Raw genomic sequence first — 132,832 nt, forward strand, 5'->3', positions numbered from 1 at the left:
CATCCGCAACACACACATGACATGATCACAGTTCACATGTGGAGGATAATGATGAAGGTTTACAAAACAGTGAAATACTCATAAATGTCACATTACACAGTAAATTATAAACATGTGGAAGAACTACAAAGGAAGAAACTACTCACAACGAACATCCTGAATTCTTCACAACACAAAGCAAATCACAAACGCTGACATGTGTGCGGATGCCACAGTTTAAAAATAAAAATCTGCTGTTTGATGTAGAATTAGTGAGAAAAATAATTTACAGCTCTACTATTAGAAAGATGTTCTCTGGGAACACTGAGCCTGAGAGCTGCCCAGTTTAATCACAGGCTTCTGCCGCGGCCCCTGGTTACCTGTGCTGGGGCCGCAAAGGTTAATTTAATTTTATTGAGGAATAGTCGAGCGTTTTTCATTATTTCCCTCATCGAAATCCACCCAACTGTTCTGGAGATTTGGTCCTTTTATAAATCCCGGATGAAATAAAAGAAATTGAAATTAAAATAAAATAAAATAAAAATCCTTGTCTGTCATCATCGAAATCACTGGAACTCACAGGAGAAGATTTAGACAAATGTCAACAGTTTAATTCAAATAGGTTCAAATTCATTATTTACAAAGAAAAATACAGAATTAAATAAATGTAGCAGGAACTTATTTCATACTGTCTGAGACTTGAACGTGGGAATTATTGTAACACTGTTCTCAGCTTGTGTCAGACCTGAGACACTGATGAATACTCTGTGTCTGTGTCAGAGGATGAAGAGGTGAACTGAGATGGTGTCTGGACTCGTGATTGTGCTCCAACGTTCCCATCACTCACTGTTCCAGGTGAAAACCCTGCCCCAGGCATCGCCCGCCAACAGAGTAGCATGGCTCCTATAGGAGAAAGTGACGCAAATGTATTCTGTTGTAAAGCATGAAATAATAACCACACACAAGTTGGGGAGAATTCAGTAAAATCCTGAGGTGTATACTATCATACTTTTGGCTTTTAAAAACACTTTTTAATGAATTCTGAAGTGATTCGACACAGACTAATTCCTGCCTCTGTGGCAGTGAGTGGATGCAGGTTATTTACTGTACCTGGACATAGCCAGAGCTGTGATGGCCGGACTTTTTTTGTAGTGGCGTTGCGACACAGCCTGACTTCTGTTCAGCTCTTGACACGACACCAGATGTCTCTCCCAGCCTTTAACCGGGCGCGAGCTACTCACTGTGGACACAGAAAACATCATCCTCCATCCATTACTCAATCCTGTCTGTGACTCGGACGCAGTGGTCCCCTCAAATGTACCTTTGCATTATCGCTGTGTCTATCTGTGGTTAGGATGTAAAAAGGGAGAAAAATCCCTCAAATATAAATGCTCCAGTGGTACGTAGACTTGTCTCAATGTAATTTGCAAAGCATAATACTCCTATGAGGTGATGCGAGGCTGCAGCCAACGTATGCCAAATTGGATCTGGGTATTATTGCTTTCTAAATTATACACGCGCACACACGTCAGCAGAATTACTCATCAGTGTTTACTGCCTCTATGTTTAATAACTTTATAACAACATAATTTCAGCTAGCCCTAACGCTAGTGAGGGATGGGCTGAGCATTACAATCTCTCATCTGGAAACCACACTGTCTCGCTCTGAGATGAGCAGTTAAAAAGGATCTAACACTTAAGGATTTATCTAATTAGATAAATATGATGGGATTCTTTTTTAAACATGCAGGTGCATCTCAGTCCGTGTCACAGTTGTGCTACTGTCAGCCACTCCCATCATCCGTGTTGTTACAAATACAACATGTACAAGCACATCCGATCCTGCTGCCAGTAACATTACCGTCTCTCTCGGTTTGGTCTTGCCCTGGGGACACAGGCTCTTCTGGAGGGCCAGGTAATTGTGTTCTGGTGTACTCCGTCTTCCATATCTGTATGAGAGACACATAACGAGTAGCAAAATCAGACATAATTCAACATAATAACAAAGCACACTCAAATGCGCAGCTGCAGCACGCGCGCACACCCCATAACTCAAGGTAATAATAAAGTAATAATAGCGTTTGTGTGTGTGTGTGTTGTGCATGTGGCATGGACACCAAGTGAAGCCTAATTTAGAGTATGCAGCTTTGATTGCATAGAGGCAGCATAAGCTTATATTAATCCTGAGCAAAAACAGTCTCACATATGCTGTTATTAATACCATGATGGACAGTGAGGCTAATGCCAAAGTAGTGACTGCCACAGTTGAATACTGTGTATTATACAGTATGAATCGTACAAAGAGCTACCAGACAGTGACTTTAAACACAAACATTCTCTCACAGATGCAGCAACAACCACCCATTACAGTCGGGAAAAAACACTCACCTGTATGATGCCATCTGCACAGCCAGTAACAATGACATTCCTCGTGTCCCACTCGTGTCGCTGAGTGAAGCTCACACACAGGATGTCTGCCTGGGGCCCGCAGGAAGTGTCAGTGCAGGTCAGCAGCTGACCCTTCATGGTCCACAGGTAGAGCTGAGGTCCTGCACATGACGCAATCTCACCCTTTGACAGAAAAACATGGTGTTGACACCCAAGTGCACACAAAGTAAATCTGAACACACACAAAGAGGATAAGAGGATATGCATGCCGTCAAATATGAGAATCCTCCCTTCCTCAAGCCGTTAGCTGAACCAAGGGGGACCACATGGCAACAGTGTGCCAAAAAGGGCAGAACAAATGAAAAAGCTTTTAGGAGGAGGGTAAGTTGAGAAATACTAAGATGATGAAGAAGAAGATGGACGTACGGTGAGGTCATTGATAGCCAGGGCAGAGATGCTGGTTGTGTGTCCTGCTAGCTGGGTGATGTAGCTTAACTCCTCCATATCCCACAGGATACAGGTGAGGTCGCGGGAGCCACTGACTATCAGGCTGTGGACCTCCGACACCGCCAGACATGTCACTGCATCTGTGTGACCGTATAACGGCTATGAAGAAAAACTGGGTCAGTGTGGGGTTTAAACTGGAGGTGAGTTCCAATACACTCTGGATGTTACTGTCACAGACAAACTAACCTGTCTGAGTCTCATGTGAGTGAGTTTGTCCTTGTTGACTGCTACATCCCACACACACACCACTGTGCTGGTTCCTGCCGTGATGACGGTGGTGGGGTTTGGACAGGCTGCACACAACATCGTGCCCCAGTCACATGAACTCTCACACACTGCAAAGGTCTAGAGATGGACATACATGAGAAAATCGTCATGACACAGTTTGTGTATGTTGGACGTCAGACACGATGACAAGTGAGTGAGTTTATGGATGTGATACTAGTTTGCTGATGCCGTTTGTGGCTTTCCCCAGACCTTATTGACATGCTGTAAATTTATGTTCAGTTTGATTCGTACAACCACCATTGCACCATTTTGCTGCTGTTTAGGACATGTTAACCCAAAAGGTGTGCAACAGGCTTTGAGGTAAGTTTTGCTATGTTTCGTCTGGGCTGAGATTGAATGTAAACAGGGATTTACTGTTTGACCCCACATGCATACCTTCTCTGTGGCATAGTTTCCAAAGGCACAGCTGTTGTCAGGGAAGCCCCAGCTGAAGAAGCAGGACGACAGAGGCGACAGGAGGAGACGGTTTCTCTCCAGCACCAACACTTCTTTTTCCAGACACAGGATCTGACCCACTGGGCCCCTCGGCAGCTCTGTGGATTGGTTTTCAGTGGAGAGTTGTGCACCGTGAGTTAAGAGTTGTGAAAGAAAGTAAGGGAGTGATTCTTTGAAAGAAAAAAATAAGTTAAACCATATGCACCCATATAAAAGTCATTGGGGCAAAGAAAAGAAAAATGTGACCTCATTTTGCCTTTTGTGTACCTGAATAAACTTTCCAGGCCAAATAAAGGTAATGGCTGCTCAAAAACATCACATTAAAGAGTTTGGTATCTCAGTAAACTTTTTCTTTTTTCATTAAATTGACCACAGAAAACCGGGGCAATTAAAACAGCTATTCCCAGGATAACAACAAGCTGAGCAAACCTCTGTTCTACGGGGACACCTGCACGGTGGATAGAATAAGTTGTGCTTGCATGCGTTTGTGTGTGTTTGAGGCAGCAAGAGAGGCTGTAATTGTGCCTATAATTGACCTGTACATGCAGGGGCCGGCAGAAATCATTACATCCTTTCACCATTTCTGCTTTTAAAATCCCCAGGAAGATCTTGTGCCTGCATTAGTCTCAGCGTTCCTCCTCCTATTCATCTCTATCTGCTTATTGATCAGATCAGACACTCTTAGATTTAATATGAAATGTAATATGCAGGAATCTCTCCCTGAGCATTCGCAGATTCATCTCCTCTCCCTCAGTGGGCCTGTAGGGATATTCAGATTATTAAGTAGGGCTCAGCGGAAGAGTCATCTCCATATTGTAGCTCTAACAGATAGCTCCTTCTACCCTTCCACACTGTAAATTAATCTATGGACATTCTCGCTGTTTCAACCATTCCCTTGAGACCTGGGCACATCTTGTATATAATAATTGACATCAAACGTTGTAAAATAAAATAAAGGAGGAACAATACACTGTAGTGCCAAATGCAGCTGACTCTAACTGATTGAGTTTAGTTTACTCAGCAGAAAATGGCTTTGTTGATTCAGTAGTTTGGAAATTTGTGTTGATTATGAAGCTACATTATGATGCATTAATTTTCTACCTTGGCTAAGAGTATGCTAAATATGAAGCTACAGCCTGCAGCAAGTGAGCTTCGCTGAGCATAGAATAAAGACTAGGGATGTCGAGAGCTATAGCCTGGCCTTAAATAAAAGCTATAGAGGTGATAGTAGCCCGATTTTTTTTAAACCTTTGGTAAAGCTGTTTGCCCCCTGTGCCCCAGTGTTTCTATAAGTTCATTGACCACAAGCTGTAGCTTCATATCTAGTATAGAGATATGGGAACTTTATCCATCTTTCATCTAACGTTTGTCATTGTCTAGCTGTACCTCTGAATGGCTGTGCAGTGGTCTTCAGTTTGTCAAGTTTGAAGAAAAATGGAGTTGGATGGGGTGTTGACAAACCCTCTTTCTTAGGGCCACAGCGGGGTGGATGTGGTTTGGTGAAAAGCTGTGGAAAAGACACAAATGATTTACTATAAGATTATATTTTAAGAACAATATGATGCACCTACATGCTGGAAATCATGTACTTTTTCTGCTTCCCCAACACTTTATTTTTACCTGTTTGGGAACCTGGCCAAAGTTGCTAACGTATCCTAAGATCGTGCTCCTAATGAGGGGGTCCTTAGGATTCTGCCGGCCTCTCTGGATGTAGAAGTACGGATGGAACATGTTGACACTTTCTACTGCAGCTGGACCTTGTTGCCGAAACCCAAAAATGAGGTCGATCCACTGGTGGAGGTGGGAACTCACATAGTCGCTTTCCAAGGCCTAAGGCAAAAAAGGTGCAGGAGATTGTTGCACAAACTAAGACCACCTATTCAAGGAACATTACAAAACAACATGCATTGTGCAGTGATCATTGTTATTACGGTTAGACGAGACCATCAGTCAAATTGTTAATATGAGGGTTTAGAAACACAAAAAACTTCTAGGAGAATGCACAGCCAATCAAATTATTATTATTCATTCTGTATGGTTTCTTCTGAAAGTCAATTTAAAAGTGCAGGAAGCTGCACAGCTGTGTTATGAGCATATCTTCATGTGAGAAATAAAGAATGATTTCAGTATAATTACCCAGAGATTGGTTTTGAACAGTTAATAAGGAAAAGTGGGCATTATGACCAACCACATCCTTGCACCCAATGTTAATAAACCCATCCTGGAATAACCGAAAACTGAAAAAAGGTATCAAACAAGGAAATATTGTCCTTACGTTAATTTGTCTATGGAAGAAAAAACAATCTTCTGAAGTCACTAATTTTATCAGAATGCTTGGCAATATGAGTAGTTCAGTAGATTACAGAGTGATAACCATCAGAGTTGCCCCAGGAATGGAAAAAAAAAGGGAGGGTCACACGATGAAGAAATCAGTCCAACAGAGAGAAAACAGCAGTTACACCCTAACCCAGAGAAAGTGAAGAGGGAGCTGAGAAAAGACGAGAATATTCAGCTCATTAAGAGCTGGAAGAAGCAAATGGCCCTATGGAGAAGAGAGCGTCTTGTGCCTTCCTTGAATAGCATTGAATAGACTTGTTGTCCTTCGATGTCTGTCATCTGAACTCATTTGCCTTTTCGTGCATTTCCTTGACAAGACAACAAGTGCTCTTTATATTGGGAAACAGTCAGTACTAAAAGAACCAAACTCAATTAGACAAGATGGCCTTTAGCGAATGCATCGAATAAAACATTTGCTGCTGTGAATAAGATCTGTCTCCTATACAGTAGTAGAAAGAAGGGAGACAAACAGAATGACAGCAACTAAGTGTGCCAGTGGATACTTGTTTTAGTAACTAAAACAGTGCATTTCCGTGTACATGCAGCAAGGTCGGGGGTCACTGACCTCTCGATGGATTCGAATGAACTCCTGGGGGTCACCTTTCGCCCATGGAGGCAGTTCCACATCCCCCAGCGCAGTACCATCCTCCATACAGCCTATAGAGATATGGACAGTAGATCCAGGATTATGGGTCAACATCCTATCACTGTGAGTCATCCTTCCATGGAGTGTAAAGACACTCCATGAAAGTGTAAAGACACTCCATGAAGGAGTTTTTTCTTCGCCCTCCTACGCACTATGAAGTAATGTTTAGATAAGTATTCCCCTGTTCTGTTTCTCTGCCATTTGCATGAGAACACACATGCATTACCTCACACAATACTGGGGTGGAGATATTTTTTTAATTCTGTGGTAAATCTAAAATACGTTATACAAAAAAGTATTTTTATATGTGGCACAAGGGTATAAACAAGGTTCCAGGTAAATGTTTTCACCCCCAGAAAAGTCCCTGGTTGGGGGGTAGTACTTTCAAAAGTAAGGTAACCTTTGGGATTGGGCTTGCAGTGCTAAACATACCTGACCGGTATAAGAGAAAGACTAACATAATGCTGTGTTTGAGCACATAACAATTAAAATTGTGTATACAAAGAAAATACTTTAACAGGATATTCAAACTTGTATTCTTTCATTCGGATGGACAGAGGATGATTTTTGAGTCTGACCCAGCTGCATGTTGTTGGAGTTCAGCAGGAAGTCAGACAGGTAGAAGAACTCTGGGATCAGCTCTCTGACATCCCCCATGTTGTCTTTGGAGGCAGACTCCCACTCCTTCTTCACACTGTAAAACATCCGCTCTGCGATGTCAAATCCTCCCTGTGGGGACACGAGGGACAACCCTTTCAGACCCCCTGGCGTTGTGTTGAATCAAAATTCACAACAGGGATATTAATAAAGTAGTCTGCCTGATTCAGTGCAGTGAACCATATTTTATAGTCTTCATTGTACGGTGTAAGCAGGAAATATTTGTTACTGTTTGAAGGAAGCTTTTCATCTTTCTGTAAAATTCCATAATCTATGATGGAAATCTCATGAGAGAGAATGTAATTTAGAATAAAACAATTACCTCAATGGATGAAAATAGCATATATACTGGTAAACTTGGTTAGAGATGTAAATCCAGTTATGGATATTACCACACACCCGTTACACGCTTCAGAAGACAAAAAGACGCTGTAATTCACCAGACTAACATCTTTATTGCTTTATTCTGACTATCAAACACGTGCCTTCTCATCCTAATCAATTGGATGCTGCATTGTAAATTGGTTAACATCGGTGGTAATTTACATTGGCTTTCTTTTAGATGCGTTCTTTAATTATTTGCACTTATATTGAAATATCCCTTTAATCTGCTTTAATACTGAAGGCAGCAATGAAACAGGATGTGAAAATGGCTCGTATTAGAGTCATATTATTAGCAAGATCATGTTTGAAAATAAAAATAGACAGAGTGATGAATGTCAATGACCATCTGAAGCACTTAGTTTGCAGTTCAGTTTTTTTCAAAACATCCTCAGTCACACCCACTTGATGCAGTGAGCCATAGCATTTTATGTAATGCCAGCTTATCATTTTTAAGAACATAATATATAACAAAAATAAATTCTCACAAACTCACCTGCAGGGATTGGAAGGTGTGTGAAAACGGCTCTATCCTGACAAGGAAGGAGGCCACGATGATGGCTGAGGAGTAGTGGGTACAGTAGTGGCAACGTGCTGACAAATCTCCTACGGATTGAACCATTTAAAAAAGGACAAGCAGTGTATTGAATTAAATATGTAATGAATCGGAAAGGTGAGAAGAATGAAAAGAAACAAGCTGAATCAATACCCTCACCCTCACTGTTCTCCAGTTCTTCGTATCTTTGGATAAACATTTGTTTCCGTTTCTCTGTCTGAGCTCCCATTGGTTTAGACAGATCACGGAAATTTGCAGGATTTGACAGATCAAGTGTCTGTTGAGGATAAAAGAGGATCAGATAATATATATATATATATAAATAAATGTATAATATATAAAGTTTACAAGGGCTTGCTGTCGCCAAACCCTGTACACTTTTAATATCCAGGTGTCTGAACTAAAATAAAAGTTATCTCCTGAGATTCTACCTCCGAATGGTAGTCAGCTAGGACCCAGGGAAACACTGGATACTGCATCAGGTCATTGTATGTCCTCCCAGCAATGGTGTTCAGATGCATCAAGTACTCAAAGTTACTTATTTCCCCTTTCTGAAGCAGAGACAAGAACAGCATAAACACTGGGTTACTTTTAATGTCGTATCTATTCGAAGATCATTCATTACTTAAGTCAAAGTAAGAGTAAGCACTGAATCTGTAAACAAAAACATACGGCATGAAGAGCACTGCTTATTACATTACCTGCCATTTAACAAGGGCTGCCTTCTCAAACACAGGAGCCTTTCTAAAACACAATAAAAACAAATACCTTGAATTAGCAACAGTGGCTGATCAATGAGCGACGCAAAGTTTCTGCTTCCTGCTCTGTTGCCTGGCAACCACTGTTGGAAATACACACAGCAGTGTTTAGAACATGCAGCAGTTTGGAGGTGAGTGATTTAGGATTCAGAGATAGTGTGTACACAGCTGTAGGAGCAGTTAAAGGGTTGAGGTGAGCTACAGTATGTGGCATAAAGAGAGAGCAGATCCGCGGAGGACGCAGCACATGGTGCCATCTGTAGGCTGTGACGAAATATGCTTTGAGTAACCTGTGTGACGAGCCTCCATCAGACGGGTGAGCTAATATTCTGCTTGTACGGTAAGTTTTTAAATGATACTGTATGAGGTTAAGCATATAAGGGGTAAAACAGGAAAATAGCTTTCCCTCTAGTTTCTGTGACCAGCAAAAAACACTGACTTCTGCTTCCCAGCTAAAACAAGCGAGAGTTTCTTCTCCAGCTGTTTGTTCAAAGACTATTGTTAGGTTATATTTAAATAGGCATCCAGTCAAATAGGGAAACAGGCTTGAAAGTTGCTCTTTAAACAAACTGCTGAGCACAAAAACTCCACATTCAAAATAGCTTGTTTTTCAATTAATCTAGCAGACCGTGTGTTCAGCTAAACAAAATATCCAAACTAAATGACAATGTTACATAAACATTTTATTATGCATTTTACTCATGGAACACCTTTCTAAACTTGTTTAATTTGAATTGGCAAAGCATTCAACTGCTCCTGAAATCTCTTTTCCCTCTGTGGGCCAGTTACATGTCAATAAAGTCCTGGCGCCCCAGTTGCTAAGTAACGCTATTAAACAAGAGGAACCTTGACTTTCTGTGTTTGGTGTAAGAGAGGCAGGGGAAATGTGGATATACACTGTAGCGGAACTTCATTGTGTATGTATGTCAGCTTGACCGTTCTCACTCTATTCAACCATGAACATGATACATGCTGATTGCTCTGGCTGCAACTTCTCATTATCTTGGCTAAGATCCACACGCTGTGTTTTTTCTACAGGGGCGAGAGGCTTTGAGCTGAATGGCCGGTTTATACTTAAATTATACTTGATTAATTTCAAATTAGAAAATCGAGGACGAAATATGGCGAGTGCATATTTGAATTTATGTTGAAAATGTAGATATGATTTTTAAACAAGAACACAAAATACCAAACTGAAAAGTGAGGTGCTACTTTTAATGTAATGTTATGACCAATAACTCCTCCCCTTGTCCAAAAACTCCTGACCAAATTATTTTGTAAAACTACACTAAATCAATCATTGCATTTGGCCCAGTATATGTGTTATCTAATTGCAGGCAATAATTTCATGCAATAGCTTTCTATAGGAGGTTATAATGGGAACAAGCACCGGTGGATAACCTCTCTCATCCTGAGGATGATGAATGAGGCGAGAGAGGGCCTTGGGGTGTAACACAGACACAAACAGACACACACCTTGCTCTTTTAGACAGGGAGGGGAGAAGAGCGAGGCCCTCATCACACTCCTAACACTCCCCAACTATCATTTATCAAAGTCCCGATTTGACTCTTTCTGCACACGCACATATAATGTAGTATAGCGAGTCCATGTATGTCAACACACTTGCATGTGGATGGCCTGCACACTCACACCTCGCCCGAAAGGAGCCAAACAGCTCAATCAGTTGAATGGTGAGGGAGAATCAACACTCATTTGTTTTTGCTGTATTATCCAGTGTTGCCTCTCTCCTATTGTTCCCCTGCATTAGCCTTAATTAGAGAGTCGTGCTCTTAAATACCCCCATGGGCAACACTGGGTGAGCACGCACTAGTGCAGACATAACACTGTGACACACGCACGCACACACACACCGCTCAGGCTCTCATTCCTTTGAGAGTATGCTTTCCCTACTGCCCTGGGCCATACATAAGCCCCTTGTCTCTGAATAAATCACATCAGCCTCACACACACACACACACACACACACACACACACACACACACACACACACACACACACACACACACACACACACACACACACACACACACACACACACACACACACACACACACACACACACACACACACACACGACATTACTGTGTAGTGGTGTAGATTGTATAAATAATAGTAAGTCAGCCTCTTGGGAGCAACTATCACAAGTGAAATCGATATTTTAAACTGAGTTGTTCGGTAATTGTGTGTTACAGTATCATGCCCAAAGGAAAGGAAGCTAAAGGGACTAAGGTCACCCTCAGGGCCGCCAAAAAGGCGATACGGATGACACCAGATGGACGACGCAGACTGACCCTTAGCAACATGGGTATAACCATCTTCCCAAAGTGTCTCCTCAAGCTGACCAACGTAGATGAGTTGGACCTCAGCCGCAACCTGATAAGGAAACTCCCAGACAACTTTGGGAACTTCTCATCACTCAGATGGCTTGATCTGCACAGCAACAAACTGGAGTCTGTGCCAGAGTCAATCGGCGACCTGGTGGCGCTGACTCACCTCAACCTCTCTAACAACTTCCTAACCTCGGCAGGTTTACCCTCCACTCTGGGTTCTCTCACCAGTCTGACGTGTCTCAATCTGGGGATGAACAAGCTGGACACCCTACCTCCCACTATGGCGGCTCTAGAGAGTCTCCAAGAGTTAGGCCTGTTTGACAACCTCTTCATCAACCTACCAGACTTTCTGCAGGTCCTAAAACACCTCACCAAATTGAACATGAAACGAAATCCTCTATCGTATGTTCAGAAGGATGGTGAGGAGACGCTACAGAGAAAAACTGAACGAGAGGAAGAAGTGCACCTAGTATCTGAGAACAAGCTGTGCAGGCCATGCTTAAGAAGATGTAAAGACCAGAGGAAAAGGCTTACTGGCTTACTTGTATCAGCCCAACTGGCTGATACATTGTATCATGATATGATTGAGGAGAAAAGGATAAGGACTTATGCAGGACTGATGGTGCCAAACTCAGTAGCTGCAGTCAATCAGGATGTGTGGAGAATCAGAGCGGTGGAGCAAGAGACAATTAAAGGACACAAAGAACTGTTGCAATAATCGTAACAATCTGAACAAATGGAACAGATTCAGGAATTTGAAAAAACTTTAGAAGATTTAGAATGTCAATAATATTTAGCTATATGTCATACAACTATTTTTCACTACTTTTCATTTGAGAAGATGAAATAAAAAGAGGCGATTGCATCAAATATTGCTGTTGTGATTGAATGATTGAATGATTGTTCTTACCTGGCGTTAGCAATGATCTCAGTGACCCCTCTGCCTTTCAATGCCGACACTACCATGCACAACCTGCAGGGAAAAGAAGTAGAATAAGTGTCAGAATGCTGAAAATGAAAACACTGACAGGTCCAGTCTAATTTAATGTGTTACCTTTTATATGCAGAGACGTGGTCTTTATTCAGGAATACAAGGAAGGCTGAGTGTCCGTTTTTCATAAAGACCTCGATAGCATTGTCCTAAAAGGAACAGTGGCTCTTTAGTTACTGGAGACAATAACATTTGTGTGTAATACATATTTTCATCTGTCAAATCACCTTTGAACCTAGACTTGTTGCCTGATGCCTTAATGCAAACAACTTCAAGAGCAAGTAAAAATCGGATATTGGCTGCATTTGTGCTCAGAGGTCTAACGTGAATGCATTAAAATGAAGTTCTGTATATTCACAATTTGGATATTATATGCATGTTGATTCAAGGCCTGTTTAAGAGCATTTGTTTTCTAACCTCCAAAAGGAAACGCATGAAGCGGGCCTCCTTGATGTCCTCATAGAGCCAGCGTCTACAGCTGGCAGATGGCAGCTCTTTACTCAGCATGGTGGAGATGAAGGAATCCTTCACACTGACAGAGAAAGAAAGGGGCAAGAGGGGATGAGGTGACCCACCTGAGTACCTACATCTGTAACTACATTCAACTGTATGGAAACACACAGGTGTACCTGCTGGGATGGTGTTTCCTGCAACAAACATCTCCAGTGGGACTGAGAGTGAATCCCTCGCACAGGAACAGGCTTTCTTTGCCAAACAGCAGCACCCCCTCTGTCACTCTGAGGCCACTCACCATCACTACGTACATCTTAGCCTTTACCTACAGTGAGAGATAGAAAGAGAGGAAGATACCTTAAGCCCCATGTGAGAGGCATAATACATATCAGCACATTTCTCTCCCGGGACATGACATGGCAGCAACGCAGGCACTTCAGGCTTTACTTGATTGATCATTTTAATCACATATTTTAATCATTATTAAAAAGACACAGTTGAACACTTCATTATCAGAGCTGATTGATGGGGAGGAGAAGACCCGGCTGCTTCTTTTTTTTTTTGCAGTGTGACTGTGTTCCATCCAGTGCCAAAGTGAACCCACATGCTGCTTTCAGCGCTGGTTGCAGCTAATGCTAAACGCATCGTGATAATGTGGAGCTAATTCTATTGTCTCCCCTCATTTCACAGTGAGTGTGTGCACCTGGCTGTCTCCCTGTGTTGGCCCCTCTGCAGGCCCTCTGGGACTTAGCGCCCAAAAACCATATGGGGCCCCAACATACCCGCAGGCCCCTCACAATTTATACTAATCAAATCAGACTCCCTACCCCCAGACACGGAGTCACACACTTGAGGGAGGAGGCGGCTCTGGCCTGACCATTATTAGGAGAATTAATCACTGCCACACACACAATAGGAAACCTGCTAAGTGATCAGAACCTCTTGTCTGAATGCACACATAGAGACACGCCATGATGGATCATATCGCTTGACATGTGGAAGCATTTTTTAAAAAGAGTCAAGGTGCGTGAGGCTCAGACACATGGTCTGAAATCTCTTGTTGGGCTATATCATGGTCCGATTTAGTGACTGTCTCCATCAGCGAGCAACTGGCATCAGGCCTAGAGTCCCAAACAATGACCAGATTTCAGAAAAAAAAATAGTTGAATTTATTGTTATCAAAGATTAAATACATAACAATAAACTTGTTTCCTTATCTCTCTACTGTGCTCTGGACAGAAATGCTTTATCAGTCTGCGGGTGATTTAGCTGATGATGGTAAGAAGGAGAGAAAAGGAGGACTTTTATTGACTGAGAGCCTGATGTCAGACCATTGATTTCTCCCCATACACATTACTGTCATAATCACACTATTGGCGCTGGCAAGCTAATTATGAGTGGGTCTCCCTTTGTGTGTAACTTTATATGTGTGTGTGTGTGTGTGTGTGTGTGTTTGTGCGTGCGCGTGCATTTTTCAGAGCTAATGACTGTGTTCATTTGACAGGAAGCTCAGCAGGACTCACACAATGAACCACTGCTAGACAACAGGACACACAAGCACACATCACACACTTACTAAGCAGATGTAAGACAGCTTGCATCACCTCCTACTGTTTTTATTAATACTTCTGTCAGAAACATTAAAAGCCGCGGCTGGTTGCCGGAGCGATGAGAGTCCCTGTCAACATGTTCTCTGCTTTCTTACTCACTGGAAGAATGAGAAGAGCCGAGCTGGGCCTCCACATTAAAACGTTGCACTAATGAGGAAAGATGAAATTCTGATAGCAGCACTGGGCTACTGGAATCCCTCAGTCTACATCAGATAATTATGATTGTGAATATTAGTAGGATGGAAGGGAGTTGCGCTTGTGTGGAGGCATGTTGTTTTTAGCACAGCACACAAACAAACCCTCCCGTGCTACAGTACCTCCTCTCCAGGGTCCAAGTCCTGCAGGATTATGCGTATGTCGGGGCATTCTTGTGTATGCGAGCAGGGTTCGAGGGTTGAAGGGTCGGGTGAACTCTCAGTGACAGCAGGTGTCTCATTTAGAACAGGGAAGAAGGTCAAACAATCCTGTCCTCCCTCCTCTGCATCCTCTTTAGCCTCAGCGCCAACTTCAAACAGGATCTTGGGCTCTGTTACAAATCAAACACATTTTTTCACTGAGTTTACATCCAACACCCACATTCTGGTTAGAGTAAATTTAAAAAGATCAACACTTTTCTTAACCTGTGTCACCATCGGTTTTATTTTTGTTCTCCTCACATGTGCCAGTCCTTAAGCCCAGACACAGCGTCCCTTGCACCTGTTGCAACAACATATGGCGCAGTTAAAGGTTAGACTGTGCATTATATAACATAACATATGACCCTGCACTGAACTGAACTGAAAGGCCATACCCGTCTGGATCGCCTCAAAGTCTTTCTGCGGATGCGTGATTTGGTCCGATTTGGTCCTTCGGCAGCATCTTGCACCCAGTTTCGCGTCAGCAGCACCCCTGGGCCAGGTCCAAATAAAGCTCTCTCCCTCAGCAACTCGGCTTCCACACGCAGCCACTTAGAGCTCGCTCGCTCCCACTCGCTGGCTTGTAACTGGATCGCAGCAAGCAGGCCCGGAATGGAAGGATTAGATGAGAGGGAAAGGGAAATTATTACATATCTAAATTTGGCTTTTTAATAACATTTGTTTCAGAATATTCACTGTAACGTTTCAGTCAAACCTGTAAGTGGTTGGTCTTCATATTCTGAAACATGCTGTGGCCTCTGTGTCGATGTGACTCCATGCAGGTCAGAAACTCCTACAAGAGAAAGCACAGTAACCTGATGGGTGCAAATGAAAAGAGCCAGTTGCACAATCACTCTTACTCTAGCTTATATTGTACACACACAACACATTATGTTCACAGAGATTGTATATTCATAATGGTATTGTTGTTTCCTCATGCAATTACAATGCATTCATAAAATTACATCTGTTCTAAATTGCATTCACTGGGCAAAATAAGCTAGTGGCTACAGTGTTACAATAACCCTGTCTGGAAATGTAATAATTTGTTGGTGTGATCTGATTAAAATAAACATTAATATCACTGAGCCACGCCACAGTCAAGGGTAAGGTAAGTGTGTGTGTGTGCGTCTACATTGTGTGCGGGCGAGTGTGCGTGTGTCGATTAAAAGAGAAAGGCGAAGAAAAAATAGAAAAAGCACAAACAGAGCCGTGTTGACACTGCAGGATGCTCATGTTCAGCAGACACACTGGGATCATATTCTGACTGTTAACTGCTTCATTAAGCCCATCATCACAGCAGTGCTCGCTGAGAGACTAGTGAAACAACATGTGTCCATCCTTACAGCTGACCCAGGAAAACCATTTAATTGACTGAATGAACATGCAGTAACTCTTTATACCGAGTCTTATTTACAGATGTTTTAATTCTGCCTTTCGCAGTAAAATCCCCAAAAATGCAATAGATGATTTCAAGTAAAATAAAAAGGAAACATCTTTGTCTCTAAGACGAGAGATACAAAAATTCCACATCATTTCAGAAAAGGAATCTGTGCATAAAAGTTGACGGCAAACTTTGACAAGCCCCCTAGAGAATGAAAACCGTTTCTCTAAATGAGTGACTGCCTATTGGAATGAAAAGCTGTGAAGAGAAATAAATAAAGGAGTAATTTGAGGGCAGATTATTGAAATATTACAGACAGAAAAGAGAGTAATAATGACGTTTGCAAGCTAGAGCCGTGTTTTGACAGATAAACAGCAAGTCGGCGTCATCATCTCCTAATTTCATTCCTTCATTTGGACAAACATAAGTAATATATAGCATTAATTACCCTATTTAGCAGATAGGAACCTCATTGGCTTTTTAAATGTTGCATTAAATACATAACTCATCTCTTCCCACTGCAATTAACATCAGAACATCACACTCATTTCCATTTTAATGACTTCCCAACAATACGCCACCTTTGATGATAAGGCAACATAATGTCAACTTCATTCTGGGCTGGCAGTGAATGTGTAATGAACTTAACGTGATCATTAGTGCTGTTAATTATCTTTCTAATATGAGGACACAGATATGATTATGGAAACTGCAGTCGCTGATGAAATAAATCTCTAGGATTGTACTGAAGCTTGACTTAGGATGCAGGCTGCCTATCAGTCTCTATATTCTCATTCATTACCTAGTGTCGGCTTTAAAATTCCGTTTTGTTCAGTAAAAGTAGATATCTGAGACCCGGAAACTCTGCTCACTGCTCAGTAAAAATGCAATACTATGGATACAGTGACTGAAAAGACTCCACATAAGCTCATGACTTGCCAAATAAAAGGTCATAAGTTGATGATCCAGAAATTAATGAATGACTCACTTGTTTGTTCATGAGGATGAATGGCTAAATGAGCGGACTGGCTGACCATTACTGAAGATCTGAGTATCATTTTTTGAACGCTCGCTGCATGCTGCAACCTACTCAGAGCAAAGTGGTGCAACACACTGCAGAGAGGGAGAAGGCAAACATCCCTCCCTCTTCTTCTCCACCTCTCAGATGGAGAAACAATTCATCACCCATTTTGATAGCCTGTCAAAGACTGATATGATAAAGAACAACATCAAATGAATAATGTTTTCATCAGATTGGTACCAATATAATTGCCAACCCGATTTCTGTGGGCAAGAGATGTGCACAAACAAGAACACACGCACACACGCACTTTGTGGAGGTGAGACAGACACACAGACGCGGTAATTTCATGCCTGTGTGCCTGAGTAATATGTCCCCGCTTCCTGCTCCAGATGGCTCGACGTCTTAAGCGTTGTGGGGGAACTAATGATGTGGGCCACGTGTTTCGGGGGGAAAAACAACAATAAACGCGTCTTTAACCTTCAGCCGCAAACAGTGTGTTGTAGTGAGTGTTCCCATGGATAGGCCTAACAGATATCAATTACTATGCCCACTCAGGGGCAATCAGCTGTAATAATCCAAATCCATTTAAAGAAATAATCAAACACCCCCACAGGGCTGGACGGCCCATAGCACAAACACAGCAGTGACTTTGGGATTGAGCGTTTGGGCTCGGTGTTCTGGGATAGAGAGGAGCCTGGGAAAAGGTGACCCCACAGTCAACACATCGTCCAGTGTAAAAGAACCAAACACTGATTTAACACAAGTATTGTGTTTACCTCGACTGTTACCGACGCTTTGCTTGGTCTGCCCAGAGCTGATCGAACTGCACTGCTGATCAAATCAAACGGATTCTGAGTGCTGCTGTCCACCTTCTTCTTCTGAGACTCTGCAAGGATGAACAAAATTTAAATGTCAAGATCATGGGCCCATCATTCAGACATCGTCTCCATCTGCAGTTATTAGTATAGTGAGCGCTAACCTATGTGTAGCAGCCAGGCTTTGTTTGCCGTCTCCTCCCAGAGAGGGCTGATATCAGTCATGCTGACAGACCCTTTCTCCGTCCTGTGTGTCACTGAGATCTCTATCTTATACGTCTCTTCAAGCGTGCGTTGCCTCTCCGCCATGACCTTAGACCAGCAGGCCTCCGCTAAGGACACTAGTTCTCTGCCATCTGTACACACACATTTGTTCAGAGCTTGTGACCCAGTAAATCTTCATAGAAAATCCGCACAAATGGCAGGATAACACAATGAAGTTAAATAAACCCTTGCAAACAAATTCTTGGCCATCATACCTGTGGTAGTGTCCGCTCTGTTGCGGAGGCATGCAAAACGTCTGGCTTTGGTAGGAAACAGGTGAAATGATGACATCCTCTTTTTAACTTTTTGCACAGAACATCCAAATCCGTCAGGGTAGCTAAAACACAAGTGTGACTGTGTGAATTAAAAGTGAATGCTGGTTTCATCTGCACGTTTGTCTGTGTGCTTTCGATATTACCTGCCAGATCGTATCAGTAACAAACAATGAAGAAGGCATGTGATAAAGTTCACGTTTGCATTGTAAGTTGCCATGACAACATCCCAGCGTTCCAAGGTGGTCTGTAATGTCCTGATGACCGCTTGCTTTTCTTCTTGGGAATGACGCGGTTGAGACAAGAAATAAAGCAGGACTTCATTGGTGCAAAAGTAGAGGGCAGACACCGTCTTCTCTTTCTGAGTTTGGCCTTTCTCCAGAGCCTGGAAATATATGGCAGAATATCTGTTGAGACTAATCATAGCTGTGACCTGTGGACAGCTTTTACATTTTCCAGATAATCTGGAGCTCCGATTGGTTAAAAAGGAACAAAGTCCAAATAAAAAATTAACAGATAACTTTTAAAGTTGTTAACATTTTACAGATTAACAGACATTTAATCGAATTTTACGAATTTCAAATGTGAGACTTTTTGGTTAATTTTATTTTTCCATATTAAGTAATTATATATATGTATATATTAAGTATCTATATGAGGTGTTTCTATGTATGCGTCTCACCACCACAATCTGGTCTGTGAGGAAGTTGAGCAAAGTGTCAGAATCTCCCAAGAATGTTCCACTGTAAAGTTTCTGCAGCAGCGTCTTAGTGAAGTGCACCACATTCTCCATCAACGTGCCCATCTGTCCTTCAGGCCTCTGACTCAAGTCTGTAAGATATAAAAACGTCATACATTCACATGAGATTTGAATGCATGGACAACTGGTCAGTTTCGGGTTTGAGGAAACATGCATGACAATTCGACCTTGTGAGTTGAGATGAGTGTTGTTTTCGTCGTCTTGGCTGAGCATGTGAATGATGTCCATCATCAACTCCAGCAGCTCCGTCTGGAAAGTCTGCCGTTGTTCCAGCGATGCACCGTCAGGGCAAAACTGAAACATTTATATATATCACTGGTTAGAAAACATAATGCAGCTAAAAACAACAAATGTGTTAAAATGTTCATATGTGATGATGTTTTCCTCTATTACACTTGATTGCGAGGGAAACATATTTTCTAATGTCATCTCGAGTGAAGTTGGTGCTGGTTGTGGTGTGTGTGGCTAACTGAAATCACTGTTACAGAAACACGGATTTCTTTGCCTATTGCTGTTCTCTCCATACTATCGGTGAATGAGTTCATCAACAGAACCTTGGCTCTGCCTTATTCTGTAACTGAGCAAAGAGTGGCACCTTCTGGAGAATGAGAGTTTTGCAGTATATCGAAGAGCCTTTTCAGTGGGAATGCACATTGGCAATAATACCTGGAGTATGTATGGGTACACATGCAGATATAAGTGAGGGATATCTATGAGCTATACAACATGAATGATTACTTGTGTTTATGTGCATATGGATTCACCTCAAGCAGCAGAAGAGGAGGATATGTGCTGGTGTTGGCAGAAACATTTAGGAGACTGTCCATGAGCAGTATTCGGATGAAGTCGCACACTGGCTTCCTGGATTGACAACTCTTGAATGTGTCCTGATCGTCACTCGCTGAGGAGGCCTCAGCAACACTCTGAAATACATGACCAAACCAGTGAGTAGGACTGGAGAGATTGAAACTATAAAGGGCTTCATGAACAGAGGACATACAAACCTCTGAGCTGTCCAGAGGGTAAACAGTTCCAGCGAGTGCATGGAGGAACTCTGGAGATACCCACAGTGGGTCTCTTGGCCGAAGGTTATGGAGAAGACAAAGAAACTGCATGACACTCGCTGGGAGCTGCAACTCCCATGATGCATCAGTGCCTGGCGTGTACTTCATTGGAGTAACAGGCTGGAGAGGAAAATGTGTTACACGTTATCAATTTGTGGTAAAAAATACTGAGGGATGCAAGATTATTACATTCTTACCTGAGTAATGACAACTTTGATTAACTCCAGCAGAATTGTAGCAGCTTCAACAGAGAACTGCTGAGCAGGAGCCTCTTCTTCACTGTCAACCATTGACTGTAGGGTATCGTCCAAATGCACCTGTAGATGACATGTGATATGAAAATATTATGACTGAGATGAGGCCGAAGATTATGTAGATAAATTCCCCAAAATACTCTCACCTTTCCATCCACAGTGTGACAGGTTTTCTTCTCTAAAAGCAAAGCAGCCAGAGCTTCATACACCTGAGGCAGGTGAGAGTGTCTGATCAGCAGCCCCTGCAGAAGATAAAACCCTCGACACGAGGTGCTGGGGCACTCGTATGACCATGAATGGGCTCGAAGGTTGTCTGGAGTCATAGCAAGAACAAAATTATGGATTTTGGATGAATGTAGGACACACAAAATTTCTAAAATCTTAGAAGACTTTGAATTGAAGGTGTTCAGTAATACTAATACCAATTATTAAACTATGATTTTAATTAATATACTTAAGGCTGATATTTATATATACAAAATCATATTCAGTTATAATCTAACTCACTAAAAATAAATATTTCATAAATCTTTAGAATTTTTTCTAAATCATTTAATCAAGTTACCAGCCAGAGTTGTGTATCAAAATATCAAAATAACCGTAATAACATGACAGTGGTTCCACTTAAAGTAGCAAAAGGATATCTAATCAATTTCCTGCTTCATTATGAGAAATTATCCGACTTTACCCATAACGGTAACGGGTTCCTTCATGCCTTCAATGAGGGCTCCTGGCAGCACGCTTTCCCTGAAGCTGCTCTGCTGGTCCGGATTGGACAGAAAGTGTGTGAGCAGGACGAGACCCAGTTTCAAGGTAGAAGGGTGAAGGTGGGGCTGAAGGAAGAGCAGGAACCAATCACTGCCCAGGGAATCAAATGCTTGTTTCTGCTGACTAGAATAAAACATGGAATAAAACATAACAGACTAATTCAGTTACTGCTTCTTGCACGGTATGATGGCACATGAAATACTGGGGAAAATGTGTTTTTGTTCCAGTTTAGAAACTAAACTGTGACAGAAGACACTCACTCTTTGGTTAGAAGGCTGTCTGAGTCGAGGATTTCACAAAGCGCCACTAACAGCTGGTTGCGGATCCAGATGAGGCTGGCTGGACCTGTGCTCTGAGCTACAGCGCAGACAGGACATGTCATTCATGAGTCATGTGAGGCATTGTGTAAGTGGGGGTTGTGTGTGGTCTACCATGTGTGTACCTGGTGTTTCCAGGGAAAGATCACTGTCAAATATCTCATTGTCTTCAGTCATGTCACTAAGTGGAGGGAGGGTGTAGACCAGGAAGAGCCCAAGTCTGACAAACAAAAGGACACATTTCAAATATAGAGCTGTTCCTAAAAACGTAGTTGCTCTGACATCTTTATGTAAAAACAGTATAACAGGAGCACTTGTGCACATACACACGGGATATATTCCCAGACTGTACCTGGTCATGTCCAGGGTGGTGAAGTGAGCCTTCAGGAGGGATGAAATAACACTGGAAATGACCTTAACCTTCCGAAAGTTCACCTTGGAATCAGAAAGCTCAAAGAGCAGCCTAGGTAGCAGGCCTATAGAATGCATGACCGCAGCGCTCCTGCTGTCACTGTTGAGTATACAGACAGAAAGACAGAGAGAGCATTAATATCAATCACAGCCTGTTCCCACAGACAGATAATCTAATTCAGGAATCCATGCACATGTTCAGTCATGCTCCTCTCCTCAGCCTCTGTGACTGATTCTGTTGAACATTCCCTTGACTATTTCTGTTGCACATTTCTGTGATATTGATGGCAGACCGCTGCAGATTTTGACACAACAGTCGATAAAGTGTGTCGTCAATCCCGAACAAGGGCCTCTTTATTGTGTTACGTAACTTTTTAGCCATGTGAGTTAAAAATAAATTGGATTAAAGCTACAACATATTCTCAGTGAACTGTTCACACTCTGTTCACTTTGGAATTTACCTTGAGGATTTCAGGATCTCAGTAAAGTGGTTCAGAACTGAAAGGTCCAAATTCTCAGATGTGTTCTGCCACACCTGAAAACAAAATTAACTATTAGCTTCCAAAAGCAATTAAAATATTTCCAAATAAATACTGGATGGACAAGAATATCCAGTCCCTAAATCCACTGAACGTTTCTGCTTGTAAAATGTTGGTGCTTACTTCCAGGTCACACAGCAGCGCTTGGAAAGCAGGTGTGTTTTGTAGGCAACCACATTCAGAGCTCAGGTCCACTGAATTTGCAAGATACAGAACCAACTGAAGGGTTCTGTTGCTGACCAGACTTCTCTTCATCTTCAGCAGGAAAGCTAACAGCTACAATGAGAGATAATTACAGGTAAAGAGCAGAGTTTGAAAGGTGTTTATTCACAATGTGACAATGTGAAACGACTCCGTGACTTAAAGCATGATTCAACTGACCTTGTATCCGTTGATGCGTTTCATTTCCTCTTGCATGGCAGAGTTGGTTTCCAGCACAGAAAGAAGAACTTTAACAGCTGCATACAAAGAGCTGTCATCTGGAGCCATTGCAACAAGAGTAAGAACAACTGCAGGCCCACCAACGTACAGGAAACCATTAGATGCACTGCTGGGAATGAACGTACGCACACCTAGAAGGAAGAAGCCAGGAGCTCAGAAAATGTGCCTCCAAGAATCAACTCAAGAGTTCAATACGTTTTTTTTAAATATTATTACCAAAATGTCCAACCAGCGCTGCTCCTATGGTGCGAGCTGTACCACTCAGGTGCTGGCTGATGTTTCGTGCAAGGAACACGGGCGTGGAGTTATCACGAGAAGTTATCCCCATCTGTAATTCGACACATTGATTGATTGCTGTGTGTGAAAACAACATACACATCAGTTTTAAGTGTCACATTACCTCTTTAGCGATCAGTCTGCAGTCCACCTCATTGTAATCCTCTCTGATCTGTACAACAGTTGTTGATGTCGAAATTGCTGGGTTGATGCCAAATGAAATCCTTTCCTCAGGAACCAGCCTGAGAGGGAGAGACTCTGGTTGATCACCTGGAAACAAATAGAGAGGTAAGAAAACACAACACTTATCAGTAAAGTAGAACTTACACAAGTTAAAACAATGAGGCTAAAGAAGATCAATGTAAATAAATCAATGTGTTAACTAGAGAAAAGTTTCATGTCATTATATTTGACTGTCTCAGTTTGTGTACTGTGCTTCCATACTGAAGCTCATTGTCTGTTCTGCAGAGAAACTAATGTGAGCATGCAAGGAGCACCGTGAGCAAGGGAGAAGCCACAGTAAATAATACAAAGAATATCGATAAAGAATCTAAAGAAAATTGTTATCTTTTACCAAGACCAGATCTTACTGATTCTGTATACCTCAAAGGCCCTTATCCAGGATGACTTACTGAAAATAAATGAGAAATATTCTGTACAAGACCTCCTAACTCACCTGTGTTGCGCAGAGCAAGGAAGTTGCCTAAATAGGCAGTTCCTTGTGTGTATATGACAGCCACTGCCTCGGGACTCAAAACCTCTTCAAAAAGGTAAGAAGGACCCACTCGCCACACAAGAGCAGCATGTTCCTTCCAGAGAGCTGGTGTTCCTATCAGTCCGTACACATCAATCACAGCTGTCGGGTCCATGGAGACATAATGACCAGGGAAAGGCTGAATATACCTCATCTGAGAGAGAATGCAGAGGCATTACTTTTTCTGATCATGATAGTTTGTATGATTCATGAATATATAACTACCACATTACATCAGCTCCTCATACCTTTCCTGTCCCCAACGCCTTGCCGTTGAAGTAGGCTGTGGCCATACAGCTCTTCTTCACGTCTTTGGCCATGACCACAGCCAGATGGTGCCACTGACCTGGGACCAGCATGCTGGAGCAGCGCAGCCTCAGTGACGCAGGCAGTGAAGTGGGAGTGCAAACTTCTGGCTCCATCATATCTAACATAACAGACATGGAGGAAGACAATCAAACATAATTTTGCCCTATAAACTACGCATTTAACAATTGTATTATAAGAAATAAATATATTTGTTTATTTGTTCTATATAATAGAACAAAAGAATTAAAAAAAGTATCTGACAGATGAGGAGAATAGCTCGAAAAAAACAACAATCTTTTAATTTCTTAATAATCAATAAATGTTATGCAATCGTCACAATAGGCCAATACCAACCCAGGAATGTAAATGCATCCTCCTCCGTGGAAATGACCAAACAGCCGTCATAGGCTGAGAAGGAGATTGACAGGCAGATGTACGGTTGTTCGGTCCGGGACATGTGGCGAACCACTGTCAACAGACGGATTGGGTGTGAGTCACAGGCTGAACTGAACCGGTTGATCTGGAACCAGCAGGAAAACGAAAGACCAGCTGTAGGCGGAAAACCCCTGCAGTCTAAAACATGAAAGGGAGATGATGTGATATTTTATTCAGATTTATTAACAAATATGAAAGTATCACTCATTTAGAATAATCACTTACCTCCTCCAATTCCACCTGTTGAAATTGAATCAGCAGTCACTCCTTTGACTGTGGCCAGAGAGGGCAGGAAGAGACAGCTGCGAAGCATACAATCACATACCAGCAAATTAGTGAATTATTGACGTTCTTATATATACTAAGCATTACTCTTGATAAGCATTACTTATTGGTTCTGCAAAAGTTATCTAGTCACAAGTCTAATTGCAGGGAAAAACAAAAGCCCAGTAAAACAAGACTCACCCATATCCACTCTCACTCATGTCAAACTCTACAAAGGCAGGTGAGGAGGAGACTCTGTGTGGTCTGAAGGTACGCGGTGATGTCATGGATACCAGACTAATGATCTGATGGACGGGGATGGCAGAACCAACAGGGGATTCACTTTGAGCTTCAGACTTCAAGAAGCTGAAGGCCCGCTTCAGAGACCTGACTGAAGATCCTGCTGCAGCGTCTGACTCTGTTTGAAAGACCAAATCAATGTGAATTCAATAAAATGTTACAAAGAACATAAATGTAGTCACTGTCACAAAACAATTTTTTACCATTTGATGCAGGAGCTGGCTGTGAATGCGTTGCTGTTTTGTCTGCCAAGCACATAAGAGGGTCTCCTAAACACAGGAACTTTCTGAGGAGGAAAAAAAAGAGCACGTCAGATCTTGCCTTAGGGATTGCATTGCAATAAAGAAAATACATGGGCTTGAACATCAGAGACAGTGTATGTCCGACCTGAAGTCTGAATGTGTGATGGACTGGGAGGAGAGCTTTTCCAAGATACGTGTAATGGGTAGATGTAACGGGTGGTTTGGAATCAGCAACATGTTCTGACAGTGGGCCAGGAGCGTGGAGACCAGCCCGCCCTCGCACATTATCTGCCGGTTCCGCTCAGATTTGACCATGGCCTGGACATGGTGTGCCAATGAAAACTGGATCTCCATAGAGAGCTGGGAAAGAGGGAACGAAAGATGTCTCAATGTGTTGGAAATATTACGTAACATAAGGGACTGTAACATGTTCAGTCTTGAAATGTACCTGTGGGTCCTGGGGAGAAAACACTGCAGGAAGGAGAGTCATTATAACTCTGATTGCTCCTGGATGAAGAATAACATGATCACGAGTGAACCTACTGTGGGACAAGCAAAAACAAAAAAGAAAGAAAAATATAGGTTGATATTTATGAAATAACTTATAGACCCAACTCATAACCACAATTTAGATTTGAGTGTCGAGAAAATTAATTTAATGTAAAAATGTTCATTCAGTCTTCCATCCCCTCCAAATGGTTACACATATCCACCTGCAGGGAGACTCTGAGCAGACTGTAGAAATACTTGTTGCTGTGCTCCTGGATCCTCCCTGTGTGTCCACCACTGACTGTGGGCCTGATCCTACGAGGGCAGGGGGGGACCCTGAACCTTCATGTCCTGCTGTTCCATTTAGTTTCTCTTTATCTACAGCAGATCCACTCTCGGGCTGTAGCCCCAAGTTTAACTCCTGAGAAGAGTAGGCACCTGCGGCAAACTGGTCAAGAAACGAAAGCAGCTTTATACATGTCCGAAGAGTAACAGGCAGATTGTGCTGCAGTGTGGTGGAGTGAGAGGAGGGAGCTTCAGCAGCCTCTGCCAAATCAATGAACTGGTTGAAACTCTTTCCAGGAGGCTGACCGTCCCCTGCAGTCTCAGGACAGGAGCCCTGCTCTGCATCCCAGGTCTCTTTCTTGGGTTTTTCACTGTGGAAGCAGCCGAGCTGGAGCAGAGCATCTGCCAGCCTTTCATAAAACCCGCCAGTCTCAAAATGGTGTGCATTCACTGTGTGAAAATGCACGGCCAAGGCGATGATGTGAAGAGCGAGGAGGAGGAGTTCCAGCAGCTTTTGATGCCCCAAGGACTTCCACACTTCTCCTTGTGGAGGGTCAGACAGAGCTCCCTCCATGTCCATCACCAGAGACAGCAGTCCGGTGAAGCCTCCTGCTCTCCTGAAGGCGTCCCAGCTGTTGGGGCTTTCCAGGACCTTCAGCACAGACTAAAATACATAAGAGAGGAGTCAGATCAACAGTGACATGTGGAATCACCAAATATGCTTAAACCTAATCAATTAAGATTATTTTTTACTATAGTTTAAAGTGAATGTACAGTATTTCGATTTTTGATATGTTGATACTTTGCTTTGCTCCCAGCTTTTAAAAGCACCTCTCTAGTCAATTAAAACAATGTCATGAAAAATAGATGAAACACACAGATATATCATAAATCATTTCTGGTAACTAGTTTTTGGAGGTGAACAAAATAACATTAGGTTTATTCAATTTAAAGAGCTAATCCATCAGGTAGGTAATGTGTGAGGCAGAACGCAGAGGGAAATGTGATTAACTGAAACTGGAGTAATCACAATGGCTCTCAACACTTGCCAACCCAGGTCGTACCCAATCTGATTGCCACTTGCCTTAACCATGTTAGCACAAAGAACACAGACACACACACACACACAGACACACACACCTGCTTCTGCATGCATGCACATTGCACAAACAAGCCCTCTCAAGCACTCACCCACATTGAATACACACAATATCTGCAAGTAAGTGCTCCTCTTGCTGCCATCTATAAAAACGGACACATACAGTAGGTGTGTAACTTAGTTAAGCTTAATCAGATCTCTGTCCCATTCACTGATCCGATAGAGGTGGTAATCTTCATAGTGCCACAGCACAAAGCTGCTGGCCTAATCAAATTGGCCTGGAGTTAACAGCTAAACCTGTTTTAGCAAATCAATCTGCATTTGTCTGTAATGTAATCAGGGTCCCACATGCTAAGAAAATAAATTCACTAGCTTATTATGTTTTAAGTGCATTACAATTGGTTATGGTTTGATGTAGAGTGGAGACTTCATTCTGAGTTCAGCTGAGATCACTTGTGTTTCTGGATGTTTGTATGCCGCTGCATGTGACATGTACCTGCAAAAGGTCCCACTTCAACCTGAGTTCCTGCTGTGTTGAGGAGCAGATGGCTCCTATGGCTGTACTCATGAACTCCTCTGGGTTTATCTCAGCTAGCTGCTCCAAAATGCTCAGAGTGGGAGCTCGATACTGATCCTCATCCAAGAAGATCTTTATGTAGGGAACCATACCAAGGTCTCGAACTGAAACTGGAACAAACATGCAAAACTTAAGAATACAACAGTGGTTTATTCTTCTTAAGCTATAGAGAGGTGACAGGGCAAGGACAATGGAGATGAAATTAAGTGCATGTACCTGTGTTTTTAATTGAACGCAAAGTAAGCGCAGACACAACTTGAAGCATACAGGTAGTGAGCAATCTTTCACGGCCTTCCACAGATGGCACTTTCTGGGGATCTAAAGAGCACAAGAACATCAGAAGAAGTTTTCCAAAGACATTTGTCGAAAGGATTTTATTTTAAAAACTTCAAACCAAAAGTAATCAATAATCCTACGTTCAATTGAATGATAATTTGTTGTTTGCAAACATTCACTCTGTCTATTAGTAGCTGTAAAATCATGATAATGTTGATTCATACTTATTTTAGAGGAGGAGACAACTCCAGCCTTCCTGAGGATCTTAGCTCTCCTACGAATTTCCCCGAGCAGCAGCTCCAGAAGACCCCAGTCACTCAACACTTCAGCGAGCATACCACTGTGCAATGTCATCCTACAGAGCGCAGGAGATAGATCTTATTCAACATACATCAAGGGGAAAAAATGGTCTTAATAAAACAGCTTTCCAGTAAATACCACATAAATCTGTTGCAGCACCATAGGGAGAAAGTTTAGTTTTTGGAGTAGGAGCAAGAATATCCTCCAAACATGGCTCACCTACGAAAACATTTAAGAGCAACCACTCCAAACTCTGTTCCCTCCGCCCCTCCAGCCAGAGTCCCAGCCCAAATCTGCTTCAGCACACCCAGCAGTGCACGCAAGGTCTCATGGGGGATGTAGTTCAACTTAAATACCACCTGTCGAAAAGGAAGGAAGAAAGGATACCCAGCATTTAATCAGACCTCATACCCATGATGTATCAAAGAAACAATACACGCTGGAGCTTTACTGTCAACAGTAGAAATCTTACCATCTCCAGCAGTGAAAAGTAAAGTTTTTGGGCAGGAGCTGGTTTACACCACATACAGGCAGCCACCTGAGCCATCGACTGGACGGTCCACTCCAAGAGGAAGAAATTGGCCGTATCCCTCTCCCAAATTGTCTGCAGGGTTCGAAGAAGCTGGCAGCACAGCAGAGAATCGTGGGAGCGCAGCAAGGAGGCCTGCAGCAGGTGGAAGGCCTGCAGGTTCTTTACTGTTAAACCTAGAGTCAGAGGTTTCAGTTATTTAAAACTGATCAGATTGAACAAAATAATATCAGTATAGTTGTTCCTTAACTTCTGGAGTTGGTGGAGGATGTATTCTTGTTCTAGTCTGCCACATAAAGCAAAACAATACCAGCTTGAGGTCGATTAAGCCGTAAGATGTTTTGAATGTAAAGCTCGATTTTATCTGAATTTGCTCTGGCAAGGTCAGTCAGTCAATTTCAAGGAAAGGGGAAACCTAATAAATTACAAACAACCTTTAACACACAGCACATGCTGAATCCCATAAGCAAATTGAGTTACACATACATAGATAGATTGAACAAACAACATAACATGCATGAAAGGACAGAAAAAGTAGCGTAATCTGCCTTGATAGAGTTTGTTTGCTGTATTGTCAAAATATTAAGTGAAGGTCTTAGATTTGAAAACCAAAACTCACTTGTGTTTGTTGTAAATATGAATATATACTTGGTTAGGAAAAGGATTCATTTTCAACCTAATCAAAATTGCATCACTTTCAAATAAGATCAGTTCAAAACAATCCCTGGACCCTCGTCTGGAATAACATCTACTCCTCAGTGTGATAGATGCATCCTGAGTGTGAATGTGTGTCTGTATGTTTGTTTGGATTGGTACCTATGTGTTTATTATGGACACTCTATTTATGAGTGTTGGATGGAGGTGTGTGTGCACCTATGATAGATGGCTGGTTGATGTAGGCCAGTGGTGAATGGATGTGGGGCATCCTAACAGAGTTAGAGGGGAAGCCTCCACTTCATCATCCCAGACATAATCACCTCAGCTTCCTGTTAACGTGAGGGGTGTTGTGCACTGCAGCAGGGTAGCGATGCGGGAGTGAGGAGTCGGGGTGTGTGGGAAATCAAGGAGAGGGAAAAGGGGGTGGTGCACTTCTAGGTGGTTTATATGAGGGCTAAAGTGCAAAGGAGGGATGAACTGTGTGGTCATTTGGGGGGCACATCCCCCTCCCCACGCCCCCATCTTTGCTGAGCCATGCAAAGATAATAATTAGATGGTTTGGAGTGTGCATTTGGAGGGGATGGTTTAGAGTTTATCCTCATGGTACAATAAACCGTTAGAGATAATTAGGGGGTAATAGCCAGAGAATAACAATGGAGAACTTGTGTTTAAAACTTGACCTACCTTTGGTAAGTGGTGGATCAAACTTGAAGCCCGGAGGCTGGGGGTTGGTGACACAAAGAACCACTTTGAGCTCAGTTTTTCCGAGCAGGGTGAAAGATGCAACGAGAGCCAGCAACTCCTTCACAGGCTGGAAATGATCCTCGGACACACCTTCCTCACATCTTATGATGGTGATAAAATCATGATAAAAGACAAATAAGGTAAAGGTAAGTGATGTCTTTTTACTGACTAAGAGCAAAAACCAATTAATTTCTCAGAATGTGTATTTACTTTAACCTTTAAAAAGACAAAGTAGATTAAATTATTTTGATGTCTTTTCACATCTTTAAACAAGATTGTCCCTTTTTACATCTAATCCTGAACTCACATTGTGTTTTCATTATGTTTCTGTTCATGCCCCTTTTGTCTTACCGTGTGAGGATGTTCTCAAGGGCCTGGTAGCCGCTGTTAGTGTCAAACTCATTGAAGAGGGCAGAGTTGATGACATAGGTGTCTCTAATGAAGCTGAACACCGCCACAGCCACTTCAGCGAGCAGCGGTCCAGAGACGTCAGCACTGATGTGCAACAGGTTCTGGATGCAGATACGCACACAGTTCTTGCCTAATTTGGAAAAGGCAGCGTTCTTGGTAAGTGAAGTTGATATTGCTGTGAGATGTACAGCACATCAGAACAGAGTCAACACATTCAAAGTTTCCAATTCGAGCAATGGATCACCACAAATTAGTAATGTCTGTCTTTTGAAAAACCTGAAAGGGAAAAATGAGAGTATGTATATTCATTCAATATGACTAATGTAGGAAGGAGCTACAGTCATGAGAATAAAATATCACACTGGAAAATGCTGATACATTTTTGATGTCCAAAATAACATCTGAGTGAATCATTTGAGTGAATCATCTGTACTCGCGGATGCATCATGTGAAACATACTTGCAGTGCATCTGTTGCTGGGGTGTGCGATCATGCGTCTCTGTATAATCAACCACTGAAATAAAAATAGCTCTCTGCCAAAAATAACTGTAAATAAAATCGAATTATTCACTTTCTATGAAAAATGTTTTGCATGGTTTCAGTTCCATTAGTGTCACAGAGTCTATTATAGCCGGGGTTTTCTGACTTTCCTGTGCCATGCCGGCCTTCAGAAGCTCAATTATTAACAATGATAAGGGAAACAACTAAATGATTCAAGTTAAATATAGCCATCTTTGGTTTGTTTGTTCTCTCTACATGGTCTGCACCCCCGTTTGAGAACCACAGTATTAGAGGAAGCAGAGTCATTAAATGACTATGAGCCCAGCAGAAATGATACCTTATAGGTTTCACTCACTTTACCTTGCAAGCTTGGGACAGTGTTGCTTGTTGCGACAGCAGAGACTGCCTTAAGGAGGCGGGAGGCTTGGTGCCTCCAGGGGGCGCTGGTCTGATCCCATAGTGATGTGAGGCCAATGATAAGACAGTGCAGTTCTTGAGTTTCCACCAGTGTCTCCACATTGACTGGCTGTCTACAGAGCTGGAGGAGAACCTGGAAAAGAGCAGGGGGAAGAAGTGGAGAGTGAAACCAAAAATCCAATGGAGAAGAATTGAGGCAGTAGAGAGTATAGACAAGGAGAACATGCGTGATGTGGATGAAAAGAGTAAACAAATGGAAATGGAAAATGAGGATATTGCATCAAATGACCTGTGTTAGTGGCTCCTGGAATGTCTCTTCTACTGCCGTGTTCTCCTTTTTAGCTGGAAGGCACACTAGCAGGTACAGACATTTCACCAAAGCAACAGGGAGCCCTGGATTTATACAGGACAATATATCCTTAAAAAAAGAAAAAAAACACAGACACACACACAGTTTACATTGAAGCATTATAATTTTAAGTGAATAAATTCAGGAGATCAAGTCTTTATCTTGAAAGGATCGTTAAATGTTATGTTATGTTATGTTGTCCCAGTTTTGGGATTTTTGATTCAAAGGTTCAACAGTGATCAGCTGAAAATGTAGAGACCTAACATTGAAACCTGACTTGTTACTTATAACTCACTGAGCCGTCAGCTGTCAGCAGCAAAAGGGACTTTAAAAGGAGCCAGCCCAGACTTTCTCCTATTTCACTCTTACTGTCCTCGTCCAGCCTCTGGAAGAACTGCACCACCTCTTCACGAGCCCCCTCTGAAAGCACAAAACACTCAACATTCACTGAGCCATGACTCCAGAAGACTGAGGGTCATAAACAAAGACAACAAGACAGCAAGACCACTACATACTATGGCTGCTTCTCTTTATCTTCTACTGTCACAGAAACCATTAATATCTAAATACATATTTAAGTCAAGTAAACTAGTATTCAAATAGAAAGCAACATAATGAGGGTGGCTTAGTGTTCTTATTCATGTTTCAATTCTTTTTCCAGAAATGAAAATTTGCATTGTGTTACTATTTTGGCAGGTAAAGGCTACAAAACAGTTCCTGTACAGTAAAAGTCAAGATAAGTATAAAATGGCCACTAGATGCACATTGTTAACACTTTATAGAACTTGGACCAATGCTAAACATAGTTCTCCCTAAAAACAAAGCAAGTTTCCGCTTGAAAGCTCCAGAAGAACTACACTATTAACTATATAGAAAGACAACATAAAAATAAGCAACATAGTGAGGCAGGAAAGATGGGGAGAGAGACAATTGTGACATATTGACGCGTCCCAGCCTCAAGAAATGAACCAGGTGTTTCCAGACTTCTGTGCTTTCCGTTTTCGCTCAAAAGACATGAGTGACTTGAAGAAAACACAGTGGTAAAGCACCACAGCACACAGAGGGGGAATAGAAAGTCCTTCTGCATAATGGAAATAACCGTGCTGTATTTGCTTTTGTGAGCAGCTGGTACCTGCAGGCCTATCTCTGAGTCTGCTCTGGATGTTGAGGATGACCGTGTCAGCAGTGAGAGCTGCAAGTCCCTTGACGTCCAGACCTTCAAGTCTGCCACCATCCTCACAGACCTGGGATCAGAGGGGAGAGAGTCCATCAAGCAAAAAAAAAAAAGTCTGTTCTGAAAGGTTTATATAACACAGATGTTGATAACTATGTTGAAAATCGTTTTACATTAAATAAAACGTAATTTTTTTCCCTTCCATGTATTAGGATATCTCTTCTGTACCTGATGTGAGGTTTTCAGTGGTTTACCCTCCAGGTACTATATCTGTGCATTATGATATTCAGTGTACCAATGTAACCACATTATGGTTTGAACTCAAGTGCTGTTGCTAATGCACTCTACTATAAATAATAGAAGGCAGTGCATACTATATGCTCTATTCAGTTCTATAAGAGGATATCGCATTTCACTGAGTTTGCTATTCTTAAGTGAGGCCCTATGTTCTGGTCAAATCTCTGGTCATGAGGCTTATCCGTATAGACACACACAGAACAGCACACAAACCAAAGAGTGATTACGTCGGCAGCTGTAAGCCTGATCAATGGTGTTACACACATACTCACAGATCAGTGATGGAATTTACACAGTATGTGTGCATGGGGAGGTATCTTCATAACTGTGAGGCAGTTCAGGCACTGAGAATAAAAGTGAGTCCTGGGGCTATGGAGCTGGAGCCCCTTGGTATTTCATGTGACGGTCCATAAACTGTATAGATTTACTGAAAAACCACATTCACAATTAATTCAGGGGACACAGCAGTGATGGGATCAGCTGAGGCCCAAACATCTGACTGCAACTCATGGCTAATTTAATTGTTCATTCAAATAGCCCGGAACAGTTTCCAAAATCACAGAGCCCTGAGGCATCCATTTAACCTTTACATGGTTGAGTCTTAATTAGAACTGTGGTTTCACTTCAAATTGAGATAATCAATTAATGTTTTGCTAGTTGATAGTCTCCATTTATTTTTTTCAAGACGTTTGCAATAGAAAAACTCATTCAGAATAGAAACTAAATAACTGCCTTTGTGTGGATGTACAATGAGATAGGACCTTGTTCCAGTGGTTCGTACCTTTATGTAGAGAGGAAGGACTCTGACTAGCAGCTCCTCTCTTTGCTCTAAAGGAACATGGTCAGTTCTGTGGTTTGGGCTGGAGTATGTGTAAACTGCAAGTTCCTGTATTTGTTCTCTGAGCTCTTGTGGGAGTTGAAGGTTCCTACAGGAGCCTTCTTCTTTCTGCCCCTTCAACTCCACAGAGACAGATAACTCCCCTGAAGCACTCAGCTCGCCGGTTTCCTTGTTGATTCTCTCCCCTTTGGCAGTCTGGTCCTGGAGCAGAAAAAAAGAGAGCTGGAAATTAAACTGTTCCATCTTGTTTTTGTTTTAGACATTGAGTTTATATAATACACCCACTATCTTTTAATCAATTTTCTGTCTCACTTCCTCAGAGATATCAGTCTCAAACCGAACCCTCTGCCTTGTCCTTTACCCACTGAGCACACAAAAACAGGTCACTGGAAGTCATGTGCAGCTCTCATTAACCTCTGTGAGGTCCGTCAGTATAATTGAAGGCCAATTTTCAGTAATTGGAAGGACATGTTGAGTTTCATTTTTAAAAGTTGAAACCCCAAATGTCTTTTCAAGCTTCAACTCCTCCACTGCATGGAATAAATTTACCACATGTAGTTATACAATTTCCTATTGTCCAGTGCAGTATTAAGTTCATCCATCCATTATCTATCCCACTTATTCTCAGATATTTCCTGTTCCTCGCTGACATGTCGCCCTGGACAGGTCGCCAGTGTACGGCATAGGCCAACATATAGAGACAATCAACCATTCACATCTACGGACAATTTAGAGTCTCCCAATACACATACACTTGTCTTTGGACTGTTGGAGGAACCTGGAATACCCAGAAAAAACCCATACCAGCGCTGACACGGGGGAGAACATGCATACGCCACACAAAAAACTGTTGCCATCACATGTCACCCTAGTATTAAAACACCAACACTAACTGGGAAACAGACCTTATACTTAAAAGCAGCCTGTCACTTCCAAGAAGAGGAAATTTGAAGAGCACATATGCAAAAGAGGGCAAATTAGGATATTTTGGTTTTACTAAGTCAAACAGATGTGACACTGATAACTCCCTTTAATGTCCAGGTCCGCTCAGTATTAATCCTAACATCTGCAGACAAAGCTTTGAACACAGTGACGTAATTCCTCTGTGGTTTGAAGTCATTCACACAGAAGGCTGCTAATGCAAGTATATGTCATTTCTCTGTAACTGTGAGACTAAAGCTTGTTTCCTCATTACAGTATAATTAGTTATTGTGGTAAAGTAACAGAAGGCAGAGTCAGTCTGTCCTGTGTGAAATGAGGGTGAGTGAGAGACCAGCAGCAAGAAGGCATGAAAGCATCACAAGTTATTCATTAGTTGTAAAGCAGTATATAGCCAATTATCTCAAAATGAAAATGTATATTATCACCAGTACAGTAACACTTAGACACTAAATTTCCCAAAGCAAAAATAGTTCATGTAGCGCAGTGCTAAGTCTTCATATTCCTACCTGTACTTGTGTGAGAGCCATCTGGGAGTTTCCTCGCTCAGTTGCCTCACGCTGTCATCGGTGTTGTTTGGTTTCAACTGTCTCCACCATATCAGGAGGAAAAAGACAAGCAGAGACCTGCTAAGACATGGCCAGCCTCTACAGTGCGGACACTTCTGTAAAACTCCCCGCCTCTTACTAATCTGCAACCAGCAGACTGAACTTTGAACAAGCAGAGCAACTCACATCAGCTGGCCTGGGTCATGTGCTTCCTCACTTCCTGAGAGAAGCAGAAGTGAATAGTGTTGTTTAGCTTGTTGGATGGGGCCATCCCACTGCCACTCAAAGAAGAAGCTCTTTAGAGGTGTCATGTAAAACTGGCATGATATAAATCTCTGGGACTGGATCCAATGATTAAAAGAAGCCAGAATAAATAAATGGTTAAATTAGTGAATTCAATTATATACGTTTTCTGTCTTCACATCTGTGTTACGTGCTGGGCCTTCGATCATAAGGAATGTGTTGCTGTCGTTTGAATGAGTACAGCAGCTGCATGGAGAACAGGAATTCACTGTTTGGATTGGTGACAGAAAATCACAGCAGTGCCAACATAACTTAGCTAAATAGCACCATCTTGTGGGGTTGGCTTGCACAGGAATAGATGTTTAGTGGGAAGTTTCCTGGGATCGAGAATGTGTTTCCTCTTAAACCTAAACCTGAACCCGAACCTTATCCAAACTGGAACCACTGTGGAGGAGACATAATTAGACATCCTTGAACTGTTGAACCAAAAACAGATCATCTGCCAAAACGTGATGGCAGTCTCTTAAAGCTGTATTACCAAGCACACACTTACTTTTATGTCTGTGGTAATAATAAAGGTACGTCTTTGTGAAATTGTACTGTTTCTTGGAACCAAACAAATCACATTTGTGATAATACTTTTATTATGTCTAATGGCTCTTTTTATATTTGGACGCTAGACTGTAATTAACATGATTTGCAGATGGGTTATATATTGAAAAATAAAGCAATCATCTTTATGACTGCAATATTTTACCTTATGCACTGCATTGTAATCGATCCAGTTCTTTTCACAAGATTAATATATATTTAAGGTTTACTGATAAACGTCAAGTTTTCCCCTGAATGGCAACTTTTTGGTACAACCTGTGACGGCTATTGAGATATTGAGGGCCAAAAAAACTGCTTATAGGAAACATAGGCTTTTTTATCTACTGGGGATGTTATCGCATTAAAACAGCAGATTTATCCATCAATGATGCAGCCATTGTTTATGTTAGTCGTTGTTTGTTATCTGTGGTTTTCCTCCGTTTCTCAGGCTCAAGGTTTGAAACTATTCTCTATGGGCAGAGAATGATAAACAGCAAGACATTGTACAAATCTGAGTGAAGACATTACAATTATATATATATTATACCTCCTCACCATGCTTGTACAATGCATAAGCCATATATTGATATTGAACCTTGATGGGGTATTTATTGATATTATTTTATTGCCCAGTACTAATATGAAGCCAGAAGAAATACAGTCAAAGGATTGCACAGACTTTGACTACAAAGATATATATATATATATATATATATTGTGTGTCACAAATGAATAGAGATACCTCCACCTGCTGGTTTCACCTGCTCTCTCACGACCTCCATGGCTATCCCTCCATTTTCAAACCACGCTACTGTTCCCAGTTGTGGCCTCCGGTCGGGGACGTTCCTCCTCAATTGTGTGCTTTGACTTTGTTTACACTCACACTTACAGCATGTGTTAGCGTGTGTTAGCATGTGTGGCTAACACGCTTACTCATTACCTCTGCGTCAAACCTGCAGACGAGTGTCCGGACGAGTGCGATCACAAAACATGACGCACTTTCCTTCAGATGCTGACAAAATCCTCATTCTAGACATTCATGAGTTTACACCGCTCATATATCTTTGTATAAAGAGTGAATTAATAATGGTTTGTTTGGTCGGTACGTCTCTTTTCAGTGTGACACAGCTAATTGACGTTTTCAGGTTTTTTTTTTGAAGGGACGTTGTTTGTTTACGCGCTGACGTCACGGGTCACGCGTCCCCCCCCTCTGGCCAATGGGCTTCCCAGGGCGTGGTCAGCCTCAATCAGTTTATCACAATGCAGGATCCCGTTACTTCGCCGCTCACTTGACATTAAGATGATGCTGTCGTCGTCGTCGTCGTTGTTGTTCCCCGCGAGGAGCTAGCTGAGTTGTGTTCCCGCTTCAGTCTGCAGCTCAGAGGATTCCGCAGCAGGTCGTCGCCGCCGTCCGAACCATCACGATGCACCCGATGCCCGTGAGCCCCTTCAGCGATGCAGACGTGTTCGACTGCATCCAGAAGGGGGATGTCGATCAGTGCGTGCTCTTCGTTCAAAACGATCGATCCGTCCTCAGGCATAGAGGTAAAGCAGAATAAATCGGATTAGAAAGTCGCGTGTTCGTCTTGTGCATGCTGCTCTTGTATCTATGGCATATATGTGTGACACTGCAGGCCAGCACTTCCCCCCGTGCTGCTGTCAAAAAATGCATCGGCTGCAATTGTCAGTGGTATTTTGATTTTAAAACCAGTAAACCCCCTTTAAATGCAGTTCATTAAGAAAATAAACCCATAAAACCTATATCATATGTCTGTAATACTCATATGTGGAAACCTGCACAGTATAACTAATTAATTGTGCACATATTATAGCATTAGACTCAAGTGTGCGATTTCACATTATTTTATTTCAAAGGGAGCATTTCACCATGCTTCAGTGTCTCCTGATGTGATCTTGTCCGATAGCTAAGAGGAAACCTGACCCTGCGGCAGCTCCTCCGTGAGATGGTCACACAGATCTAGGAGGACAGATCCTGTGACAACAATCGCACAAATAAGTCCCACTGTTGCCAGAGCAGGGAACCCTAACCCCAACTCTAGAGGGTTTTAACCATCCACACGCAAACTCACTGTGCATCTGCGTCAAGCTGGTGTTGTTGGTCCCAGTGGCCGCAGATCAGCATCTCTGAACCTGACTGTGACGTGTATCCCGTTGATCTTTGTCCAGGCTGGGGTGGTTTCACCCCGCTCCACTACGCCGCCCTCCATGGTAACCGCATCCTGGTCGACCTGTTCCTCAGTAATGGAGCTGACCCCAACATGACATGTGATGCTGGACAGACAGCCTTTCATTTTGCCTGCAGGTAAGAAGTAGGCCTATTATGTTCCTGGATTCATGAGGTGATGATGTCGTTTTGATCTTTACTCGATCCGGTGTAGTAACAGCTTGTGCTTTTGACACTTATCAGGCAAGGGAACATCTTTATCATACACCAAATGATGCAGTATGGGGCTGATTTACGCCTCATAGATGTACAGGGAAAGACGTCCCTGCATCACGCAGTCACTGGGGGCAGCATGTGAGTCTTGAGGTGTTTTCTTGTCTTTGTGTGCACACACAGTCACACACATCCAAATATATTATGCACACTAACGGTTATCTCTCCCAGTATTTCAGTCCACTATTTGTGGGAGACGGGAATGTTTCGGTTCTCAGACACAGACATGTACCAGGTGACGCCCCTGCACCTGGCTGCATCCACAGGCAACACAGAGGTCGTCCGCTATTTGCTCAGAGACCAGGTATGATGTAGTCTTCACTCTCTAATGCACTCACACACTGTAGCTGACTAACAGTATAAGACAAGGGGTATTATGGTGCAGTTCTTGAGTTTGAATCAAATGAAAACATGCAACTACACTAGAGTTAATATGCATAATGTATATGACTTTTCTCTACTTGTACCTGCTTTTTTATTTGGTTCTTAGTGTTAAGTCTCTCCAATTGACCACTCATGTAACTGTGTACAGCCACTGTGAGCAAATACCATCTTACAACTTCTACATTACACTGAACACAAAATAGCTACAGTAAAAGCTGAAAAGTATAAACAACTGGCTGGTGGAAAAAAATACATAGTTATCAAGCAAAAGAGGCAGATTTTTTCTGACATTTGTAGCCTGAACCAGGACAGATGAAATTTGTTTTGAGTGATTGGTCTTCACTTCGATTAATAAAACAATTAACTTGATGAGACTCCATTGTACTTGAATATATAGGTTTGTTATGAAACAGATCTGTCAACAGAGAAGATTCTCGGTACAGCTAACATGCAAACATCAAAACCAAAAAGCTCAGAGTACCAAGGAGCATTTCAGTGATTTACCATATGAGAATGGAGCAGATAACAAGTCTGAGTTACTATAAGTCATGTTAAAGTTTCTCATTGTTCATAAACTTCTCGAGAGGGGAGCCTCTCTCCCAAGGCCAATCTTATCTGAGCACCAGGGACAGGATGGTAACTCCCGACACATAACGTATAACATGTTAAGCATAATATCCATCATACACAATGTTAAAAGATGTCTTTACTCTCAAATTCCCTAACGGGATTAAGTTAGTGGAGACTTTAGGGTTGAATGTACCAGAAACACTGTTTCTTTAGTATGTTGCTGTTACTTGTGTGTTGACTGTGTAAGAAACCGTTGTTTGCTTGCACTTTACCTTGGTAAGCAGAAGGGATATGAGGACTTTCTTTTTTATTTCATGTTTCTTTTGTTCTTCTTGCCCCCTAATTCTCAGTGTAGCCTAAAAGAAATGGAAATTGGTTTCAATGTCAGTGTGTAAAATTGGCTAAAAAAGCAGACGGATCCAAGTCAGTGGTCATTTTTGTGGTTTGTGTTACAGTTGAATTATATTTCATATCTTTCATATTGAAAACTTTTAAAATAATATCATTAGAGTGGGTCACAAAAACAGTTTAATCAAAATCAGATATCAACAGAAGCTGGTTTCTTCCATTTAATAAATGTAATTGGGGCTCCAAAGCTGCCTCGGAGATAATTATAGCTCCTGTTCTTGGAAATGGGACAAAGATCAGTTAAGGTGTTAAACCTTCTTTTAAAGCAGCACCTGGTGCAGATGTGACTGATCTTTCAGCAGTCATGCACTTCATCCCTGTGTTTTGTGTGCCAGAGATGTTCTGTGGATGCGGCTGACCAGCAGGGAGCGACAGCGCTTCACGTTGCAGCAGAGAGGGGTGGAGTGGAGGTGTGCTGGATGCTGCTGCAGAGAACAGGCTGCAGGATGCTCCATCTGAGGAACCATTGCGGCCTCACACCACTGGATCTGTGCAAACAGGGGAGAACGTTCAGGTGAATCTGCTCTTCGTAGAAATATCAGTTAAAAGAAACAACATTGACTCGCAGGCGCTGCATGTGACTGTAACACCCAGTACCTTGAAAATATACAGTATGTTTGCATTTCCAGATGGCCTGTTTCTCTAGGGATCCTGATGCTGATTAATACAAGGCTACACTGTTTCTTTTTCTCCAGACATCAGCAACTCACCAAACTACTGCGTCTGCACATGAATGAGCCAATACACCACAAGCCCAAAGAGTCTATTGGTAAATATTACTCCGTTGCAACAAAAACAAGGAGGAGGATGATAACAACAATGGAGATGATAACAGTGGTACTGACACATTAAAAGTGTGTGTGTGTATCTTGAGTTTACCTGCTGGTACATTTGTGTCATGTGTCTTTTCTCCACAGTTTTATATTACTGGACTCTGTTATTTCCATCTCTGAGTGGAGCTGCCATCCTGCTGATAGCAGCCATGTTGGGAGGCTATGGGGGTCTAATCTGCAGCTTGCTCTTCCCCTGGCTGGCCAGAAGCATCTTCACACAATTTCACCGCATGACCACTTACCAAAGGTTTGACAGACATTCTGAAATGGGTTATTACGACTAAATCAAAGTACTTTGGTGTTTGTGAGAACGCTTTGTTAAGATAACATCTCTCCTCATTCCAGGTTACCCAACCCGATCTACCTAGGAACCCTCCTCGCTGGCTTATTCCATACTCTGCTCTGCTTCTTTGGAAAAATAACGCCCAATATCCATTTTTACTATTATGCATACTTTTGTGTAATTCTACTTTTTTGTTGTGGTCTGCAGTGTAACTTAAGGATCTCAGTGTTGGTTGATATCTTGGTCAAGTCTCACATCCCAACACCATGTGTGTATATGTGTGCATATTCATACCCACCAAAAGATCTGATCCTTTGTATTTCGGACACTACACAAGCTTTTTTCTATTCAAAACAGGCCTGAGCTGTCCTATTTGCCATGTGCATCATAATCTATGATTTGTGTCTATAAAAATGACAAGGCTTCATCCTTAACATGTTGAATGTGTGTGGCCAAACAGTGCTCTGGTCCAGATGTCCATTATGCACTTTGCCCTGGTCCTCTGTTTATTCTGTAAGGTTCTGACCCAGGACCCTGGGACACTGGACAGGGCCGATGCAGACCCTCGGTTCTCCTGTATAGCTGACCTGGTGGAGAGCAACCAGAGCCCTCACATGTTCTGTCCATACTGTGAGGTAAGACACTCCAACTGGTCCAGAGAGCACTGATATTTTTGAAAACACCCATATCTAAATATGTATCTGATAATCTAGCCATCTTGTTATTTGTATATCTGTCGAGATCTAAAAATGATGTTGATGATGTTCTGGCCAACACACAATCTTACCCTTAATAAATGGCTTCTCAAATTTCAGATGTCAAAGTAGCTATGTAATGTATGTTACAAAAACAATGATCAAATATTTTTGGTGATGAAGACAAGTTCATTTACCTATAGTGAAATTAAAGGGCAGTGACCTGGAAAGAAGGAAAGGTGCGAAATGAAGCACAAAGCCCTAGTATGCTCTTGCTTTTAATGGTTTACACATATGTACATACGAGATACAAATTTATATGCACATACAAAAGGAAGAAATGGATGGAGAGCTGCAAAAAAAATCCTCAAAGGACCTTGATCAGGGCACTCTCCAATGGAACTCTGCTGGTTTAGATCATTAAAATATAAAACAAAACAAATCTACGCACTGGCAGATATACAGTATGCCAGTACAAAATACATGTAAATATGGAAAACATTGCAATGAGCAGAACAAACATTTAACTGCTCCATATTTAAAATATGATAATACTGATCCCCTGTAAATCAAACCAAACTGTAATTGAGATGTTTGACCGATTGGCGGTCTGAGTTTATGGTTTATAAATAGTTTCAAGAGGGGTAATCATGAAATTGGTGTTTATAGTATTATACAATTCACGAAATGGATCGACAGTAAAGTTAAAGATGCACATTTTCTAGCTAGAATAAATATTACATAAAATTGGATTTGTTTTAACAACTTTTGTTTCTGTCCATGTTTGTTTTCCTCGTAGCTGTTTCTGCCCGACCACACTAAACACTGCAAGCTGTGTGAGGTGTGCATCAAAGACTATGACCACCACTGCCTTTTCCTCAACCGGTGCATCGGCCAAGGCAACCACCGCCTCTTCCTCTTCTTCATCCTCTCTATGGTGATGGCCCACTTTTTCTTTGTTGCCTCGGCGACAAGTTACCTGTACGACAAGGTGCCCGCAGGCTTCCACGGTCTGTCGCTGTGGTTCACACTGTTAGGGGAGGAGTTCTGGGTGGTGGTCATGATAGTTATGAATTCCCTGACGCTTTTCTGGGAGGCGTGGCTGCTGACGGAGCAGTTCGATGCCATCGCCACGGGTACGACCACCTACTTTAGACAGTGCGAGAGCTCGGCTCGGCAGAGGTCACCCAGACAACGCTGGGTTATCGTGCTGTCGTTTCTGATTGAGGGTCGGAAGCGGGTGGGCAGTGGACAAATGAGAGAGGATAAAACTGCCATAGACATTTAAATCTGTGCTTTCGTCTCATCTGCAGCTTTTTCCTCATCCCTCACTAACAAATATACATTGTCAGGGTAGAGTCTTCGGTGTGCTCTCGACTTTGTGATAACATCAGTAACTCTCTAATGCCATATAACACGTTGTACTTGAATGTAAAATGTTGTCATATTGTTTTATTCTATTTTAAAATACCATATACCTGTATGTGATTAGAGTGGTTAGCAGGATAACTACCACTAATAGTTTTGTCAAATAGTTTTTAGGAACCTCACTGATTTGTTATTTATCTTGTTGCTTAGCGTTGTTCTGTGTGAAGTACTGGATATTTCCCAAAACTGTGTTTTAGCAGGAAACGCCTCTGATAACATGAATGATCACATTCACAACTGTGATTTTCTATTCCATGCCACTCATTTTTTAACAGTGTTGTTACTTTCAATAAGAAGTGTAAATAAAAACTGTGAAGCATAAGATGTACAACTTGACTGCCCACATACACTATCATTACTGACCCGACTCATTACAAATCTCGTTACTGCTCCCTTCATCTCTGTCAGGCTTTTTCTTTTGGATAGATACTTTAATTAAATTGCATTACATTTCATTTTATCCAAAGCGACCTACAATAAGTGCTTTCAACCATGAGGGTACAAACCCAGAACAACAAGAATCAAGTAATCACTGATAAGCCCCTACATTTATTTTAGACACTGTCTACAAGTTATTGTAGATATGTAAATATACTTGTAGATCAAAGTTTTCAATTACCTAAAACACATGAGTGAGGTCTGCGATCACCCGGTCATAATGTTTAACAGCAAGTGCACTGCGAGACTTTGTTCTTAGCATAATGTCATTGTACCTCGCTGACCTGCTCCCAGTCATTTGTACCATGACACTTCCTCTGCTCGCACTAATGGGACATGCTCTTTTCATGCCTTCAATTACACACACTCATTTCCTATGTGTCCCTCAGGACCATATTTCTAGATTATAGATGATGTCCCCCCCACACACACACACACACACACACACCCCAGAGGCTGGCGTGTCTGGACTGTGTGAGTGGGCTACGTCATGTGATATAATTTAGTGTCCACTGTACTGCGTGGTATGCATAAGGAGTGGTTGAGTTGAATGCATGTAAGCCTGTGAGTGCTTCCTCCACTGTAGCGCTCTGTTACCCGGATCAGTGTTCCTGTGTTTAACTGGAAGCCACTTGTCGATTTGCTTGATGTCATTTATCTGTGGTGACACAGCTTCATCTGGTTTGCAAGATGATACCTCAGTTGTTCCATGATGTCTTTTTATGCTATAGGAAAAATATGTGCAATCAAACAAAAATCACTGAAATCTGCCTTTTATTAGAATAAATATATATTCTCTTTTATCTCATTGGGCAGCTGCCGAGAAACATCTGAAAAGAGTTTTTCCAGATTCAAAGCTTGTGGCCTTCCCTCTCCATTTACACAGGCAAATCCCTCACAGCTCCAGCATTGCATTTTAGCAGAGAAAGTCTACAGAAATAAAATTTAAAAGAGAAACTCATAATGTTGTTTGAAATAGCATCAGCAGTTTTCACTTCTCCATGTTGGCAGTTCACTTCCTGTGCGACAGACTGACTGAATATTCAGATGAGGTGGACAGCAGGAGAGCATCGTGTACAGCTGTGTTTCATTTCTCTGTTAAGCTGCACCGATCACAACAGCTGCTGGGAACTGCCTGTGATGCTTTGTGGTGCAGCACATACAGAGAGAGTCTGGCTTCGAGGCTCAGAGTCGTCTGGTCTGCCCATTACACAGCAAGTAATGCTTGCATGACTGTCTTGATTTCCTGCCTCTTCTATCAGAATCTGGTCACATCAGCATTCCTCAGGCGCACGTCACTGGTGCGTTGATGGCAAGTATAGTGGTGCCCTCTCTTTGGGTGTGTGAATGTCATTGTGTTTGTTTCTTAGAGAACTGAAATTCCAGCACTAGCATTGTTTAAACCCAGAGTGTCCCTGTGGTTGTAGGAATGGACCCTGTGGAGAAGGATCCCCTGTGCAGTGTGGAGTTGTGCTCACCATGATACCATCAAGGTCCCCTCTGACCAGTGACAAACCAAAAGATCTGGCAGGTAATACTGTGTGTTTTTAGTTAGTTTTCCACACATAATTATGTATTTTGTTGCTTGTACAGTTTATCTGAGGTCTCATGTGAAGCTGCAAAGCACTGATTTTTAGATAACTGCCTCTTCTTTTATTCAATTGAGGCTCCACACAATTTCTTCATCACATCTCTGTGATCTTCTGTCTCTGTCAATGTCTGAGCTGTTTTATGAGAATTTAAAGAATCAAATAGCAAAAGTTGTGTTGCCTAAGCACTGCTGCTCCCTTACAAAGCCTCTATAGGCAGTGTGAAGCATTAACCATCTGTCTTTGATAGATTATGTGTGAGCTGAGTAGGTTATTTCTTACATATGAGAAGCCTCACACAGCTCGTCCCTCTAAAGCAGCAACTCCGCACTGCATTTGAATCTCATGCAGCCTCTTAAACTGCAGCATTTATCTGCTTTATTACATCGCTGCCAGACAGAATATGAATGAGAACATCACACCCTTGTGTGGTCAGACTATAAATCTTAACCTAATTGAGTCCTGATCAAGTCAGTCACTAGCTCTGCCACATAAATCCTGCAATTAGGTGCAGACAATACAATGACATGTCCTTGCGCTACATTGTGTATTTCATGGTGACAAGGGTGTCGGTTTAATCAAATCTATTGATCTGAGGTTGCACCTCAGGTACAGGCCACAATCAAATATCTCCAGAGACAAACAGCTGGAGGGATTGTGAAGACTGTCGGGCAATGGAGGGGCCAATGCAAATGAATGAATGACAAGACAGAGGGCACACAGCCAGATGTATTTATAGACGTTGAGAAATTGATACCAAAAGTGTGCAGTGGAAGGCAGAGAGAGAGAGAGAAAGAGAAAGAGAGAGCGAGACAGCAGAGGAAATAGGGAGGAAGAGGGAGAGAGAGAATGGGCAGGGCTCTAGGTATGTTAGAACAACAGCAAGCCGGACCAGTCAGACAGAGAGGAGGAGTGAGATGAGAGGAAGGAGAGGAGGCAGAGGAGAGTGAGTGGTTAAGTGCTTGTAAGTGTGTGAGTGTGTGTGTGTGTGTGTGTGTGTGTGTGTGGTGTGTGTGTGTGTGTGTGTGTGTTTGTGTGAAATCAGATGGAGCCCAAGTGCAAGACAGTGAGCCAGGGGAGAGAGATGCTCAGAGGGGATGAGGAGTAACAGGGCGAGGCAGCAGCGTGAGGGGCAGAGTGTGTGTGGCTGAGGAGGAAGAGTGTGTGTGAACAGAGGGATGCAGTCATGTCTCTGTGAGAGGGAGCAGCACAGCAACGGTAACCATGCTGAGCCCCAAGATAAAACAGGCACGCCGGGGTAAGCGCACTCCCTCCTCCTCTCTTTCCCATCCCGCCTATACGCTCCATCTCTTTTCTCTCTTTCTTTGCTCCCCTCTCACTGTCTCTGCAGAGCTGTACCTGCTGTCTTTGTACTCTAATAGTTACATCAGTGTTGTTGCCGGTGCTTTCATTGATGATGACGTCAAAAGGTGTAACAATGCCAGACTAGTGAACACCACATCACGTCATTCAGCATCCCAGTGACTACTGCCATCGAACATCTGAGTTTTTTATTTTTTTTTGCATGATCTGAAGCACTGAGGCTTCATCTGCTGTGCTCACTGAGAGTTAACCGGCACCACTACAGGGTGATGTAATCCCTCACGACTTGATTATACCATCCTCAGTCCTAGAAGATTTCATCCTGGTGGAGATACAGTGGGTTGTAGTAAAAATGGCCGCAGGAGGGATAACCCTCCCTGTAACAATGCCCTGACATGTTCACACCTGACAACTTCTCTGTTTGCAGATGCAGATTATTTGAGCGGGTGACAGGGTGGCGAGGGTAACGCATGGCTCTCTACTCCTGCAAATCACAGCAGTTGACTGTCAGACGTAGTTCCTCAAACATGGGTAAAACCCCAAGAAGTCAGGACGCCACATATATGCCTCTCACATGACTCTGTGAAGATGAATATAGAAGCTATAAACTGCCGCTACAGCTCCTGAGATGATGATGATGATGATGCAGATAATAGATACCTGCTGTGTTCTCCAGAGCAGGTGGTTGCTACAGACGGCCGGCGGTGCTTCAGGTGGCTGCTGGGAGAGTTTTGACAATCCTAAATTATCTCAAGGAAATTGGTTTTACACATGACTGCTGTTTCAGTAAATTGCCACCCTAACAAGGAATAGAAGTCTGTGAGGTTTGCTTAATCTCACACTTTTGCATAAAAATGGTCACAAAAGAGGAAAATATCAGTTTGCATCAGTTTCCGTTTGTTTGTGTGTGTGTGTGTGTGTGTGTGTGTGTGTGTGTGTGTGTGTGTGTGTGTGTGTGTGTGTGTGTGTGTGTGTGTGTGTGATTGTGTGTATGTGTTGAAGCCGGGCTTCTTTTCTTTACTGGCTGTCGTTGCCTTATTCTACTCAGCCGTGAAAATAAGACTATAAAAGATGATGGGAAGGAGTTTGTTTCTCCTTAATGAACACAGTGCAGTGGCCACTTCGGTTTGCTGGCCACGTTTTTGTGCACTTGCCATCTCTCATTTGCTCTAATGGTATTCTCCTGCCCTGCTCTCCTCTGCTCGCTCATTTTATTTGCGAGCAAATTCGGACACCGTCACAGTGCTGTGTCTGCACTTAGAAGCGTAGATACAGGAAGATGTCACTGGTAAAACCTTGAGGGAATAATGAATTTATTGGACAAGATATGATCATTTTGAGACGCTGTAGGGTCAAAATTACCTTGAGGTTTTCATGCCATTGTATCATTTCCTTAAGAGGACATTCATAAGACAAAATCCAAACTGAAGAAATGTTGATGCTGTACCGTGTAAATTATAAATGCTATCAAATTTTGTTATAGATTAATCCATAGGTTATTACTAGTGGTAGCGGGATGTACCATAGCGTATTCATTCCAGACACAATCGAAAATGACACTAAAGGGAATAATGCATAATAATATAATAATATAATCACACACAGACTGAAGCCATTTTCATTCATGATATGTACATTGACCTGTGATACTTCCGTGCTAGAATGCAAATACGTATTTTTACTGAGTTACTGTAATTACAAATGAGTGGTATATAAATTGGCCAATATGAGCCTTGAACATAATCGTATCAGCTGTGTTTCTCTATTATCAGTTTTTCTGTTATTTATTGTTATTTATGATCACGTTTATGGTTAAAATCTATTTTAAGCCTCTTAATTACATTATTTTGTTTTTAGAGTTTTATAATAAATAACAATAATGATAATAATATATTTCACCTGCGTAAAAGATATTCATTTACCTGCGTTATTGAAGCTTTCATTTTACATACTTTAAGGGCATCTCTATCTTACTTGTTTATATTGGGATATTGCTACTTTAATTTCAGAAAATCTGAATGCTATATAATTATCTAAATTATTTGGTTTTAAATTAAGTGATGTTACCATTACTTCCTGTAAAATGCAGTCATTTGATTCTTGTACACCAATTTCCACAGAAAGTAGATAGAAAAAACAGTTCCTCTCTAACATTTCTTGCCTCTTATTTTTAAAGAAGTGCACAACGTGGCCACATCTGCTATATTTATAGATCCTGCTCTGTCTGCTAGTGCAGTCAGCATATACAGTTTTGTTAATGACTGCCTCACATGCTCTCCAGTCCTCTCACTTCCCGACGATCGTGACTCTGCAAATGAAGGACATCCAGAGAGGGCAGAAATAAAATGAGGAGTCCCGCAGACAGAGAGCTGATAAGTCAGAGGGAGAGAGAAACAGAGAGAGAGAGAGATTTCAGTCCTGGGCCTTTACAGATACCTTCCCTGCTGTCCTCAGCAGAAAGCGAGATGCAATTAACAGGAGAAAAGGCGCCATTGATTTCTCGCTCCTCTCTCTCTGCTTTCTGTTTATCTATCTCCCTCTTTCTCTCTCGCCCTGACTCCCCAGGGATATACTCTACTGTTGCTGTTTCTGCTCTAGACCTTTGGCATGAAGATGCTAATATCTAATCCATGCCTTTAATCAGCTTGAAGCAGTTAAAGCGCAACCTGATCCAAAGCAAAAGTCCTCTGTGTGACAATGGGAATAATAAATACACTTATTACTACTAACACATATAATAAAAAGCACTGGAATAGATGGATGGGATTCATCTTAAAGTAGAGTGTCTTTGTCATTGCTACAAAATGGAGGCTATGTCTTGGTAAATTGACTTAATAGGAAATCCGGATGCGTGGTCCGGCCTCCGAGCTTAGCTGCCCCCTTGGGAGGCTTCCATGAATCATGATTGTGGATCATCTTTGGGTGAATATTCAGAATCATAGCAAAACAACAAAAAGAGAAACGACCTGTTTCCTCTGTCTCTATATGTAACTCTCTATTTCCTTATCCCTCTCTGTCTCGCTCTCGCTCTGACGCTCTTGAAAGCGCCTCTTTGCTCACTTTATCTTTCTGTGCATCTCCACGCAGCACGCTCCAAGAGCATGGTGCTCGGAGAGCTGTCCCGGGTGTCCAGGCCCTGCTCGCCTCTGGATCAGGAGAAAGCACTGAAGGTGGGTTGGCTGAAGAGGCAGCGCAGTATCATGAAGAACTGGCAGCTGCGTTGGTTCATCCTAAGGACTGAGGCTCTGTATTTCTACAAGGACCAGGATGAAACCAAGGCACAGGTGACGCTCACAAAACAACACAAATACAAGACAGTGTCACTTGTTGCTGCTTAACTATATTTCTGGATTCATTCTGGTTTGAAGCATGATACATATTCCACCTCTATGAATTCATCTATATTAGTATTTTTCCCGCAGGCCCAGTCGATTCAATGTGTGTTCTCTGACTCTGAAAATAGCTTATTGATTCCTTTAAATCAGGCTGACAAAATACATTTTGTAGCCCTCAAGTTGAATAACGCACTGAAATATGGGACCGTGGTTTTTAGCCACCCACTCTATCTTTATATTGTTGGTGTCAAATTAGCTGGATAAATATCTAATCATCTTTCCTGCGAAAATCATCCATCCCCACAATGTCCATTAAAGCCAAGCGAGTGTGTTGCTGCCCTGACACACACACAGATAATGTGGTAACTAGCTGCCCTGTGGTTTTGTTGTACTTAGTATATGATCTTTGACCCGCTCTATGCTTGATCAGAAATGCAAGCGCATCAGGAAGCGGCAGTGGGATAAAGAGATGAAGAGCTGTTTCCCTGAGTCATCCCTGCGTCCATCACCATTACCTCACTCCCTTGGACTGATTCCCAGAGCTCATAGTGCTCAGAAACTCTATAATGTTTCACATGCACTTCACGTCCAAGTCCAGAACCACTAATTGACCTGGCCCTTGAATGTTGTTGACATGGGTGTTTTCCTTGTGCCTGGCTGCCGGTCAATCTCAAGCCTTCCACTCCTTTTCTTCCACAGGGTTGTATCCTTCTTCAGGGCAGCCAGGTCAAAGAGCTGCCAGCCAATCAGGATGAGCCTGGTCGCCACCTTTTTGAAATTGTTCCAGGTGAGTTGGCGCGATGACAACTGGTGCTGCATGTGTAAGAAATTCAACAAGTAAGTCTTGTTCAAAGGATGCTCAACAAGCTGTTTAGTAATGACTGTGAAACACTGGGGTCGTTTTTTTGTTTTTTAGAAGAAAGCACATCTAATATTATTTGCCACCGATAATAATAATATCAAGACATCAGTATGTTTTGCAGAAAAAAGACATCAAGATCACAGCTGGACTCCGAGGCTCAGAATGACACAAGTTGCTAAACCTGGCACGCAGATGTCTTTGGTGTTCAGACAGCGATCAAATCAGTGCATGTACCACAACAGCAAAATATGCCAGGTTTGCAGTTAAGTACAGAAAGCATATGTGTGTTGCCTGAAACTGTGATCACACTTTACATACAGCACTTTGTTGCCATTGTTGTAATTAATGAAAAACAGAAGTAGATGGAGGGGCGATGCATAGCTGCACTTGATGTTTATACCCCAATAAGGCAATGCTACCTTCTTATATTGTAATAATGACATTTCATAATGTAAATTGTGTCTCTATAATATTATTGTTTTTTATGATTTCTTCATGACATCGTATAATATCATTTATAAGAAGATAATATCTTATCAATTTAAGCATTGGATTGTCTGTGGAGCTTATTATTTGCAAGATATCTTGGGGAAATTTTCTCCAGAAGTTAATAATCTGGAGAGATCCCCTCCAGAGTAAAATTGGCAAGTATGGTGAAAATCTGTCCATGCATCATGTGTGTACGCGCACACACACACATGTGCAGGGGCAACAGCAATGTCACATAAAAAAATTTCACAGCAAATGATTCACCGGCTGTAACACATGCTCGAAACAGGCAGAACAATACAGAACAGCAGAAAGGATGAGATGTCACAGCACATAGTGCCAATACCACAAGGGGTCAACAATGACTTCATTCAATTCTACATTTCTGCTCATAACAGCGAGTTTGGCTGTGGTGGGGGAACAGAAGAAAAGGACCTGGACACAGGGAAAGAAAATCCTGAACAGGGTTCTGCAGTTACTCAAGTCCACAGGGACCACTCCTCTTTCTGGGTCATTTATCTCGCACAAAACACACTGTACACCACAGTGCAGGGCTTAGTAGTGAATGCAGGTGCTGATATGTAGCAAGGCACATGGAACCCCTACAAAGTCCACTGACAAAAAAACAACTCTTGCCTTTGAGAGGTTTTCATCGGTAGAGACGTGAAAATGTTTTATGCATGGCAAACATGCTTTTAGAATTTTAAAAGAGCCTGCACCTCTGCAGAAGCAAGCAAGTACAAAGTCAGATAAGGGGAGTCGATTCCACATAGTGCAATCAAAGCTAAACTACAATAAACTCAAATGTCAAACTAAAATGTCAAAGCGGGAGGCATCACGCTGTGTGTGGATGGAGAGGCAGAGCGGCATCTTTGTACATTGCAGGGGAGCTTGAGCTGATAAGGTGATGCGGTTTATGTGATCAGCAAAGTAACTGTCCAAAGTGGTATTTGTTCTGTCCCACATATTTTAAAGCACTGTGTCATTTCATCCTGTTGAGCCAGGACGTAATGAATTATGGTTGCGTTTTCAGGTGGGGCTGGAGAAAAGGATCGATCAGGTATAAGCCATGAATCATTCCTGCTGATGGCCAACTCTCAGAGTGACATGGAGGAATGGGTCAGAGCCATACGGAGAGTCATATGGGCTCCGCTTGGAGGAGGTGTGGTTCCCAAACATTACATACAGCCCTGTTTATCATAATTAATGCCTTAAAGAGCGGAGTTAAACCTCTTTGACACACACAAGGAAACACTCTGAACTGTTGATAATTTTCCGTATTGTTTGGGTACAGGAGTCTTTGGGCAGCACCTGGAGGAGACAATGTTGTACGAGGCCCAGTGTGGCCCCCAGCGAACGGTCCCTGTGCTGGTCGAACAGTGTGCGTGTTTCATGCGTGAACATGGGCTTGAGGAGGAGGGCCTTTTCAGGGCCCCTGGACAGACCAATCACGTTCGAGAGCTGCAGGACGCGTTTGATCGTGGCGAGAAGCCGGTGTTTGACAGGTGAGGCAGCAGGAAGGGGTTCTTCGTGTTGTTGCAGAATACCAATCTATAAGCAGTACTCTTTATGTGCACTCTCATGTCTCTGACAGTACCACAGATGTCCACACAGTGGCATCGCTGCTAAAGCTGTTCATACGGGAGCTGCCTGAGCCTATTATCCCATTCTCCAAATACACACAGTTTATTTCTTGTGCTCAGCTACTTACCAAGGATAAAGAACTGGTAATAAATAAACACACAAACAAACACATTGAAGATATATTTAAAACCTTTACCTTGATAGTTAACAGGTTTTTGTTGTTGTAGGGAATCATAGAGCTCGGCAAACAGGTGAAATCTCTTCCTCAGGTCAACTACAACCTCCTTAAATACATCTGCAGGTATGTAAACACTGTCCTGTTGTCTCCTGAATGCATCATTAGTTTGTTACGCTCACTAATGTGACTGTTAATGGGTTTCATTGTTGCTGCTGTTTCCCATTCACTGTGTGATGATTGAGGATTTGTCAGCCTGTCATACAAGGGAAACAACATTTGTTATGCCCACATCCTACTCACCAGGTGATGCGACATCACATTGATTTACTCTGACTGTGCGTAACTGCATGTCTCCTCCTACACATCTATATAGACTGAGAGCTGAGCCCACACACCATCCAGAGCTATGATTCACTCTCACATTTTATTAATTCGTATCAATGACTAATAACAAAAGGGGTTTTAAAGTCTTCCTCTGGTGAAAATCAAGTTTTGAAATATGTTTACTATGTGAAATGAGTATTGAGAGTATGTCCACCTTAACACTGCAGTGAACAAATGACTGAATCAGGCAGCCAGGGTTTGTGATGTCACAGACCTAAGAAACCAATCATGTCAATGTGTGGGTGGGGCTGAACTGCAGGCGAGCTGTAAGGGTGGGGAGACGAGGAGAGACCATATTAACATGGTCATAGATCCCAGTCATGAAATGACGAAGGAAGGTGTAGAGTTACATTTAAGCCATTTTAAGGCCTTGAGGTTTTTTTTTTATGAGAGAGACATTTAATTAACATTTTCTTTATAAGATAATGAGATTTAATGTGAAAATACATGTTATGCTCACACACTGGTCACTGTCTGCTCAGGTTCCTGGATGAGGTTCAGTCTCACTCCAACGAGAACAAGATGAGTGTTCAGAATCTGGCCACTGTGTTTGGACCCAATATCCTTCGGCCCAGGGTAGAGGATCCAGTAACAATGATGGAGGGTTGGTGCTCATGTTAGCATGTGTCAATCTGCAACCAAATTTGTTGCAAAAACCTTATTTACAATCAATATGCATGTTTGTCATTATAAACAGGAAGTAACCAGGTGCAGCATCTGATGACTGTGCTGATCAGTGAACACTCCCGACTTTACCAACACGAAGAGCCAGAAACAGAAATCGAGATCCCTCGACAGCAACCTCAGAGTCTTGCCCAACGGTGCACAGTGGAATGGATGTCACACGAAGACGCTGAACCCCCACCCTCCTCAGGCACAAGCGCCACAACACCCAAGGAGAAACTCCAATCTTCCACCCCATCTTCAGAGGGTAAGCTGGAAGCCCCAAGCCCCATTACAGTGATAGAGAAGGGCGAGGATGATCAGGATGAAGGGAAGAGCAAAAGTGGGCCAGAGGAGAAAGTTGATGATAAAGCAGATATCAAAACTGAAGTGAAAAGTGGGGGTGAAGTCGCCGTTAGTCCCAGTAAACAGTCCAAAGCACTTCCGTCCTGGAGGAGCTCCTTCAAGGGCAGTGCAGCATCTGGGGGGCCAAGGGGAAAAATAGGGGGGTCGGCGGGGGATGTGTCAGCAGCTGGTGGGAGCAACTGGCTGATGAATGGCCTGTCGTCCTTCCGAGCTCACCGCCGCACCACGTCATCTGGTGAGAGGCTGAAAGATTCGACCCTGTCTCTGAAGGACTCAACCCTCTCCCTTAAAGAGAGCACTCTCTCAATTAAGGACTCGCAGAGAGACTCAGATGACGACTCCGCTCGAACGCCCCTCGCTCACAGGGCCCTCCACCAATCGCACAGACTGTCCGCCTATGACAACGTTGCCCCGTCCAGTCTGAGCCTGCCTGCTGAATCCCCGATTTGGTCGTCCTTTGAGATCTCGCTGGCCGAACCAGAGGTAAGCGATAGGGCAGTCAATGTAGCGCAGGGTCAAGAGAGACCCACAGAGGTGAGGGACAGTACAAATACTTCAGATCACAGTGCAAGTGGTGCTGAGGACGATCCCGCAGAAGGAGATGAAGGTCTCACCAACATGCTCACCCATCTCAAGGAGGAGCTGAAGAGGCAGAGGACGAGTTATGAAGCCTCCATTCGCAAGTAAGAATGAGTCACTTCTTATTTCTGTCAAATAACTAATTAAAGCAAGGATTCTGTGTTATTTATAACCTCTTCTTTCGCTTGTCTTTTCCTTGAGGTTGGAGGAGTCCTGCTCTAAGTACCAGTCCCAGGTAAACCGCCTCGAGGAGGAGCTGGACCAGGAGAAGAAGAAGTTCCACATGCTGGAGATCCGACTCAGGAATTCAGAGCGAGCAAATAAAGACGCGGAGAACCGAAACATCCTCCTCCAGCAAGAGATGGAGGACTTCTTCAAAACCCTCGGAGATCTGACGACAGGAGCAACACAGACCAACTAGATCTGACCAAGCTGCCATCACCTGGTCCATCAGAGGAGGAGGAGGGAGGAGGAAGAGCTTAAATAACTGGGAAGACCAGCCAGTTCCAAAGCTTTGAAGACCAAATACCTCTAGTGCTACTTGCCATCATATCCTCTTTAGTATGGCGGTCTTGTGCCTACACTGAACAATGCCAGTGCCAAACGAGAGCTCTTCCAGATCAAGGACTTCTCATTTTACCACTCCAAAAACTTCCTCCCCATTATACTCCATTGTTCATGTAGCTGATTATTTATTGACTAAATTACTCTATGAGATACTGGATATGAGGTACTTTTCCTGTAAACACTTTGTTAAGGACTCTTGAAACTCAAAGGAATAACAACGTGAGACATTAAAATTCAACTCGTTTATTTGCTGGAGTTGTACGTACTGTCGACAGTTTCCATTTTGAATGTATATAATTGGTCTGTTAGTGAGGCAATTTCAGATCCAAAGGCTAAAATTCACACATCCGGCCATATCACAACACACCACAACAGCCATCAGTATTTGGCCAAGTCATCAGAAGACTGCAGCATCATCCCCATAGTGCTCAACGGCTTTTCTTTCTTTCTTTCCTCTATGTACCTGCACTAGAACCAGATTTGCTAAGAGAAAACTCATGCGTCGTCTAGTCTAATTTCTCTATTTTTGAGAAGATGGAGGGGAGAGAGGAAAAAAAAAAAACACAAGAAGAGGATGTCACAACAGTCATTTGAAATGTGGTCCAGAAAGGGTCAGGACATGCGTCACAATCCCCCAAAGAGCATTCTGGGAGCTGAATGATAGGGGTTACTGCCTGAAGTGCCCAACAATGAAAAGGGCAAATTTTGAGCCATCAAGTACATCCAAAGGTTATCACCATGGCGGGTAGCAAATACCTGTTTCCCGACTCTCGGAAAAAATACAAACATTAAATCTACATTAAAATGTACAGATCAATTTACCAAGTAATCCTAATCTATGAATAAATATTGCACAGAAAACAAAGAAAAAAATTAAAACAAAATGCATATAAATAGTACTTCTGAATGAAATGTACATTACAAACAATAGATGCCTCCTAGCTTGAAATAAATAAATAAATAACACAAATGCAGAAGAGAAAATCTTTTTTTCACATTTCTTTGTGAATGATGTGTTACATGAAAAACATACTGTATCTTCAAAAAATGTGTGTTTTAGTGTGTGTGTGTGCACGTGAGAGGTAGAACTCAGAAAAGACGCACCGCAGAGGAGAGGAGCATCTTCCTCGGAGACGACTGAAAAATCACTGAACTGAGTTAAGGGCACTTAAAAACGAAATATCTTGAATATCCAACGGCTGTAAATAATGTCTGAGAAAACCTGCCAAAAGGGCAAAGTGGCTAATGTGACAGTTGCCCAAATACACCTCACTCATATAACCAGTGGAGAGGCCTGTATGACGTTGGTACAGCGCTAACAGCAATCATTGGCTCCTTACAATTCCACATTTCTATTGACTTTACATTCACCCTGTTCTTCCTCATACAACAGACCATAACCTACAAATCCCACTTGAGTCAATAAATAAGTTACAATACAGTCAGTTTGCAGAATGATATCGTAAAAAAAAGAAATGCAGAGTCAGGGCAACAGACCATTTGACTGCTTGTCCTGATACACACACACAATCAGATGTGATATAATACTAAGAAATAAGTTAACGTAGGATGCTTTCTACAAGAAAGATGAGGAGCTGTGTCAAAATAAAAGCATCTATTTGCATTAGGACCCAAGAAAAATGTGCTCTAGTCTACCTCTAAAGAGAGAATTCATTCAAATGTCCCAAAAAATAATTTAAAAAACGCCAAATGAACGATTCAAAAATATACCCAACGTAATATTGCAGTGCTCAACAGCAGCAGCTAAAAAAAAGGAAATCCCTCTCTTTCATAACACACACACCACAGATTCACATCAAAACATACTCTTGATTCTTTGCAGCAAAAATACAGTAATAATGATACAGTTTCAAACCACAGTCATTTACAGCAGTGTAGAGGGAGGGGGAAATAAAAAGAAACTGTACATTAAAAGCGCAGCTCTACAAACTAACATGAGAAGTTTCATTGGCCAAAACTCTTTTCCCATCACACACACTGATGAGAAAAAGGTTTTATGCGTGCGTGTGTGTGTGTGTATGTGTGTGTGTGTGTGTGTGTATGTGTGTGTGAGAGAGAGTGTGAGTGTGTGTAGTATGTGTCCGTTATCTGCAGCAGGCCAGCGCACCCAGAGAGGTATGGCTTTCCAAGCTGCTGTCTGTTTCAGAGGTCAAGGTGGGGTCACTGCACGGGTCAGTGGGCTCCGTGGACATGGACGAGACGTCGTTGGCCGAGGAAGAGGAGGACGTGGGCTGGGGGGGGCTGTCGATCACTGCTGCACCTGTGCTGCGAAAAACACACGTGGACGCATAAGTTTTATGGAAATATGCCGGATTCAGCCATTATCTGATGAGTCACGCATGCACGTGGCAACAGTACGTCAAACTTTTAATCCCCTCTGCATACGGACTTTTACAGGTCAAAAGATGAACAGAGTTAAAACTAAGACATATGAGTGTGTCTGCTTCTGGTAAATAACCTATCATGTGACTCTCACAAATAAAAATAGGATTGATTCACTTTAATTCATCCTCTCCACCTCTTCTCATCTCCCACAGTTATAATGATTACTCACCTAAAGGAGGTGGCTGGCCTCTTATCACTCCATTTTTTGTAAACTCCTCCCAATCACTCACTTCCTTATAAATTAGATCTGCAAAAGAAAGAAAAGAAGAAGGTTACGTGGGAGGGGGCATACTGTACAGTCCAAGCAGCATCATGTTTCTAATTCGGACAGGCTGTGCTAGTGTGACCCTTCTAAAAATGAGTGAGGGGTCATTATCACCTGACAGGGTGTAGGATGAGCTCATCATGTTGCTCAACTGAAAGTGATATTTACTCACACGTTTAAATCCCAGCACTCTGCTGCACAGAATCAGGTTCATCACTCCCACAATAGAAAACATTAATTAATAAATGATTTCATGTGTCACCCTCTGGCAGCTACAGTGGAGATACAGGGCTCCTTGGGAAACAATGTCTGTCAACAACTGACTGCCTTTCCACACATTCACTGGCCGTGATGCTGGATTTCTTTACGCATTATTTATTTTTGTGATTTTACAAATAGAAAATATCCTTGTCATCACTGATAAACATAGAATCTGACCAGATAACCATTCCTATATCAGTGTAATCCCATTTGAATTACAAACTTTATATATATGTGTATATATTACTGTAATATTAGACCACCACTATTAGACCAACCTAACGAAAATGAATCTCCTTTAGCAGGCATTTCTTGCAAAAGAATCTGAAACAAGCCTGATTATTTTCATCAAGTTCCATGAATTATTCTCTGACAAATCAATGAAGATATTGGAAAAAATCTGTCAAGTGGATTCTGTGTAATCCTGCTAACTGACAGACCGACAGACAAACAAACGCAGTTATGAAAACATAACCGTCTTGGCAGAGGTAATGAATCCTCTAAGGCAACACGTCCTGGCGCTGTGGTACGTTTCTGTGCTCCTCAGGAGCCAGAGTGCAAATTATCTGGCACTCTGGCTCCTGAGCACCCCCACATAAACGGACACTGAAAAGTGAAGTGTTGAGTGTGGTGTTAATGGATCTTAGTCGTGCTGTCTGACCTTTCCACTCCTCCACGGTATGCTCCCTCTCGTCCAATGCTTTCTCCGGAATCTTCGGAGGTGGCTGGAGAAAGAGAAAACTGCTTACAAGGCACGTCGATGTGACAAGTGCGAAAAAGTGAAGTAATTCAAATCTTCTTTGAGGATGGTGCAGTCCGATCAGTGATCCACTTACCGCTTCCACTTCTGCTGGGTCGTACCAAACATTGATGTAGGGGTGCTGCAGGGCCTCGTCTACAGTGATTCGTTTGGAGGAATCAATCACTAACATCTTGGATAAGAGATCTCTGGCTTGGCTCGCTGAGGGATGAAACAACAAACAGATAAGAAGCTGCGCTATTTATCCCAACGCTACAAATGTGCTTTGACGAATGTGTTCTTAAGTGATATAACAAGGACACTACCTTTCAGTTTGTTGTGATCAGAGTCAGCAGGGAAGAGCACGTCTGGGAAGAGTTTCTCGAAGCTGTATCCGGCGTAGCGTGGCCTGTTTTCTACGTATGTTCTTACCGACTGATTCAGCTTCATGAGGAATTCCTGAGTTGGGGTTCCGAGCTGCTCGATGACCTTGTTCCACTGATCAATATCTTAGGTGAAAATGTTAAGGAAACAGGCCACACACACATACACACACACCAACAGCTTCACTTACATACACACACAAAACCTATAGCGATGCATCCACTCACTCCTTTCCAATGTTGCTAATAATCAACTCTTACGCCCGGGCACCACTGCATGGGTGGGCAGGGAATGACGGCCACGTAGCTGATCTGGTGCGTCTCACTTGCGTCTGTTGTTCACAAAGGGAACATGTCTGCTGTGTAGCTGCTATGTGAGATTTATGGTATGACTACTAAGTTTCATCAAATAAAAGTAACCTATATACTCAACTAAATGTCAGTACACTATGGTATGAAGCTGTGCATCTTATGGTCCTGCAATAATAACAATAAAAACCTTGTTAAAGGTTCAGTGTGTAGAGTTTAGTGACATCTAGGGGTGAAGTTGCATGTTGCAGCTGAAAACCCCTCACCTCACCCTCCCCTTCCAAACATGACAGAGAAGTCTTCAGTTGTCATAAAAACTCAAAAGGTGTTAAGTTTGTCCAGTTTGGGTTACTGTAAAAAAACATGGCAGTCTCCTTCATTAAGTATTTGAATATAAAGGGCCCATTCTAGGGTAAAGACAACAACAATTTGTACAATTTAGATGAAACACTAGTGAAAACATCACTAGGATTATTTTATATTCAATTTCTGCCAATAGATCCATTTCACCTACATCTTATACACTGGACCTTTAAAAGAAATGATTAGTTTCAGAGTACTTTTACTTTAAAACAGGCAGAGGAATTGTTGCAAATATTTATGTGTGTGACATTTATTATTATTATGCCCTGATATAGACATTGATATAGAAACTGAAACCGTGGTAAAAGATTATTATCACTGATATTTTTGCAGAAGATGCACCGAGTGGCTCGGGCGCCCGAAATGAAAAGCAAGACATTCTGCGACGCAAACACGCTGCTCACACATTCATTGCACACATCCTCTCTCACAGCCACCGCCCTTTACTATCTGATTTTGCTTTACAGTAGGTTGGTGCAGAAGGGCAATGATGGAGGTGACATTTGTGGGGTGGAAAACTTGATAATGGACAGCAAAGTGACAGGAGGGAAACTCCCAGGGTGGTGTTGGATCTCTTCACACAGAATGAAGTGATGACACAGTGAAGGATACGATCAGTGCCGGGGAACAACACGCTTCCCCTGATCATTTCAGCCACAATGCAGCCCACTGACCATACGTCCACTGGGAGGTGGACATTGAGATGACAGGGAGGTGGACATGCAAACAAAACCATGAGGAGAAGGAAACAAAACAGAAAAAACACAAAGATAACACAAACTGAGAAGACAGCCAACAGGATGGGAGTGGTGTGATGATGAGTGGAAATAAAAAATGGATTCCATGCAGCATCAGCCAGATACATGAGAGGAAGCAAAGCAGTGTTGAGCAGATAGAAATTAAAACTGATGCATAAACAGCCCGAGTTACATTGGACTATATTAGCAATTCACCATCGCCTGGCACAATGTATTAATATTCAAACCAGGGAAAACATAAACAGTTTGCAAAGCCTGTTAAAATGAACAGTGTGAGGAGGCATTAGAAAAAACCCAAGGATACAGTCCCTTCCTGGGAAGAGGATTTTATGGCGAACCATTTCTGCCAGTATGCAGCCCACAGACCATATGTCCACTAGCCAAGTGGAACATGGTAATAAGCCAATAAAAAGGTGAGAGGAATGCATGACAACAGGTTAGTTACAGATAGGAGGGTAGTTAGTGAGCAACTAGTATTCAGCTCCCTTTATATGACCTATAACACAAGTATTTGAGGTTTTATAGTGAAACTGCAGATGATTTTTAGATGTTGAAACTAACCATTGGCTTGATATCCCATGCCCAGGATAACCTCAGGTGCTCTGTAGTAACGCGTCACCACGTACGGTGTCATCAGGAGGCCGGTGGCCGCCGTCCGAGCCAGGCCAAAGTCCAAGATCTTCAGTGTACAATCTGACTTGACGACTATGTTACTTGGCTTCAGGTCCTACAGAGGAACACACAGCAAAATATGATTTTAGTAATGTGTTCAAATGTATCAATGAGAAGCGATGACATTGTGAAACTATAGAGCGCATAACTCCGCCAAGGCCCAACAGTCCCCTTATGAAACCACATTTAAATTCACTAAATCAATATTTTGGAATTGGATCTGCACCAAATTGCACACACCCATAAATACCAGTGCCCTAACCATGCCTGATTATTTTTCATCAAGAGACCCGAGTTATTCTCCGGGAAATCAATGAAATGTTAGAAAACTCCCTAACTTGCAATGTTAAAGAAAGAGATTGAAAGATTTAAAAAAAAATCCTGGATATGTCCCCTAATCCAGATCTGCACCAAAATGTAATGTTTTTTTCTTTCTTGGCTCATGTCCCAATCCTCTACAAAATGTCATGGCAATCGATTGAGTAGTGTTTACATAATCCAGCACACAAACAAACAAAAACATACTTTATTTTATTTATTTATTTGTATAGCACTTAACTGAAAAGACTGTACCTCACAAAATCCATGGCAAAAACACATAAATAAAAATAAAAGACATTCAACTCAGTTCAATTCTAAGCGCCAAATCACAACATATTAAGGTCGAGACTTTAGAATTAATAGAGAAACCCAACAGTTGAGCAATGAGCAACAGAAACGCTGGACTGAGAGAAGAGCCCCACATTACAACATCATGATCGCCTGTGTTGTATATTTCCAGATTAATTGCATTGACCTTTCACAATAATAGTTTTGTCATTATAGGCTGCGAAGAAAAATGTTTTCAAGAAGATGAACAGATCTTTGCTCAATACTTTTTTGGGGTTATGAGCATCTCTCTTCATGATGAGGTTCAATTTAACTCACATTTGAAAATATACATTAACCAGCCCTATTTGAGAGACCTCAACACAAAATGTTTCCAACATATTTTCAGATGGTGTCGTTAGTAATTAAAGGACAACATCCATCCTCTGATAGTCAGCCAGTTGACCGTTTACCCTAACACTGCAGTGTCAAGTATCGCAGTTAACAGGTCCTCTTCGGGACACCGGCCTGGCGTTAAGTCTGCGTATTCCTGGCCAACTGATGCTTACCCTGTGAATGATGCCGGCTGCGTGGAGGTGTTTGATACCGCACAGCGTCTGATAGAGCAGATAAGACAGCCTCTCGTGGTCCAGCTCCATCTGAATGACCTGGCACAGGTTGGCGTCCATCAGCTCCATCACCAAGTACCTGGCCGAGCAGGAACAGGATACATGTGTGGTAGAGAACGCACGCGTCACTAATTCAGTTTTGTGAGCGGCACATACATGTACCGTATGCTTTAAAAAGAAAGAACACACGCAGTACATCCAAACATCAAGCTACTTACACATCTTGAAAATCTTGTAATGATTTTTGTGGTGTAAATACATGTAATAGGCCAATGATCTGTGGGCACAAAGTCAAAATCATTTACATTAAAGCATCATAACATACTGTACATATTTATGCATCTAGATAAGATGAACGTTTTGTTAATCTAAAGCACCATGTCCACCATGAAGTGATCTCTATAAACAGCTTTGAAAGAAATGCATTGGCTATCCACTTTTTAATTTATCAGCTTTGCCAAAATGTCCTATTTTTATCTAAGTATTGCTGTTTTGTTTTCTTGTGGAGAAACACTCGACTGGTGTGATAAAAGAAACTAGTCAGACTGTAAACGGTGCACAGATGGAAAACAGCATCTTGAGCCGGATATCCACTGTCACCAGAAGCCTAAAAATATTGGTCGTTCATCCTCCGAGATCGCCCATGAAGTGGATAGGTGATGTAACTGAGTAGCTTTGCATACTTACATTTTTGTGATTGACACATTTCATTAGGACTAGCTCTCTGTACGCCCTCTTGGCATGGGTTTGATTTTGAAACGGCCGACTCAGCTTCTTGATGGCAACATTTCGTTCAAGCATTTGGTCGTAAGCAGAGCTGAGGGACAAAGTGTGAACAATTTTAAGGATGTGGTCACATATGTAGGAAGATAGCCAGCAGAGATATGTCACTTCGATATTCTTAACATCTCAGCGAGTATGGAAAAATGTGAAAATTACAGTTTACATGGATTTGTATTGTAAAACTTCAGATGAGATCAAATAAAATGCTCCTTATTTCTCTTGAACGTTCAAATCGGTGACAGATTTCAACGAGTAGCTGCTGACTGAATATGAATGAGGCTGAAACACTCACCACACAATCCCCTGCGCTCCTGAGCCGATGGGTCTTAGATTCTGGTATCGCTTCAGTACCGTGAACGTCGAGTCTCCCACATCGAGGCTGTAGAACTCCCTCTCTCGCTTGTTTTTGTTCATGGCGAGATCTTCAATTACTGCTCTCTGTGCATCCAAAAATGTCCTCTGTGAACACAAAGACACACACGAGCGGTTCAAATATTTTGCAGGGGCCAGGACTATACGGCAGATACCATAAGAGCTGCTGCACAGAAATTAGAAAGTCAAATGAAAAACCCTGTTCGCAAGAAGGCAGATTAGGAGTGAAGGGGAAGAGGCAGTGCTGAGTTTCACACTTGAGGCGAGCACTGCAGCTCCTTATCTCAGCGACTCAGCAAACACACCAGGATGGAAGATTTGATATCATCAGCAGGGGTGGCACAGGGAGGTCTACTACTTCATCATGTGAAACATGATTCTCTGAGTGACTCTGTCACATTGGAAAACCTAGCCCGGCGATAATTCCTTTGAGTTTGGACCCTCGCCCATGCAGGACTCCAGCCCAAGCAGGTCTTCCACAGGCACATGTTAACTGGGTCAAGTTGCACCAAGAGGCTGTTAAACCCAGATAAGAGACAACACAGAGATGCTCATTTTTTGAAGCACGATGTTCCCAAACAAGCTTCATTTTGCATTCAAACAAAACCAGCGAAAATCTAAAGAAAAAAGAGAAAACTGACGTCGACTTCCTTTTCATTTTCTTCCGTTCTTATGTAAGCGACGTAACCACCCTCCCCATTCTTCAACTCTCCAGACACACAGGCCATATGAGGGATGTAATTGCCAGAATAAAATGAGTCAGCTCTCCTTCTGCTGCTTGACGTCACAGAGGCGTACATGACATCCACCTCCCTCACAACATGAAAATAGACATGCTTCCTTTTATATTTTAGACAGGAAGCAATTATTCTCATCTGAGCTGTGATGCCTTGAATGACGTCGCAGTCAGTGTGCAGGTGGTGTTATAGTGTTCTGTTGCTCATCTGTTAGGTCATTATATATTGTTACATCACAAGGATAAAGCAGGTCAGGTCGGTGCAGGGAGACAATCGCACACTGAACGTTTCCCTCTCATGATATCTTATGATCAAATGAATTCCTACGTAGTTGTACACATGGTTAATATCAATGGGCCTGTTGTGAAATAACCATTATCGACGCTTGCAGCATAAACGCAGCATCCACAAATTCCTTTGAATCAATTACACACTATTAGACTGCAGTTATGTGGCAGCTGCAGTATTTATAAGGAATGCAGCAGCCACATCCGTTGTTTGATGCAGTGCCTAAAATGTCTGGGTGTTGTGATTGGATTTTTGAAGCTGTGATACATCAAAGGCGCCTTGTGTGTCCGGCAAAAGCAGAAATGCAGCAGGGTTCGTTCCTAGAGTGCACAACCTTCTAATGACTTAACATTTGTTTTCTCTACAGGAGCGTCTAACAGTCTAACCAACAGCTTCCAAAGCACTCACACATTTACAAAGGTCGAATTCAGATCCTGGAAATGGTGATTGACATGTATATCGTTGAATATGACACAGAAATGCACATTAGTAGAAGTCTGTGACATGGTTTTACCACATATTAACAGAATTCTAAATTATACTGTGCAGCTATCTTGTCTGTAATATTATTTAGCATTAGGCAAACCCACATTATAGTACAACACAAACAGCCTATACTTGGAAGAATCACTAAACCATATTCACATTCCTCAATAGCCATCCCCAGCAGAGGAAATACAATATAATCCAAGCCGTACATACATTTATAATAACCTACCCTATAGATACATAATTAATTGATGTACTTTATATTACGGCTAAGATAACTCGTTCATTGGGACCTATTATCCTAATGCATCCTGCTGTAACCAATCCAGAGCTCCGAGCAGGGCGGAGGAACACAATACATCGTGTGGTTAAATGACAGAGACTGAGTGGAGGACCAGTATCGACGCGCTATTTATTTTCATTCCATGCCAGTGTGGTGGGTGGCGTGTTAACCTTGGCCACACGACCCCTGCTCTCCCCCCGTGAACGCGGATAAATTACTCCACAGACAAAAGACTAGCGTGCAGGCGAGAGGCAGAGTAATCCGGACACTGCACAAGAAGACGTTAATGCAGAGATAATGTCAGCCAGTGTGGAGAAATGACAGGGCCCCGTTCGTGCAAACCCAGTGCGCAGTCCGGCGGTGCCACCCGCTCCTGTCTCGGCTCCATAAGAGCGATCGGTGTGCTACAAACTGAACCGACGCTCGGCGTAGTGTTCTGGGTACGAAACTGCAATGTACGACGCTTAAAACAAGGGCCCACACGGTACGAGGAGCGTGCACACACACACACACACACACACAGACATGCGACCCTCCCCCACGGCCAAACAATGAGCACGTCCGAGGAGCTGAGGTGCGGATCCTCATCTTACCTCCGTGCATCCAAACCGAGTCTGTAGCGATCGCCCCGCGGTTCGATCGGCGGCGTAACGTCTCGGTGCGGCGGACCAGTTTGTTTGTGCCGCCGGTGGAGGACGATTTATTCCGTTGTGCGGCTTAAAAATACATGACCTCACCACATTCACTTGCCTACGTTTCCATCTGGCTGCTACTGACAGGCCAGGACGCGCAGTGCGCACGGGGCATGCGTCCCAGCACCGCGTCACTCATCCGCTGAGACACACCCACCACCTCCTCCATCCATCCCTGCTTCCTTCCGTCTATCTATCTATCTATATATGATCTATATATATGATCTATATACAGTATATGATCTATCTATCTATGTATATATATATATATATATATATGATCTATCTATTTATCTTTCTATCTTTCTATCTTTCTATCTATCTATCCGTCTATCTATATATTTGTTTATCTATCTATCTATCTATCTATCTATCTATCTATCTATCTATCTATCTATCTATCTACTGTATATATGATCTATCTATCTATCTATCTATCTATATATGATCTATATATATGATCTATCTATTTATCTTTCTATCTATCCATCTATCTATCTATCTATCCATCCATCTATCCATCTATCTATCTATCTATCTATCTATCTTAATATATATATGATCTATCTATCTCTCTATCTCTGTTGTTAGGCTGCATATTTCACACACACCCCATCCCCCCCTCCTTTATATGTCCTAACATGTATTTCCTGGTGATAAAAAGAGGTTGGCAGAAGAGATTGGCAGAATGGTTTATGAATCACTGAGCACACTAGTAAACGAGTCTTTCACATCTTCTCTGTAAACCAACATACACTGAACGTGATGCCTGTGCATGTCTCACACACACAAAGTGTCCTTGCTGCAAAATCCTTCACAGAGGGAAATGGAAGGACAGCTGAATGTCCACATATAGGACACATAGGGTGAAGCACATTCATGGCTTCATTCAAACAGAGGTGGTACTGGAGGTGGACTCAAATGATCAATGTTTACTGAATATGTTTCATATGATAGTGAAGAGACAATAACTTCAAATGTCCACTTCCATGTCCTATATTACTACTACTACTACTACTGCTACTACTGCTACTACTACTACTACTAATAATAATAATAATAATAATAATAATAATAATAATAGTAAATGTTATTATTAGTATTATAATATACTGAGACATTGAGTGGGATTGGTGAATATGTCAGTATACATGTGATTTACATAAAACAAAACTGGTTGACTTCTGAAGAGTCACAGTTAATAATCAATCAAATTTAAAATGCTCTGTCCTTTTACAGTTAGTTTTCATACCTGGTCCATTGGGCAAAATAAATCATCCATGGTTTTTTTGTGTCTGTTTCCAGGAAACACAGTGATGCTGCAGTGATAATCTATAGATCTATATAGATTAAGTATTAGTCTATAATTGCATGATCATTGTCACCGGAGCAATATTTGGCATCTCTGCCTCTTTACGTCCCCGGCCCGTATCACACTGTGGGATCACTATTGGACTACGGCACTCACGGGCTCTGCAGAAAACCACAGCGTAGTAGTTAGAGTACCATCCAGAGTTGATCCGCCACTTCCTATACGCGCGCTACAACACCGAGGGAATGGTCCGTGTGTCTGCGGAGCACATGCTCTGCGCGGGCATGTGACTGGATGAGGACAGGTAAAATTACGTTAACTTAGCGCTGAGTGGTTTAAATTCTCCCCGCAGCCACATGACAGCCCGGGATGCCTGTTATTCATCCTTGTCCCTGCGCAGATACCCCGGGGCCTGCGGGGACAAGCTGCGCGCAATAGACGCGGGGAAGTGGCATGGATAAAACGTCCCGGCGCCGACTCCCGCAGCGACGCACGGCTACTACGGATCCTTACCCCTTGTTCGAAGAGAGACCGCAGTGTTATGATCATTGTTGGTGGTGGAGGTGGGGGTGGGGGGGAGCAGCCCGACTGCAGCAGGCTACTACTCCGCCGGGTTCGGCTTGGCTCGGCCGAGGTCGTTCGTCCTTCCCAGGCTTCTCCGTAGCGCACCCACCGCCGAGGCTCCACCGCACCTTCGGGCGTCAGACGGATTAGGCAAATCGGTGTAGCTGATCTCACGCAACCCGCTATTGGTGGCTCTGACCTGTCGCTGTCAAACCGCCGGGCTAAATCCAATTAAGTGTTTAAAGGCGAGAAGCTAAGAATAGCGCCAATTACAGTAAAAAGTTTCAGATCCTCAGCGTGGTGCTGCTGGTGCTGCTGGTGGCAATAGAGCAGATGAGTGGGGCACCATGTATAGTTCATGTCACTGATGAATTACCTGCCTGAGAGGAGCTGCCTTCACTGAGAGGACGTCAATACGGCGATGCCATGATCACGAGGATTATTTTGGATCCGTGGAGGGAGCGCTGAAGATAAAACACAGGATCGGACACAGGTTACATATGGTACCAGGTAGTGTTTCCGTTCTTTACCACCCTGCTCCTGTAGTCCTCTGTGCCAGTTTGGTGGATCGAGGTGGGTTGTCTCCATGTTCAGATGCATTAATCCTGCAAACTAATTCACCTTTAACTCAAGCTTAACACTGACAGGGCTGTTGTAACGGATGCATGTGTAGTAGCCTTCGTATCCAGGCCTGTGAGGACATAAAACCACCTTCCTGAAATGTGATGTTTATAGGAGGCTGCTGGTTCTGTAGCTGCAGGAATTGGACTCTGCTGATAGTAGTGAATCGTCCATACGGTCATGCTTTGTATGTCAAGGTGGGAATTTGTTTTCACCTTGAAGTGAGACAGAAGGTTGTAAGACAGAGAGACCTAGATCCTGAAGAAGCTGTTGCCCCAAATTTTCTAGAATATACAGCACAGCTTCTCCTCTGTCTGTGTCTCAGTCATGTGATTGGATAAGAAACATGGTTTGTCTATAACTGGAGTTGTTGACTGGGGATAGACGTGTGTTTTGCATTTTAATCTGAACATAAGTGTGCTTTTATGAGCCAAGGAGACGCAAACTGTGTTATATGCACTGGCAACTGGTGTGTAGATGAACATGGGATTATTAGATACTAAAAATAGGTGATGTAATATAGGAAGCAGGAGAGGTCAGACTGTGTCTAGCCAATCGACACATCCAAAGGTACATATGGATATCACGCACCCAGCAGCCCCTCCCACCAGAAATCCAGTAACACATGACAGACCGGTGTCAACGTAAGTGGTGACCAGTCGGCAGGTTGTTGGTTCCCTGCCGTATAATATGGCTTCATGACATTACATTACATTTTTAAACCACTTTTCAAGAAGATTTGCTCAAAAGTAGATGGGTGGGATGGATGGATGTTTTCCTTCTTCCTCAATCCCTTCTATCGTACCAACAAACCAGTGTTGAGGGATGCAGGATAGTCTTATCATCACTATTAGTTTAATTGGTTATTTAAATGGCCCTGTACAGATTTAGGAGACACCATAACCTCGTAATTTAAGAAGTTGTTGGTTTTTTTTGTCACACGTCTAATCTTCCGAGGCTTTGCTCGTGTTCGCTGGACAATCTGGGTGTCATGAGCTGAGGATAACATCAGGTTCAAGTGAAGGATTTAATCGGGCCTAAAGTAACTAAAGTAATTGGGTTGGTTTGTATCAGTGGGAGCGTGTTGCTTCGTTCAGTATGGGCTTCACTGTGTTGGGCCGGCAGCGAGCAGCAACCTACTGTATTGTATTACTGAAAACATTTAGAGGAGAAGGAAGAAAAAGAGAAGAACAGATCCGGTGGAATGAAAAGCAGGACGGTTGGGTTTCTCGGACTGTAACGTCCACGAGAAACAGCCGCATTCTGTCTTTTGTTTGTTTGAGAAAACTGAGGTGAACGCTTTAACCCGAAAGAAGACATCTTTCGCTAAACGTTTTATCCTCATGTCGTCAAAACTTTAACCCAAGGTCGGAAATGCTGTAAAGGATTTCTCGGACTCAGTTATTTCTGCCGTCTGAGCTCTAACTTCAGTTAGTAGTTACCTCAAAGTTCCATAGTAATAGAAATCTTCTACGACGACAATTTGCTTTCAAGTCTCGGTGTTCATCGATAAAACAATGCACAGTCTTTTAGAACAATATTGGATGTGTTTTCTCTTATTGCAATGATCTGAACCTGCGAAATCCATGCTTTTGTCATGCGTAATCGTTCCGTAAACTCAGTCTAGTGCCCCCCTCCACATTCTCGACTGGATATAGTTGGTGGTAATACACAGTATGTGACAACGAGCTAACATGGGATCATGACACGGTTGCTTTGGTGCCAGAAAGCGCCGCTCCCTCAGAACCACCCTCAGGTCAGATGAAAGCCTATTACGAAATGGGAGGGGCAGAGAGAGAGAGAGAGAGAGAAAGAGGCAGTAAGACTTACGGACTAAGATAATCTAATCAGGGTCCAGTGCAGAGGACTGTGTTTTCTTCGGTGAAGTTTCTCAGAGGTGTCATCTCAAAACCAATCTGTGAAGACAAAGTCGAAGCTGACATTAAGAGCAACAGTTTCACAGAGATGTGATAAAGAGGTAGAAGTGTTAGAGACACCCAGCAAAGAAACACAGCTCAAAATAGAATAGGCCCATTTATTGTTTCCATGTGAAAGTCACATAAGACATTTTCTCACGTACATAGAAAAAGCCAGAAAAATTAAACCTCTCTTTCAGAATATTTGAATAATAAGGGATGGTTTGGGTTTACACGTGTGTGTGTGTGTGTGTGTGTGTGTGTGTGTGTGTGTGTGTGTGTGTGTGTGTGTTTCCTCTGTGTGCAGGAATGTGTGCAGGATGAGCAGCACATTTGTCACATTAGCTGAGGTACTGGAGGCACGAGGGGGACCTCTGCTGGAGGAGGAGGTCTGGTCCCTGCTGCTGGGCACTGCAGAGTCTTTAGTGGATGTCTCCTATAAGGGTAAAGCACTTTCGATATCCCTTTGTACTGTACGCCATGTCTGAATGTTAGCAGCATACCCCAGGCTTTTATTTCAATCTGCATACGCTATAAACATTCGATCAACATCCTGCAGTTCTTCAGTTTCCCTCAATGTGACTTCTCCACAGCATCATTATATATTATGGCCTTCCTACTCTTCTTTTAGGCCACAACAATATGTGTAACATCATAAGCCCCACCTCCTTGCTGCTGTCAGCCACTGGTACCTTAGCATTTAAGAACTGCGGCCTATCAGACGACGTGTCCACCTTCACCGCTCCGGAGATGCTGCAGGGCCGTGCCAGCTCAACCAAACCTGCCATAGAGAGGGTCAGTGCTCACATCCTCTTCTCTGTGCCGAGGCCTCACGTTAGAGTTGATCACAGACTTGTCAAACGCTAAAGAGCATCGTATAACTCAGGTTTTTTTATGAGCAGTAACTCTAAACCCTGCAGCTACTTGCATTGATTACAGGTCATTTCCTGATGTGTCTTATTCCTTGGTGTGTAAAATCTCAGGATGTCAGGAGTTGCAGACTAAGGTATAATTTCGCCATCTAGTGGCCGAGCAAAGGAAACGCTGCCCCCGATTCTGCACTTCAGCAACCAAAGTTATGAAATCGAGTTGAAAAAACTCCGAAATAACTCATAAAAAGAACATAAAATTAGTCCATACAGGAAAGTAATCAAATGCCTTGTAATTACAACATTAATTTATAATTGCAACATGTACTATTTATATAACCCAGAGATAGAGAAAAAAGACTTTAAAAGCTGCAGCATATATCAACTTGTGTACATAAAATATGTGACATTTGGATATATCAAGAATATTGCTGCCTTTATATATATATGTATATATATATTCTCTGAGAAATCAAAGACAATGTTGACATATGTGACGTATCACATCCTTCCACCAAGTTTTGTGATAATCCGTCCATTGGTTTCTATGTTATCCTGTTAAGTATCAGACAAACAAACAAATGCAGACTTAAACGTAACGTCCTTGGCTGACATATTTAGCAGCAATGTCTCATTTTAGCAATATTTGCATTGTGCTTAATCAGGTCATTTTGTTGCACAGATGCTGGTGTACTCACTGGGAATGACTCTCTACTGGTCAGTTGATTTTCACCTACCTCAAAATCAGGTGGGACGCCCGTAAACATTGCTGTGATATTTGATATACTGTCATCTGAGTCTCACGCCTCAGGTATAAATATTTCTCCACGTTCATTCACTTCAGCCAGTCCAGTTGAGCGACCATCTGAACAGCCTCCTCCTCAGCATGTGTGAGGACCTGGCCCACCGCAGGGTCAATCTCAACTCCATCCTGGAAGCCTGCGAATCTCAGCACAAAGCCTCCGTCCTGCCGTCGCCCACCAAAGTCATCCGACAGCTGGTGGAGGAGGTTTTTCATGAATCGGTGAGTCTAGATATCTGAGTACACTCTTGTCTGTGAGCGCTTCAGCTTGTTTGAAGTCGTACTGCATAAGAATCTTAGGAATGACAAAAAACAACAAAAAATTGCTTTAACTAGTGGTGGTTTCCTTTCTTCCAGATGGACCATGGAGGCTCTTTGCCAGACAGTAACGTCCCTTTGAGTGGCAGAAGCCAGATGATCAGAGAGAGACTTCATGGTGAGTCCAGTACAAATGATATCACAAAAAGAAACAGGGACGATACTATTGTAAGCCTCAATTCTTATCCTGGGATATTTGGCAACATAACAATAAACTTGTATTATATGTATTGCATGGGATTATCCTGTTTTTCTCTATTACTTCTATTTAGTTCGGCATTATAAACAAATTTGTAAAAATGAAACTATCACCTACATAAAATAGCTGCCTTCATTGCCTTTTGACTCAAGATAGTGTACAGGTCAACTGGATTAAAATCTTAACCCAAAGCAAGCCCAGGATTAGGGTCCTGTGAGAGCCAATAATCAGATACCGAGTGTGAATGCTCCAAGCTAAAGCCTCTGCCTCAGCCACAGCTCTGTCCAAATGCCTCAGCATCTCAGTAGAGCACCGAGACGGACACGAATCAAACATGGCTGTCATCTCTCATCTCTTACCTGCTTGACAGGGAAGAGAGGGCCATTTTCAGACGTCAGCGAGGGCAGTCCTGAAGGGAGAAGATACTCGACAGACTCTGACTCAAAGTCAGGTACGCAAAGGGAACAGACATTTGAAAGAAGGCCCAGAATGGTAGAAAGAAGGCTGACATAATGATTTGTCTTGTTTATCTACTTTATAAAGTCCTATACTATGATGTGAGATTTAATCTTTAGCTATTAAATGCAAATTTTTATACTTAAATGTATTTGCCCCAACAGTAATGTGCTTATTCTGACAACGTGCTCATTTTATGTGTGATTTAAGGGAGTTTATCTCAGAGACCTTGGAGACAAAGACCAAGGAGCTCTCCCACACCATTGTACCAATCCTCTTTGGACAGGTATGTTGTATATTTACACACCCATACACATTGACTATGGTTACATGGATATATTTATGATGTTAACATAAGTTGCTGATAGAAGATTCCTTTTTTCCTTTGTTTACATGTCAGAGAGCACATGTTGCACTTGTTGTTTACATGTTAACGTCAAGCATTTGGTAGCTGCTGAACATGTCGATGCTGCAAAATGCTGCGAAAACTCCATTAGGACGTTATAATACGATTAAGACGTATACATGTCCACATAATAAGACTAATATTATAATACTCCACTTCTTCATTTAATTATTGGTTATTTTGAGTACGACCTTATTCAGGTTAATCAGAAAATGCTGTTTACAAGGCAGAGTCTTATTCTATTGTCTTTATATGGTTAATATGGGAATATAGCTCTACATGTGGACATGGTTACTGTCAGTACTGAAGATAGAACAGGATTCTCCAGCTTCAGAGTTATTGTATATATACGTGTGTGTGTCAGCAGAGGCAAATCCAACCATTTTTCACGTTCCCCTCTCTTACTGTCCGTTCTAACTTTGAGGCGGACATGACATTGTCTCAGATTTTAACTTTTCCAACTCACTTATCACCGCGTCCGTCCTTCCCCCACCTCCCTCTCCTCTCCTCTCCTCTCTCTCCCCCTCTCAGACTCCCTCGCGGGGTTCGTCACAGGGACAGCAACTGCAGTTGGCTTGGTAGGAGCCCCCACCATGACGTCTCTCCCAAAATGTCAGGCAGATCTCACAGTCCCTCTATCACCTTCAGCGAGTCCTCACTCAGCCTGAGCCAGAGGAAAGCCAAGGTAGGGGCAGAGATAGATTAATGCTGTAACTGTGTGTGTGTTGTTGACCTGGATTGCAAGTATAGCTTCTGCGGTAGGGATGCTGGAATACAGTATTTTAGGTGAACAAGAGTGGAGTTTTTTCGTGAAGCATAAAAGTCGATTGTGTTTTTATTATGAATGTTTATTTTGTCAGGCTTTGGGTCCTGAATTCGTAAGAATGCCAGACGAGCAACAAACTATTCTCGAGCTTCCAGGATCCATTGTGGTAAATTCATGATTTCCTCTGCTTCTATCTGTTTCTGATCAGTTTTAATGTACAACTGTTTTTCACACAATTTTTAACTTTAACTGCATGCTAAACTATGTCTGTTCGCATAACTGCACGTGCAGTGTTTTATATATTCAGGTGCATGCATGTGAATGTTGGTAGGGGGTCTTTTCTATGTGCATGTGTGTCAGTGTGTTTGTGCTCGTACATCACAGTCCAGAAAGGGCCGTTCATGTTCGTCTCAGAGAGAGCTGACTGTGGTGCTGCCTAACGGACAGTACGTGGTGGTCCGCTGTGACATTAAGTCCAAAGCAAGAGATGTGTTTGACATGGTGGTGGCTCATGCAAACTTGGTGGAGCACTTCTACTTTGGTCTTGCCTTCCTAGATGGTAAGGGACATACTACATGGAACCTATAACCTTGATTGCATTCGTTGCACTTCAAAAACATGCAAATTTAAAATCATTTCAAAATATTCATGATCCAACAAAAATTATGCCCTTGCAACTGGCATGAAGGGTGAAATCTTTAAGGCTGTTTCGCTGTTGTTTAGAAGTTTCCTCCTTTTTCATTCTGCAGATGATGAGTATTTCTTTTTGGACCATGAAACAAAAATCTCCAAAGTTGCACCAGACAGTTGGAAAAAAGGGCAGATATCCTCCTTTTTGGTGTTTCTTCGCGTGAAATTTTTTGTTGATGACATTTCCTTCGTTTTGTAAGTACAGTCAAACCATTTGGAGTTTTACTATGCATTGTTCCGAAAAACATTTGCTGCTTTTCACTTCATCTTTTTTCCCGCACCGCAGGCACAGACTGACTCGGCACCAGTACTACTTACAGCTGCGTAAGGATATCATGGAGGACAGGCTTTACTGCAATGAGGAGACAGGCCTGTTCCTCGCCGCTCTCGCTCTGCAGGCGGAGTTTGGGGATTACATGTCAGAGGTACCAAGGATAAAAAACGAAAAAGAACGTTCACCTTTTATCTTTGAATACCAGCATCATCTATGAGAGCGTGTCACAGCGGCGTACTTGGTTCTTTTTCAGTTGTACGGGAAGAATTATTACCAGCCAGAGCATTATGTGTCCACGAGGATGCTGGAGAAGCTGGCCCTGCCCAGTGTCAAGGAGGAGTTGCCAAGACTACATGCAAGTCATGCCCAGATGCTGCCCGAAGAGGCAGAAACAGAGTATTTAAGGGTAGCTAGACTGCAAATGCATCCACTCACACACCAAAACAGATTCCATAATCGAGTGTCCCACTTTGTCCATTGCCCTTTTTCGTGTCTAAAAATGCCTAATTTATGAAATAGTAACTACTGTTTGCTTTTATTTTGACGACACTCCTATTGTTACACTGCCTGTAATTCTGAAGTTTGCTAGAAGAAGCTACATTCAAAACTGTGTGCCTCTCAGATTGCCCAGCAGCTACCTGAGTATGGGATTATATTCCACCGTGTGGGGAGAGAGAAAAGGCCATTGGTGGGAGAGCTGGTGCTGGGCATCTGTGTCAAAGGCATCATTGTGTACGAGATGAGGAACCACATGCGCACCGTCATCAGGCGTTTTCTCTGGAGGGAAACTGACTCCATATCCACTGGGGTAAAGGAATAAGTGGCATCTCATTCAGAGTTTGCTTTGTAAGATATTCATTTTGTCATGAAGCTCAAAGTAAATGTACGATGTCTGTCTTCCAGCGGCGTAAGCTGATAATCGAGTGCGGCGGGCCCAGTGGGAAAAAGCACAGTTTTATTACAGAGAGCACAAAAATAGCACAGTACCTCCTGAACCTTTGCTCGGCACAGCACAAGTTTCACAGCGAGATGACGTCACGACAACTTAACCACACCATGATACCAGGTGGGAACATTTCAGTGACTGTGCAGATTGGTATTGAAATGAGCACACAAGGGTTACAGTCAAGATTTGTCTTCTGTTTCTCCAGATGAACACTTAGACAAGTACATGTCTGTCTACGGGGGTCGTAACTTGAACCTGAAGCGGATGTCCTGCTCGGAGGGCATGTTGAACCATGTGGGCATGACCCCTGGTCATCCAGACCTCCTCTCCAAGTCCTGTGACGACCTGACAGCCAAGCTGGAGGCTCGACTCCGCCAGCAGAGAGAGATGAGGAGAGAGATGAGCAGAGAGCTGAACAAAGAGCCCCCTGAAACAGGGGAGGTCAGCGACATGAAGGATCAACAGTGTTGGAGGTAGCACTTGTTGATGTTAACATTCATATTGTTATTACTGAAAAATAGTAACAGAGATGGGCTAAATGCTACTTTGCATGCGTTGCAGCGCTCCAGAGCCGATTCCCAGGATGATGTCCAGTGTTTCGCTACATAAGCAGGACTCTGATGCCTCTTCCTCCGTACGAGGTGGATACCTAAACTCATCTCCTTTCACAAAACACACACGGAAATCGAGAGTGGCACACAGTAGAGAGCATACCTCCACCAAGGCCCATCAATCCCCTTAAATTCAACCAAACTGCACAATTGCACACAAGTATAAATAGAAGTCCTCTAAAAATATTCATGACATATTCCCTGGGAAATCAGTGAAAATGTCAAAAAAAAAAGCCTGATCTCACAACGTTTAAGAAAGTAAAAGAAAAAAATCTTCTTTCCTGACCCGTACAACATCGTTGCATCGAGTTTCGTGGTAATAGTTTTTGCATAACCTTGCTTACCAACAAACATAAAAACCAACAAACGTTCAGGGGTGAAAGCATAAGCAAAGGTAAAACATTTTCATATTCGAATCATTCAAGGGCCCCTCGTGACAATATGCATCTGCATTTGTTATGTTAATCGATATGATTTTTCTATAGGCCTCATCTGTATGTTCAAATCAGGGTGTCATGGTGGCTCACTGTTCACTCACAAGAAAGGTCCTTGCTTTGACCCTTTCCAGCCAGCAGGGGCCTTTCTGTGTGTTGTTTGCACGTATTTAACTATGTTTTTAAATCTTATCTTGTCCAAGACATAAGGAGTAGGTGATTTGGAATTAAAAAATTTAAAGAATCCAAAAAGTCTGAAGAAATTAAAAACCACAAAAGAATATATATAAATACATTTACAGTGGCCTATTTATCATTTGTCTAACATGTACTTTACAGTGGATACACCAACCAGGACCCCACCAGAGAGAGAGATAGTCTGTGTGACCTTGAAGAAAGATCCCAAACTGGGCTTCGGTGAGTTTATCAAGCCAAACTGTGATTTAAAATTAATGAGCAGAGCGACGCCTATTCAGATTCTTTAACAGGAGACTTTTGTCTTCCTCTCTGGTCCTGTTTCAGGCTTTGTGATCGTGGGAGAGGACAACACGGGTAAACTTGACCTTGGGATCTTCATAGCTTCCATTGTGCCTGACGGGCCTGCGGACAGAGATGGACGAATCAAACACGGTAAGGAGCCGCAGCATCACATGAGAACTGGAAACACAGATGCTGGCTTTTTGTAGCTTAACACGTGAACCAACAACAAGGATTTTATAATGATTAGTTTGTTTTTCTTTCAGGGGGACGTCTCATATCTCTAAACAAGATTAGTTTGGAGGGAGTGACATTCACTGACGCTGCTGCCATCTTACAAACCAGCCCTGAAGAGGTGGAGCTCATTGTGTCCCAGCCTAAACGTAAGATCTGCTCATCGCTGCCTGCACTGTCTGAAAAGTTTAGTTATGTTAACATTCAAGCGCATACCTCTGCCAAGGCCCAATAGTCCCCTTATATTCAGTCAAGCTCCACTCCCCTTATAACCCTGGTTTTCTTTAAATCAAGATTCATGAATTATTCCCTGGGAAATCAGTTAAAATGTAAAAACAAAAAACAAAACCCGCCCTATCTTGCAAATTCCTGGATCCGCACCAAATTTGTATGGCTTTTTCCCTGATCCATACTGCATCCTTTCACAAAATTTCAAGGTAATCCGTTTAGTCGTTTTTGCATAATCTTGCTTAGAAACCAACCAATAAACAGCGGAAAACGATCTTCTTGGTGGAAGTAATCAATGTCAATCATGTGACACACATACTGACGTCCAGTTGTTTTCCTATCAGAGACTCTGAGGGACCGTAGGAGTTCCCTGAGTCAAAGTACAATGGGTTTGGCTTTGGAGAGGAGCTTCGGGTCACAGACCACGCTGAGCGGCACAGAGTACCGCCAGGTCGTGGAGGAACTGGAGGAGGCCATCAGTCTGTCCAACATGGCGACCCCCAAGAAGAACAGGAGACTTCACATTCCTGTCGTGAGAATACACGACGCCCAGGTCAGAGCCAGCTCTCAGCTACAGCTACAGTTTGAGATACGTGACTTTGTTTCCACAGAACAATTCAACATGTGGTCAGAGCTGATAAGTCTTCAACCAGTGCTAATTGATAAATGGATTAAGAGCTCTGATTAATGTGATAAAACTTGTTGTCATTGTCCTGCATCAGAGGTTTCCTGAAAACAACTGCAATCTTCACCTCATTTATTTCTTTTTAAATCTAAATCTTCATTTTTTTTTAACTGTTTACCTCTTTCTCGCTCTTTTTCAGGATCTGTGTTCCAGGTCTCCCTCAGTCATTAGTCTGAAGAGCAGCGAGCGGTTCATAGTGGAGCTAATGAAGAGCAGTGGCAGTCTCGGCATCAGCGTTGCTGTGAGTGATTCAATGGAGTTTACAGCATTTGTCCCTCTCTATAGGAGTTTAGGTTGATTCTGATTGTTTTCTCTGCTCCTCACTATAACTAAACAAGCGGGAGAAGGGAAGCTGAGACACTGCTACTGTGTTTAGGTAGAGGGTCGTGTGTCCCATGCAATGTTGGCATTTAAAAAGTTAATTGTGCCAAGACCGTAGTGACATTGCTTCCTTGCCTTGCATCAGCTCAGCCAAAGCGATTTACGGGACTAACTGGGAAAGGCCAGTAGGTAACAAGTGAGGACGCTAAGCAACTTGGATCCTTCCCAATGGAGTCAGTGGTGCGGTTATTCGAGGCCATTTGCGACGCTGACAACTGTTTGTAATCTTTCTTGCCAAAAGGGAGGAATAAACACCAACGTGCGATATGGAGGCATCTACATCAAGAGTCTGGTGCTAGGGGGCGCTGCAGAGCAGGACGGACGCATTCAGATTGGTATGATTATCTTTTTATTTTTCAAGTTAACATGTCATCAGCTGGCCGCCAGAAACAAACTGTCTCTGTGAAGGTTTGATTTTGTGCAGCCTCTGATAAAGAAGGAAGAAGAAGCGAAAGCGAGTGACGTTCAGTCACATTTAAAAAAAATGGTTTTGAGCGAGAGCATCACAAAATGTGAATATGAAATCAGTCCTGCTCTCAAACTGAAGGATTGTGCTTTTAAATAAAGATAGAAAAAAACACATACAGTTCTCCCAATACATTTGCGTCATCCTCAAATGATGTGATGACAACTTTGTGAATCATGACACATTCAACATTATTGTTTGATGGAGTTTGTACAAAAGGGCGCAAAGATTTTTCAACTTCTTTGAACAGAATATAGAATAACTGAATGTGGATTGTGTCCACGCTCTGTAAAATGTATCTTATAAAGGAGTAGTAAAGCTGTTCTCAAGGCTTTTTGTTACATAGTCATGCTTTGTTTATTCTGTCAGTTATTTGTATATGTCTGTTCTGCTGGAGCATTGATGTGTCTGTGTTCATGCTTCAATGAGCAGGAGCGACTGTTGAATTTGTTGACGTGCCCGTTAGCCACACACACACACACACACACACACACACACACACACACACACACACACACACACACACACACACACACACACACACACACACACACACACACACACACACACACACACACACAAAAACGTTTATGTATTGATGTTGCTAATGATGATGAGATTTGCGTTTGTGCATATGACAGGTGACAGACTGCTGGAGGTTGACGGAGCCAACCTGAGGGCCGTGAGTCACCATCAAGCTGTCGAGTGCCTGAAGAGGACTGGAGAGGTACGCACACATGCACACACACACATGGCCACAAACATATGCAAACATGCACATGCAATACAACACATTTACATGAAAAAATATCTTTTGCTGATATGATTATTATCAGTACAGTGTGTGTGTGTCATCTCCAGGAGAAACTGCTTTAAACAACATATCTTGTGCTGTGTATCCAAACAAAGAGTACGCTGAGATTTATGCCTCAAGTCTCGTTCTGGTCCTATTCCCATCCTCAGTAAATATAGATTTTCTCCAACCAGGAATCAATTCTTGAATAACCTCACTGAAGTAGTTTCAGTTACTGAGCTACTGTAAATCATATATAAGACTGTACTGTAACTGTATCATTTTTGCAATACACTATTGTGTGTGTGTTTGCATCCTATTCCCCCATAGGTGGTGAACCTGCTGCTGGAGAGGGAGCCCACGGTATTCTTGGAGCCCAGACCTGACTCCCCCTGCCCCCTATTAGCCCACAGTCGGTCATACACGCAGCCCCCCAGGACCGAGGTCTCCGTGGAAACGACCTTGAGTGGTCGAGCCAAGGACTACAGCTTTGTGACGGATGGTGAGAGGGGAGATGAAGGGGCAGATACACTCACAAAAGGAAGAAAAAAAGAAAAGAGAAGATAGACAGCGGCAGGCACACACACACACACACACACACACAAACACTCGCACATATAGCCCAGAGGTGACAGTGAGTCATCTGACAGCTACATTGTGGTTGCTGTCAGAGTCTGATGATGCCTCAGTCCCCCGAGACAGCGTGTGCTGAAACCTTGAAGCTGCCTGTTCAGCTTAGTTAAAGGAATAGTTTCTTAATTCCCATACTGGAACTAGTACAAAGAAATGTGAGGAAGACTAATTTACTTCTTATAAGAAAATTCCACAAATGTCTGTCTGTCTAGAAATGGAACGCACATCTCTTGACCCCTTCATCTTATCGGCTTCACACTTGGCACGTGTTTTGTTGATTGACCAGGGAAGTGCAGTGCCATGGTTTATGCAATTTGGACATGCAATATGTTTTTTATCAATAAAATTTGAATAACCAGTGCCCTGTAGCAGTCAGTGGGGGCTGTCTTCAATAAAATCTGTCCTGCCAGATCATTTTGATAATTGTATTACTCACCTTATCGCATTGACACAAACATTGACTCAGACAAGTGCTGCGGGTACTGGTCTCCACCATGGCAGCAACATTCATAGAATCACTTCCTATTTAGCAAGTTCAGAGTAGTACTAGAGCACTGCACTAGTTTATTTTAATTTTTTATCACAATGTCGCAAATCTGGACTCACATTTGCAGAATAATGATTACGCAACACACACATTAATGCCCCAAGTCTCCTCAACATCTCTTCCCTTTCCCAGAAAACACACATGACGTTGTGCTAAAGAAGAGCCTGTCCGGCCTCGGCTTCAGCTTTTACATCTCACAGCTTCACTCGGGGCAGGACCGAGGCAGCATCGTCCGCATCAAGCGCCTGTTCCCGGGTCAGCCGGCGCTGGAGAGTGGCCTGCTGCGAGAGGGGGACGTCATTTTGTCCGTCAACAGGGAGCCCCTGAAGGACCTCTCTTACCAGGTGGGATATTTTAGAATGATTGTTAATCCTTACGTACTTCCACCTGTGAATTAACAACCACATTCATAAACAGTCCCGCTGTGGTTTTGGTTTTGCTAGATCGTTTTTTTCAAACATTGAAGCAGAGACATAAAAAAAGCGGTCAAAAAATATTACCCTGGTTTACAAGGTGTTAACCACAACCTTAAAACCATTCACACTTTGGGCCCTGATGGCAGCACAGTAGGTTGGTTCATCTGTGGATAAATGATAATCATGAATGGGCAGGGAGGTGTGTGAGCAACAGTTTGAACCCTGGTGTTTCTTAAGGTCTTGGCCGTGTTATGTAGTTCACTAATCCTTTAATCCCATAGTACTGGAAATAGCACGCAGGTTGTGTCATAGCATTTGATGTGTCATTTAACCTTTTGTGTACTGCCAAGGAGTTACAGCGGAGCATTTAAAACTTACAGCAGGTAAATAGATTTGCACATTTTGAGTCTGCCTTGAGGTCAGATGGTGCCACAACATAACCATATACCTTACACTAGCCTTAAAACAGGTCTTCACCTTAAAGTTTAATGGTTTTCATCATGGGGACTTGGTTTTTGTCTCAATAAGGAAGACACATGTGACTGTGTTAATAGATGTAGGTCCCAACAACGTGAGTAATACCTGGACCCACTTTTTCTTGTGCTGTTTCAGAGGGTTTTGTTCCTGCTGCGTGGAGCTCCGTCTGAAGTTCATCTGCTAATCTGTCGACCAGGTCCTGGAGTGCTATATGATGCAGATGGCAACACACTGGTGAGCTCCGTGTACACACCTACTGTTAATGCACAAATACAAAAAAACAACACTTAAGTTCGGCTGAGTGACCCTAACACATTGTTGGACCTCCTTTCTGACTCTGTAGACTCCTGCATCCACCCGTGAGGCTCGATCCCACTCTCTGGATATCAGACTAGGAGAGGACTACAGCCAGCTCCTGAAGTTTCAGTATGACGTCAACATAGCCGCCCAGAAACAAGCCCCCACCCAGGACGAAGATGTGACCATTACAGCAGAGAAAAACCCAGAGCCTCCTGCAGCTCCAGCACCCCCGGAGAGTCTGGACTTTGAAGTGCAGGTCAACCAATCTCCTCCATCACCTCCTCGCTTACCCCCATCACCCACGTCGCCTCCGTCACCAGTCTCGCCAGCCTCACCGGCATCGCCCACCTCGCCTGCCTCACAAACCTCCGGCTCTCCACCAGCTCCAACGGAGTCGCGATCGACCACCAGGAATCCAGATGAACAACAGGAAGTAGGAGGAAAGAAGAAGAGAAAGGACGACGGAGAGGAGGTTGCAACAACTTCAAGTTCAACCGTGATGCTCATGGACGTCTGTCCCAAGACTGCTTCAAACTCTGCGTATGCCAGGTACTGTATCATGTATAGAAACATGTGAAAACTAACACATATTATTGCATTGCACATTTAAAAATCAGCAGTGGTCTGTATGAAGTTTGCATACAGGGACATGCAGATTGGGGTTAGGTGAATTGGAGACTCTAAATTGACCATAGGTGTAAATTATTGCTGGGATAGGCTGCTTTCTTGTTGGTAGGGTGATGTGTAGATTCAATCATAGCTCCTGCTGCTCCTCCGTCACAAGCGCATCATTTAAAATAAAGACAGGAATTTAAAAAACTAAACTACACTATGCACTGTTTGTTTATCTGCAGTGGAGTCAGAGAGGAGGCAGATGGAAGTGTGACCTACTGCCTCGTGGGAAATGGGCTGACGATCATGGCAGATGAAGAGTACCTGACCATCAGCTCCACCCTGGAGCCTCCTCACAGCTTCCCCTCCGGTCTGGCCACTCACAACCCAACACCCAACCTAATAGGCTCTCAAACCTCCAACAGCTCGTCAGGGTTCAGCTCTCAGAATCCAAACCTCTGCCCCCACGTCTCCGCCACCACCATCCCACCCCTCGGCCTCTCAGCTGACACCCCGACCACCTGCACACTGGCCCACCCATCTCAGCCACTCACAACGCAGCCGCCGAAAGCCAAGCATCACCCGATCCAGCAGGGACTGAGTCACTACATAGCCTTTTCCGAGAGCAGCAGGCCTGTGGTGCCTCAACCCCAGCCTCCTGCTCCACCACAGACCCCCATTACAGCCCAGATCATCCCCTCTGTGCCTCACTGCGTCAGTCCGCCTGCTCCGACGCTGCCACCCACAGTGCTGCCTGCCCCTGCCCAGAGCCACATGCAGCCTAGGGAAGAGCCAGAGAAGAAAGAGAGGGATTACAAGAATGATGATTATGAGGAGGAGGATGAGGAAGAGGAAGAGAGTCGAAGAAAGGCAAGTGACATTTCTTAGCTTTCTGGTTCACATTTTCAACTTTGCTAAGAAATGCTATAGATATGCTTTTACCATTGTTGGTTCATTAACGTAACTTCTTTCAAACACTGGCATGAAGTTGAATATTTTGGCTTTGGGTCAAGGAAACAATGATTTTTTTATTTAGCTTGTGTAACTCTTAACAATCCAAATATGTAGAGACAGCGAGACAGCAAGAATTTGACTGTAGACATAAGCATCCACAGAAGATTAATCTAAGGAATTATTCTTGTTGCATTGTTGTATATCTATTTAATACATGAATTGTCTCTGTGTCTTGACTTTCAGGGAATGGTCAAAGAGTTTGAAATGACAGTGGTTCTGACCAAGTCCAGGAGTGGAAGCTTTGGCTTCACCATTACTCGCAGCAAACTGGACAACTGCTACTACATACAGGAGATACTGGACAACCCAGCCAAGGCAGATGGACGACTCAGGGCAGGAGACAGGCTCGTCACTGTACGTGCAAACACACACATGCACCCAATTGTGCATTCTTGCATGTGAGCTGTATATATATATATATTCGTGCTTGGCTAGTTGACCGTGCGCAATTCCTCCCCTGTCATCTGTCTCCAGGTGAACGGGCATGATGTTACCAGCGTGGCAGACGATTATGCCATGACGATCCTCAGGTCATCTCCGCGAAGACTGAGTATGACCCTGGGGAGGGCGGTGACCAACCTGGTGGCCCCGCCGCCCTGCGACAACCTGCCCGACATTGTCCTGTACAAGACGACTTCTGGACAGCTCGGTGCGACACACGCTGTCTGACATTTTAAAGACACAGTACATGAAGCTCTTGTCAATCATTTGCACTGAATTGGGTCTATGTGTGCGCACTCCCCAGGTATAAAGCTGACTGGGGGCATTGGCAGCAAATGGCAGGGCATCTACTGTCTGGAGGTGGTGCCAGGCTCCCCAGCCAGTGAGGAGGGGAGCGTCCAACCCAATGACAAAATCATCTACATCTGTGGCAGGTGCACGCTGGGTATGACCCTAGAGGATGCGGTCAAAGCGTGCGAGATCGCGCCTCGTAAAGTTAAACTTAAAATCATCAGGTATGTGCCCTCACCGGCTAAAACACTGAGATGTGTGTTTAATTCTGTGAATGACTTTGATTGTTTGTGTCTGTTACAGAGAAGACCAGCCGGTGAACCCCAGGGCTAAGTGGAACGGTAAGCTCTGAAGGATTTATGCACGGTTGAGTTAACCCCAGGATAAACAGGACAGTTTGGTCGTTATATGCACTGAAGGATCACCTAGAAACCAGATATGTTTGTGCTCAACTATGATTACAGAAGTTCAATCATTACCAGAAAGTATTAGAACTCTGTGAAGAGAGGAAATTACTTGTCTGTAGACGTATAAGGCCTTAAACAATTTTTTTGTTTGTAGGCCTGTTTGACTGGAAAAAGGAAAGGAAGTCCTTCACTCGTTTTGAAGAACCCGTCTCTCCAGATAAAGACTCCCCTACAGAAGAGGGTGAGTTTATTTTCTTTCTCTCCCTCTCTTTTCCCTCTCTCCATCTCCTCCGAACTCTCTCCATCAGCATGTTCTATCAGCAGCATAACTGGTTCCCTCTCTGTCGTTTGCTTGTTGTCCCTTTGTCTGTGTGAAGCCGGAGCTCGGTGCTGAAAGATAGGTCTCTTTGCAACTGTGTGTATGCGTGTGTGTGCGCATGCGTGTTTGTGTGTGTGTGTGTGTGTGTGTGTGTGTGAGATCTGAATGCTGACAGACAGATCCTGGGCTCTCACAGCAGGATTAATAATTACCAAGCCTCTGGCCCTCCACTGGTGTATTAGACTGCACAGCTGAAGGCGCCGTACACACACACACACACACACACACACACACACACACACACACACACACACACACACACACACACACACACACACACACACACACACACACACACACACACACACACACACACACACTCACACACACTGACAGTGCCATACAGTTAGTGGTCTATAGGGCAGGTAGCTCAGTTGCCTGGTGACAGTGCATGCAGCGGTAAGGGACAGTAGAGAGGGTCACTTTGAAAAGGACCAACCTTGTTCACATGTCATACAAGAGACGCACCTATCAACACATCTCTTTCAAAATGGCCGAAGAGGTGGGAGGTTGGTGTGTGTTGTGTCTGTTTCAGAAATTCCCTCGGCTGTAAATGGATGCCAGGATGGAGATTGGTACCGAAGAGAATTTTCATTTTAATTTTTATCTATGGACCGAACTAAAGGCTTTACCCCTTAATAACAATTACATCACTTTTATTAGCTTGATCATTATTTGTAATATCGGAAACAACAGGAGTTGTTTAGTCTGCACTGGTCACTCACTCATTCTTACTCCTCTCGGTTTTTTTGCTTTGTTTTTTTACAGCTGAAGTTGTGTGTAGGACTGCTGCTAAATTCCGATGTCTCTCTCTCAGCCAAGAACAAGACGTAAGTTTCTGAGCATATTATTAATCTTTGACCTTCTTTTTTCGAGAACTCACTCGTCTTTATCGTCTCTTTCCATTTCTATTTATTGTTTTCCTTTAACTGCACATCTCGTGAAGAGTCTGCTGAAACGTACACTGTAACATGAGTCTACTGTGTGTCAATCTGCGAATGCATTCATTGCTGGGGTGGTGGAGGTCACTGTCTGCATGTTTGTGTCAGGCTTTCTTTACACCTGATTGTTTAAGGTCCTGATCTGAGTCTCTATTCCTCTGTTGCTGAATCCTCAAAATTCTTGTTCTCTTTCCCTTTTTTGCCTCTGCTTCTTTGTTCCTGCAGAGTTGCATCATGCAAGTAGAGTTCTCAAAACCAGACAGAGGAGGCTTTGGCTTTGCTTTGGTCGGAGGAACAAACGGCAGCATGCTCAGAGTTAGGGAAATCTGCTCGGGTGGAGTAGCTGAGCAGGACGGCAGGCTGAGAGTGGGAGATATTTTATTAGAGGTAACCACCCATCATAACTTCTGTCGTTTTATAAACTGTTGTTGGGGAAAACCCTGATCCTCACTGATTATGTTCCAGGTGAACGGTGTGATTGTTTCGGGCCTGAGCCACAGTAAGGTGGTGGACATCCTGCGTAAAGCCGAGGGCAGCGTGCAGCTCACCATCTGCAGAGACATCCTACCACTGACCTACTCCGAGTCACCCCCACCGCCCAACATGTCCTCTCAGACTGAGGCTATTTTAGCTGAGCAACCGGCCTCTGAAACTCGCTCCTCACCTGACGTCATGGTGAAGAGGCCGGTTGAGCACCCGCCTGGTATGATCTCCTGTCTTTCCTATTATCATGGATATGTGTGAGAGTGGATGTTGAATACAAAGCTGTAGACTTCAACTAAAATTAAACCTTTTATACTTTATTACTAAGAAAATGCACTGAAAATACGGTGTGAACCAGACTTTTACACTAGAATGTCACTCAGTAGTGCAAACCTCTGCCAAAGACCCAACAGTCCCCTTATGAAACCACATTTAAATTAACTAGATCCGGACGTTCATGTGGATCTGCACCAAATTGTACAAATTCATAAATATCAGTTCCCTTAAGATGCCTGATTTCAGCAAGATCTATGAATTATTCTCTGGGAAATCAAGAATAAACGCAATATTAAATAAAGAGAAAATGTTATCCTGATAAATTTGCATCTTTGGTGTTTCAGAGGCGACGTCATCTCCTGTTATTAAAGAAACAACTGTTGTCCTAACGTCACCACCGCCTCCACCGCGCCGACTCACTATTGTAACAGACGAGGTTGAAATAATACCGGTAACATGCACAACACCAAGCATTCACACATAAATGAATAAAGTGGTCATTTTGATGTGCTCCTCTGTTTAAATTCAATCACATCCCTCTTTACCTCTGTACTAACATCTACTACTAACATCTCGCTCCTCCTCCCGTCTGTTGCTGCTTGTCTGTGGATCAGGAGAGCTGTAACAGCACCCCCTCTCATCAAGCTTGCTGCCCGTCCCTCAATGTCACTGACATGTTGCATGGAGCTTCTGACAGGTAGTAACTTCCCAAACTACTACTCTACTTGTTTTTACCCTCATCCTCTTGCTTTTCCTTTGGTTTGTTGGAGTTCCTCTCTTAACCACATGAAGGCAGCAGAGAGCAATAAATAAAACGTACTGTTGCCAATGGAGAACCCCAATGAGACAAAAACTAGCGTGAAAGTTAGGAAATATAATAGTAGCATTCTCTATAGCCTAAAAGAAGAAAAGTATTGAGTATCAAACAGATATTTTAGCCTCTTGTCTATACTGTATTTTAGGTGGAAAGGTCGCAGGGACAGGAAGCTCAGCCTTGCATGATTTCATCCCCTCCTACCGAAGAGTAAAAATGGTCTGGTCTCACCCCTGCCCCCTGACTCCCCCAGGAAACATATTGTGACCAAACTCTTGGACCATTCCTGCAAAGACATCCGGAAACTCCAGTCAGACGGCTGGAGCAGCGAGGAAGAAGATGATGATGTATTTGACGCCAGCCAACAGGAAACAAACTCACCCCAAATAGGTATCTGTTCCTCCATACTGTTGTGCTAATTGTTAAAATCTTAATCTATGCTGAGCCGCACAAACAAACCTCACCCTTCTCCATTTTCCTCTCCTCTATCCTCAGGCCCACCCATAGTGTCAGAGGAGGAACTGGCCAGTTTAGCTCTCATCAGCCCAGCGAGGAGCAGCCAGTATTCAGGGTCAAGAGTCAAAGCTCTTATCCAGATTCTGCAGCATCAAGTGGACCAGCAGGAACTGGTCAAAGAGTTCATGGTGTGTATGGTTCAAAACAACCGAGGCTCACCAGGGCCCTGAAATCCAATCAAGCTGCACCAAATTGCACAGACAATACCAGTGTCCTAAATGATTTATTTTTCATCAAGATTCATGAATTATTCCCACAGAAATCCAGTAAAATATCAAATAAATCTCGCAATGTCAAAGAAATTGAAAAAAGGATCCGTCCCCCTGATCCAAATCCACACCCAAATTGTATGCCTTCTTCCCTGACCCAGACCACATCCTTCCACCAAGCTGCAAAAACGACACATAAACGTGTGCAGACACACACATAGATACTCAGTCATTACTAAGATATTGCGCTTGCAGGCTTTTCTTATGGACAGACACAGACAATATATAATAAAATGATGTATTTGTATTTCAGGCTCTGGAACATCTGAAGCCCTCTGACAACTGTGTGGTGGGAAAAGCCCCTGAGAACAGAGATAAGAACCGCTACAGAGACATCCTGCCCTGTAAGTCTGAGAGACAACTTTCTTCTGGCAGAGTCTTACCTTTTACTTTCTCCCTTTGTTCAAACCCCTGTGCTTGTAAAGGCTGGACACACACACACACACACACACACACACACACACACACACACACACACACACACACACACACACACACACACACACACACACACACACACACACACACACACACACACACACACACACACACACACACACACTCTCCTCAGCTGCCGGGTTCAAGTTGACTGTAAGGCCTCTAATGATGGTAGAGGAGATATTTGTTTACAAGTTGCTTAGTCCTGCACAGCAAATCATAATATCAATCTTTCACTGGTGCAGCACTTAAAATTTGCTTTGACTCAGCCAAGAACATAATAATGAAATAGATGTCATCTGGTACCAACCCTGTCATTATGTGAGATTTATACTTTTAATAAATAAAGCAGGAGCAAATAATATTATAAGCTGTGTAATCACCATGAATGTCGGGGGGGGGGATAAATACAGAGAGATTGGATGGAAAAAGGAAAAAAACTCCACAAAAGGCGTGCATATGTGAGTTCAGTGAAAGGGTGTAATGCTTGAATTGAGATAAGATAAGATAAAATAAAATAATCCTCTATTGGTTTAGGATTAAACTATTACAACAGCAAGAGTCAAAAATAGGCATCATTAAGCAATAATAAGTAAAATGCAATACTTAATTGTGAGGAATGTAAAAAATATAGAAAAGTATTAATGGAATAAAACTAATATATACAGTGTAAAAACAAGAAAAATATGTGCAGTGTGAGATTATGTACAGTGAAGGGTTTGCACATGAACCATAGAATTCACACTGAATATTGTAAAAAAATGTATTCTCTCAAACACTAATGTGCGCGTTCTTACACTGGGAAATGCGCACATTAAAACACACATACTATAATCAGCATTTACGTCCAGTTCCGACAGTGTGTTGAGGTGAAAATACGATACGTGAGTGAGATGAAAAGGATAGTGACCCCCAGTGGAATACGGACACACCTCAGTGTACTACTCATTGCCTGCTGCCTGTTACAAATGCTATTTGTGCAAGTGGTCCAAAAAAAAAAGAACATGCTCGGATCAATTGCGTTTAACTATTTTATTTTGAAAGCCAGGTTTCCAGTCTCTGGCTTTCTTGACTTCACACGTAGGAGGTTGGGGGGGGGAGTAACCCAAAACAACATTCCTAACAGCCTTTAGTCTATCACCTCTCTCATCACCAACAAACTTCTTCACAGCGCTTGTTTGTTGAACCTAATTCCAGACCCCAGAGCTGTTTACCTGGTGTTATTTACAGTACTCCAAGATCATGTGCTTTAGGCGAGAAACAAGGCAGCAGTGTTTGTTGTTGATGGTCAAGAAATCAATGGAGAAATCAAATGGGGAAAACACGTCTTCCCAAATGTTTCTGTTTGAGGGAGAACGCTACTAGGGGTGCAGTTTGTTTCAATCATGAATTCACGCAGTTTCTCTTTTCCCTTCATAGACGACAAAACACGTGTTGCCATTGGAGAGAACCAGGACTACATCAACGCCAGCTACATCCGCATGCAATTCCGCGACAAGGAGTTCTTCTACATCTCCTGCCAGGGCCCGCTGCCCTCCACAGTGTCAGCCTTCTGGCAGATGATCTGGGAAAACAAATCGGACGTCATCGCCATGATGACCCAGGAACTGGAACGGGGAAGGATCAAGTGTCACAAGTACTGGCCAGAGAAGCTGGGCGTGCCCCTGGACACCGGCAGGTACCAGCTGCACCTGGAGAACCGACAGCACCTGGAGTACTTCCACATTAAGGTCATCCGAATGGTGGAGACAGAGGTAGGAGAGGAGTTCCTGCCTGTCTGGTCAACGACCTGCTGCAATATCCTTCTTTACTCTGAACTTCAAATGCAATGTTTTTTCAACTCGTTGTCATTTCAGACCAATGAGACACATTTTGTCCATCACCTGAAGTTCACGCACTGGCCTGACCACGGTGTGCCGCACTCCTCTGAGCAGCTGGTTCGCTTCATCCGCTACCTGAGGGCAGTGCATCATCAGGGGCCAGTGACGGCTCACTGCAGCGCCGGCATCGGACGCACGGGAGTTCTCATCTGTACCGACATTATCATCAGTCTCATTGAGAACGATTTACCTGTGAGTGGAAGCCAGTGTGATAGCTTAAGTTAGCAAGAACTTTGGTGATCTCCTGACTTTAGACTCTTGCACCTTCATCAGGTCAAATCTGTCATTTGTCCAATACTTTAGTTTAGCTTAAAATAAAACAGCTTAAAACACTCACTTTGTGTTGTGTTTAGCACTAAATTTCAAATGCTATTATGCTAACACACTAAACTAAGATGGTGAATATTTTACTAGCATGAGTACAATCAGAGTGTATATAAAGATGGACGACATGTTAGTGGATGGAACATGTACCAAACTAAACACGTTCAATAATTTTTTCTCAAAGATGTTTTTTGTCATTTTTCTTAGTTTTTACTACACTGATGTATGTTACATTTTTGGTATTAATTTTCTAAAAAATGTCTGAGACTGACTTGTGATTGGTCGAGTGTGTGTATTGGATCCATCTTTCGATCGCTACTGCACATACTCAGCTTCCAAATGACGTAACTGGCACAAGATGGCAGCCTTCATATCCGCTTCATTTCTGGATAGTGGGAGGAAGTGGAGATACTTCGTCCATACAGTCTATGATACAGCCTCATACAGTTGCTAGAATGATTCTTAATCTTGGATAAGTGTCTACTCAATTCATTATTGATATAATTAAAAATAAACTAAAGCAGCATGTTGTAGTTGTGCCTAACCCTCTTCTTTCTCTGTCTTCAGATCGACGTGAGCGACATTGTAAAGGAGATGAGACTCCAGCGGCACGGAATGATTCAAACCAAGGTCAGTGCCAAAGTTCAAAGTTCAAGCTTTAAAAAAAAAAAAAGACAGTTCCTGAAAGCTAGACGTGGCCTTTGTCTCTCTCTCTCGTTCCAGGAACAATACCTCTTCTGCTACAAAGTCTGGTTGGAGGTTTTACAGGGCATTTTACAGCTTCACAGCAGCCAATGGCAGCCGGAGAGTCCCCGAGACCACAAAGTGGTCTGAATGTTTCCACTTTCACCTCACCTGCCTGAGAAGCTCAGGCTGTATATGTGTAACCTTGTTCAGTCAATCACACCACAGACTGGTGGTGGACTTTTCTTTGGCTGTAGTTAGTTTAGTTAGCTAGAATATGAACCCTGTACTTCTCTGTTTTGATACTTTGTGTTGAGGCCTCTCGGTTAGTTACAATGACTTTTTCTTATACGTGCTCTCGGTGCTGTGATTATGTCCGTTTCTTTTAGATCACTGGGGTTGTTTTGCCTTTCCAGGCTTAGTGATTTGCCTTCTGTCTCTAGCATGTATTTTTTTATTTTTGTGTCACTATCTGAATGTATTATTTATTTTTCTCCAAACCTTTTAATTTGCATATTGCATTTATTTTATTAACAGTCATACTGCATGGAACTTAAAAAAAGAAAACATAATATCCACATCTTTAAACTGGGCAGTAGTGTCACTAATGTCATCAGAGTGCACAACTTTAAAATCATCGTACCAACGTTGGTGTCCGTCTGAAACCCTGATGAATAGCGCTTGAGTAAGCGACGTGTTATCATTTCATTAAGTGCATTTCTAACCCTGGAGAAAAAGGGCATTAGCAAAATGAGTGGTATTGATTTTTCAGTTCATCGTGTACGGTAATGAAAAGCATCAAGTGCCTTGGAATGACTCATTCGGTCGCTCCACGCTGACCAGAAGTCACTTGTCACAAGAGGTCGGGGGACCGAGAGCAGGCGCCCGGCGGTGGTTAGACTGAATGTGCAGCTTTCAGTTTGTGGTTTGAGGTGGATCGGTCCAAACCGGAGGAGGGTTACATCTCACTTTTTGGTTACTTTGAACAATGTGAAGTTTGCACACCGCCTCTAAATCTTTTTTCTTTCTTTGTGGGCCCATTTTATACAAAAACAGAATCACAATGAAAGTCTTACTACACATAACACAACTTGCACATCCCAATACAGATAAAGAATGATTTGACGCGACAAATGTTTTTAGATGAATTCATTTTTTTGTCTAAAATGTGGAGGAGGCTTTTTTTTCTGACTGATTTAAATGTAAATTAAATAATTTGTTGCGGGAATGATTTGTCATGTCACATCATCCTTTATCTGTATTTCATAGCTATTTTAATACAAACTCAGCCAAAAATGCAAAAAATATGACAAGGTTTACAAACTTTCCATTTTGCCACTTTAGAGGCGTCCGATGTACAAAGCAACAGAGCTGCATCTCCGAGTCAAGAGGATTTTTAGCTGCTGGTTTGAACCTCAACCTTTGGATGTAAATGCTTGTAAGCTTTATTCTTTTAGCTGCTATCACACACACACACACACACAAACACACACACGCACACGCACACACACACACCAGCTCTTGCATTGCATGTAGACTCTTTAAATAGAGACGCCTGAGCCTGGTGTTTGACTGCTGAATGACTTGAACGTGAGCTAAATTTGGAATGTAATGAAGCAATACTCTTCACGAGACGAGGAGAGGAGATGGAAATGTCGACCTCTTTCCCTGTAACATCTTCCAGACTGTTTGGAGCATGTTGGTGAGACATATGCAGTACTGTACCTTTGCCATGTGGATGGCCATGCGGAGCCATCAGCCTCTGTATGCAATATCTTTTCACTCAGTGCTGGTCGGTCGGTTTCCCCGCTCTGTTAACGTGCAAGTTCATGATCTCTCTCTTTGAGACGCCGTCGCTATATTTTCTCCCTCGGATCCTGAAAAAAAAAAAAAAAGATTATTCTTTAAAGAACAAAACGAAAGCACATTTTGCATACATATGTGAAAATGCACCTTGTACAGTCAAGCAAGTGCTTCTGCGGTAGCATTGTGAAATGTAATAACCCTTAATTGCACAACTGCTTATTTATGCTAAATTGATATCTTGTCACTGTACCAGCCACTATGTAACCGTTAACTGAGAACAATGTAATACCTCTCTCTTTAATTAAAAACTATTCCAAAACTTGTTTGTGTGTTGTGCAGTGCATTTAACCCCCCCTCCCCCAGACTTGAGGCACAACATAACTCAGTTTGAACAACGGAACAAGAGCGGAGGAGTGGGTTTTCCCTGACGGCACACACAGAACAGAGAGCCGGAGGCAGCTCTAAATCTAATTCCGCCCTCTCCACTTTTACTGCTGGGTATACTCCCTCTCGGGTTTTACTGCAGGGTAAATACGCTGGTCTCACAGGGGTCTTTGTGACAGTGTGGAAACCCCTGGAAACACACTGCACGCTCCGCACACATATAAACCTGATGCCGGGGGAAGCCACGGAGCAGATTTACTCCCCCACTTTCTCCCTACCTCTCCCCTTTCTCTCTGTGTACTCCCACTGCCCCTGTGCACTATCTCTGAAACCAGCCCAATTACACACACACATGCACAAACCTCCTCCCTCCTCTTTCCCCTCGCTCCCCACCTCAGGCCTTGTTATTGCTGTAAGTTATGGCAGCAGCAAAAGCAACTTGGTGATTCAAGGCCCATTCCCATTTACACAAGTATCAGTGTTAAACAGTTGTCCTTTCAATTTCAGAACACGGGACACGGGAAGAATTACTGACTGACTCGAAAGGGATCTTGAAATGTAGTGAAGGTGATTATTGAAAATCTGTCGAGCCCCAAACTCCGCTGCATTAGATGAATACACAGGCAAGGATCAGGGGTGGATTAAATACCATGTCTGATAATGAAGCAAACAGGAAGATGTGGGGAGCTCTGTGGTAAAGTCATTAGCAGGAGGCAGTGTGAGTGTGATTTAAAGGCTTGAGGAACGTGTAGAAATGCACCCGTGTGCTCTCAGTAAATCCTCCTTCTCGCCGCTGCCCCTCACAGTGCAACACACACACGTACAAGCCTGTTTTCTTTTTCTCTGTGTACTGATTAAAAATAGCACACAAATTAGGTGCTGCCACAAACTCCCTCCACACACACACACCTCCCCGCCGCCCCCAGCCTTGTGATGTGTGTCCCATCCTCCTTCCCTGCCCTCGCTTGTCAAATTTCACCTTGAATTTCTAGAACGCCTGCAAATCTACTTGCAAAGCAACCACGTCAACCTCTGTGTTTAATTTCCAATTTGAATAGATTTAAAGTTGCATGAAGTAGTTTTTTCTCTCAGATAAGCTGCTTTCAGACATGACCTGAACCCCAGACAAATTCCTGGAATTTTCTGGAGGGGCTGTATGTGAGAATGCAAATGTCCCAGATCATTGCTCCAGACTTTTTTCAGAACTTTGCCTGCCAGCCCCCCCTGTAAAATTTCTGGAAAATGTCGGGGTGAGCTCATGTAAGAATACAAAATGGAAAATGACCGCAGAATTTGCAGAAAGCTAGTGGGCGTGTTAATGAGATTTCTAACACACAACAGATGCACAACAAAAAAAAACAAAAAGAATACAAATTAAAGATGAGTAAGAGGTTCCATACATGTGGAAGACACAGACAAAGATGTCAATTTGGAAAGACAATGATATTCAAGAGCTTTTGGCAAAAGGATCAATGACGTTTAAACAAAAACATTGATTTCCTCCGTGGAATTTATAAGACCCTGTCCTGCCTCCTGCATGATCTACCCAGGAGCCCCCCCCCACCTGAATGTGAGGAGATTTCCCTGTCGTCAACGTGTCTGACCTGAACAATCTCCTGCTGCGTTCTTCATATGAGAAAGGCAAACTGCAAATGTGACTCAATTATCCAGACAGCTTCTGGAGAGAACGACTTGACACAGTAAATTCATCACTAAACTTGCATGCAGTAAAATGTTCTGACCCAAACATTTTACGGCTGAAACATTAGATTAAAGTTCTCGATGATCTCATGTATCACCTAACGCACACTTTCCTGTTTTACAGCCTGCCATTATACAGACTTTGGGATCATGACTGGAATTCAGGATGAAATTTATCCAGGTTAACACAAGGTTTGAGTGCACACCACACTTTTGCAGTAACGATTCCCTGGAAAGGTCTTTTTGGGTTGAAGAGGTTAAGTACGACCCCACTAATACAGCTAGGCTCAAGATGACTGAGAATTATTACCCAGCAGTATTCTTGCAAAATAGGCCCAGTCATAGACCATTTGGGTTCTCAGAAAAACACGGGTGCATTCCTTCAGCTTGTGTTTGCTGATCAACCAGCGAGATTAAACTGGTGCTGATGAACGAGAGCGATCGGAGTCCAGAGAAGCCGGAAGATAAAGTGGGCCTGAGTGGGGATTGAGGCAACAAAGACATTCATCATTTATAAAAAATTTACAAAAACACCAATTGCTCTTGTAAAAAGGAAATCTGTAATACATAAAAGGTGTTTTCAGATTCCCATATGAAGGGGAAGCATCATTTATTTTTCTCATTGTGAAGGGGTGGGATATTGCATATGTTTTACACCAGAATTGCAAATTTTCAAACCTTAGGTTCAGAAGGGAATTTTCTCAACCCACAAAAGGACACAGTTCTTAAAAATTATATGAGCAAGGTGGGAATTCGAAAGATATCTGTTTTCTTTTTGGTTTATAATTTTTATGTCCGTTTGAAGCGTCATCAACCCCCCCACCCACTCTCTCACTGTTAATTCTTCCAATTTTCCTGATTTGACCTGAAACTCGGGGGCCAGGCGGAGAAAGTCCGCAGATAATCCTGAGCCTCTCACTCGGACATTTGTATTCACACATACACCTCCTCCGGAGAAAGTGCGCAGAATCCTAGGAGTTCAGTGCATGTCTGTAATACAGGGTATTAAAATGTGAACATATTCAAAGTGCTTGATGAATGGTAATTACCTTAAATGAAGGTGAATAGTAAGAAGGAAGACAACCGCACGCAGCTTCCGCCTTCAGGTGAAAAGGAGCGTGATCCCTCTACTGGGGCCTTGAGGCATTACCACTAGATTGAGGAGCAATTAATCTACACAATCAAGGATCTGCAATCTACAACCTTATATTGTCACTGGCTGCTTACAAAGTGTGTTCACATGGATCAATATTTACACAAACAATTCCTAAACTGAAATTACAAGTTGTGAACATAGACTATCATATATGAGCAGAGATTGGAACTTAATCACATTCTACACGTCCCATGAGCAAAAACGATTTCACAGATCAACACAAATCTTGGTAGAACGATGTAGTATGGGTAAGTAGCGAAAAAATGTGTTTTACAATATTTTCAGGCTGTAATTCATGGATTATGATGAAAAAATAGATATATCTATGAGTGTGTGAAATTTGGTGCAGTTTGATTGAATTTAAGGGGACAGTTGGGCCCTGGCAGTGGTTTGTGCTCGACTGAGTGCCATTCTGGTTTTAGCTGTTTTGGGTCTTTACTAATTCCCAGAGGGAAGTGTTTGGCTCTTCAGATGCTAAATCCTCGACAAAGTTTACCTTCTACAGTCTCTAACTTTGTCTCTAGAAACGTTTTTGCCCAAAACACATGCCTGCTGCTTCCCAAAGTGACACTATGAGAGCGATGAGAGTGATAATGTTGATCCAACTGTGGGCAACAAAGAGTGGTCGTCAGCAAATACCACAAAGTCATCAACGTAGTAAAAAGAGTTAAACACACCTCTTAAAGTCCCACCATGCTACAGATACCTATTGTATTTCACTATGGACACTTGTCTTCTAGGAACTGAACTGACTCTGTGTTTCCAAAATGTGGTGTTTGATTGAGTTTCAACAAAGCAACAAAATAAAGGAGCATGAGTGTATTTTCCTGGTTGTTGTTGGTGGTGCTGGTTGTAAGTCGACCCCCTCAGGCTCCTCCATGATGACAGCCCACTGACAGCGACACAGAGAGTCTTTCATCCAGCTCTCTGAGCAGAATGACACTTCTGTGGCTTTCCAGACTTTCAGAAACCTCAGACTAGTCAAAGGAAGGCGAGTATGATTATGGCCTGCGCTGGTATGTTCACTTGAAATTATTTCAAGTTGGTTGTGTAAAGGGTTTGCTGGGTTTTTTGTGGTGAGCTGTAAGCAGGGTCTGGAATTACATCCAGTGGGTTTTCTCTGAAAAGGATTGAGTTAGTTATCCAGGGCTTTGGTTCAATTTCCTCATCTGTTTTATTGTGTTTGACTAAATCTGAAATCTATAAAACAACCAAACAAGACAAAGTATACACCACATCACTACACATTACAACATGTTCTGTAGTTGTTATGCGTTAGAAATGCATTTGTCCATCAGTTCTCTTCAAATTTCACTTTATTTGATGATGGATGAGAGTTGACATCTGTAGATAATATTTTTTTTTTTTACTTTTCTCTGCATAAACATAATTACAACAACAAATACAATAAAGGTAACATATAAAACTCTCAAATACATTATAAGCAGTTGAGTAATGCCAGGGCCTGAATGATCAATATCATTAGCAATAATTATTATTTTAAAAGCAGATAATGAAAATTGTGTGTCTTTATTCATGAATGTATACTACTTTTGAATGTATTTGAATTAAAGCAAATTAATTACCAAATGTTAAGCATCTATGTCTAATAATCTCTGATAAATTAATCTAAAAAATGATTAAACAAACGAAAAAATATATTTTTTGTTGTTTGATTTATTTGTTCTAAATACTTGATTCATGCACCAACGTTCATGTGCTCAAAGCGTGGTTTATCAATAGACTCTTTGGATGGATAGATGGATTATATTTGGTTTGGATCATAGCCACTATTCAGTGTTTACCATTGCTGGTATTGATATGTAAAGTATCCTGCTCATCCCTATCACACACTACACAACAGACAATTAAAACACCTTGTTAAAATGAATACAAAAAATATCACAGTCAGACAGGATTTTGTTCTGAAGCCTCATTGCAAGATGCATAATAATTTTTGCTTTCAATCTCCAAAGACCCAGAGACATTGTTAACTGGACGTAGAAGAGATAAGTCCCAGTATCATGGAGAAATCACTTCAGCATGTTGAAGTGCCAGTTGGTTGTGGTGCATTTATTGTAAACCAGATACTGATAATGCAAGATGAAGGGATTGGCTGTGGAGCATCAAGACATATGTCAGGCAGCCATTGATCTATTTTAATGACAGGCTACATCAGAGGCCAACTAGTTATTTATTTATCCCTCTCAGGCCAGGGAAGTTGATTCCACAGTATTTTAGGTGCTTGGTTTGTGTGCTCTGGAGCAGCAACTATATCGAGTCCATCGGCAGAACTCAGGCTTTTTTCCACGACCATAATTCGCTGTAATTATCATGTGACCTCTCCAAGCAGCCAGAGTAAATGAGCCCCTGTCAATAGGCATCAACTTTGGTTTGTACTGATGCTCTTTACAGGAGGGAACAACCGCAAAATGTGCCACGAGAGAGTTTAAACAAAATAACAATTCACTGTTATTTCAGGGGCTAATTTAGCAAACAAATATTCAGATTATGCTAGATATACAGTGGTTACATGAACGAAGCATAAACATATCTGAATTCTCCTGAGGGACTCTGAGAATGTGTCATAATTGATGGGGGTTTTAATTTAAATGGCTGCAAGATGGATGATGCTACAAAAATGGCAAAGTGCAGCAAAAGGCCTCTCTTTGTGAACTGAATGGTCTGTGTCAGTGAGTGGCAAGGACGAGCTTCTCTTTGTCAAACTCCTGAATCGCACGCCGCATCAGAACAAAGTTAATTAACACCTGCTCTCAATTAGGTGACTTTCCCATCAGCCTCTGCCCGGAGATGGAAAAAAAAAGGCTCACGCCTCGTCACGTCGAAGATGTTCCTGAATTAGAAAGCTATTAAATCAGAGGAGCAGACGCACGGCGAAGCGAGCGGCGTCGTTTATCTTCATTTGAGCGGGCCCTCCATGATCATCTCCACAGAGGCAGCTAATTGAAAAAGGGCTTCAGAAATACGATTGTTAGCAGCGATAATAATTTATTACTCTCAGCTTGTGGAGTCCTGGGAGTCATTTGTATTCATTAGTGTGAATTCAAATTATGTTTGCGATTAAAATGTGACTTTGACAGGCAGAGGGGCCTCAGATGGGGACAGGCGCTGATGAGACCTTTGCTCCGGGTCACTGCCTCCCACATTCGCCTCTCACTAAGTACGCAGCGTAGGAGCCTTCTCTGCCTCACCACCATCAATCTGTGTCTAATTCAAGTTGAGACGTAAGCTTTGATGGTTTCCACTTAGGCGTGTGTATGCTCCGAGGACATTTGGTAAGCAAATGAACCTGGCTTTTGAAAGACAACACCAACGAGATGTGGGATAAGAGACGGTTGCAGCCCACTGAAGAGTCATTCTTCTTTTTGCTCCTTTATTTCATCAGTGCTTGTTGTTCATCAGGCGGAGGACAGGTTATTATTTGTCCTGCCTGGCTAATATTGACCAAGCTTTTCTCCAAATGTCAGGCAGTGATTTCTTTGACATCCAAGAGGAGGTGGCAGTTAAGTAGGTCAGTGTCATTGTGATGAACATCAACCATGGCGGGTCACTGACTGGGCTGCTCCTCCACTTGCCCGCCTGTCACAAACCACTGAGCCAGAGGAGGCAGAGGCGCTGAGTGCTCCTTTATTGGAGCCCGGTAAATTACTCCAGTGCAGACTGTCACCACGTAAAGTGAGGAACTTTATCAGATGTACACTGCCAAAGGTCATATTTTATTGACCTGACAGGTCTGTGCTGCATGGGGGGGGGTCTGCTGGAGAGGGTGACGAGGCCGGAGTGAAGGCTGATGGTTAAAGGCTGTTTATGTTGGACATGAAAATGTCAAACATGGCAGTTTCTTTCTTTGTGAACACAACCACATGTAAATGTCCAGTGTTGGTAAAGGTTTAGTCCACATCTGCAGATGGTGCACATACCTCAATGAGGAAATGAAAATAATTAAAGCTTTGCTTTTCACATTGCTCACAAATGACTCCAGCCCGACCAATACGGATTTCGGGGGGCTAACACCGATATATTGGTCCATATATAAAGAAAACTGTCAATGGTTCCTAAGCTGTCATTATCAAAAAGACCATTATCTTTATCATAAATAACTATAACAAAAAATATAAATACATGCAAATATACAGAACTTTACTTAAGAAAATAAATACATTTTTACATTAAATGTAAATCTTTTCAGCAAAGTTTATTCTTTAAAATAAAAGTTTTTATGAACCTAAATCCTGATATCTCTGTGAAAGGTTTATATTGGCTGATTTTATTGGTCAACCGCCATATCTGTCCGGCACTAATATAAACAATGCAGTCTGCATTCTGCCCTTCATTGTAATTAAGAGACAAAAAGTGAGTGCAAACGTTTAACTATGTAATGAATATTGCCCTAGAAATTAAAATGTATACACTTGAACTGATTTCGAACAAAGCCCATAACCCTAACATTGTAATTTTACATTCATCATATAACTATTATTTATATTATACATATTTATGTGATGTTTGTGGCTGTGTGTTTTTTTTTTTACATTTGGTGTGGAAACCAGTAGATGGAGCTAATAGGCCTGGCTGTCATTACACCACAATACATTTTCTAATGCCCCTGAGACTTTTGAACAAACAGTCGTTGGCTGTGGGTTTCTTCTTCCCTGTGAACGAGGCATAGGAGAACACCAGCAGCAAATGTAAAAGACAAAACTCACAACATATTAGCTTCTTCAGTGATATCCAATGAGATTTTTTACATTGGTTCGGTGGCGCTTTCAGTTGTAATTAAATTACGTAAAAAAAAAAAATCAATAAACCCCAGGAAAGCTTTGAGTTAAGGGGCCTTATAATTCCAGCCCATGTCAGATCAGTGTGTGTGTCCAACAACTCACTATGATCCATTGTTACTCTGAGACCTCCCTCTCCAGCCCTGGGCCTCCGGAGAGGCACCTGTCTCCTCTCAGAAGCCCTGCCGCATGAAAACAGATTTCCCTCCTCAATTATGCATGAATCACACACTTTTAAACGCCATGCTGCTTTGTGCAAACATGGCAAACATGCAAACACGCACACATACACAACTGTACGCCTATGTGGAAAACCCCAGAGTTTCCTCTTGACCCTGGTCAGCTCTTGACACAGCGACAGGATCACCATCTTACATCAATGGAGCTTTTCTCCAAGGTGAAGGGAAACTACACACACACACACACACACACACACACACACACACACACACACACACACACACACACACACACACACACACACACACACACACACACACACACACACACACACTACACAGTGTGCACGATGCAAGGCAACCCCTTCACACACTCCCACGCTCCAGGCCTCTGTAAATGTCAGACCGTGGGAGACAGGGTTTATCTTGGAGCGGTATGGTATTTTTACACCTTTCGTTACTGCCTCTTTCACGTACACACACACACATGCACACTCATATACAGACGTTGGGTCTTCCAACGCCACCCAATGAAGGGCAAACCTTGACCTTGGTGTGCCACCTCACTGTGCATAACTCAAAAATATGTAAACACACAAAACCTGATGCTCTGAGACTTCCTTTCATGCCTTTGCTAAGTTTAGCTAAATGTCAAAATTAGAGCCACGGTGATGAGTAAAGAGTTTGATTTCACAAATGTCAGAATTTTTGTTTTCATATCATTTTGGAAATAATTGTTTTTACACTTTTTTAAACTGTCGCTCCACATTTGAGTTTCTCATTCGTTATCTGTGTCTGCACAGCGTTTTCTTTTCTTGTACCATTAGTGACAGCCCCCGTGTTATTACAACACCTTATCTGTGATCGCTGCTGGAGGAGAGAGTATTTTCTGTGAATATATGGCCTTTCCCTCGCTGAAACATGGTGTTTTTCTTGTCGACGCTATAGTCTAGACTTGGCAAACATCATGGAAAGAGAGAGCATAACTCATAATACCTGCCTGAACCAGAGCCGTGGTGATCGTATCTGAATTTTTTTTTTAAACGTATTCTTTATTATCTGTCTACCTCTAGTGAAGTATATTAAAGGGATGTTCCTGTTAACCATAGTTATAGTTTCAGCTACAACTCCAAAAGTGTTTTGTGGACTCATACACTTCACCCACCCCTCCATAGGCTCTGATCTGTAGAAAAGTCATAAATATTGTCCCATGAGCACAAGGTTGGGCTTTTCTCAAAGGTCAGTTGTGACGTTACTCATTATGAGATCAGTTCACCGAAATTACAACTTTCTTATTTTCAGATGAGGGAAAACCCAAACTTCAAGAAATTGAAAGTGAAGTAGTTGTCACAGATGGAAATATTTTACCTGTCTTGCCCTGCCTTATCATATGATTATGTTCAATTGTATTGCTTATATGATATAGGTGTAAATGTTGTATTTTATATTGAAATAAGTAAATATCATTACTTATGTACTCAAAAAGCTGCCACAGAAGTCCTGACATTAACTTAGACAACATTGAACAACCTCTACGTAGTGATTTTCCAGTGCAGCTGTTGTTTGGTCTCCAACATCCTAAAAATGGCTGTTTGCTGCAGCAGCGGCTGCCTCTGCCTGTGATAGGGGTGACGGGGGCCACGACAATGCCTGTCTCCCTCCCTGCTGTTCCATCGAGGAGCCTAAACTACTAATGGCCCCCTAATGTATAAATACCATTCTCTGGGCATTAGTCACACTTTCTCTCTTTCTCTGACACACACACACACAAATGCATCCACACACTCACACTCGGAGAGGCAGGTCCATAAGGCATTAGTCACAGTGGCAGCCCTGCCTATGGTTGGATTGCAGATGAGGGCCAAGGCCAGGGGCTGAGAGTCTAAATTCTCTTGCACAAACAATGCATGTCAAAGAGGCCCATCAGAGGCATTCTTTAAAGACGGGAAGATGTTGTTTGGAGCACAAAGAGAGGGCAGCACGACCGTGCCAGAGACTAGTGGAGATAGAGATGTGTGTATCTTGCAGCACAGGTTGCTATTGTAATGTGTGTGTGTGTGTGTTTCATGAGTTTGTGTCAGGACCGAGGCCGCATGCGAGCCGCTCTGTCGGGTAAATGTCCGGAGGGATGCGTGAATAGAGCGTCGCTGACAGGTTTGGTTGCAGCATAGAATTAGAAAACATGTTTACTTTGAAGCTTACTCTGCATGTGTGTGGCAGAGAGCTGCATTTTTCTTTTTATTTGTGCTGTTGTGAAGCAGGCAGGGGAAGAAAAACCCTTCTGCAACACCCAGGGGTTGGTTGACAGCTCGATATCTTCATCGTCACAAGAGGCATTATGGATGCAAATTGCTATTTAAGGTGCATGTGTGCCAGAACGGCAGAGATCATTAATTCCTATTTGAAGCATCATTTATCAGAGTTATACAAAGACTGTATGAACAGCATTAATCAATGTACACTTTGTGAAAATGTTGTATCTTTATGCTTTTTATTAAGTGTGTGTGTGTGTTTGGTTGCGTGTTTGGTTGCGTGTGACCTCGCCCTTACTTCCTGACATTTTCCCACACACATCAAGGAAGTTAGAAGCTGACAGACAAAAACACTTTATTAAATTCATCATTTTTCTTCTTTCCACCCACACACGTGATCAATCACATTTCTTTAACAGCCGTGTCAAGGCACAAGGCACTTCCTGGTCGCTAAAGAAGTAACATGGGCCCTCGCAAAATAGTAGCAGGGTCCATAGAAAACAGTTTTTAGAGATCTAACCCTAAACCCCTCATAGATGTCAGTAGAGTATATCACTTTGTGGAGCTCCACCAACAACAAAATCAACATATTTCATTCAGTGATAAAGCAGGACAGGTTTTAATGTTACGTGGTTATTAACATCTCCATGCAGCCTCATGGTGAATGATAGAAAGTACATAAATGTACATGTAAATGAATCATTCATTCTTTGACAAATGATTATTACAGTGAAAAGCCAGTCAATATTGTCTTGTGTGTTTTTCAGCAAAGACCTTTCTATTCTGTTGTTTCAGAGAAAAATGATTTCATGTGGGCTGTTCAAACTGAATACATTGTATCTTTTGTCCTCATAATAAATTCAATGAAATTATACAAATCATATTTAAAACTGGAATGGCACTCAGTAGAGCGCATACCTCCACCCAAGGTCCAACAGTCCAATTAAATTCAATCAAGTGTCACCAAATCGTACCCAAATATATATTTTTTTTGATTATTCTAGATCCATGAATTATTCCCTCTTATTATTTCTCACAATGTTAAAGATGGATGCCAAAATTCAGTGGGTTTCCCCCTAAACAATTCCACCAAGTTTTGTGTAAATACATCCAGTAGATTTTGCGAACAAGCAAAACATCTAGCGCCGATGAAAACATAACCTCCTTGGTCGAGGTAATTAGTGAACCATGTGGGACATGAAGATCATTAAGGGAGAGCATCAATCAGACCCTTGAAATCGAGCGTAGCCGTGCACCTTTTACTGAGCCGTGACCACTCAATGTGTGTGACCTTATAACAGGGACCGTAAAACACTTCAGGAGGCTTTTACTCGCCTTTTTCCCCGTTACTCAGAATCATCCAATCCCACTGTGTTGTTACTTTGAAGACAATTAACAGAGTGGCCTGTGTGGACACTCTTCTTCTTCATGCCAGGACAGAATTGGGAACATTAGAGGACATTAATACCTTGTTTACATCAAAAAAAAGGTTGTGTGTGGTTTGGCGCGTTTGCATTAATGTCGGCTGCTATGTGTCTGAGCAGGAACATGTGTGTGAGTGTGTGAGAGTGTGTATTAAAATAACAGGGTTTCTCTTAAGTGGCTGGAAACTTTAACGAGCTAGAAGCAAATTGGAGGGGGGATTCCACGTGGAAACACCTCACCATGCAGGGCTTTCCTCGACATCCTTTTCCTGCGCCTGCACGGCCACCGACACTCCCACGTGCTAATAGACGGCGACAGGCGTGCACCCAGAGGGAGTGAGGCATGCTAATTTCTGCTTCTCTTGGACACAGATAAAACCTTGCTGGAAGTCGGCAGGTTGTTGGGATTCATCTGCGTTATTAAGACGTCAAATATCTGGAGCGTTGAAGCTTCACTGTGTCTCTGCCCCATGTGTCACCCTCTGAAGACGCCAAGTTGAACGCTGCGACACCTGAAGCTGAGCCATGTCAGCTTTTTAAATACTGTTAAAAATGATTTTCCCTTCTCACGATTTGACTCCCTGTTTCATTATTGTTCGGCCTGTTGCCTCCAGCTGATATGGTTGTAATGTTTAATACCTTTGCAGAAACGCAGGGCGTGGGGAAGCTGGGCTGCCCCCCCCGCTCCATGAGGCACATTTTCCACTGATTTAGATGATGCTGCTGTTTACCTGGTAAAGACCCCAGTGAGAACACAGGCTGGAAACTTCAACAGGGAATTCGGTTTAACGAGAAAGGAGGGTAGGGGGGGCTTTGCAATTTGATTTCGCATCATGGCAAAAGAAAAGTTGGCCTCAAAGCGTGTGTGGAAACCACCAGAGGTAGTGGAACACAACTGCCTGTGACCTCGCAGGGCAGCGGACCACGATGAGGGCAGCATTTTTGGATTTTAGATAAACAGTAAGTTTGGCTCTCGCTGCTCATAATGGACAATTTCTGGAGTGAAAGCTGACGTGCAGCATCTCGCCGCTGAAACTTTCCACGGTGTCACACACAACCAAAAATCACTCCAACATGGCAGCATGAACCATGTCATGGAATATCATGGATCATTTGCCAGTTGACGTCAAGTAACTAGACAAAGGAAATGTGCTTCTCACGATGTCAGACAGAGGCTCTGTCTTATTCAGCTACTAGAATTAGTACTTTGTGGTATTTTATGTCTTTATGCATTACACTGAAATGAAGGTCATTTATAATATGTCAGTGATGTGTTTGCTTCTTGTTGCACTGTCCCCAAGTTGCCGTAAAAGTGGTTAATTCAATCTTGTATAAATATTGTCTCTTGTTTTTATAAGTTGTTTCTGGGTGGGAAAAATGAAACAGATTTGTTACTTTTCATTTTTGTTCTGATAGCTCAGTTTTTTCACCTGATTAACCATGAAGTGACAGTTAATGGAATGATTAACACTAGTCATAGTTTCCCTGAGAGTATTATAACTAATAATCATGCTGAGACGCTTAGGTTTAACATCTTAATCTATCCACGTTTTGTCTACACCGCTTGCAGGGGAGCATGAGCTAATCCCAGCTGACATTAGGCGAGAGGCGGGTACACCCCTTACAGGTCGCCAGTGTACGACAGGGTCGACACACAGAGACAAACAACCATTCACACCCACATTCACTCCTTCAGTCAATTCAAAGTCTCTGATTAACCTAACCCAATCTACATGTCTTTGGATTGTGAGGAGAGACACTCACATTTCTCAATGCACACATTTTATTAAATCATCAATATTGGCTCATTATATACAAGGGCATCCTATAAAAAATAGGTTGATAGGTCATCTGTGCAAGCATCTTATTGCACAGGTGATCTAAAGCCGCTCTAGGAAATTATGACTGGAGCAAAGAAGGAAGTAAGGTGACGTATCACAAAGAACGACAAAGTTAATATTAACAGGAAATTAATGTAATTTGTTTTCTGTGGGAAACCAATAATCGGTGAAGGTTTTTCTTTTATATACGACTGTTCCACAACTCGAACTATGATGAACCAGGTCCAGTCTGCCTGCCGCCTCAGGAAAAACACCCTTTATGGTGGTTTATGGAGGACTTGTTGTTAGATGGGTTTAAACTTAAGTACTAATGAATTTGAGAAGCTGAATTCAACCAGTCTAGGTAGATGGACGCCATCACTGAGTCCCTTTCTAAAGGTTTTTTTCCCGCCACACTCGCCAAGTATTGGCTCATTGTGGGAACTGTTGGGTTTCTCCTTAATATTTTACTATATATTTTAACTATGTAAAGTGCCTGGTTAAAGTATGTGGGGATTTGACGCCACACAAATAAAACTGAATTGTAAAGAGTGTGTGGTGATAGGCGTGTCCCACCTGTTGAATTTTGCCACATCCACATCTGACAGCCATTATCCCCCAGTTCAAAACTCCCCTCCATTACAATATCAGACTGTTACCATGATACCACGATACCACCACAGATGACAGCCTCATCAATCTTCTGCTGTCCTTTAACACACACACACACACACACACACACACACACACACACACACACACACACACACACACACACACACACACACACACACACACACACACACACAAACACACACACACAATCAAGACAAGTGACAGGCCTTTCTCTGCTGTGCTCAGGCCTCCTCCTGCAGGGAGTTTATTATCCTTTCTCCCCTGACATGTTGGGCGCTCTTTTATCTTTGAATAATGCATGAAGCCTTTTTGAAATCTATAGTTGTAATTTTGGCACCAAAGCTCGGGTTTATTTGGATTTTCTTTTAGATGTGGAGGAGACCCCACGCATTATAGAAGTCTGTCAAACCTCAAACCCCAACTCCCTGTTTTTTCAATGATGACACGAGCAATTTACAGAACTTTGTTTGGTTGACTTTGTAACGCAGGCCCCATTTTCACAGCAGCCACGTCCCCCCACCTCCAGTGGCATTTATAACCCTTATTTCTTACTGTAGGTCCCACTTGGAGGAGTGTCCAAACCTGCGACTGGGATCTCTCCCTCCCTTGTGTATTGTAATGGTGTTGGGGCGATAATGTAAAGTGTTAGCAACGGGCCGGGTCACTGGCTGCTGCTGTTTCGAGGCCTCTGTGTTCTCTCAGGCCTCTGCTTTCCCAGCTCCTCTCCCCTGAAGCACTGTGGGTGTGTTTAGAGCATGCTCAGCAGGCCGCCCTCCATCACAAAGCTCTCTTCTTCCACAGTCCAAGACTGCCAGCTGGTGAGAGTGGCCAGAGTAAGTCTGTATGTGTGTTTGAAAGAGAAAATGTCTGTGCTTAAAAAACAAAACACAACAAATAACGACTTCACTTACTCCTCCGTGGCCACTGACCTAACCAGAGAGGAGGAGAAAGAAGGGAACAGACTTGGAGGAAGACGTGCAGGACTTGGATCTTGAAGTGGAATAAATCAACAAGCTGTTCTCATTAGGCCCGGCGCTGCAGGTTGTTTTCTTTTCTTTTCTTTTTTTATCTCCCCAGCAGGCAGGCCGGGCCGATAAAGCTTCTCCACTCAGTAGCATTTCCACAGAAGAAGAAGAAAAAAAAGAACATAAAACACAAAGAAAGAATAAAGTGCTGGCTTTGGGGTTTCAGGAATCCAAATTAACTGTGGGTCATGTGAGAGCCTCGCCGCGGCAAAGCGAGAAAACGGCTGAACTGCCATGGGAATTCACATGGTCCCGGCGACCCACCCGCCATGAAAGCCTCAAAAGAAAGACACAAATTCTCAAGCAGAAGAGCAGGCGTAAGATAAAAGACGTGGGGAGTGTGAAAAGGAAGGACACAGTTTCCTGTTTCCTTGGGGCCGAACGACATGATGCACAGCCTCCAGATCTGGCTCAGCTGCATCCAGTGAAGGAGACAATGACAAGTGGTTGATGAGCATCACCCTCACATCCAGTCTGAGTCCTCAAACAGCACCAGCAGCCTCCAAGAGCGATGCATCTGTCAGCTGTCATCTTCCTTAAAGTCCGCTTCCGTCCTCCCAGGCGTCACGCAGCAGCCAGGTTTCAGAAGAAAGACATTCTGCTGCTCGTCACACACCCCTATGATTATTCACAATAGTAGTGGAATGCTGCAGAGACGCAGAGCTGCTTGAGATGTGACTGCGGCCAGGCCGACAGCGAGAGACACATTTTTTCCCGATGCCACAGTGTCCAAAAACAATCGGACGATTTCTTTCAGGGCCGTCAAACAGCTGGTCGTGTGCCATGTGGGTTTATAAAGGAAACAAGAGGGAGCGAGCCCCGGATTTCTCTGACGTCTGGCCCTTCACCAAACTCTGCTGCAACACTGTGTTTCCCTCTTCTGTTCATTTCTTCCTCTCCCTGTTTTCTACACATGTATAAACTCACTGACGTTCTTTAAATAATTGGGCTCCTTGTTTCAGTAAATTCTTTGTTGATTTCCGAACTCTCAGACACGTGTGACCATTATCATATATCTCATATAATGCAGGGGATGTAGTGACTATTTGCCCGTCCATCTATCCATCCGTCCGACTGTAATTATTTAATTTCCAGAGCAGAAGTCAAAAAAACGTTTTGAATTCATTTTATGAAACTTCACAATTACAGTATGTTCATCAGGAAGTGAAGTGGTGCCATCATATTCTGGGTTTTCCGGGGGAAATGTCATCTCCTCATGACTCTTGTATATCTTTGGACATTGTCCAGTGGCTCCACTCCAGACCGTGTCTTTGTGGTTTCCTTCTCAGACACCAAAACTTGAACATTTCAGGCTTCATTTACCCTAACCCAGTTGTCTTGAGCTTCTATTTATCCATGAGGTATCTGCCAAAGGATATCATTTCAATGTTCAGAGCATAATAAAACTATAACTAAATTTGAGATCAGTAGCATTTCTGTCCAGAACCTTCACATCAAGGTTTGTTTTTGTTGCTGTAAAATACACATTCCTGTAAATGTAAACCCAAAATGTTTTGAGCACCAGCATATTTCCATCCACTTCCCTTTTAATTGGTTAGTTGTTGTTTTTTGCATTGATGGAAACCTCAAAATGAGCAAATGAAAATTAAAACTAACCAAAAGCATGAACATAGATTGACCAAAGCTGCTGTCAATCACCTTTTATTCAGCAGGTTTACCAACACTTAAGTTACCTTGCATATACACACACATTTTGGTGTAAGATTTGTATAAGTAAGTACAAATGTTTGTATGTTTATGTAGTTTGGGGGAGCAAAATAAAACATTTGGTGAATTTTCAAAGTCAGATTTTATTTTCCATATATGCTTCGTCTTAGTAAATATCCAGTGTGTCCAACCAGACAGACATGTGGAATCAAGCATCATAAATGTCTTGAAAACATTTTGGTTTCCATATGGATCAGAAGCCACATTCTGTGAAAGCCAGTTGTTGTGGTCGACCAGGATCTTTTTTCAAAGACACTCTGATCTCGGCCATTAAAGCAGACACTTTGTGGCTTATTTCAGGAGCGGGCCCCGGGGCCACAATAACAGTGTTTTATTGTTGCAGATGAAGCTTGAAATTAAACAAGCCACTTTTGAGCTTCACTTAGACAATTTTAGACGAACAAGGCGAGTCTGACTTAATGAGGTGGATTTGGATGGATAATAATAGGAACTGTAAGAATTCAGAACGCAAACTGCGGTGGCTGAACAATGAAATCACAGGCCGACGGACTCAGGAGGCATACGGAAGCACTTCACCGTGGATCCCGCTTGGCCACGGTTTCAGTTTTCATTCCCCCAAAACCACGATTATTCTTTTGAATTTCACCCCATGAAAACTGCGCTCAGACCTCGAGGCACCGCAGCAATCCTTCGGATCTGTGATCGGCCTTTCAGGATTTATGGCGACTTGTTTGAAGATCTCCAGATCAAAATACAATATCAGAACACTCAGCTCCATAGCAAGAAGCAGAATAATGACATGAACATAAACAGTTTAATGATAAATTGAGAAATGATGAGAGACGCAGAGCAGAATGTGGGATTGTTTTTACCTTTGGTGCATTAAGCCAAAGAGGAAGGTCAAGGGCACGTTCAGCCACAACATGACGGGTGGTTTTATTTCCTGTTTACATCCACTTGAACTCAACGGCTGCAAATGGGATTGTTTGGAAAGCTGCTAAATGGCCATATATATATATATATATATATATATACAATCACCACTGACAGTTACTAATGGCGTTAGTCACTGAGTAGTACATTAACAAACCTGATGTGTTTGGCTGATAGGAAAAAAAAAATGTATTAGTTTGTTTAATGCAGCATGTCGCCCCGCAGCCTAACAAGGTGTATGTTACTGCCAGCAACCACAGTCTGTTCTTTCCAGAGAGAGAGAGAGTGACTTATTGGCCTCTCTCTTGTTTGTCTTTGCCTGTCCAGGTTTGTATTGGCAATGTGGTGACTGAAGAGAAACACAATCAGGCCCAGAGTTGCCACTCAGTGCCCTTCATTCATCCATCACATCAAGGGTTTTCTCAACGCAGAGCTCCTACGTGCAATTAATGCCACGGAGCTGCCGTGTAGAAGCTGCCTCGAGGCGCAGACCGTGGAGGTCACAAAGGACTTCCTATACTTTCACCTCCCTCTTGTATTGGTAACAACAGACGGGCATCAAAGCAATGTCAAAGCAAGATAAAGCTCGCTTGTTACCTACATAAACGCCCCTGGAGCGACTTTCTTCCCCCAGTGTGTTTCCATTCGGTCACTGATTGCAAACAAAAGGCTTGATTTCCTTCATTTCATTTGAAAACAGCATCTCTGTCCACACAAGCGGTTTGGCTCTGTATCAGTTGTAATCGCCTTCCATACTAAAACGCCTGAAAACGAGTAGCGAGTGACGACTAACACACACTGAGCCTGTGTACACACGAATTGCTGGAATAATAGCTCATATCCTGCACGTAAGCAGTTGTATCATTGTAAAATGCAGAATCTAACCGCACAACAGCTGTTAGCAAAGACAACATGATCATCAACGCTTGTAATTGATCATCCAGGTTGCGTTCTACATTGGTAGCTGAGGCTAATGCCAGTTGTTTTCTTCCAAAAGAGGATTATGTATTAGGAGTCTGACGTATCAACAAAAACTACGTCATTAACAAAATGACCCAATCAGGAAGTGGTTGTGAGTGTCTACGTCGTCGTTTCCAAACGTCTCAGTTCCTACCCATCAAGACTAAAACACAGATTTTTTTTTTCCAAACTAAAACAGGGCCAGCAGCGTTTCTAAACTCCTCCATTTCAAAATACCAGAGTAGTGTGGACAGCAGGCGTATCCATAGCTGGCTTGATAAGTTTTTTAAATGAAGACGTTGTAGTATGGATGTAGCGTTGAGTGGGGTTGAGGGTTACTTCAAAGATTTGTCTTTCTGAACAGACAATCTAAGATATCTGACCAAGAACATGTTGAAAAGCAGATAAGGACAAAGCTGGCTTTATGTTTCCCGTCTGAAAAACAAGACTACACATTTGTCTTGCTGCACAGACCCACTTTTCACCATGTGCTCTGATAGAGAAACACAGAGGGTTCAGGGAAGCAGTCGAGCCCAGGCTAAGTGTTTTCTTTGGCTCCGGTCAGAACGGTTAACATGGGAGAAATGAATGCTCCCAGGATATACCATGACATATTGTGCTTAACTTTATATTACAAATATAAACATGTTTTACAGACAAGTTTACTTCAGTTTACTTCGTCTGCCGCTCAGAGGTTAGCTTGAACTTGCACACAGAGACATGAAAGAGCACATGTTCACAAAGGAAAATACTGTATTTTCCCTTTGGCTGCCAGGGATCTTCACTCAGTCACGTTACATTTCATGCCGGCTGCCTTCGAGGCACATCAGACTAACATAAACACCTCCATGGGAATCTGAGAACTGCGCTTCAAGTTGAATATGTGGTTTGATGCTCTATAAAACTGATATTTCAAAAGCATAAAACAGAATCCTCGGGTTGGATGAGACTTTTTTGGACGGCAAATACTCAGACGAGGCTTGGGTCTGTTTTTGTGTTTGGATACACAAAAGTGCAAAGGCCAGACTCAGCATCTATTAACCAGGCCTCCCTTCCTGCTGCAGAGCTCCTGTGTGGCATGGCTCAGGGCCACCAGGCGAAGAAGAGAGATGAGATAATCTGGCAGGGGTGGAGGTCCACTGCGGAGTGTGTATTGTCTGGGATGAAGCTAATAAAGTCCAGTCATGCTGTCTGATCCTTGATCCCTGGCCCAGGTCCAGACCAGGCATACTGCTCCTGTCTCTCCACTTATCGTCTCCTCTCGGCCCCCTCCAAACTGTGACAGGGGGGGGCTTCCAGGAACAGCTTTGATCAGTGTCTGCCTGTCATTCAGCATTAGTCACCCCCAGGAGAGAGGGGAGTCCTCTCTGGGCCCAGGATGGACCGGAGAAGGCCCTGGATCCTGAATGGAAGGGCCCATGGCTGTGGAACAATCAGCTCTGTGTGGTACAGCAGACGTCTGGGTGTTAGCAGAAGAACTCTGGTGTGTGCCACATGTCTCACCCCTGACACTGTCATGACCCAATGTGCACCACTGTTACAGCTTTATCTCCCTAATACGACCCCACAGCTCTATTAGAAAAAGGATGTGCTGGGGAGATCATAGCCATTGCCGACACATACACATACGCTCTTAACTTCGGTTTAATTGATATTTGATGATTTTTGTCCTGGGCACTTGTGGTAAAAACGGTGAAGGCATTGAGTTAAGCAGCCAGAAGGTAAAAATATACACATTCACAGCGTTTCAGTTCCAACAAATTAGCCTATTTCCCATTCCATTAGAATCACTATATTAACGACTTGTCGGAGAGAGTATTTTTCTTGCTCCGGGCTTATTTAGCTGCCAAGCATGACATCAGGCGTCTCCTATTCAAATCTATCATCTGTCTCTACCTCACGTCTGAGGTACAGGAGGTAAATGGGAGCACTAGAGAAGGATTGTGCTTTTGTCGAGTTAGGAAAAGTTTCAGAGCAGATGATGGTGAGACTCCTATAGCCTGGATGCTTTTACGTTGAAACTGAGGGTGGCAGAGTCCGTTTAAACAATGTGAAGACCTCATGGTCCATGCTCCATGGCCTTGGAAGCAATCAAGTACACAACATGCACACACACACACACACACACACAAGCACATATACCCACACACACACACACACACACACACACACACATGCGTTGTAACATCTGACACCGCTCCCCTGCTGCTCCCACCGTGTCAGTAGGGGAAGTCCATTCATTTCAGAAAAATGCCTTGTGAATCAGAAAGACTCTGAACTATAGGACCGAGGTTTCAGTTTACACGGAGGCTGAATGTTAACTCACATGAACGCTGATACGTCCAAAAACCATTCATAAATATCATTTATAATTTATACGCAAAAGCATTGACAAGGGGGACCACGCAGGGCCATTGATCCCGAAGTTCCGGGGGGTGCATTGGACCAGAAAAGTAAAGTAATGAGAAATTTGACATTGTTCATTTTAACTGTGCAGTTGTCAAACGTCTGACACTTTATGGCCAGTGTCTTATTTTGTGTGATCTGCTGAGTTCAGTCACACAGCAGACATATCGGCTATCACCAGGTTTTTAGTATTTCCTGTTCACAAATCAAACCGTCAGCTTTAAGCAGTGGCAATCCATCATTGAGATTTATACTTTTGCATGACTGCACATAGACACATACAAAAAAGAGAAGAGAAGTCAGAATGGGGGGAAAAGCTGAAGGGTTGCAGTTTGGGAAAAAAGAAAGTCAGTTGCAAAGAGATGAACTTTGTAGAAAGTAAGAGAAAGAGAGAGTGAAAGAAAAGGGAAGAGAAAAAGTTGACAGTCAAAATAAGGAAGGATAAAACATACATTTCGATTTGACGTATTGGATTTAATTTACTGCCTGAAAAAACTGAAAGTAAAGATTTTACTAATATTTTTCATAATGATTCGATTTGTTTAACAGCATCAGTAACTCTCCCCACACTTTCTAAAACTTCTTGGTGATCTCCTGTGTTGGATCTGGGATTATTCTAAATCAGGGGCCATAAAGGGGCCATAGTTTCCAAAAGGGGGCCAATTATATGTCCAGCATTCATGCACAGTTTCTGATTCAGCAAGGTGCACATTTACTGTTAGCTCTATAGCTTTGAGCAAAGCCACACATCATTGAATCATTTTATGTATTTAAAAAGTTGTTCCTTGTTTATAGAATTGTATTCTGTATACTAAAGTATATAAAAAAAAAACTAAAAATGTCCTTATTTAGCTGTGATATGTAAGTGACTTGTTTATTCAAAGAAAAAACTGACAGGACAGGGAGACTTCAGGAGCCAATACAAATTCCGTTGGGGCCAGTGCCCCCCTGGCGCCACCACTGGATCTGCCCATGATTCTCATTATGTTTTTATGCTGCTCCCTTGTATTAATAAAAAAAAAAAGTACTTCCTCTTGTCTTCTCATCCGATAAAAGCAATAATGTAGATAAAGCAGAGGTTCACTCTGTTTAAAACCAGGAAGTTATCAACAAAGGGCCTTCACTGGTATTAGTTGAACCTGCGTTCCAGTGAGATTAGCTACCGCTGCTCTGGCCTTGACCTTTCAGCAGGCTCTGGCTGACAATGTGCACGGGTCTCACTCTCTCGTACTGTATATTTATTCTGCAGGCTGACCCGCCTGTAACATCAACAGATAACAATGGACCTCAGTGGATGAAATGTTTGTACATGTATCAACGGCTGCCAAAACCGTGAAACATCAAACTGATTCAACATGACTTGGAAATATAAAAACACGTTTCTTTTTCGATCTCCACTTTCCCGACTTTCACTAATCAGTCACTTAACCACTATTGGGCTTTTCGCTTCCTGAAAAGCGCCAACATGACATCACCGCAGCAACGGTCATGTCCAATTAGAGGCCAGAGAGTGACGGGAGGCCTCAACCCCCCACTAATGGGAAATAGATATTGTAGTTATTACTCTGCTAGGAGGGCAAATTTATTGGGAAGTATCACACACCGCCTCGCAAAATGATGGAGACAGAAGCTAATTAGAGCAAGGGTCAGTCTGACAGATCCATCAAGCTATGAAAAGGCGCCGCCATCATATTCCCAACACCAATTACATATCTGCTTTCTTTAGAGGGCCGGAGCTCTGGGATAACAGGCTGGAGGCTGTTGGGTAAAAGTCAGCCCAACAGAAACAAACCCCATGTAAATCTCAGCAGGATATTGTAACGAATGTGTGTGGGCATATCACGTTGTGGTGAAACACTCATGCATGCACGAAGAAAATTATCACATCCCACTGAAGAAATACACTTTGTCCATTCTTCCCACCTCAGGAGTCAAGTTAAAGAAAACACCAGAAAGGTGAAGTGAGGAGGAAGTGACAAATAAGTGCCCTTTGATTTGTTTTACAGTTAAAACACTCAAACTCATTCCCAAGTGTTTCGTCTCTGTTTTCTATCAATATTATGAAACCTGCTGCAATTCCCACATCTCAAATAAACCCTCAAATTTCATTTGAATTTCACAATATTTTTTTAAAGCGTGGCCTGTCAAGGAGGCGAAACATTCCCGTCTTTGTCCGACACAGTCAGCGAGCGAAGGCAAAGTCACTCAAGACTTTGCAAAATCCAAATAATTAAAGGATTTAGCCAATCAATCTCCTGCATGGTGCAATTTCCTCCATCCTGGCTCCGGCCCAATGGGGTTTAAGGAAAGCCTGTGGAGGTGAAGGTCACAGGCCAATGGGACTTGTTCAGGAAGTAGCAGCAGCACAGCGCGGCCTGTAATGAATATCTTGGGCGTCAGAGTAAACACACCACCACCAGTCACAGCTCAAATCACACTGTCTGCAAAATATTCTGCTCCCAGCTCACACTGCACACTCAGTTGCTGCAGCGTGTGAGCGCAGAGTCACTCACTCAGTAAAACACGTCAATCTGGAGACTGTATTGTATGAATGCATAAGTAATTGCTGACAAACAACCTTTTTATGGTACTAGTGCAGTGGCTGTTTTAAACCTGCCTGTTTGGAATGGGCTGTTTGCTTGACCTGTGTAAATTCTGCTACAGAATTATTCCTTGCCATTAGTGAGTCCTCCACAGTCCATGGTGCAGAGTGAAGTTAGAAAACGTTGTGTTCATCCTTCTTGGTTTATCTGCAATGAAGATTTATCAGTGTTTTACATCAAATGAAACTGAATTTGCTTTAACACTGTTCACATATATACAGAATAAAGCTCTGTAATTCAGCTCAATATAAAGCATTACATCAACAAAATGAATGTTGGAATTTTACTTTGTAGACAATTTGCAAATTGCAACATTAATGTTGTTGCCCCTGATGAACCTCCACAACACCCCTGAATGTCTGTGTCAGTGCGATATGGTTAAATAAAAATAATCAAATCATCAAAATGATCTGGTGGTGATTTTGATCTGCGGTTTGACCCAGCTAGTTTATCAGAGGACGTGGAAGAAGACGTGTTCAACTTGGTCTGCAGACTGAAGGCCCACTGCACCGCCCCCACTGACTGCTATACAGAGCGCTTGTTTTATTCAGGTTTTATTAATATTATTGCATGGCCAACTTGCATCAGATTTAACACAGCACGTCATCTGCCTCTTAACGATACACCTGCCAAGTTTGAAGCTGATAAGTTGAACGGTTCGGGAGATATACGTTCCATATACAGACAGACAGACAGAGACAGACAGACAGACAGACAGACAGACAGACAGACAGACAGAGGTTTGTGGAATCAGTAGGTAGATCAGAAAAAGGCTTTCTTGGAGGTAGTTAGAGTTGACATGATAATTGGTGTCTGCACAGAAACATACTCAGATAAAATGAATGTGAACCACAAAAACAATAATAAGCTATTAGCAATTACTCAAGGTGCATAGTACAAGCTTGATATTTCTGTCAGTGAATAACATGGGCATTGAGAGATGGAGAGACAGAACAAAAGCTGTATGTCAGACCTGGGAGACGACATCAATCCTGCAAGGACACAGACACACACATATTCCATTTATTTTCCTTAATCACCAATCAGCTCTCCTGTCAAGTGGTTAGAGCCGTGCTCAGAGAAAATACCCCGTCAGTCAGTAAAGTCTCTTGCACAATACATCTCTATATACCTCGCCACGGGCTGTGAAGACAGAAGTGAGCAAAATGAATCTGAATCAGTCAGACGTCTATTACACATGAAACAGTCGTCCCACAGAGGCCCGTTGTGCTGCGAGGATGGTTTTTCCACACAAGAGTCAAGATGTCACACGAGGTGAAATTGTGGGAAGTCGGGTTCTTGCCCCGCAAATTGTCAGCCTCAGGTACAACAAGATGTCCAGCTAACCCCATCCGAGCTCTGAGATCAAATGACCACCTGTGTGTTCAGGAGTCCTCTGTCAAAAACAAAGAGCCGGAGGAGAAAGAAAACCCCAAAACTCAAAAGTATTTATTGAGACAAATTCGGCGCAGGAAGAGAAATATTTGGTTAGCTCGGCAGCGCGCGGTCGGCAGCGTTGGAGCAGTCCACGGTTGAAGTGGGGGGGAACAGCCGGCCCTTTGTTTGCGGACAGAATGGTGCACTCCGAGGGGTCACTGCAGGAGGCCCAACATCACAGACACAGGGACACATATACACACATTCTCCCTCTTTCACACACATAAACGCATGCACACACACACACACACACACACACACACACACACACACACACACACACGTTTGCCAGCACATGCATACACACGCACACAAAAACCATAACATTCCTCTGCTTCTATGAATGTTTTATTAACCATGTGAATGGGTCACAGAGTTACAACCCCTAGCATAGCTGTAGACTCCATAGTCGCACACACACACACACAAAAACGCTCCTGCTCTTTCTCATACTCACACACCTACCTACACACTCAAGTAGATGAAATTCACATGGAGGGATTTCTGATCATTACACTGAAACCTGTGTCCCTCTGGAAGGTCAGGCGCTCTGATTCGGGCCAAAAACCATGGCGCCCTTATTGTGGTGTTTTACTGGACACTTGGATCCTGTAATCTGGTGTCAGTCTTACTGCAGGGCTTTCTTTGCTGTAAATTACCAGCATTAGTTCATGTGCTTTCTCAATTGCCAATGGTGGTGACCAGCCATGCACATACTTTTGGTTGTAGCTATTTGCTATTCACTGAGATTTCTGCTTCTCCTTGTTTGTGGTGATTACAACATTGTAACATTATATTAAAAAGAAATCACATTTTTTTCCAGAGACACAAGAAATTGGGAAATATGCTAATTTGCTTTCTTTCTCAGATTTAGAAACAAGGATCACGGTTATGTCTGTACACTAAACACGAAGCTATAGCCAGCAGGAAGTTAGCTTGATATAAGACATGTTCGAGTCAGTTGCTTGTCCGGAACATGTCCAAGTGAGCCCATGTGAGAATACAGCAGGAAAATGTTCGCAAACTTCGTACAGAATGAGGGGGGGGTGTTGGTGATGTTCCTACGTGATGGACGCAAAACAAAAAGAATACAAATATTACAAGATGAAAAGGACAGTGTAAAAGACGATTCAAGAGCTTACAGTGATAAGGGCCAACGCCAATGTGCTGCAAACGAAAACACATGATTTCCAGAGAATGTTCACGTTGTGTCATGCTGTACCAGGCCCCCAGCCCCCTCGCCTGATGGTTCCACACGTTTGTTGTTGTTGTGAACACGTCCGACCTTGACAATCTCCTGTTGCAGTAACCAATCTTCCAGTTTTCAGGTCTAAAAAGGGTTTTAAAGTGTAAAATAAACTGCTTATTTTTTGCATTTTGTTTTATTGTAAAGATTGAACAAATGAAAAATTTAGATTTGAACACATACGCTGCCAGATGTTCCTCCAGCTAAACTAACTGCCAGGCTGACTAAAGTGCACAAATAAGAGAGAAGTATTGTTCCTCTCATTTAACTCTCACCAATAAACTCAGCAAATATTTCCCATAACTTTTTTACTCAGAATATAGGTGACCCGAGCCTGTAGTAAACAGCAGCCAAGGAACAGAGCCAAACAGAAAACTCCTAAAACAATGCAGTGATTTAGACGTAGCAGCAGCTCTCGCCTGCATGTTATTGTCTGTTTAACAGCATCCTAAAAATCATAAAACAGCCTTTAAAGTGACGTTGGCGCTTTTCACTCGAGTTCCTGCAAATCCCGAGTGACCTCTTGTATGTTAGAGTGTGACCTGTTGGTTCGTCCAGTCATAAAATAATCCAGAGGTTCACAGGAAATTCGCTTATAGCTGTAAACATCCTGGTCGATACGCAACATGCGCAACATTTGACTCCAACTTCCCCCTGTTTATTTTTATGAGCCGGAGCCATTGCCAGTTAGTGTGTCCTCCGTGTACGTGCACAGCCCAGTCCCTTTTTAGCAAACCGTGACAACTACAGGACAACTGGCCAATAGTTGATCCATATTAAATCCCCTGTGCCTATCCATAAACATCTCTCAGACCCCCACTGCTAAGCACCAAAACCAGAAAGTCTTAGCCAATACCACGGAAAGGTGTTAAACTAGGAGCGTTTCCAGAACCAACCATGAGTCCTTGCGCCACACACAGACAAACACACGCGGGCATGTTAATTCCTCGCGCTCCTCCACACCCCCACCGAGAGCAGAACACGACCCCTGTTTGGTTTGCAGGGCCCTGCGAGGGGACCTCCATGTTGAACAAACTTTAAAACGCCGCGGCCCTGTAACACAGCCCAAGGTGTCACACACAACAAGTTTCCCAGTCCAGTGCTGCTGCAGGGATCAATGTGCAGTATGACTCACATATCAGACGTCACGGATTATATAACAGTCTTTCAAATCCTGCATGAACAATCCACATTGCATGCATCTGGTATATTACACTTTGAGTCCATCTCTCAGCTGTGTGGTGCACTGATGCATGCTGTGTACCATGGCGGCTGTACGGTCTCAGTTGTCCTATCACTGTGATTTCTGATCCCAAGGATCACACTGCTGCATATCCACATTTGACCCTGAAAGTGGCTGTCGTGCATCTGATGTGGTTTTTATTCATGAAAATCAAAATGTGTGAGATTGTGATCTCAGCGTGAGCCATGACTGCTTCCACATGTGGCTTTGAAGAGTAGCGACACAAGAAAAATCTAAATTCGACGCACTTTGACCTGTCACTTAATACATGCGTGTGCTTCAGGCTGAAACATAAAAGTCATAGAGAAATGACACGTGTAACCATATCCTTAGATTATGCGCCTGTTGAGCTCTCTTGAGAAACATTTACCAGTGGTTTTCTCTCCCCTGCTGTTTTTCATCTCATTCGATCTAGTCACGTTTATGATGCTGCTGTCCTCCACGGTCACAACGGACAGGGGAGCATTATCGTAGATAATGCCCAACATTAATCTCACACTGCCCTACATATTCAGGGTTAGAGGTCAAAGCCATTTCATGTTGTCGTCCTCACGCTTGAGGTATTGGGCTGTCTCCTCCCCAGGAGTATTTATTAGGACCCTAATGCTCATGGTTTCAGATATCACCTCGATTCACCCTCCCTCTCTCCCTGCTCACACATATGTTGGCTTCAAACTTTTTTAAGGCATTCCAATAAAAAACTTGTTGAATAGATGATTCAAGCTGCTCGGTCTGCAGTGCAAAGGACTCCTTGTGGGCAACAAGATACTCCCTTGTTGTCATAATGACAAAGGGTTTTTAATGGCTTGTTAATAACAGAGAACGACCGCTTACTGTTGTGCAAATACTGTTTGGTTTTCATTTCTTATTTCTTCAAAAGAAATAACCGTATATCTTTCAATATTTGTTTGTGTTGCCAGGAGGTTTTGATTTACAGGAGTGGTCATTCTCAAAATGCCACTTTCAATACTCACTTGATTTCTCACAGTGTTTTTCAAAGATGACTCTTAATCAAATGGAAAACAGCCATCACATGTGTTCAAATAAATAACCAAAGCAATTAATCATATTTAGTTTTGCAACGGAGCATAACTCAGCATGGTATGGGAAGAGGCGAAGCATTTATGTGTTTGTGTGAAATGACAAAACCATAAAGGATGCCATTCCAGCCAACTCCTTCATAATGCTCCCCCGTTGTCACACACACACACACACACACACACACACACACACACACACACACATACACACACATTCAAACAGATCTCCAGAGAAGTCCAGATTTAAGACCTGTCGCTGGTGTGGAACATAGTGAAAAGGAGTATCCTGTGGGGCCCTTGAGGGCCAAAAATGTACTAAGTAGCTCTGTACGTGTGCTCGTGCATGTGTGCATGTGTGTGTATGTATGTGTGTGTGTGTGTGTGTGTGGAGGGGAAGAGTGTGACCCGAGAGGCCCAGCTAGTTATAGCCTCTCTGCTGGAGACCACCACTTCCACAAAACAAGCATTGTTGGTACAGAGCTCCAGACATCAGAGACACACACTGGAAACAACTCGCATGCACACATTCGTACAAATATACATGTACACACCACCAGAGACAAATCTGTGCCGAGTCTGAGCCCTGCCGTCCCAGTGGAGGCCATGAATAAAATCACAGACAGTCCCTCAAAAGTGTCATCTCACAGCCTCTCACTCCAAAACTCTCTCTCACACACACGCACGCACGCACACACACACTACTGTACAAAATGTGGATCACTGTTGCTAACAATAGCCCTTGGGTGGTTGGTCAGACTATTATTGTAGGTGTTTCCATGCTAATTATGTGTGACTGAGAGCATGTCAGAAGCAGTTACTGGAAATAATGTGGTGAGATGGAAATTTTGAGGTGGAATTACTCGCAAAGAAAAAAAGAGGAGAAAAAAGCTTATTGAGGTTCAAACGTGGCTTTGTGTGAACAGTGCTAAAGAAACGACAATCATTGTTGTCACTGTACATGGATGCAAAACTTAGAACGACATCATCATCATCACGATCATGATAGAGAAGGAGGAGGGAGAGGGGGCAGGTCAGCATCATGACCTAAACTCCTGGCTGTGTCCTCTGCAGAGACCTCGTTGGCTGACAGGAGTATACGTCAGCGCCTCTCACCGCTCCACTATAACCCTCCTCAAGCCTCTGGCGCCCACACAGACGCAGATGTAAGAAGTAGCAGCTCAAACTCTTGCCCGGACTAACCCACTCAGCATCCACGAGTGTGACGGCTCAGCGCGCACGAAGCGGACAGTGAGAGCGGAGCATTGGAACATTTACGCACAGCCTTTTCTTTGCGTCTGGATTGTTTTGGCGCATCTTTAAGTCCTTATTGGAGAGTTTGGGACATTTCTCTGCATTCCTTCCCTCTTTTGGATTTTGTATTCATTTCAGCACGCACACGGCAGCTCCAAGTACGATGCCCTCGCACCTGCTCCTGTTGATGTTGAGCTGTTTCTTGGGTGCAGCGTCGGTTAGGGACATGAAGGGGGGCTCCTGGAGCTCACGGGACAGCGGCTCTCTCCGGTCCTCGTCGGACCCGTTCTCAGATGGCGTGGATCAGGACATGGTCTCCCAGCACATGTCCAAACTGTACGAGAAATACAACAGGGAAAACCGCCTCAAGGAGGGAAACACAGTCAGGAGTGTCAGAGCCAGCCAAGGTGCGTGAACACATTCATCAACCTGCACACAGTAAACGATAAATAAGCATCGCCTCCTGCAAAATTACTCAAGTGCATTCTAATTTTCTTTTTTGCCAAAACAAAAAAACATATAGCCTTGGGTGCTGTTCGTGCGCCATAGGTATGTGGCACAAAGCAAAAAATAAAAGACTGGAGTGTCTAGAAAGCCCCTTGATATTTCCCATGCATGGTTATTAAAAGTGGAAGCGCTCAGTGGGGCTGCGTGTCTCGGTCAGACGCTCTAAATAGGTGTGATTGTTTTGGAACAGTCTGAGAATGCATTAAAATGATTTCGGGACGCTGTGGATGCACTGGAAGCAGCTGTGCCTCCTCTTGCGCACAGGCTGACCAATTACCGCAGACAGACGCGCACTGTGCGCAAGAATGCCTGCGATTCCCTGAGAGCAAATGCCCGGGTTCAATACCTCAGCGGTGGGTTTGGCGCGCTGCAAAAAGGGCCATTGTCGTGGCTTCCATGTTCCTGTTATGGCTACGGGACGTATGTGACTCCACGTCCCGGAGTCAAGGGGCTTAAAGCACAGTCGTCCCTCTCTGTCTGATGCTGTTTTTATAAACACAACTCACAGACATTTATAGCCCACATAGTTCTCATATGGCATATCATAACACGTGAGTATTTTTACTGCAGTGGCCCAGTGTAATCCAAGGAGAGATGTAAGAGCGTTTTCACAACAATGTAAGATCTGTTAAAACAGTTGATTATGTCTTGGTGTCTGCAGCAGACAGTGCCGGCTGTATTAGGCTTAAGGGGAAGCTTTAAGAGAAACTGAGGTAAGCATTTCCATATGCAGGCTGAATCCGAGGTAATGTATATCTCTTGAGTCAGTCCATACTTCCGCTGAACTCTTGCACAATGAACAATAACTCTGCTGTTGAAGTTAATGTTCATCATGAATATGTAGCTCCCCGCATGCTGGCCCCCACCACCCTACCGCTGCCAGCCCGAGCTCCAGAGTCTGGTTCCTCTTAAGGGCACCTTCTGAAATCCTACCAAGGACCACGGAGCCTCGCAGCAGCCACACAGCTCTGTCATGTAACACAGAACAAGGAGAGGAGTTAAACACTAAGATAGTGTTTTCTGCCACTTGGTACCTTTTTTGAAAATGCCTTTACTGTAGAACGTTATCATCAAATCGTTTGCTTCTTATTCAGACAATGCTTAATACACATGATGAAAATCAGTGATGAATAGTGTAGAAATGCTCAAAGCTGTGCGTTCAGATAAGGTTTAGTTGCTTGTTGCTGGTGTTTACATTGGCAAATGGTTCTCTATAGAATTTGGCTTCTCAGTATATCTGTCCAAGAACAACCAAAAACAGATTTTGAAATAACACACTAAGAGCTGCAAAACATTCTAATTGTAACTATGTGGATTGATGTTTTAAGAGGCCGGGGCAAATGTTTCAGAAGAAGTTTTGGTTTTAGAAACATACACATTTCGCAATGTTAAAGAAAGTGAAAAAAAATCCTCACACACATATTCAGTGGGTCCCTCCCTGACCTTTACGACATCTTACCACCAAGTTTTGTGGTAATCAGTTAAGTAGTTTATGTGTAATCCTGATAACAAACAAACACAGATTAGAACATAACCTTCCTGGTGGAGGTAATGAAAGAAAAACAGTTGTCATTGTGTTGTTCACCTGACTGACACTGATTGATTGATTGTCTTTTCAGACTCCTCTGACCACAGGGCGGCGTATCGATTAAACCTCACAACCCTCCAGGATTCAGAGGTCATCCTTTCTGCCACATTCCACTTCCTGCTCGAGCGGCGCCCTCACCAAAAACCCTGGTTCTGTAAACGCTTTGAGAGCCCGTCCTGTCGATCCTCGGTCGTCAACCCTTCTCCGTCCATCAGCCTGCTCTTTCGCTCTGTCTCCTCTGGGTCAGAGGTCACATCTGGGTCAATGGGGTCACTTCTAGGCAACGTGACCTTCCACCCCCACAGGAGAGGGGTGTGGCAGATGAAAGATGTGACCCAGGTCATAAAGGAGGCGCGGGATAAGGGTCATCTCCTGGTGTCAGTGGAGTTGGACTTAGGGCAGCACCACCAAAGGAAACCAGAGGAAGTGCTGTCCGCCGGCAGCCTGCCCTACCTGTTAGTTTATGCCAATGACCAAGCCCTGGAGGAGCCCAACAGCGTGGCTGCAAGTCTTCAGAGATATGACCCTTCCAACGAGGGAGGAGAGCGCTCACATTCCTCTCAGCTGCCGCACAGGCCTAACTCCTCACCAGAGTCGAAAGGACGCGTGAGAAGGCAGGCGACTCTTCCCACTGACCCCATCCAGAACAATGTGCTACCTGAGGTTGACTACAGGCCCGATGGATACAGGAAAGAAGACCTCTGGGAGAGCACTTGGTACCTCAAACCCAAGCCTAAATCAGGAAGGAAGGAGGAGAAGAGAAAGAGCCAGGATGAAGAAGTGGAGGGAGGAGGAGCACATGACAGAGAAGAACCCCAGGTTCTCAAAGAAGAAGAAAGAACATCACATAATGGGCTCAAAGCTGACGACTCAACTGTGAAGAACGACAAAAACGGTCACACGCGGACTATCGGCGATGGACGAAAGCATGAGCGGAGAAATGAGGGAAAGGATGTAAAAAAGCACAGGGGGCGCTCTAATGCACAGTCGCCTGTCCTGAGTTTCGATGAACAGACAATGCGTAATGCCAGGAGGAGGCAGTGGGGCAACGGCCAGCACAGAGGCTGCTCCAGGAGGAACCTCAGAGTGGACTTTGCAGATATTGGCTGGAGCGAGTGGGTCATAGCTCCCAAGGCCTTTGAAGCCTACTACTGTGCTGGTACATGTGGATTTCCCATGCCCAAGGTAGGAGTACAAACACGTTACTCTATATCATATAATTTGGTTTATACACAGCATTAACAAGTTATATTGAGTAACTATAGTGTGTTGTCCTTCTCCTTCTATCTACTCAATCTCTCCCAGGTGGCGAGGCCGTCCAACCACGCCACCATCCAAAGCATAGTCCGAGCCGTTGGCATCATCCCTGGGGTTCCTGAGCCCTGCTGCGTCCCAGAAAAGATGAATCCCCTGGCCGTGCTCTACCAGGACGAGTCCAGGAACCCGGTGCTCAAGGTTTATCCCAACATGTCCATCCAGTCCTGCTCCTGCAGATAGGAGGGGGGAGGGGGACAAGCAGGGTGGATGTGGGGAGAAACGGAAAACAGGACTAACGGAGACACAGAACCATACATCTGTTTGTCGAGTGGTTTCTTGATCCTGGAGAAACAGCGTCACTTTGGCCGTCATTATTCCTCGAGGAACGTAGGCTGTAGAGAAATCACTTCCATCTCTTTTGTCCTGCGGTAGAAGACTTGAAGAGACACATTGTCTGGCATCTGCCTCGGCGAGAGGAACAGAGTCGCACATGTAGAGTCAGGGCTCCACATGTCCACGAAGCCCCGGTTGTTTTGATTCTGTTTGAGATAATATTGAGGATTTCATGGACAGGAGCATTTAGAGAATGTTTTCTCTTTTATCTCAGAATATATCGGTTTATCAAAAAGCTCGCCGTGAGTTTGTGTTCATGTTTTCTTTGGACACAAAAAGCTATAAATATGAGACTTTATCAATGTGTCATCGGGCAGCTTTACACTGCAACACACAGATGAGAGATTAAGAGACGGATTTCGTCAATTTTACATACTGTGTCCAGCTGTTCTTACTTTGGAGCTAATCACACGCCACTGTGTACATACATGCAGCGCTTAATTTGTTTGCAAGACGGGAAGGTTATTGTACATTCTTGCTCTCGAGGAAGTATCCAGTGAATTGTGGAGAGCATCTGGAATCCATTTACACTCGCCACCCCTTCAAGAATATTATAATGAAAACAGAAGAATGTTTCTATTTCGAATGTGACACTTGGTTAAAGATAATTTGTCATGGTTACTAGGTTTTGTATTATTATATTCTAGATGAGATGCTGTACATGTGTATTGTTTAAATTATGAAAAGGTAGCCTTGTGTAAGTTAGAATAAAAAATGTAATTTAATCCAATGCCCTTGCTGGAATATTATTGTTTTATACACTTAATTTAAACTGTGTTTGATTTTGGGGGGGGGGAAGCAAAAAGGGCACCAGTGTTCCAGGAAGGTTCCACTCAAAGATAACCAACATTCCCCTGCAGCCCCTTGAACTCATTATTACCCCCACACCAAAGGCTCAGACGTTTTGTTGTCCGGCAAATAATGTGAGTAATGCGGTTGCGCCGCATTGCTGGTTGACGGAGGAAGCAGGCATGCACCTATTAGGACGTCAGCCACTTGAACATCAAAACACGGCGCACTTCCCCTTTTTCTACCCATCTGTCTCCCTCCATTCAAAAGCAGAGCATCTCCAAGTGCAGGATGTTCTCCTTAATAGCCCCCCCACCAAAAAAAAAAACATATACAGATGGTAACAGATAGATGATCTCAACCACTTGAACTGCAGCGCTTGTCACTTTTATTCCCAGGAGGATGACGCTGACCCGCGCGGTGCCTAAACAGTGTGTCATACTGACAGTGAAATGACAGAGGGAGCCTTGTGATTATTAATCCATTCCTTTGTGGTTGCTTTTGCCTTGAGCGGGAAGGAGTCGACACTGAGCGCCACATCTGTTTACAGACATGCTTTGAAGTTTGCCAAGACTGGACAGTGATGGTGTCTCAAATACAAACAGAGACATTTAGCAGAATAGGAACAAAAGACTGAGCCCTTGTACTGTTTACTGCAGCTGAAAATATAAGTCATCTTACATGCAATTGTGCGCTTAGAGCTAAAAAAAAAGGGAACCGTCAGCCAGCTGTTATTGTCTCTAAAAACAAATTCGGCCTCTCCTGTTGTCTGCATTATTAGATATACAGAGACTATATATATAGTAGTTCATGTTTTACTGTCAGCAATGAATCAAAGGGGATTTTTTTGGTTTTTGACACAGAAGTGAAAAAAGCTCTCGGTGTGATTTCTAAATGTCTGCTGTGGTGCAAGTTCAGCTCACTTGGCTCACTCGAGATCGTAGCATATACACGTTATCGTTTTGCTGATTTCAGTTCGTGCTGGATGTCTCAGCTAAACAATGCTACGCAACACCTGGACTACCGTGATCAGAACTGTAAATTTAGACCTGTGAATAGGTCGAGGGAAATAAAATGCAGTGAATGCTCCCACCAATCAGAAATATTTTTATTTAGCGCTGTCTGACCCACCCCCCCAAAGTTCCTGAACTTCTCAAAAGTACTACCCCCTGACCTGGGACTTTATTGAGACCCTGGTTCCTGCAGTGGAAACGCAAGAAGTTCCTGCAAGGATTCCTACTTCCTGTGGTCAAAACACAGCTTATGACACTGAGAATTTGGACCTTCAAGATACAGTTACACACTCTATGAACCAACTTCCTGCATATGACAGTGATGAATTTGATAATTTCACAAACAGAAAAGAATTGATTCAATTTGTACAGGACAATAAACCACAAAAACTCTGGGATTGGTGGGTGTTTGGTAATTAAGCCAGTGAATATGACATAAAAAAAACCCGAAATCCTATATTTTAGTTTTGTAATAATACCTTGAATAAACACTATTTCCCCATTTGTTATAACGAGAGCTTAAAACTAATCTTTAATATTTTAGGATGAAAGCCAGAGACAGATGAGAGGAGTGAGAGAAAAGTCTCAAAAACCAAAAACCTGGTTCTGTTTTCTCCATTTTGAACGAGTGGAAATGTTCCGCAGCTCGAAACCTTTTTCACAAATGTACCTTTTAATGGGGTCTATAACCTCCGTTTAAATTACAATGATGACTGTAATTAGGGTTATTATGAATCATGTTTACATTAATAGATTTCTGAGCTTCAAAGTAGGCTGACCCAATTGTAACGTATACATCCAGGTTGGTTTTTTCTTTTTCCTCATTTCCTGACTGATCCCTTACACAGTCTGTACCCACAGTCTGCTATTAAAAAGTGAACCCTGTGTCAACCACAATCACAGTCACAGGAGAGTACTTACCACGGTCAGTTCCAGTGGAGAAAACCACAGTAGTCTTAGGTACGTGCACGGGGCCCAATGTGCCTAAAAGCCAAAACGAGGCAAGCTGGGGAACCAAGAACAATATTTGTTTTTCCACATGATGACTGTTCAATTAAAGGAGAGCAATACGGCCATTATTAGACAACAGAGGATTTTCTGTCTGGGCTGAATTGGCTCTGTCCTCACGAACTAATGGCTCATAGCTTTAAATAGAGTGACACTGGGCCTCTTTATCATTCATTTAATCACGCAGGCCACAGGGTATTTGATTCAGAAAAGTGAAATAAAATATTCTTTTAATGGTTATTCATTCAGCCGGGAAGTTCATTCTGAATACCTAAAACGGAATGATGTTTTAATACTCGCAGAAAGATTAGAAACATGTTTCAGTGCTCTCCTGGTTTGTTCTCCCAGTTTCCACGTCTTTTTTAGGCTGCAGT

The 132,832-nt window shown here is 42.9% G+C and overlaps 7 protein-coding genes across 18 annotated transcripts; 5 read left to right on the forward strand and 2 right to left on the reverse strand.

The window, feature by feature from the left end:
- Positions 1–568: 568 nt before the first annotated feature.
- On the reverse strand, positions 569–38,021 carry wdfy4 (WDFY family member 4). Of its 4 annotated transcripts, none has more exons than XM_047342188.1 (65): positions 37,652–38,021; positions 36,018–36,094; positions 34,513–34,770; positions 33,393–33,504; positions 32,556–32,680; positions 32,201–32,329; positions 31,855–32,044; positions 30,934–31,123; positions 30,523–30,683; positions 29,125–29,357; positions 28,872–29,011; positions 28,577–28,707; positions 28,293–28,394; positions 27,996–28,186; positions 26,340–27,064; positions 26,075–26,168; positions 25,772–25,986; positions 25,588–25,670; positions 25,286–25,502; positions 25,046–25,122; positions 24,740–24,958; positions 24,325–24,503; positions 23,999–24,230; positions 23,447–23,592; positions 23,263–23,374; positions 22,987–23,177; positions 22,729–22,881; positions 22,528–22,601; positions 22,008–22,166; positions 21,781–21,875; positions 21,599–21,695; positions 21,259–21,461; positions 20,717–20,883; positions 20,514–20,633; positions 20,257–20,436; positions 20,017–20,175; positions 19,420–19,546; positions 19,175–19,323; positions 18,639–18,877; positions 18,436–18,557; positions 18,121–18,312; positions 17,918–18,027; positions 15,449–15,526; positions 15,129–15,320; positions 14,959–15,034; positions 14,656–14,864; positions 12,905–13,053; positions 12,693–12,807; positions 12,339–12,424; positions 12,195–12,257; positions 8,876–8,918; positions 8,606–8,725; positions 8,334–8,451; positions 8,115–8,224; positions 7,159–7,309; positions 6,500–6,591; positions 5,218–5,427; positions 4,984–5,104; positions 3,538–3,695; positions 3,061–3,219; positions 2,794–2,973; positions 2,368–2,550; positions 1,841–1,928; positions 1,090–1,219; positions 569–882 (listed from the first exon to the last, which is right to left on the reverse strand). In XM_047342188.1, exons 2-65 carry the CDS (start codon positions 36,036–36,038, stop codon positions 819–821), a joined length of 9,714 nt encoding a protein of 3,237 aa, XP_047198144.1. In that variant the 5' UTR covers positions 36,039–36,094; positions 37,652–38,021; the 3' UTR covers positions 569–818. The 4 variants fall into 4 exon arrangements, with proteins under 4 accessions (XP_047198144.1, XP_047198143.1, XP_035027841.2 ...); XM_047342187.1 differs by having other exon boundaries at positions 37,633–38,021; XM_035171950.2 differs by lacking the exon at positions 37,652–38,021 and adding an exon at positions 36,243–37,416.
- Positions 11,151–12,002, forward strand: lrrc18a (leucine rich repeat containing 18a). Its single transcript, XM_035172032.2, has one exon. It carries the CDS (start codon positions 11,151–11,153, stop codon positions 12,000–12,002), a length of 852 nt encoding a protein of 283 aa, XP_035027923.1.
- Positions 38,022–38,117: 96 nt separating the features above from the next.
- Positions 38,118–44,271, forward strand: si:ch211-223a10.1 (probable protein S-acyltransferase 23). The gene is made up of 10 exons (XM_035173575.2): positions 38,118–38,435; positions 39,078–39,213; positions 39,319–39,429; positions 39,520–39,652; positions 41,046–41,224; positions 41,406–41,479; positions 41,628–41,790; positions 41,889–41,971; positions 42,271–42,461; positions 43,321–44,271. The coding sequence occupies exons 1-10, from the start codon at positions 38,315–38,317 to the stop codon at positions 43,807–43,809; spliced, it is 1,680 nt and encodes a 559-aa protein (XP_035029466.1). The 5' UTR covers positions 38,118–38,314; the 3' UTR covers positions 43,810–44,271.
- Positions 44,272–45,485: 1,214 nt separating this feature from the next.
- arhgap22 (Rho GTPase activating protein 22) lies at positions 45,486–56,552 on the forward strand. Of its 3 annotated transcripts, none has more exons than XM_047342310.1 (11): positions 45,486–45,688; positions 45,815–45,918; positions 50,387–50,583; positions 51,334–51,421; positions 53,019–53,147; positions 53,280–53,490; positions 53,580–53,712; positions 53,797–53,870; positions 54,614–54,735; positions 54,829–55,843; positions 55,941–56,552. In XM_047342310.1, exons 2-11 carry the CDS (start codon positions 45,867–45,869, stop codon positions 56,158–56,160), a joined length of 2,241 nt encoding a protein of 746 aa, XP_047198266.1. In that variant the 5' UTR covers positions 45,486–45,688; positions 45,815–45,866; the 3' UTR covers positions 56,161–56,552. The 3 variants fall into 3 exon arrangements, with proteins under 3 accessions (XP_047198266.1, XP_035028157.1, XP_035028159.1); XM_035172266.2 differs by lacking the exons at positions 45,486–45,688; positions 45,815–45,918 and adding exons at positions 46,617–47,234; positions 51,606–51,758; XM_035172268.2 differs by lacking the exons at positions 45,486–45,688; positions 45,815–45,918 and adding an exon at positions 46,621–47,234.
- mapk8a (mitogen-activated protein kinase 8a) lies at positions 56,534–69,301 on the reverse strand. 6 transcript variants are annotated; one of them, XM_035172270.2, is made up of 12 exons: positions 69,149–69,301; positions 64,755–64,921; positions 64,367–64,496; positions 63,898–63,956; positions 63,620–63,758; positions 62,352–62,517; positions 61,645–61,716; positions 60,304–60,486; positions 60,075–60,199; positions 59,900–59,963; positions 58,882–58,959; positions 56,534–58,587 (listed from the first exon to the last, which is right to left on the reverse strand). In XM_035172270.2, the coding sequence occupies exons 1-12, from the start codon at positions 69,182–69,184 to the stop codon at positions 58,412–58,414; spliced, it is 1,395 nt and encodes a 464-aa protein (XP_035028161.2). In that variant the 5' UTR covers positions 69,185–69,301; the 3' UTR covers positions 56,534–58,411. The 6 variants fall into 6 exon arrangements, with proteins under 6 accessions (XP_035028161.2, XP_035028166.2, XP_035028163.2 ...); XM_035172275.2 differs by lacking the exon at positions 61,645–61,716 and adding an exon at positions 62,095–62,166; XM_035172272.2 differs by lacking the exons at positions 61,645–61,716; positions 69,149–69,301 and adding exons at positions 62,095–62,166; positions 67,369–67,441.
- Positions 69,216–96,042, forward strand: ptpn20 (protein tyrosine phosphatase non-receptor type 20). 2 transcript variants are annotated; one of them, XM_035172261.2, is made up of 47 exons: positions 69,227–69,709; positions 72,044–72,180; positions 72,368–72,531; positions 73,288–73,353; positions 73,450–73,629; positions 73,765–73,843; positions 74,295–74,375; positions 74,591–74,666; positions 75,318–75,471; positions 75,647–75,718; positions 75,937–76,111; positions 76,302–76,437; positions 76,529–76,667; positions 76,770–76,922; positions 77,139–77,324; positions 77,420–77,582; positions 77,668–77,935; positions 78,024–78,103; positions 78,847–78,924; positions 79,030–79,137; positions 79,251–79,367; positions 79,791–79,999; positions 80,271–80,372; positions 80,754–80,847; positions 81,620–81,705; positions 82,102–82,273; positions 83,084–83,295; positions 83,980–84,078; positions 84,188–84,693; positions 84,999–85,626; positions 85,954–86,124; positions 86,245–86,419; positions 86,516–86,726; positions 86,806–86,843; positions 87,064–87,150; positions 88,057–88,118; positions 88,455–88,616; positions 88,695–88,932; positions 89,333–89,439; positions 89,603–89,685; positions 90,056–90,192; positions 90,298–90,446; positions 90,841–90,931; positions 92,445–92,779; positions 92,882–93,097; positions 93,797–93,859; positions 93,953–96,042. In XM_035172261.2, exons 2-47 carry the CDS (start codon positions 72,057–72,059, stop codon positions 94,061–94,063), a joined length of 7,143 nt encoding a protein of 2,380 aa, XP_035028152.2. In that variant the 5' UTR covers positions 69,227–69,709; positions 72,044–72,056; the 3' UTR covers positions 94,064–96,042. The 2 variants fall into 2 exon arrangements, with proteins under 2 accessions (XP_035028156.2, XP_035028152.2); XM_035172265.2 differs by lacking the exons at positions 90,298–90,446; positions 90,841–90,931; positions 92,445–92,779; ... (1 more) ...; positions 93,797–93,859; positions 93,953–96,042 and having other exon boundaries at positions 69,216–69,709; positions 89,951–90,133.
- Positions 96,043–125,671: 29,629 nt separating this feature from the next.
- gdf10a (growth differentiation factor 10a) lies at positions 125,672–130,378 on the forward strand. Its single transcript, XM_035171780.1, has 3 exons — positions 125,672–126,310; positions 128,030–129,183; positions 129,304–130,378. Exons 1-3 carry the CDS (start codon positions 126,067–126,069, stop codon positions 129,493–129,495), a joined length of 1,590 nt encoding a protein of 529 aa, XP_035027671.1. The 5' UTR covers positions 125,672–126,066; the 3' UTR covers positions 129,496–130,378.
- Positions 130,379–132,832: the final 2,454 nt, after the last annotated feature.

Source organism: Hippoglossus stenolepis, chromosome 12 (assembly GCF_022539355.2).
Source record: "Hippoglossus stenolepis isolate QCI-W04-F060 chromosome 12, HSTE1.2, whole genome shotgun sequence".
NCBI classification, from domain to species: Eukaryota; Metazoa; Chordata; class Actinopteri; order Pleuronectiformes; family Pleuronectidae; genus Hippoglossus; species Hippoglossus stenolepis.

Coding starts and splice junctions, on each gene's coding strand:
- wdfy4 (XM_047342188.1), bottom strand. CDS start 36,038: ATGGCTCTCACACAAGTACAG. Junction 28,708..28,871: donor GCTCTTAAATGTTTTCGTAG/GTGAGCCATGTT, acceptor TGCGCTCTGTAG/GATGACATTGCACAGTGGTA. Junction 5,428..6,499: donor TCATTCGAATCCATCGAGAG/GTCAGTGACCCC, acceptor TTTTTGCCTTAG/GCCTTGGAAAGCGACTATGT.
- arhgap22 (XM_035172266.2), top strand. CDS start 47,201: ATGCTGAGCCCCAAGATAAAACAGGCACGCCGGG. Junction 47,235..50,386: donor GATAAAACAGGCACGCCGGG/GTAAGCGCACTC, acceptor ATCTCCACGCAG/CACGCTCCAAGAGCATGGTG. Junction 54,736..54,828: donor TCCAGTAACAATGATGGAGG/GTTGGTGCTCAT, acceptor CATTATAAACAG/GAAGTAACCAGGTGCAGCAT.
- mapk8a (XM_035172270.2), bottom strand. CDS start 69,184: ATGATCATAACACTGCGGTCTCTCTTCGAACAAGGG. Junction 63,957..64,366: donor AATGTGTCAATCACAAAAAT/GTAAGTATGCAA, acceptor TTGTGCCCACAG/ATCATTGGCCTATTACATGT. Junction 60,487..61,644: donor GTTGTTCCCCGGCACTGATC/GTATCCTTCACT, acceptor TTTTCACCTAAG/ATATTGATCAGTGGAACAAG.
- ptpn20 (XM_035172261.2), top strand. CDS start 72,057: ATGAGCAGCACATTTGTCACATTAGCTGAGGTACTGGAGGCACGAGGG. Junction 79,368..79,790: donor CATTGTGTCCCAGCCTAAAC/GTAAGATCTGCT, acceptor TTTTCCTATCAG/AGACTCTGAGGGACCGTAGG. Junction 89,686..90,055: donor TTGCATGGAGCTTCTGACAG/GTAGTAACTTCC, acceptor TGACTCCCCCAG/GAAACATATTGTGACCAAAC.
- gdf10a (XM_035171780.1), top strand. CDS start 126,067: ATGCCCTCGCACCTGCTCCTGTTGATGTTGAGCTGTTTCTTGGGTGCA. Junction 126,311..128,029: donor GAGTGTCAGAGCCAGCCAAG/GTGCGTGAACAC, acceptor TTGTCTTTTCAG/ACTCCTCTGACCACAGGGCG. Junction 129,184..129,303: donor GTGGATTTCCCATGCCCAAG/GTAGGAGTACAA, acceptor AATCTCTCCCAG/GTGGCGAGGCCGTCCAACCA.
- lrrc18a (XM_035172032.2), top strand. CDS start 11,151: ATGCCCAAAGGAAAGGAAGCTAAAGGGACTAAGGTCACCCTCAGGGCC.
- si:ch211-223a10.1 (XM_035173575.2), top strand. CDS start 38,315: ATGCACCCGATGCCCGTGAGCCCCTTCAGCGATGCAGACGTGTTCGAC. Junction 41,480..41,627: donor CAAGCCCAAAGAGTCTATTG/GTAAATATTACT, acceptor TTTTCTCCACAG/TTTTATATTACTGGACTCTG. Junction 41,791..41,888: donor CGCATGACCACTTACCAAAG/GTTTGACAGACA, acceptor TCCTCATTCCAG/GTTACCCAACCCGATCTACC.